Here is a 144,179-nt window from a genome sequence, read left to right as displayed (position 1 = left end):
TCCACTTACAATATAAATAAGGCCTGGAAATATAATGCACAGCATGGTGACTACAGTTAAAATAATATTATTGTATTGTATAATTGAAAGTTGCTAAAAGGTTAGATCTTAAAAGCTCTCAACACAAGAAAAACATGTAAGTATATGGTGATAGATGTTAACTAAACTTACTCAATTAACTTAGTTAAGTGTGGTAAGTTTATATTGCACGCCTAAAACTAATGCAATGTTATATGTAAATAATATCTTAATTTAGGGCAAAAAAGGGAAAAAAAACCATCAGACAAATCCTAATTGAGGGACATTCTATGGGTTACCTGAACCATACTCCTCAAAAAAGTTCAGCTCCTTAAAAATAAGGAAAGTCTGAGAAACCATCACAGTCCAGAGGAGCCCAGTGAGACCTGACAACTAAAAGTGGTGTCCTGAATGGGACTCTGAGATAGAAAAAGAACATTAGGTAAAAACTAAAGAAATCTGGATAATACATGGAGTTTAGTTAATAATAATGCCTCGATATTGGTTCATGACACTTTTGACAAATGTGCTATATTAGTATGAAATGTTAATAGGGGAACTTGGTGTGGGATATATAGGAACAGCCTGTATAACCTTTGCAATTTTCTTGTAAATCTAAAACTATTCTAAAACAAAAGTTTATTTTTAGAAATGCACATGCCTCTTAATTCTGTATTTAATTCATGCCTCTAAAGTCTGCCTCTAGAAATTTTATTCTAAGAAAAAATTGAAAATGAGCACAAAAATATTAAATACAGGTAAATCGATCTTTGCAGCATTGTGGGAAGAGGGGTAAAAAGACTCGGGGAAAAAAGCCATAAATCCTACAACAGAGGTTACTTATCTACACAATGGTATATCTATTGGTGGGACAGCTTACAGTGTTTGGAAATTCATGCGGAAGACAATTCAATGACATGAAAAGTCACCAATTTCTGACTGTGTACATTTCTGCATGACTGAATGAAAAGGTTACTCTAAAAAATAATAATGGGGCCACTATTACTTAGTGTGTACTTCCAGCTTGTCATGTGGTTCAATTCAGATTTTCAGCATACGGGATGCCAGTACTAACTGATAAAATATCAAAGGATAGCACATAGTTTACTTCCATTTTTCATTATTTGGCTCTTGGCTAGTTTCCCCTCAACTCCATCCACATTCACGGAGCATGGCTTGGGGAAGGGGAGCATTAATATAATTAATCAAAGAGGCCAAAATTCTGAGCATCATGGAGAAAATTTAGAAAAAAATAAAATTGATGATTTAATCATAAAATAGAAAGGTCCTAAACATCTACTCTTTCAAAAAGATTAATTTCTCAGTAAGTAAAATTACAATAAAGAATATTCTGTCCTTGACCTTGGTGAGGGTCCGTGAGTGCTTATTCTGAGATAATTGGCTGAACTACATGCACTCTTATTTATGTTAATTTCAATAAAAAAGAACACTTAAAATATAAATGCTGAGAAGGAAATAGAGTTACAACTTCTCGGCATGATGTGATCCCATTTGAAGACCAAAACTTTGGAAGCGTTCATATCTAACTAAGACAAGAAAAGCTCAACTTCAAAGAGAGCCTTAAAGTACAATTATAGAAAGAAGTGGTCTGAATGGGTATATGATAAATAACTGCTATTTAGATAACTTAATAGCTATGGCTTTAATGTAATTAATGTAACCATAGGTCCTTTGCAATAGAACACTCTGTCATGATGAAAATGTCCAATAGAGTAACCACTAGCCATATGTAGCTACTGAGTATTTGAAGTGTGTCGGTGTGATCAAGAAACTGAGCTTTCAATTTAATCTAATTTAAAGTCATATTGACAAGTGGCTACTGAATGGGACAGCACAGTTAGAGTAAGCAAACTGAAACCAAATGTTTAGCTTTAATTTGCAAGTTAATACATTTGTAACCTCCTAAACAAATAACTAAATAAAATTCTACCCTTTGGTCTCCAGGTCCCTGAGTCTGAAGTGCCTGGTTACTGCTAAGACCTGTAAGACTGACCATTTACTCCCTGACTGAAGAAAACTGACTTTACTTATAAATTCAAAATGACACTGCTAGTGAGCTTTACTTTCAAATGGAATAATCACTTTTTACTTAAAGGGGCTTTGCCAAACGTCTAAAGATTTGCTGTCATGAAAATATATGTCTCGCCTGTAAGTAGAACCTAATCAACAAAAAAAACAAGTGAGCAAAAATAGAACCAGAGACAAGGAAATAAAGAACAAACTGACAGTGACCAGAAGGGAGGAGGGTGGGATATAAGGGGGAAAGAAAAGGATGGGTCAGGTCAAGAAACACGTATAAAAGACCCAAGGATGGAGACCAAAACAATGGGCAGGGGGAGGATTGAAAGTGGAAGGTGGAGGGTGGATAGGGCAGGGGAGAGTAATGGTGGGGAAATGGGGTCAACTGTATTAAACAATAAAAAATTTAGAAAAGAAAATATATGCTGTACACTACCTTTCTCCTTCTCTCTCTTTTTAAAGCAATAGCAGGCTACAACTATTAGAAGATTATTTATTTTTTCTTAAAAATATTGGGGTAAAGATTACAGTGTCCCCCTTTAGGTGTCCATGAAGCTAGAAATTTGGGTACAACTGACCAGCTTTCTAATCAGTTACCATATTGTCTTTACTCTAGAATGGACCATTTCTCTACTCCCCTGTAGCTTTGCATAAGATGTTTCCCTCCCTGCATTTCTCCTGCAACTGGGCACTTTCATGTGGGCTTTCTGAATACAGAGCATAAGATGCCCAAATAGCTTGCATAACACTCACCATTTGATTTTATCTCCCTATCATGACCTAGTATATAATATGTAGTAGTTCCATATATATAATATAGAATAGTTATGAACCTTATTGTAATGTCTATTTAATTTCTGTCTTCTTTACAAACTGTAAGTGTATGAGGTCAGAGGCTGTATCTTACTATACACATAAGTAGTTCATTAGTATTTGCTGGCTAGAATGAATAAAATAAATTACAAAGATCACTGAGAGAGAAGTGTAAAACAAAGGGCAGATTCATTTACATTCATTGGATTACATACATAAGCAGCAAAATGCTCCTCTCCAGTGCCCATGGCATATGTCGTTTTAAAGCTCCTTCATTTACATTGTACAAGAATGTAATGATGCACCTGAACTTAAAAGAAAGAACTCAAAAACAAGAAAGGAGTAACAGATTGTAAACCTAAGGCAAAACTGTAGGAGCTGGAAATTAGAGACTTATAAAAGAATACTTTGTATGTTTGCATATATAAATACTTTCCGATAGAGATGGGGTCTGCCAAACTTTCTCTTAAATGGCCAGATAGTAAATATCTTAGGTGTTGAGGCCTTACCGTCCCTATCATGTATTTTTTTGTTTGTTTTCAGGTGTGTTTTTGTTTGTTTGTTTTGTAAAACATGTAAAAACCATTCATAGCTCATAGGCTATAGGAAAATAGTCTGAAGCCTTGATCGGCTCACAGATCATAATTTCTCTATTTCTGATGATCAGTATATTCACTCCAACACTTAAATGATTTGTTATTCACTTATAATTTGGCTCTAGACAAAAATTGGCGCATACAGAGAATATAGTTTTACATTGGAAATTCTACATTAAAAAGCAGTGACCAATTCTGTTGTAGTCAGTTTGGAAATGCTATTTTGGATAATGTTGATCTAAAATTCAAATACATAAACCTGAGTCGTCACCTTCCATGTTCAAAAAGAAAAATAGTCAGGATAATTTAATCAGAACGACATTGATCCAGTTACAGATGTGTTGTGTTTGCAAATGTCAATCTGTAAGAAATGATCTGATTAATAAGGCCTGACATTTGATTAAACCATGGAATGTTGGAAGTATCTAAAAATGAAAATTGCAGAAAAGGACACTTTAAAAAAAAAGAGTTTATTTATGCATTTTTAGGGAGAGAGAAAGGGGGAGAGAAACATTGATGTGTGATTGCCTCTCCCATGACCCCTGCTGGGGACCTGGCCTGCAACTCAGGCATGTGCCCTGACTGGGAATCGAACCAGCGACTCTTTGGTTTGCAGCCTGGCACTCAATCCACTGAGCCACAGAAACCAGGGCAGGACACTTTCTTATAGGTAGAAGCAGCCTAACTAAACTGAAAAAATCCTTCTTTGGAGAGTTTCATCCCTACTGCTGGCTGTGAAAAATATCATACCCCATGCCCAAATTTTGTTTTTCTTTTGATTTAGTTATTTTCCACATCAGAGAAATAAATACTTTAAAAGAAAGACATGTACCTTTTCTATGTTCTGCCTCTAGAATTAGAGTGCTATTCTCCAAATGCTGTAAATTAATAGATATTTAAAAAATTAACACAATGTTATACCTCATAAATGCCAAAAAAGATAATTCTCTTTTTGATGGCTTAAATTTACATATTTTACATATTCATTTATATATTCTTTGTAGGTGCATCTTACATGCTTAAAGATATCAACTCACTAAGAAGCACTTAAACAAAATGTACCTGTTATCTTAATACCTCTAGACACAGCCAGAATTTGTATATTTCAAGTACATAATAGGCAGTACAAAACTTTAGTAGTATAGAACTATAGTTTTTCAAAAAATATTGAAAAAATGGTTCTAAAATAACCCCATAATTTTGAGGGAGGAAAACATCTTTTAAAAAAAGAATAGTACTACCAAAAGAATAAAAAAAGAAAAAGACTAAACAGAAATCAATCTTGTTTTTTTCTTTTAGATTGCTGAAATTGCTAAGGTGGTCCAGGTAGGATATAATTTTTCTTTTTGAAGAATTTTGTCCAGTCTGACAAGTAAATAAATGTTTAACTCTCTTTCTATCCTTTTATTGCTGCAGAAACAAGAAGAAATGGAAAATAACTGCAGAACATTTAGGACATATTAGTTTCTTTCTCTACATGAAACACACAATGAGAACACTTCATAGATGAATTGTGCCTTCGATTGAATAGAGAACAGTGGGCTAGCTTTGGTTTTGTGTGAAACTGGATAATTTGTCACAGTTTCTGCCTCTGGAAAAATAACAGCTCAAAGGAAAACTGGTAGAAAGGCCTTTTTTTAAGACTAGTAATAAAATACAATGTTTTGGGTGTATATAAGTATTTTAAAATAATAATTTTTTAAAAATTACTAAATTATGCCCTGGATGGGTGGTTCAGGTGGCTGAAGCATAGTCCCATACACCAAAAGGTTGCAGATTTGATTCCGGTCAGGGCACGTGCCTAGGTTGTGGGTTCAGTGTCTGATTAAGGCACATATGGGAGGCAACTCACTGATGTGTCTCTCTCACATTGATGTTTCTCTTCTCTCTCTCTCCCTCTCTCCCCCCCTCTCTAAAATCAATAAACACATTCTTGAGTAAGGATTTAAAAAATTCTAAGTTACAAGAAAGACAGTCATCAATGAATGCCTACAGAATTTTATGTTCCAGTACACACCACTTCTTATACTTCAAGTATCATTTCTCATGTTTTTTATTTACAAAAAAAAATCATTTTGTGATTGCTTCACAATTATTGCATTCTCATCTGACCACCTATTCCTGATTATCACTATGTCATTAATTATCTTTAAATAAATATTACTTCTGAAAAACATACATATATTTGAACTTCGTTTTTGTCTCATACCTTGCAACCTGTAATGTATCAGTACAGTTAAAAAGGTATTTCAATATTAATTGCTCTTGTCACAGAAATGGAAAGTAGAACAGGTTAATTTTTCCAAACTTGAGTAGACAAACATCATCAACTAATGTCAATTTGTGAATTTTGAGCAACAAATTCCAGCCAAGAATTTTAGTTATTAAAAATATATATTTGAAGAGAATATAGAAGTTATTTCAGAATGTTACTAATCCGTTCTCTAAATTCAAATTTGAAAGTGATGCCAAAAATCATATTTATTTTTTCTTCTTCAGATATCTACACATTACTATTGACACTTTTTCAAAGATTAAAAAAATACTTTGAAAATGTGTGGCTTTTCTTTCAACATAAGTTCAGCTAGAGAGGAGATTATGGTAAATCTTAGTACAGGAGACTTTCTATTTCCTTTTATCCAAAAATTTAGGAAAATATTAGAATATAAGATCAAAAAAGCCTGCCCTGGCTGGTGTGTTTCAGTGGATTGAGTGCCAGCCTGCAAACCAAAGGGTCTCCAGTTCAATTGCCAGTCAGGGCACATGGCTGGGTTGCAGGCCAGATCCCCAATAGGAGATGCGTGAAAAGCAACCACACATTGATGTTTCTCTTCCTCCCCTTCTCCCACCCTTCCCCTCTCTCTAAAAGAAATAAATAAAATCTTTAAAAAATCAGAATAATCTGAGTTTGATAAGCAAAGATTTCAAGATTTAAAGATTTCTGAAAAATAATTGTGTTTATAATACACTGGATCAGTGATTTACAACACTGGTGTGCTGCAAGAATTTTTAAAACATGAAATATCTGAATATTTAGTAGTCAGGGGCCCTGACCTCTTTCCCTTAGATTGTCAAAAAAATGACAATGGCCAACACAACAGCCATCTGGTGTGAATGAATCAAAAGCATCTCTATTTTTTTGTCAGACCGCAGAATTTTAGTAATTAGTTTATATGTGCCATGAGATGAAAAAGGTTAAAAATCGCTGCACTGGATTATTCAGTATCTCCTAGGTTTGACATTTGAGAAATCATTAAGAGGAATACAGTTTTTATTAATTCAGTTAAAATTTAAAGATGAGGAATATACAATTCTGGCAATAATCTTTGATTTTCTTGGTCTCTGTCTCCTATGCTAATGCAAACTGATTAACTTACACTCATATAGAGGGCAAAAGTGATATTCAGTGATGCCTTTAGCACTCTTTTGATACAAATCATTATTTAATTTTCTCACTGCTAAAATTAACCCTGGGCCACTTCGTTGCCTTCTAGGATACAAACGTGATAAGAGAGTTGGGACTCTTCACCATCACGGGTTTTTGAGAACTATTAGGAATGGGCTCCTACCTCTTTCCTTCTCACCTTAGAAATGTACCTTGAAACTATAAGACATATAAAGACTCCTCTGTAAGGCAAAGCCCCCTCTACAGTATCTACCTGCAATCAGCAGAACACTGTAGTTTTGAAGCTAAAATGGACATTATAAGGGACCTCTCCTTCAAGCCAAAGAGCTTATAGAAGTAAGAAAATATTCATTTATTGCTTGGTGCTTTATTTGAAGTGAATAAAAAGTCAATGCAAAGAGCAATATAATTATAAGGGGGGCAGCTTCAGGTTTCCAGAAACTAAACTTTACAGTTTCACAAATGGGAGGCCTTATCGAGCTAGCCCCATATTCCCCCCAGTCTACTCTATCATCTCTCAATGACAATGAAATAACTTGCTTTAGAATTGCGTTAAAAATGCCAAAAATATCAGCCAATTCTGAAAAAATCAGGTTCAACTAAGATTTTAAAAGTAAGCACTTTGCAGATGGTAACCTAAGAAACATGCATAGTTTTCCATTGAATATAATTTTTTTCTACACGATTGCTAAATAACTAAAACATAAGACTGTTAATAATAGAAATAAATGTTCAAGTTCAAGAGAGACTCTACTTACCCTATACAAGTACAATTAAGTAAGAACACACCTAATTATCAAAAATAGAGTCACCCAGTCCCAAGACTTTCTCTTTTACTCCAAGTCTTTCCTATTTCAGGTAAAGACAACAGTATCTACCCAGCTATTCAAACCCTTAAACTAGGAAACATCTAAATTTTCTATTTTAATCACTATCTATCCCAATTCTAAGAATAAGTTTAGTGTAAGATTTGAGTTTGTATGATCATAATGCCAGAGTCAGTAATCGCTGATTGATCTCACAAGTCCATTTATGCAAGTGGTTCTCATAGATGTTGTAAGTAGATACAGTATATTGTTATCAAATCTCTAATCATAAAGATTTTTATTTTGTAATAAAAATTCTGTTTCATCTATAATTCCTATAAAATAGTCACATTTCATGTTAAAAAACTGACTTAAATATATTAAAACATCTATTAAAATATGCCAGGCTTGGCATAGTATTTTTTAAAGTTATTATACAATAAATGGTACATTAGCCTTTATAAATTAATTTTGCCTTCATGTTCATGATTTAATATTTTAAATGTTAATAACTTACACATTGAATGATATTCCAGAATCAATTAATGGTATATGATTAGGAAAACTATTTGCCCTCATACAGGCCTGGAAATATTATAAATTGCCTTTTTTATGAATCACAATTTTTAAAATATTTAAACTGAACTTTTGCCAAAGATCAAATGTCTGTGTTTCATTGTTGAAGAAATCTGTTTTCTTACTCTTTGACAAGACAAAGATGAACAACTCCAATTTATGAGTCAGAGCTAATTATTTTTAAAAGAGAGATGTAGAATATAGCTTTAAGTACATTTCCTCTAAAAAATAATGAGTTACAATCTCTCAGAGCCTAGTCACTAAAGTATATCCTTCAGAGAAGAGAGGCCACATGTAAATTTGCTTGGAAACACTCACTAGTATTTTTTTATTATTGACAAACTAGTTATGCTGTTCATCAGTACCTGAAATTTTACTAAAAGGTTTGTAGAAGCTCAAAGACTGATGATTAGAACAGCTAAGAAATGTTCCCTTCCACCTGGAAGATATAATGTTCTTGGTGCTGAGGTATAATATTAACCATTTGACTTCTGAATTCATAATTGTATTGGCAAAATTGAATCTAGCTGTTTCACATAAGCCAGAATTCTGCAGGAAAACTGGCATCATACAAAATGAAATGTGTTCAAATCCCATTATTAAATGCAGAATCTGGGAAGCCAACCCTGACTGTAGTTCCTGTAAAAAAGGCATGGGGTTCAGTAGGAGACACTGGCGAGAAGTGTGTTAAAAGATAATTTGCAAGACAAAAAAGATAAAACGACGACTGTCCTACAGATACACAAATATAAAAATGAACACTTGTTTAAGATTTTGTTTTACTCATATGATATAAGGGAACTAGACAGATGTTCCAACTGATTCAAAGAAAAAGTAGAAAGAGCAAAAAAATCACATGGCATAAAGGTTTTTGCAAAAGAGAGATAATTAAAGTCACTACTGGATAGAGAAGAATTTATAAATCAATCTGTTCCATACAACTTCCAAAGAGTTGCAGAGTAACTCAAAGACAATGGATGGAGCTAGAATCTAATAATTAGCAAGGATAGCCAAAAGAGCATACATAGTTTCTAATGGAATACAAATTTTTATACACATGACTGTTAAACAAACAACTATAACCTGAGGCTGATATAATATAAATAAAGGCTCAAGTTTAAGGGAGATTATAGTTGCACAGTTGCACAAATTATAGAGCAAAACACACCTAAAACAAAATGTAAATTCTAGAAGTAAATTGTTAAAAACAGAAATATCCATTCTTATGCCAGACTCTAAACCTTCTCTGTCAACCCAAATCTTTCCTATTTCAGGCAAGGGCAATGGTGTCCACTCAGCTACTCAAATTCCCAGATAGGACATATCCAATTCTTCTCTTTTAAACACTGTCCACCCAAACTCTAAGACAAGAAAATGAATCATCAAGTCTTTGGCAGTTGACTCACTTATGTATTGATCTAATTTCAACTTCCATTGTACCAATTCTAATTTGAAAAGTGTATTTTTTTTGTCTACTGAATAACCCTACACTAGTTTGCACTGTACCCTCTTTCTGTGGCTGTTTTTGTGTATTTCTTTCAAGATTTTATTTTACTTTATTTTAGAGAGAGAGGAAGGGAGGGAGAAAAAGGGAGAGAAACATCAATGTGTGAGAAATATTAATCAATTGCCTCTCGCATGCCCCCAACTGGGGACCTGGCCCACAACCCAGGCATATGCCTTGACCAGGAATGGAACTCCCAACCCTCTGAGCCACACCAGTCAGGGCACTGTCCCCTCTTGCTTCTCTAAAATCCATTGTCCAGAAAGCAAGCCAATTTAATCTTTTAAAAAACATATTATCAGATCAAATCTCTCCATATGTAGAAACAATAGCTATCATTAGGTTTTACAATTAAATTCAAATCCTGCACTGTAAGGACACATAAATTTGCCCCTGCCTATTGATGTCTCTAACTTTGTTCTTCCCCACTTGCCCTTTGTTAAACTTAGTCCATATTTACTGAAATTCCCTTTGTCCTTTGAACATACCACTTTGGTTTTTACCTTTGCACTAGCTTTTTCCTTTATTTGGCTCCCACTTGCCCCAGATTTTTTAATGTCTGGCTCCTTTATGTCACTGGAAGGCAACTTCCTCAGGGAGGAATTCTTGCCTCCTATTCACTATAATATAATGCTCCAGGGAATTCTTTTTTATTTTGTGTTTTAATATTTTCATAGAAAATTATTGCAAAAAGTGTGACAACTGTAATTAACCAATAATAAATAAACTTTAAAATTATTTAATTTCTTGTCTATCACCAATCTCACCTATCTTAAAATAAAAATTACCTAAGTAAGCTCAGGGACCTTACCTTTTTTTGTTCATAGATGCCCATAAACACACAGAAAATATTATAGCACTGTTAGCCATCAGGCAATATTAGTTGAATGAGTGACTTAACACTTTCTTACTTCAGGGAAGTAAATAAACTACCTTTATCTGGAGAATGATAAGTTGAAAGTTCTAGAATTCAAGATAGATAGAGTCAGACCCATTAAGGGAAAGTTTGATTTAAAGAAAAGTGTAACTCAGAAGGGCTGCAAGTACTGTTAGTTTTAGAGCTGATGAAAAACAATAATTAGAATTATTATCTTAGGTCTAACAGCACCTAATTTAAGAAAGACCAGCTGGAGTTAATTTTAAAGGGGTCAGATTAAAATCCATGCTTGGAAAGTACTCTAGGTTTAACACTGATAGTGAAAGAAGCTACTACATGTCGTGGTAAGAGCTGGATTCACTAATTACCGGTTAGACTGAGTGTACATTTGATAGAGAAATAACAACTTTCTAATATGTATTATAGAAATAATATATTTTATTCATTTGTGTAGATATAAGGAGATTATTTATGATGATACACTCTAAAAAATGAAACCCTGAGCCAGCATGTGACATAATTGTTATAAACTCACCACTTAACCTCTAGATATCCATTTCTTCATTTTAACGATGATACATTTATGCAATGGAATACTACACAACAGAAAGAAAGAAGGAGCTCCTACCCTTTGCAACAGCATGGATGGAACTGGAAAGCATTTTGCCAGGTGGTGAAAGACAAATACTATGTGATCTCACCTGTAAGTGGAACCTGATCAACGAAAAAAGAAGTAAGCAAAATATAACCAGAAACATTGAAATAAAGAACAAACTGATGGTATCCAGAGGGGTGAGGGGAGGGAGATAATGGGGGAAAGATGGGGAAGGGTCATCAAGGAACATGTATAAAGGATCCATGGCAAAGCCAAAGTGGGGTAGGATTGAGGGTGAGAGGTGGGTTAGGCAGGGGAAAGTGGTGGTGGGAAAATGGAGACAACTGGACTTAAACAATAAAAAATAAATGAAAATAAAATAAATACTAAAACACTTATTTCAAAGTACCTCTCTCCCTGCTTTGTGAGTAGCAGGTACATGAAAGAATTTATTCTCCCACTGTGGTGGCAGTACAGGTTGCATTATAACTGAATGGGATGGAAGGGTTCTGTTGATTTGCTTTAAACCGTGCAATAGGATTCACAAATGTGCAAAACTTCCAAGAGCGGGGATTTATGCTGCCAATTAACAGTAATAAGGTAGATTTACTTTACAAATGATATTTGGGGTGAGTTCAGCTATTGTCAAGATATATCTCCAGCCAAAATGTCATCAAATTCACTAGAAGCATTCACATATCTATTGAAAAATTTCCTTTGCTTCATTCATCCTGTTTGACTGATGGCTCCCCACCTACCCTCACTACTACCATAAACCATATGTTAGGTTAGGCAACAGTCAAACTTCATAGTTCATTTATTGGATTCTACCTTATTATAAATCTTATTGTTCTTTGTTTCCAGAAATATTATCCAACATTGTATAAAAATAGTTACCATAGATTGAATGATTGCCAGATGTCCAGAAATGCATTAGTGATGATAGCTAACGTTTGTGACAGGTGCTATTACAAGTGCTCTGCAGGCATTAGCTCATTTACTTCTCAAAAAACAAAAACAAGAAACAGTGAAGCAGATATAATGTTTCCCAATTTACAAATGAGAGAATTGAGCACCAATTCCAGAACATAACAGCATTTCCAGAACTGGTAAATAGTGAAAGTGGAATTGAAGCACTTAAAAGTGTGTCTGCAATGCTGAAAAGTAGGTATTGCCATTAATATAAAGATACGGAGTTTAGGGCTCAAAATGCTGAAGTGACTCACCCTATTGGTACAGTCAAAGACTACAAAATGCAGAGGTGGGCAAAAAGAAGCTTACAGTTGTAACACAAACAAATAATGTAATAATTAATAAATAATTAAAGTTAGTTAATAAATAATACATATGAAGAGTTCAATTAATAAATAAGTGAAAATATTTCTTGTAGCCACACTTGTAAACATACTTTAACCCACCCCTCTATGTAATTTTTTTCTTTTTCTCATGGATCATAAAATTTAAGAGTTCTTACAAAGAGATCAAAAGACTCTATTACAGTAACCAGATTAGGCCAAAGATGGAGTTGCTCATGCTAAGTGCCACATCAGCAAAACCATAACTTAGTTAAGTTTTTATGTTCAGCTCTCCCATAAATGAAAGACCTAGGTCAACCAATCAGTACTTGCCTGCTTAGTACAAGTTACCTACCCCTAATGTGTCTCCAAGACTTCTCTTTGCTCCATACAAGGGAAAGAATATTGCTCTAACTGATTAGCAAATGCCAGGTATAAATTCTTTGTTCTTGCTCACTTTTCTGTATTAAAATCTCTTGTTTTGTATAGCTCTCTAGATCTCCTTTCCATTTGCTAAATTATATATAGTTCCTGATTCCTGAATCACTGAATAAAAGCCTACTAGATCAGTAAATTGTTTGTGAAAAATTTTCCCTTTAACAACTCTGTGGCAAGCCTTTCCAAATTCATGATTTGGCTCTTCCATGTACCTCATGAACTTTTTCATGTGAGAGGCCATTCTTATATACCTGTCTTCTCAAAAAAGTGGCTCCTCTCTGCCTAATCATATTCCGAAGGAAAACAGGGCTAGAATGAGCAAGTATTTTCCAAAACATAGTATCAAATAGTAGAGTTTTTAAATTCCAGCTCATTGTTCATTTGAGACTATATGCCCAGGGGCAAATACTCAGTAACTTGTGTGGGAAAAACAGACATGAGTTCCATTAAAGATGTGGTAGGATCTGTGGAGGAAACTCCTTCTTACTCCCTGGAAAACTGTTCCATTGCTTCTCTCCTGGTGAATATCAACACTGAAGACGCCTGCTCTGCCCTGCTGCCACACTCCTGTTCTGCGACTTGTTTCTGGGGGAAAAAAGCCTACAACACTTTCCTGGAAATAAGGCTCATGGATCCCCAAGGTACCTAAGGACCAGGAAACACACAGCAATATAATGCAGAGGTGGGCAAAAGGAGGCTTATAGTTGTAATACAAACAAATAATACAATAGTTAGTAAATAATTGAAGAGTAAAATGTTTCTTGTACTCACAATTATAAACGTACTTTTGCCCACCCCTTTATGTCATTTTTCCTTTTTCTCATGGCTCATGAAATTTAACAGTTCTTGCAAATATGAGCACTGAATATCCAAAACAATATTCTTAAATCATATCACCTAGTAAAATATATATGATAGAAGATCTACTTGTGTTTTTATCATCAATAAAGTCATCAAATATTGAGGTGGCTATATTTTATTTGTACTCTAAAAATGTTTTATGATTTCTGCATAACCAGACTGCCTCTAAAAATGGCACTGACTTTTTTAGGCTCACCATCTGGGACCCTGACGGATGGCTGAAGAGGAAAAACACCCTGCAGGGGCGGGTCAGTTAACAGGAACCTCACAGGGCAGAAGGTGCAGCGAGGCAGGGACAGCGGGGCATAGAGTGATAGGAAATGGGTGGACTCCGCACTAAGTGACATCTTCCTTGTGTCTTCTCTCCGCCCTGTGCCACTTATTCCATGTCTCATAGGCTAAGTCCAAAGATGGCACGTAAAGAGCACAAGCCTGTCAGAATGCTGTGGACAGTCAGCACATGCCTCCTGGGGAGCATGGTCCTTCCCTGAGGTTCCTTGGAAAGCCCCACCTTGCTGTGTTCAAATCTCAGCTTTTTTTCTTTGAATTTTTTCAATGGTATATTTTTATTTTAATTAAAAAAAATTTAGGACTTCCAGGCAAGATAGAAGTATATGTAGACATACTTTGCCTCCTTGTGCAACCATAGAGAATTACAAAAAATGGAGAAGTCAAAAAATTTGCATGTGTGATGCATGGACCTTAACTAAGGTGTGGGGCAGTATTATTGGAGGGAAGGAAGGTACCAGGTGGAGGGGGGGGTGGGTACAGAATTGGGACAACTGTAATAGCATAATCAATATAACATATTAAAAATAAAAAATGAATAAAAATGGCTGAGTTTTTTAGAGATGAATGTTCATATGTCCATGTTTTATACATTACAGTGGATACCTTGATGGTTTAAACTCATTTGGAATGGACTAAGAAATATGAATCCTTAAGACTGGCAAAATGCCATGCTCTATGGAGGCTAGTTTGAAAACATGCTTCACCAATTATATCTTTTGCTGGGATTCTGGAAGGGTGTAATTGAGAGATTGGATTATTGGAAAAGGTAATAAAAGAGCAGTTGAATATGAAAACAATAAGTAACCTCAAACCTTTCATTCTCCCTATGGCAGGATTTTTCAACTTTGTTACTATTGACATTTGTCTCACAAAATTATTATTTTTTTAGTGTGAATTATTTTCCTGTGTATTGTGTGATGTTTAGCAACATCTCTGTAATCTACCAGTCAGAAGCCAGTAGAATTCCCTTCCCAGTCCTTACAATCAAAAATATTTTAAGATGTTGCCAAAGTGCCCTACCTATCAAAATCACTTCCTGTTAAGAATCACTGCCCTACTGATCGTGAACCAGTAGACCAATACACACAGAAATCAAAAGAAAAAGTTAGATAGTTGTGATTCCAGTAAAAATAGAATATAGTTTGGAGTTGAAAATCAAAATTTCATTTTTCTCAATGAATTTAAACTATTAAGAAACAGAGAACAACAGAATGAGAACATGAATGATCAAGAAGTGCTTGGCAGCTCCGGTCCCAGTTTTCTCAGTCACATTGGTCACATATCCACATATGAAGGAGCTGGTCTGAAAGAGAAGGGAAGAATGCTTTCCTTTTCCCCAACAGAGGCAAGGTTCCTATTTTATAGATGATGTTAAAATACAAGTTAGAGAAAATGTGTGTGTGGTAGAAAAGCAACAAAAATAATCTAAAGGAGATGAAATATGCAAATTGGCAAGTTGCACGACAATGTAGAAAACCAGGGTAAGAAGTCAAGTTCCATAGGCTGGAATAGGGAATAGAGTGGTTGGGCACAAAGAAACCAAGACTTAGAGAAGCTGACAACGATAATATTTGTCTCTATACCTAACCCTCCAGTTCCGAGCAAAGTTCTCATGTCTACTACAACAATAGCAAAACCATCTGTTCCCTGAAATAATTTGACTGAACTTTTCCTCTTTGCAACCAAATAAGCCAGATTCAAACACTGATACTGGTATTATATGAATTACAAAAATAACTAGTCTATATCAATCCAAATCTGAACCCATGTTATTTTTAAAAATTTAATTTCCCAGCTACAAGGGAGCCTTGATTCTCTTATTAACTTCTAAAGCATTTTTGAGAGACAAAGGAAGAATACAAAACGTTTTGCATCTTTCTAGACATCTACCGAGACTTTAATCAGCTATAAGACCAGGAGATAACTTCCTTCCCTCTGCTGATTTTCCTTTCTAGTTAGGTGCATTTATAAAAAGTTATCTTTTTCCATTATATTTTTGTGAAATGTTTTTCTCTGCCAGAGATTCTACCTATACTTAAAAAAATTCTATCATCTTCTATAATTTTCAGAGTACCTTTTCTAAATTGTAGCACTAAAATCAAGGCTTCTAACTTAAAAAACAAAAAACAACAAACAGGCCTCTAGCTTCATGTTTCTACAATAATAGCTAGCTGTCACCATGAAAAACACCACTGATATAACTAAACTAAGAGAATTTTTTTCTCAAAATTCACTCAAAGTACCATTCTTACTTAAAATTAATTATTTTTATTCAATTACAGTTGACATTCAATATTATATTAGTTTCAGGTACACAGCATAGTGGTTAGACATTTAATAACTTATATAGTGATTATCCCCCAAAAGTCTTGTACCCAACTGGTATCATAACTACTTATTACACCCTAAGTAAATATTACTGACTATATTCCCTAGGCTGTACTACACATCTCCTGACTATTCTATAACTGCCAATTTGTACTTTTTCATCCCTACCCTTTTTTCACCCAACTTTCTATACCCCCCTCATCTGATAAGCATCAGTTTGTTCTCTGTATCTATGAGTTTATTTCTGTTTTGTTTATTTATCTACTTTGCCTTTTAGATTCCACATATAAGTTTAGTTAAATCATATGATATTTGTTTTTCTCTGACTTATTTCACTTGGTACAATACCCAAGGAGATATCGCATCACATCTGTCAGAATGGCTATCATCAGTATATCAACAAACAAGTGTGGACAAGAATGTGCAGAAGAAGACACCCTCATGCACTGTTGGTGGGAATGCAGATTGGAGTGGCCACTATGGAAAACATTATGGAGGATCCATAAAAAATTAAAATCTGAACTACCTTATGACCCAGTAATCCCACTTTTGGCTATTTATTTCAAAAAATCTAAAACACATTTGAAATGCCAGAATAATCTTCTTTTTCAGTCCCCTAGGAGGAGTAACTACCCTCAAGAGAGCACATGATCTTTTAAAATTTTTTTATTTCTTTAATCATCCTGAAATACAGTTGTCTCCATTTTTACCCTACCATGGCCTCCGGCCCTACCCATCCCCACCTCCCACCCTTCAACCTACTCTCTTTGGCTTTGTCCCTGTGTCCTTTACATATGTTCCCTGAGGAATCTTCCCCTATTTTCCCTCTCCCCCCTCCCCTCTGGTTATTGTCAGTTTGTTCTTTATTTCAGTGTCTCTGGTTATATATTGCTTGCTTATTTGTTTTGTTGATTAGGTTTCCACTTATAGGTGAGATCACATGCTATTTGTTTTTCACCACCTGGCTTATTTCACTTAGCATAATGCTCTCCATTTCCATCCCTGTTGTCATGAAAGGTAGCAGCTTGTTTTTTCTTTCTTTGTGTAGCATTCTATTGTGTAAATGTACCATAGCTTTTTTATCCATTCATTTACTGGTGAGCACTTATTTACTGGTGAGCCAAGTTGCTTCCAGCACTCGGCTATTGTAAATTTTACTGTTACAAACCTTGGGGTGTATAGTTTCCTTTGAATTGGTGTCTCAGGATTGTTAGGGCATAATAAATGGTGTTGGCAGATCTAGACAGCTACATGAAATTCAATGGCAGATTCACACCATACACAAAACTAAATTCATGGTGGACAAAAGACTTAAGTAGTGATACCATATAAATCCTAGAAAAGAATATAGGCAGGAAAATCTCAGATTCCATGCAGCAATATTTTCATCAATATGCCCCCTAGAGCAAGGGACATAAGGGAAAGAATAAATAAATGAGACCTCATCAAATAAAAAGCTTCTGCACAGCTAAAGAAAACAGAAGTAAAATAAAAAGGTAACCAACAGTATGGGAAAATATATTTGCCAATGATACCTCAGACAAGGATTTGATCTCCAAAATATATACAGAACTCACATGACTCCACTCCAGGAAGACAAAAAAAAACTATTAAAAAATGGGCAAAAGACTTGAACAGACACTCTTCAATGAACACATACAGAGAGCCCAGAGACATATGAAAGGATGCTCAGCATCTCTAGCCATTAGGGAGATGCAGATTAAACCACAATGAGATACCACTTCACACCAGTGATAATGACCATCAAAAGCGAATCGACAAACAAGTGTTGGAGAGGTTGTGGAGAAAAGGGAATCATAGTACACTGTTGGGAATGCAGACTGGTGCAGCCACTGTGGAAAACAGTATGGAATTTCCTCAGAAAACTAAAAATGGAACTGCCTTTTGACCCAGCAATTACACTGCTAGGAGCACATGATATTGTTGCCTGTGTACCATCCCTATTCACTGTAAATGTTAAATGTAAAAGAAATAAATCTCTCCATTTTACTTTTTATTCAATCATAGGGATTTCCCTGCCATATTTTTTTTCAGACTTTTTAATCTACCCCCAATATATATTTCATGTAATCTTCCTTCTTCTTCCATTTTATTACAAATATATGAAAAGAACTGCAAAACTACAAATCTGGCATGTCCTCAATTTGGCTCAAATAAACTCTTATAATTTTTTTCTGTAAGTTTGGATGTTATTACATTGACAACACTTAACCTGGAGAATCTGACACTATATTCAGGTATATAGTGTCAGAGTTGAATTAAATTGTAGGACACCTAGCTGATGTCTGAGAACTGTTTGGTGGGGTGGGAAACACCAACTGCTCCACTAGCTGCCTACTGAGCAACGTGGCACCAAGGAATAGACAAGAGTCACACAAGGTAACTAGCTATTCACTCAGCTTTTACTGAACCCAGGTTGACTCAAAGTAGAACATCAATGTACATTAATATTCTATTCATACTCTAACAATCTAAGAAAAATATAACACACCCACAGCAATCAATGGGGAATAATGAACCAGAATCCTAGAGTCAAAGTCTGCAGGTCCACAAGATAGCACAGTGGGCAAGGGAGTCATCAGTGTCTTTCAGGGAAGAATCTCAGGAGCCAAATGATCAGCAGGGTAGATGAAGTCCTCAGTCCAGCAGAGCAGAGCCTCTGGCAGCTGATGCCAAGAGAGTTAAGTGTGGCAGAACACTGATGTATGGAGCTCAGCCATCTCAACAGTGGTCCAGAGCCTGCTTCAGATACCTTGAAAGTTGTGTACTCCACCTTTCTGGGTCTCTTAATAAATGTCTTGGCATCCCTGATGGAAATTAGGGAATTTCCCCAGGTGCCTATCTATGGGTGGTCCCGCTCTGCAGAGATGGCTGTTCTGATCACGTGTGCAGATATCTTAAGTGTATCTACTTGCCAGATGTGTCTAGTGTGACTTAGGTAGTTCCCTGTTTCACCAAAGTGTCATGGCTGACTGGCAGCCATCTTGGTTGACATGAGTGACTGCATTTTGTTTTATATACTTTTTACTATCTTGACCAGAACAATGTCATTTTATTGGTCCTACTCTCCACACCAACACACACTCACATGTTCAAATTTGGTCCATAATATTTCATTATAATTAAAACAAAACAATAAAAATTAATTCAAGGACAATATCGGTTTGAAAGTCAAGGTGCAAATAGAGAGGTTTCTGAAAAATAGTAATCAGAAAAAAGATGTTTGCTTTCTGAGTTAATGTTATAATATTAAGTCTGACTTCTGGAAGAAACTCATAATTATAATCATTATTTTATCATTTTCTACTTTTATTAAAATAAACTTAGTAAGAGATTAGGTTTTGGATAGCTTCCATTCACACCAAAATGAATAGTAATTAAATTTGTTATTAGTGTTTTTAAGAGCATGCTAATGTTACTTACTAAACATAGGATGAATTGTTTTTCAGCCCATGTTACATGGTGATTGCATTTTATTATGTGAGTGTTGGCTGGCATATTGGCAAATGACAGAGACTGTCCTCCCAGAATACTCATGGAAATAAAATGTGTACACCCTGAGGTGAGCCAAATGAGAAAATCTGGCATTTAATGACATAAAAAAGAGCTGGTTTGTCAAGGGTGGCTTTAAGCTTACATAAATAATCCTAACCTCCATAAGGATGATGAGGTGATTTTACCATCCGTGATTTTACTCTTCGAAGAGATGATTAAACACCTATTGGTCCGCTGCTCCCATTAAGGGAGAATAGTCTTACTTTCATCTTTGCAACAAAGCTAAGGTTTATGCTTCATTAGGAAGTCTATGGTGACTAAATGATGTTTAATTTGCTGTTCTACTGTCCATCACTCTGTTTAGAATTTTTAGTTCAAAATGAGCACATTCACTCTCAAATTACTTCTAGTTTACTATTTAGTGTTTGTTCTGCACTATTCCCAATGGAATTCATGCTGTTTGTTACCAGTCATTTTAAGACTCATCCTTGAATGAAGCCTAGTAAAAAGCCATTCACATTTCCTCCAAAATGACAAGTGATGGATCCTGCAGCTCAGATTATGAAATATTAAACTGTCCTTTTAAATCAATAGGAGATTCGTATTGCAGTTTGACATGAAGAAACTTAGCCTACAAAAGCACCCAGTTCCTCTGATGAAGGCCTATGAATCTAGTTTTACAGTGTATGTAAGAATTATCAATTTTCAATTAATATTTAATTCCATTTAATTAAATTATATTAAATCTGAGCCTCAAAAGCCTATTGGGCTGGTGGAAAATTCCCATCTTTGACATTATTGGGTATATCATTTTCCATGTTTCCACCATAATTTAGGACATTTACAGAGAAATGGCTTCATATTGCAGTCCGCTGTGGCTGTAACTGATATCCTTATCATACAAGCCCATGATTTAACAGCTATTTGATTTATGCCATGAATACACATGGGAATATATGCTGAGACTAAGAGCCTCTGAAAGGCCATCTCCAAACTGCTTCCTGATCCCTCCAAAATCCAGTCTCTTCTTAAATTGCACCCTCCAAAACTTCAATCCTCAACATAGACCCACCTGCTTTCCACCCCATCTCTGGAAAGAAATGAGGGGCTGGAAGTTTAATTAATAGTCAGCGGTCAATGATTTAATCAATCCTGCCTATGAAATAAAGCCTCCATAAAAAATCAAAGTATGAGGTTTGGAGAGCTTTCAGGTTAGTTAACACGTGGAGATTCAGAAAGAGTCATGAACCCAGAGAAAATAGAAGCTCTGTGCCCTTTCCCCAGTCCTCACTCTATTCATCTCTTCCATCTGGCTATTCCTTTTGTAATAAACCAGTGATCTATGAAGTCACTCTTTCTCTGAGTTCTGTAAGCCACTCAAGCAAATTAATCAGATCCAAGAAGGGTGTCATTGGAACTGCTGATACATAGCCTGTTAGTCAGAAGTACCGGTGACAACCTGAACTTCCATTTGGCACCTGAATTGGCATTGGGGGAAGTCTTGTAGGATTGAGCCTGTAACCTATGAGATATGACACCATCTATCTTCAGGTAGAAAGTATAAGAAATGAGTTGAATTATAGGTTACTCAGCTGGTGTCAGAGAATTTCTTGTTGTGGTGGAGGGGAACCACACATTGGAATTGGCATCAGAATCATTAATATGTTATCACAGATCAGAAAATAATCACCATTCTTAGTATGTGAGATTTTTAACTAATTTTTTCTAATAGCCATTAAATTCAAAACAGACTCATCATATCATTGGTTTCATTGCTCCTAATTGTGTGAACTTACCATTATATAAACACTAAAATTATATGGAGCAATCTAAGTAAATTACATGATATTACAGGTTACACCTGGATTTGGCAAAAAACTGTGACAGCAACACATAATCCCTGAAGTTCAACACTCTCTTCTCAGTATCGGTAGGCAGGAGTGCTAGATATGTGAAAACATGATGAAAGGCGGAGGGCACCTGCTGGTATTTAAAGAAGTCCAGGTTCACCCCTGTGAATGGAGGTGTTTAAAGAGATCACCATACATTCTCCGGAGGCACATTCAAGAAAGAGGAAGATCACTTTGGCCAAAACAGAATTAGTCAACCAAAGTTGCAAGTAACCTTGGGGGCCATCTTATCTCACCCTCACCATAACAAAGTAAGAAATCGGTAGAATTACCAGCAGGGGCCAAATTGTGAGGAGCCTTGAATATTAATTTCAGACTTACTTATACAGTTTACAAACTTACTATAGATGTCATTTTTTAAATTTCAGTTTTGGATATAAAAGTTAGGCTTTCTCTTAATGAAAACTTTACTTGGTAAGTAACTGTATTGTTTTTAATCTTTTAAATTTACTTCTATATGGTAACTACTTTAATAATTTGGGGTACAGCATTCCAGACTTATTTTTTATAAAAACACATGTCTATATTTATGCATCTACTTATTTTTTCAACAAAATTGTGTATCTACTCTGAACACTTTCTATACATTTATTTTTATTTGACAATTAATTTTGTACATTTTTCTATGCAAAGCCAGGAAGATTTATTTACTGTAATGGTTATATACTCTTTTACTTTCCAGGTGTAGCATTATTAATTCAACTAGTTCTCTGTTGATTGGAATTTGGGTTCACTAAAAATTTTGGATAAGCAAAATCAAAAATTGCAAAGAGAATAACTATTTAAATATAATTGTTAAAATATCTCACATACCAAGAGTGGTAATTGTTCTCTGCTCTAGGGTAAAATGTCCTTTTGCACAGATGCGCTGTCTCCTTGGGACATTTATACAGACTTGTGTATAATAACCTAAACATATTTAAAGTTTTATGCCAGAAGAGCATTTACAACAGGAATGCTCAATATATTTTTTAAATCACAGATTTCTTCTTACAATCAGGTAAAAATCTGTGCATTTTATTCCTAGAAAATTGTACCCATTTGAATAAAAGCAGTGACTACTGAAACTGAACTCTGTCCTTCATTTCATGCCTACACAAGTCCTAAGTAGTCTAAGTTTCTGAAACAGACTAAGCAGATCTGTAGCTTGAATATACCTTTCCACCTGTTCACAATTTCTCTTTTCTCCATGCCTGTTTATTCTGTTATTCCCTGTGGGTTTGCGAGTCCATTTTTAGCCTTTCTCTTGTTTCTTGATATCTTTTCTCCTCTTTTTGCCACTTTTAACTGCCTAGTATTCTCTGCTCTCCAATCAAGATCCCAGAAAGAACCAGTCTATTATTTGACCAAGCTGCCTACCATTGTTCTGATTACTAGAGAGAACTCTTCCTGACAGTCTGCCTCATGAGTCACCAACCAGTGTATGGATGGTAACGATCCTGTTGTAATCAGTGCTTTCTGCACAAAGTAGCCCAGTGTCTTTTGCCTCAGCAAACAAATCCTTTAGCTACAAGAGGACTTTAAACATAGCATGTAACTGGAAAGTTTAGGAAAACAAATACTTATCACATTAGAATTCTTTAACCCCACCATTCCATGTGCATAAAATTAAAACTGTCAGACTTTTTCTGTCCTTCCCTTTTCACCTTGATCACCTGTCTGTGACTAGTGATCACCTTGACCACCTGTCTGGGAAGTGACTAGAGAGCATCCAGAAGTCCAGAGACATAGATGGAAATGGCAGGTAAAATATAAATGACCAGATATGAAAACTGCTACAAAAATATCAAAGCTTGATAATTTTTACCAAATTTCCTCAGTTCTACAAACATTCCTGTTTATTGCCCCAGGTCTTCACAAAAATGGAGAAAATAAGATGATATACCAGGGTGGGCAAAGTAGGCTTACAGTTGTTTGTATGGGGAAAAGATAAGCAGGTTATGATTACTACAACAGTTTTATTAACTCAAAAGAATAACTGTTTCAAGTACTCACAACTGTAAACCTACTTTTGCCCACTCCTGTACATATATTATTTTGTGGTTATAGACAGAGGAAAAATAAATGTGTCCCTACCTGTCAAGTGGGAGAATTTTCCCTCACTTTATTTTGAACTGTGGAATTTTATGTTTATTTTTATTTATTTTTTGTTTTACTGCTTACACCCTGCTGCTTGGAGGGCTTTACATGAAATATCTGGGGCAAAACAGAATTTTGTCAATAATGGAAATAATTTTGTTACCCTGATTCTGCATGAATAGTGATCTAAAATAGTATCTTATACCTGGACAATCATGCTTATAAAGCCATTGCCTATCATTGTATGACTTTAGGATTTGGATGTAGGTTTTATGTGAGCGCTATTTTGTACGAAGTAATAGAAACACATTATTGCATTACTGGTAAGAGTTTGTGTTTCTTTTTTCAGAAAATAATTTTACTAGTTAGCACAGAACCAAGTCTTTAGCATTGCTGTCAGAAAATAACATGTTTTATAACAATTAATTTTTCTGAGCCCTGGCTGGTATAGCTCAGTGGATTGAGTGTCAGGCTGCAAAGGAAGGGGTCACTGGTTCGATTCCCAGTCAGGGCACATGCCTGGGTTGCAGGTTCGCCAGTAGAAGGCACATGAGAAGCAACCACATATATAAGACATTTTCTTTATTTTTTAACTGACAAGTGTTACATTAAGTTCAAAAATTGTTTTTTTTAAAAGTCAGTATATACTTTTGCAATATTGAAATATCATAGTCCCCTCAACAAAGAATATCATCTCCCTTGACAAATGCATCCTGTTTTTCTGGTAGCCTATGTATATTTATTCATAAATATTTGGTAGTTTCAGTGTATTTTGAATGCTTATTAAGTAGCCATATATTATGCATTCATTGTGTAATAAATGTAATACAGGTACATGTTGAAAATGATACATTAATTTTAAATAGAAATAAACTACCTGCAGATCTCACCCAGGAGCTTGGGTTGTATAGACTGCCAATTTAAGAGGGAAATTCTCAGACTGTGTATGTATTCATGAATGTCAAACATTTCACTAGGAAGAACCACCCAAGTGCCCCTGCCCGTGGAGTTCATGGTCAGCCTAGCCCTCAGATCCTGCAGTACAAACCCTGAGCCCCACAGCGACTGTGTTCACAGACTGGGTCTTTATGGAACAGGTAAGTAGACCTCGAGCTCTTGCTGTGTGCAGCCTTGCAACACGAAGGCCCTTCCTCAAACTGGATAGAAGACACTGCTGTGAGGAAAGTGTGACAGGGGCAGGGGACCTTGGAGTTTGATAGGGTGGTAAACCTCTTTGGATGATGCTCATGAGGTTTTCTTGTTTCTGTTGTTTGCCTATTTTAATTTAATAACAGAACACTTTATTTTCTTTTGGAAATCATTCTTCCTTTTACCTCTCAGTCATGTGGTTTATGTGTGATTGACAACCTACAGCCTGCCCCAACCATGGCTAACAGGTGGTCATGTGACTCAGGTTTGGCAGGTCAGCTCACAACACTCATGTGGTTAATCTTGGGTGCTCAATCTAAGCAAAACCATTACAAGCCTAGAGAATTGTTTTAATTTTTATCTTTTCTGGATTTATAGCATTGTGTCATTTAGCATTAACATCAGTGAAGTTTGTAGTGAAAAACTCTTGAATTACTGTGAGCCATGATTGATGACAGTGATTATTCCAAGTGCTTAATTATGTTAGCCACAGTTAGAATCAGTGCAAATGGATTGGCATGATATTATAGGAATACTATCAATACAATTTGATAATTGAATGTACATGAAAAGTAACAGAGAGGATATACTCAAAAGTGATTTCAAGTTTTTTATTTGGGTGAAATATGGGTGGTTTCAACTGGCACCCACTAACTTGGTCACATAAAAAGGGAAGAGAATAAAAGAAGATGCTGCTACCTGAATATCTCTAACATCAAAAGGTCAAAGAAAGTAGGAAAGGTAATTAAATAATTAAGGCTAATTCTCATTAAAAGAACCCAGATTCTATAAGAATCTGATACAAAGAGTTAACTCTTCTTCACTAAAGGGAAAGGCTATTTTGCCATGTAATTTTTTTTATTTTTCTAAAATATCAAAATAGAGTAGGATCCTCTTCTAAGATGGATCTTGAACTATTAGTTTTCAGGGAGTTCTTACCAAAAAATTCGCGTTCTTTGAAAACAGTGCAAATAGAGACAAGCTAAAAAGAAACAATTTGATTGATATAAGGGTATCAATAATTCACATGTAATTATAAAAAACAAGCCACCTAAGTTGGTCTGTAAATCAAAGCTGTACCACACAGCATTCCATAGTTCTTCATCAGCATTTTTATATATTACAAAGCAACTTGTATTCTGTGTTGTCAATAATCAAATCTACAGATATGGGATTTGGCTGCAGTTTCTAAGAACAGAAATCCATGTGTGGTTCTAAATTATTAAATGCAATTTACAAGTGCTAAATGTTCATTCTTTCTAAAAAAAACAAACCTTGTTGACAGCTAAGTGGATGGTATTAAGGTTACAAACTAATGTTTAAAAACAGAGAGCAGATAGAATGGATCTACCTTTCATCTGAGAGTTAAAAGGAAAGTGATGAGGGGAGAGGGCATGGAGTGCTTCAGAAGTTATGGCTCATCAACCATTCGTTGGAAACAAGGAATCAATAGGATATAGGACTCTGACAAAGATGGGAAACACTGGGGCCACTGTTTTCACCCTCTTTCACAGATGAATGGGATATGAGCAAAGAGGTGCAGGCTTGTATATTTTCCAATGACTTACAGATTTAATAAAGTAGAAAGAAAACCCATTTATCCTTTTTATGAGTCTCCATTTATGTATGTTCAGAGGTGGAATTGTAAGAAATAAAGCATCACATCTTTACTCACCACTTTATTTTAATCGCATCTTCTAATAGCACATTTGTTTGAAGCATTTTTGTCATTGCTGTTTCATTTAGTATCACTACCAAGATTCATATGGGAAAATATTAACTATTTCTCATGTACTTCCTACCTTATTTCATGAAAATATTCAAGGGTGATTTGGGGGTAGAAACTGGTTTAATCACAGAATGTCTTATTGCATCTAATTGCTTTTTCTTACCTTCATCTACTTCATAAAGTCAGGAAAGCACCAAGCATGAGGTAATAAGAGCTGTACCCCCCACAATTCTCCCTCAAAACTGTTGTTAAGTTACCTAGTACAGCAGATCATATGTGCATATCTCCATGTTTTTTGGAGACAACTATGAAAATATCCTCGGAACAAAAGAAATAATTTTGTGTTCTGAAAGCAATCTTTCATTTGAAATTAAAATAATTAATTTAATTATGGAACACACCCAATAAAGGTGACTTCAGTATAACAAATTCAACTTTATGGCCTTTCAAGGGTATTTGAGGTCCACAGACAAATACTGATTTTAAGTTGAAAGCCAGTTAGGAATTACATTTCTATGTCCTTATTATTTCCAGGAAAAACAATTTCTTCAAAAACATTTATTGAATTTCTTATACATTCTAGAAATCCCACTAGAAGCAGAAAATCCAGCAGAAACACAAGAGAAAAGTTTTTCCTGTCTTGAAACTTAACGGCAAACACAAAGTAGCCTGAACAAACCCTGCCCTGCTATCTACCCATTCCCTTTTTATCTGGAGGGGGGATATCTATAAGAAAGCCTGAAAGCCACTCAACAAATTCTCTACTGTATGGTCATAATTAGACCCAACAGAGAAGAAAGGTTTGGGAAGGAGTTAAAAAAATAATCCACTTGGGTACTTTCACTTATTGAAAAATTGAACAGACATTTTCTCTATTGATCCTGATAAACACAAATAAAATTCTGTACATATTTTTTTTTAATTCTGAAAAGTAGAGAAAAGAACACAGATTAACTGGGGGCCTAGGAACCTGACGAAAGCCATGGTGATAACTTTCTGGGTTTTCTCTTTTTGTGCTATCTATCCTTAACTTGGCACCAAAGAAGAGAGCAATTCAGAAATATTAACAGGCACAGACACAGAAGCCTATCAGAGCCTACCCATCTAGCCATAGGACCAAAACAATGAAAGCCTAGAAACACAGAAAACATTTAGACAAGAACTTCTTTTCTTCAAACAACACCATAAAATCTTTGGCCCCATCCACACCCACATGAGCAAAGAAAGAATGGAGAGTGTAGACTTCTGTATGAGGCTGTTAAGAGAAACCCAAATACTCCTTCAGGGGGAGAATCAGAAAAGGTAGGTCAGGTAGGATGGCTGGCTACTAAAGGTCACCCACTTGTAGTAGGAGTGAAGAATCTTTGGGAGTCTGGACTTCTGCAGTCTATCTCCCCATTTCAGTATTATCAGAGGAGGACTGCATTATTACCCAACAGTAGCAAACTAGCTGCCAGCACAATGTCAGCTGAAACCATAACAGGGGGCCTCTTCCAACCTCTACCCCAGCAATAATGAGGAGCACCCTTCTTGGGTATCAGGAGAGACTGAGTAGGAAACCTGGACTTCTACCTTGAGATAACACTGCTGAAATAGTGTCCTCTCTCCTTTCCCCCAATGGAACTATATCAAAAAATCCAATGGAAGCAGAGGGTGTAGATACGATCCAGAGACTCAATATAACACAAAAAGATCCAAGCATTTTTAAACTCACTTATCATGCCAGAAACAGAAAAATCTAAAATTGAATGAAAAAAAGACCATCAATAGATGCAAACACTAAGACGACAGAGATCTTAGAATTATTTGACAGAGATTGTAAAGCTACCACGACAAAACTGCTTTAATGAGCAAATAAGGCACACCTGAAGCAAATGAACAACGAGAAGGAAACAAAATCCACCATACAAAAAAGGCAGTACTAAGAAAAGACAAATAGAAATATTAGAATTGAGAAATGCAATGATTGAAATAAAAGGCTCAGAGTATGAGCTCAATATCAGAAGGGAAGTGATAGAGGAAAGAATCAGCAAACTGAAAGACACAACAAAACAACTTAATGTAAGCAACAGAGAAAGACTTGATTGAAAAAAATAATGAAGAGGTTATCAGGGAATTCTGAAAATACTACAAAAGATCGAATATTCATGCCATCAGTGTTCCAAGCTTTCTAAAAAAGAAAGCTTTCTAAATTTGGCAAGAGACATAAAACTATAGATTTGAAAAGCTGAGCAAATTCAAACAGGTTAAAACCAACAAGTAGATACACGACACTTTATATTTCAAATTCTAAAAACTAAATGCAAAAGAAAAAAACCTTAAAATCATCCAGAAAAAAAAACATATTTTAAGAGAAAAAATTTTAAATGACCTCAGCTTTCTCATCAGAAAACACAGAGGCCAGAAAAAAATGGCAGAACATTTTTCAAGTGCTGAAAGAAAATATCTTTCAACCCAGAATCTTGTACTCAGTGAAAACATCCAGAGGATAGAAGAAGTTAAGATATCCTCAGATGAAGGAAAATTAAAATAATTTGTTGCTAACAACCCTACCCTAATAAACCTGCAACAGAAAGTTCTCCAAACAGAAAAAAAAATAAAGTTTGGAAAATAAGGAAGGATGAAAGAACACTGTAAAAAATATGGGTAAACAAAACATGTTTTAATTTTCCTATTGAGTTTCTAAATTATGTTTTATGGCTGAAGCAAAGTTAAAACTGTCTAATGTAGCTCTGAGTGTATGCAGAGGAAATATTTATGATAATTATAAATAAAGAAGGGTACAGGGTCATAAAGGGAAGTAAGGTTTCTATACTTCACTCAGCTTGGTAATATGATATCCCCAGAAGCCTGTGATAATTTATGAATATAAAGTGTAATACTGTGAAGTTGTGGAACAACCCACAATGTGGACCTTTTTTATAATAGCATTTGGCAGAGTCCAAGAATCCTTCAAATCACTTTCATTTCTAACATCAGTTATAAGCACAGGGACCCCTAAGATTGCCCTCAAGTTTGATCATTTGCTAGAAAAAAAATGGAAATCACTGAAGGCTGTAGTTTACTACCATGAAAGGATGAAAATTAAAATCAGCCAAGAGGACTTCTGGCCAAGATGGAGGTGTAGGTAGATACACTGTGCCTCCTCACACAACCTAAACAAGGACAACAACAATTTCAAAACAAAACAGAGCTGACAGAACATTGAACTGTATGGAAGTACCAGAACCAAGGAGTTAAAGAAAGCACATTCATCCAGACCTGTAGGAGCGGTGGACCTGGGTGCACAGGCGGAGGCTGGAGGACCCAGTGAGGCAGCAGACTGTGAAATGGGGCTCAGCATGCAGGGCGGCTGGCAGACAGGCTGGCCCCAAAATTATGCAGAGATAAAACAGGTGAAACTGGGTAGCGGGACAGACTGCTCAACCCAGGGTCCCAGGTTGGGGAAATTAAGCCTGAAACCACTGATTGAAAATACCTGTTGGGGTTGAGCTGCCAGGAGAAACTGCCAGCCAAACAGGAGAGTTTGTTGGAGAGACCCACAGGGTCCTAGAACATGCACAAGCCAACCCACAAAAAACTCTACACACATAAACTTAGATGGAAAAATTCCTAAAATTAAACCACAAATTATTATAAATATTAAGGGAATTAACTTTGTAATATAAAAGTTATTTCCCAAAAGGTTTTATCAAACACTTAAAAAACATAACAAATACCAACTCTACATATTCTTTTCCAAGGAATGGAAGAAGAGGGACATTTCCCAATTCATTTTATGAAGATCAAACAACTTGCAAAGGAGACCCAGACAAAAATAGTACAAACAATGTCAATAACTTTTATGAAGTTCAATGTAAAACCTATAACACAGAACTAGGTCCATACAAATATATCCATCTAATATTTGATAGGATACAAAAACAATTAAATGCATAAAATACAGACATTTCAATAAATGGTACAGATTCAATTGAACATCCACAAGCAGAAAAAGTAAGAATGACTTTGATCTAAGCCTCACGTTTCATACAAAAACTTAACCCAAATGATATTATGGCAAATAAAATAAGGCAGTCTCAAAAACATAAATACCATATAAATTCATTTATATAAGATATAAAAAAACTAGTCCAATTCATGAAGACCAAAAGCAGAATGAGGATTACTATTGGCTGGGTAAAGGAAAATTAGAGGAATTGCTATTCAATGGGTACAGATTTTCAAAAGGGCAAGATAAAAATATTCTGGAAATCTGTTTGAAAACAATGTAAATATAGATAACACCATAAACTATACACTTAAAATGGGCAAAGTGGTAAATTTGGTGATATTTTTCACAAAAAAAGTTAAACAATGTAGATCAGAGACTTAAATGTAAAATGTAATACTATATTTAGTAAAAAATGGGAAGAATTTTTGATGATTTAGAGCTAATCAAAGAGTTCTTAGATTTGACATCAAAAGCATGACCCAGAAAAGGAAATATTGATATATTAGACTTCATCAATATTAAAATATTTTGCCCTATGAAAAGCTCTGTAGGAGAAGACAAGTTGCAGATGTGAACAATATTCACAAGCCATACAGCTAACAGAAACTAGCATTTAGGATATATAAAGAACACTTGAAACTCAGTAGGAAAAGACAAACAATTCAAATAGAAAAAAATGGCAAAAGAAAGGAAGGAGAATTTGTAACTGAAGAAAATATACAGGTAAGAAATAAGCACAAGATATTCAACATCACTAGCCATCAGGAAATGCAAATAAACGCTACAACAAGCTCGCATCACACACCTGTGGTTGCAGGGCAACTAGTGACCACGCCAGACTGGGTCACTCACACATTGCTGGTGGACATGTCAGATGGCAGAGCCAATTTTCAAACAATTTTGCAATTTATTAGAAAAGTAAGCATGCAACTACCACATGAACTAGCAACTGTACTACTAGCGTTTATCTCAAATAAGTAAATACTTGTTCGCACAAATACCTGAACATGGATGTTTATAATAGTTTTATTTTTGATAATACAAATACTGGCAAAACCCAAATGTCCTTCAGTGGGGGAATGGTGAAATAATCTGTTCTACACCCATGCCATAGAATACTACTTTCCACATAAACTATGATGTGAGAAAATGCCAGTCCCAAAAGGTTACATACTATAAGACTTCATTTGCAAAAAAATTGTGGAAATGACCATACTTTAGAAATGGAAAGCAGATGAGTGATTTCCAGAGTTAAGGAGAGTGTGGAGATGGGAGCAAAGTAGGTATGGTTATTAAAAAGCAACATTAGAGATTCTTATGGTGATGGAAATATTGTGTATCTTGACTGTATTAATGTCAACATCCTATTTGTTGTAACTATTATAATTTTGAAGATGTTACCATTGAGAAAAATAGATAAAGGCTACACAGGCTCTCCTTGTATCATTTCTCAAAACTGCAAGGTTAAGTAAAAAATAATCTTGAGTACTTGCAGAAGTCAAACTAGTAAACATGAAGATGGGTCTGAAGCTAGAAATTGTCAGTTTGCGACCACCATGATGCAGATTAGAACAGGCATGATGCTAAGTTTACTGGGAAATGTTCATGAGGATCAAGATCTTCATAATCTCAAACTGTGTCCTCATAGACTATTAATTGCAAGACAGAAAAAAAAGTACTTGTATAATGGAGAAAATAGGCAAGACCTTCATTGTGTGATCAAAATTATCGTCAACAATGAGTCTATGATTAACACTGTGTGCCTGAGAAGGACAGAGCATCTCCATGTGATGTTTTAGTGGAGAATGTGAAAACTCAATCTAGCCACAAACAAAAATGATAAATATACTATTTAAAAATAAAGGAAGGGAAACAGTATTGTTGAAAATGTCAATGTTTTTAAAAACAAAGGCTGTGAAAATAATTCAGGGCAAAGGAGGCTTAAGAGGCAGCAAAGAAATATAATCATTGATTACAGACTGGCTCCTGGAGGGGTGGGGTGGGAGGAGACTATAAAGGCATTATTGGGTAACTGAAAAAAATGAAAGATGCAAAGTAACTTAAAGAATTATACCCATGTAAATTTGAAAAGCTGGTAATTGTGCTATGATGTGATCATGTTAAGAATATGAGGAAGGACACAAAAGAAAGGAATTTATTGATGAAAAATTATATATTTATTTTTATATGTTTAAACTTCAGTCACTTTCAAAGTACTCTCCATTTGATGCAAAAACACCTATGAAGACTTTTTTTCCACTGCTCAAAACAGTTTTTGAACTCATCAGTTTTTGTGCTTCTTTTTGTGGTTCTGTTTTTTGTTTCACCTCTTCCATATCAGCAAATCACTTCTTTTTGAGGACTTTTCACCCATAGAAACAAAAAAAAAAGTCACTCAGGGCAAGATCAGGTGAATAGGTAGGGTGGGGCAATTGAGTTATACTGGTTTATAAAATTGTATTAATTTAAATGTGTACTTATATTCATTTACCAAAAGTGTGTATTATACACAGTATTATTACATGATGCATGTATAATATATAGTCATAACCATTCCAAATACAATGAAAGTATCAAATATTTATTAATAATTATTCATAGACTACCAGAAAAACAGAATGCATTTGTCCAGGAAGATGATTTTCTTAGTTGGCAAGACCACAATGTTCATCTCAACATTACAAGAATATAACGAATTTAAAATAACAATTTTTGAAGTTAATGTTAACATAATACTTTAGACAAATTTTTAAAATGATAAAAATTGAGAGTTGTAAAGAGTGTATTATTTGCTGATAGCAAGACCAAAGATTTGGTTCTGTGTTAACTAGTAACATAATTTTCTGCAGAATAAACTAGTAACATAGGTTCTTAAGGAAAGAAATTTGTGTGCCCATTATTTTCCTTTGATTTGGGAAATTTACCATTTTTATACTTCAGATAATTTCTCTGCTCCTTTTTGTCTTTTTCTTCTCAGACTCCCATAATGTATATATTAGTCTACTTGATGGTGTCCTGTAATTTCCTTAGGCTCTGTTCATTTTTCTTCTTTCTTTTTTCAATTTGCTCTTTAGACTCAATAATTTCATATGATCTGTCTTCTACTTGGTTGATTTCCTTTTTGCTTATTTCAGTCTTCAGTTGACTCTCTTTAATAAACATTTAAATCTTTTTTTTCAATTTTATAATCTCTGGATAGTCCTTTATAATAGTTTTTATCTATTTTTTGATATTCACATTTTGTTCATATGCTGCTCTCTGATATCTTTTAATTCTTTACTCATATTTTCCTTTTGTCCTTTAAGCATGTTGAAGACAGTTATTTTAATGGCTTTGTCTAGAAAGTTTGATGACTGGGTTTCTACAGAGATGGTTTCAGATGATATATTTTGTTCCTTTCTGTTTCTTTGTATGATCTTCTGGTGAAAGTTGAATATTTTAAAAGACCCAGCCATGGGGTGGGGAGAAAAGGAAAAAAACTATATTTGAACAACAATAAAAAAAATTAAAACCAGAAAAAGACCCAGCCATCTATCTCCCCCAGCTGTGTCTCTGTCAGGGAAGACCTCTAAGTAGCATGGCATGTGTTAAGCCTTGCCATTTCCCCAGCATGAAGGCTTAAGATCTCTGAAGGGTTTTTTTTTGTTTGTTTTTTTGTGGACATACATATTCCTGTCCCTAGTGTGCGCTTAAAAAATTATCTCTATATACGACTGCATTCGAATAGCTAAGTTACTCAAAACAGTATTATCTCTGCTCCTTTTTGCAGGTTTAGGTATTGTATTTTATTTTTCTACATGTAAATTCTTGCCCCAGATATCAGCAGGTCTGTATTCCCCCTGCAGCTTTCAAGACTTGGCGAAGGCAGTATGACCGAATGGGGCCTGCAGAGGCTGGGAGTGGCCTCTCTGAGGGGTCCTGTGCCTCAGGAACCCTTCCTGGCAAGGGCGATAGTTAGCCCCAGCTCAGGGGAGCCAAGCACTCCAGCACCCTTCTCCCCTCATCCCTCCTGCCCCCTTCCCCCGAAGATCCACACGCACACACTGGGAAGAGCCCCATAGACCTTCAAGCCATCCTTCACCAAGGTGGTGGCCCAGGCTTTCCCAGCTCGAGACCCCCTAGTTATGCAATTCTTTTCCTTCTAAGCATGAAGTTAAACAAAACAGATTAATCCCTCAGACAACTTCCAGACAGGTTGGAGTATTGCGAATACTCCAATAAGGTCCTTTTTGATCCCTCTACTCTGAGGCAGGTAACTATGAACCGGCTACTTCTTTCTCCAGACTGGGCCATGCTGCAGCAAGGAAGAAGAGACAGTGGCTAGTAAAAAAGTCCATGATATTTTCCATTTTTTTTCTTCCTGATTGGACCATTCACTTAGTTGCTGTAGACTTTTGACTGTTTTTTTAGTGTTCCTATAAAGTTAATTTAGCCTGTTCTAGGATTTTTTAATTTTGTTTTGCTCATTTTCATTTTTGTTTGTCCTTGGAGCAATAAGGCCCTGGAAGTTAGTATTCTACCATCTTCCTGACATCATTCCAAAAAAAAAAAATCTAGAAAAACTATGGCCTCTCTCCACTTCTTTTTTCATTTGAGATCACAGTGCTCTCCTCCTAAGTCAGATAGAGCTCTTGTAACTTAGTTTCCCCTTGGAGCACAGGCCTTTGTTAAGGAGAATGTTCTGTCAATATTTCAAAATGATACATTTTTTCCTAGAGATGTATCAGAATGGTTACATGCTTCCCCATGTACCTGAAATAGAAGGGTATTTTCCTCATTTCTTCACCATAAGAAGTGTGTTAGGTGACTGAAGGTAAAATCCAGGTAAGTGTGAGCCCTCCCATTTATTTCTGGATTGCCATATGTTTTTAATTCCAGTCTACATAGTCCACATTCAGCCTTAATCAATTTGTCAGTACTGTTTGAATGTTCAGTGACTCTGACTTCTGCTCTGTGTTAGCTAATATGGCACTGATAGTTGGTATTTGCCTGTATTTCCAGATTCGGGGATGACAGTTTTACCTGTGACATTAATCCTGTGATGAATCTAAGGAAAATCATTGATTTTCAGCTTGTTCAGCTTTCTTTCTTATTGTGAGTACGGTAATAAAAACTTCTAAGTTCTTTGCATGCCAGAGATGAACCCACAAATCAGAAATGCTTTTTTTAAATTCAATTTTATTTATTTTATATTTTATTTTATTTTAATTTTTCTTTCATCCAGAAATTTATTGTATTAGCAGTTTTTAAAAACATTTTACTGTTGCACTATTACAGTTGTCCCATTTTGCTCCCTCATTGCTCTCCTCTGCTCTGTCCACCCCCTGCTCCACCCTGTTGTCCATGTCCATGGGTTATCCATATATGTTCCTTGACTAGAGCTTCCCCTTTTTTCTCCTTTCTCTTCCTCCCCCCTCCCTTCTGGTCACTGTTAGTCTGTTCCTTGTTTCCATGCCTCTGGTTCTAATTTGCTCATTTGTTTTGTTCATTAGGTTCCTGTTATAGGTGAGATCATATGGTATTTGTCTTTCACAGCCTGGCTTATTTCATTTAGCATAACACTCTCCAGCCAAGAGTTGGAAGAAACCTAGGTGTCCATCAGTAAATGAATGGATCAAAAAACTGTGGTACATTCAGTGGAATACTATACCATAGAAAAAAAGAAGTAATGTCTACCTTTTGTAGCAGCATGGATGGAACTGGAGAGAAATGCTTTTTATTTTTAAATATAGGTAGTGAGTTTTTATATTTAGATAATACTGCTTTCTTTGTATTAATTTTGTAGAAATGCTTATTCAAATCATTAAGACAAATAAATGGTAAGCATTGTGATTAATATTACATTTAAAAATAGAAAGTATCTCAAATCATACTCTAAGGCTTAGAAAAATTCCATATCGCAATATGACAAAAATTAAACAAAAATGAAACAATATAAGAAAACAGTATGTTGATTTGACCTATAAGTATGGATGAAAATTATATATAAATATAGTAAATAAATTGAACACTAACCTTTAAATAATATGCCATGCAAAAGAAAGATTTGTTCTAAGAATGCAACAATTAGTTTATACTAGAAAGTCAATAATATAGTCAATTATGTTCATAAACAAAAGAAGGAAAACATCTATTTTAAATAGTAAAATAATTTCTAAAATTCAGCATTTATTACTGACTTGACTAAATATAGAATAAAATAAGACTGTGTATAAGTAAAAGTATTCATGGAAAACCAATAGAATATACCAATTTCAATTGAGAACTGAATTTAACTAAAAATGATGGAAAAGACAAAGAATGTTATTTTTTTATTCAACACTATTCTGACATGTCTAGCAAATGCAATATCCAACAGTAAGAAATAAGATAAAGAATATATGGACATATAAGTAATTTCAGATTAGAATAATGAGAATAATATTAAAATGCCTTAATTTTTATAAGAATATAGTAAACTAGCTGTTTCAAAAGCCATTGACAAAAGCAATAACTTTTCTATAGAGCAGCAAAAAAAGTACAAATTGATGTACTGGAAATATTATCATTCAAATAGCAAATAAAACCTCAAAACACAGATTTAAATTAACCACAAACAAAATATTAAAACCTATATAAAGCAAAAAAAAGTGATTTTTGATAGATATACCATAATTGTAACAGGAGTTTTAATATTGTAGAAATGTAATTTCTTCTCAAAATTATTTATGAATTTAATGATCTATTGGTCAAATGCTCAATTAGATTATATAGGGAAAATTTGGTATATCTAATTTAAAGTTGATATCTAAAAATGCATATGCAAGAATAGCAAAGACTCTTGAAGACAGTTATGCCCAATAAAGTAAAAAAGCCTCACAAAGTTATAATTAAGCATGACATTGTGCAGCTCCATGGATGTGAAGCTAGTAAAAATAGTTTAGTATTTCTACCATCAGAATAATTTAATCTAATAAAACATAACTTTTCATCCAATGAAGAAAGAATAACTATTCAATATATACTAAATGAACCATTAGTTATCCATTTTGAAGAAAAAGTTTCCACACATACAAATTCTTTCTTCATGCCATAAAGCTTATGAAATTCAGATAAAATAATGTTGAAAAGTTTAAAAAATTAAAGCCATAAGAACTGGAATTGAGCCCTGGCTGATGTGGCTTAGTGGATTGAGCACTAACCTGTGAACCAAGGGGTCGCTGGCCCAGTCAGGGCACATTCCTGGGTTGCCACCCAGGTCCCCAGTAGGGGGCACAGGAGAGGCAACCACACATTGATGTTTCTCTCCCCCTCTTTTTCCCTGCCTTCCCCTCTCTCTAAAAATAAATACATAAAATCTTTAAAAAAACTACAATGTTTCATTAAAATATTACATGATTACTGGGAATATTATTGTTTACCTTATAGGACCACTGTGAAAATTAGGTGAACTAATGCCAATTTTTAAGGAGATGAATACATAATCTACTAAATGGTAAAAAAAAAAAATACCTCTTATTTCTGCATTCTTATGCTATCCACAGGAGGTAATTTTCCCAAAGTAAGGTAACTTTTGCCACAGCGATCACAAAACAAACAAATAAAACAAAACCTATGTTGGCATACTGGCTTGGAGACCCCTGTGCCCCCCAAAACAACTACTTTTTCTCACATTGGCAATTCCCACTTCTTATTTTTCACATCCAAAGTTAATGCTTATTATGTTATTTTAACATACATATATGTTCTGAAATCATTACCACAGTTAAATTAGTTCACATACTTAATGATTTTTATTTCATATTCACAATCATTAATTTTTGTAAAAAGAATTATTCTATTATATTTCCACAGAGTGCATGTTCAGTCTTAGTATTTCATTTGAACACAAGAACTCCATATTCTTTATTCTCTGAGGTCTGTTTTAATTTTTTATCTTTATGCTGGTTTTCCTTACCAAGTATCTCTCTTATTTTTTCCTTAGGAGGGAATAAAAACCATGGGTGCAGCATTCTCAGTGTTCCCTGATATTCGGTAACTTCTGTTTATTGCCACATGTTACAAAACCCCTGGGTTGGCTATATTTTTTGTGTGCTTGGTAAAAAAAAATTATATCTATAACATTAAATTTACCATCTTAACTATTTTTAAGTTAGTACAGTCCAGTACTATTAAATATATTTATAAAGTTTTGCAACAGATGTCCAGAACTTTTTCATCTTGAACCCTGTAATTCTAGACCCACTGAACACTACTTCTCTCTAGGTCCTGCTCTCAGCCCTTGGCTATCACCTTTCTGCTTTTTGTTTCTATGAGTTTAACTAGTAACTTCACATTAGTGGAATCATATATCATACTATTCATTCTTTTGTGGTTGGATTAATTTGCTTAGAATAATGTCTTTGATGTTTACCCATGTTGTAGCATATAATAGAATTTCCTTCCTTTTTTAAGACTGCAGAATACTTATTTCCATGTAAACCACATTTTCTTTATTGATTCATCTGTCAATGGGAAAATTTGGGTTGCTTCTACAATTGGCTATTTTTTTTTTTCAGATACATCTAGTGATTCTTTTAATTTAGATTTTTTCAATTACAATTTACATTCAATATTATTTCATATCAGTTTCTTTTTTTTTTTTTTCTATTTCTTTTTACTACCCTTTGCAACAACATGGATGGAACTGGAAAGCATTATGCTGAGTGAAATAGGCCAGGTGCTGAAAGACAAATACCATATGATCTCACCTTTAACAGGAAGCTAAACAACAAAACAAACAAGTAAGCAGAAAAAAAAAACCCCAAAAAACAAAGACACTGAAATAGAGAACAAGGGGATAGTGACCAGAGGGGAGAAGGAAGGGAAGTTAAGGGGAAAAAGGGGGACGGATTTGGAGGAACAAATAGGAAGGACACAGGGACAAGAACTAAGGGGGGGGGGAGGAAATGGGAGGGAGGTGGGGAGCAAGGGGCAGGGGAGGCTGGGATGGGAAAAATAGACAAAAAACTGTACTTGAAAAATAACTAAATAAAATTAAAAAAAAAAAAAAGAAATACAATTGGCTATTTTTTAAAATGCTGCCATAAACATTGTGGCAAAATATCTTCAAAATCCTTCTTTAGATATTTTTGGATATTAATACACTTTATTGGCCATTTGTCTATCTCATTTTAACTGACTACAGTGTCTTTTTACACTGTATTTTCTATCACTTAGAATATTACTCCTTTGGCCTATGGCACTGAATATTGCTTTGAAGATTTCTTGGGCCAGCCTGGTGATTTCTTTTCTTGCCTAGACAGCTAAAGAACTCCCTCATCAATTTTTAAACCAAATCATTTCACTAAGCTATGTTTCACTAGCATTTGCATAACTATAATAAACCATTCCTGGAATTAGTGTGTGTTTCCAATACAGAGATTTGGTTCTTTCTTAATTCATGAAGAATGTCTTATGATAGCAGCAATGGGGCAGATTGTTAGTGTAGCCTCTGGAGTCAGATGGCTTTGGTTCGACATCTGGCACCACTGTCTACAAGTTCCATGTTGTCTGGGGATCAAAGAAAGTGCTATATTCCTCATTTTCTTAATGTGCAAAATGGAAATGAATATTACGTAGTATCAACCTGTTAGAGTCCCGTAGAGATCAAATGAATAAATGTGAAGTGTTTTTAACAGAGTCTGGAAAAAATGGCAAACATTTATTGAGTGCTGGCTATTAATTATTAGTTTGTTACAATACTCTTTATTGGTGGAGTTTTTTCAAAGGTTGTCACAACAATCCCTTTCATTCTGCATGATCATTTGCAGTGCAACTTTGTACTCTTTCAATAAAGAGGTGGAGTCTATTTCGTATGGCCTACTACCTGTCCCTACCCTTGAGCAATAGAATGTGGCAGGACTTAATTCTTGGCCTCAGCCTTAAGCTTTTGTTTTCACTGTTAAAATCTACTCAGTAATTATTGAATTATGGAAAACAATGTGAAGAGAGAGGCCATGAAGAAGCAGTCAAGGTCCGTCATGAGTGACTGAGGCCACCTCGCATCCCCCATCCCCAGGAGCCATAATTACTGAGTCATGCAATGAAGTGTTGCTTTCCATGGCTAAACTTTGGGGTTGTTTTGTTATTCAAGAAGATATAACTGAAACTATTCCAGTTTTTATTTGTCTTAATCTTTACCTTTTATTCCTCAGCTTCAAGATGATTAGCTCCCACTTACTGTTTCCAACTTTGGGAATTACTTCTTTTTACTCTTCACTTTTATTTCCTTTTATCTGAAAAATGCCTTTTTGTGTAATTTTATGTTAATTGACTCTATATTATAGCATTTTTAAAAGATGTATTTATTCTTAGAGAGAGGGCAAGGGAGGGAGAAATAGGGAGAGGAACATCAATTGTTTGCCTCTTGCATGTCCCCAAGTGGGGTCCTTGCCTACAACCCAGGCATGTGCCCTGACCAGGCATCAAACCAGTAACCTTTCTGTTCAAAGGCCAGTGCTCAACCCACTGAGCCACACCAGCCAGGGCTGTATTATAGCATTTAAAAGCAAAGACTCTAAGGTCAGACTACTTAAACTTAAATTCTAGCTCTACCACTTATTCACTGTAAGGCTTGGTACATTATGCTAAAACTCATTGTGACTCAGTCTCTACATCTACAAAATGGGGATAAAGCCTACACCTTTTAGGGCTGTCATGAGGAAAAAGTATGTTAGCATATGTAAACTGCTTAGAGGAGAAACAGAATCATTGTGTTAGCTATTATTATGTGCTCTCATCTTTGACTATTATTTTACTGAAAATATTTTCTATTTAAGTTCTATCCCAGTAAAAGTCACAGTTTTTGGCATATTATGTTCTTTTTTTATTCCCCCACCCCAATGAAATATCATATCTGCTTCTTTTTCGTGATATTCATTTCTTCTTGCCTAATGTCTATTCTTCATCCAGAATTTCTATATCTTCTGCGATTTGAGATGAACTTTGTTTACTGCATTTTAAATTCACCTGAAATTTAGTTGTCTTTTTTGAGTTACGATTTGATAGGTGGATATTGCAGACATTTCCCTCTTATAGGGGACAGAGGAGAGTTAAGAGCTCAGACGGCATCTCGGGTATTCTTTGTGAGGAGACTAGATATGTATTCTCTTTTCTGGTGACTTAGCTACACTCTGACAACAGCTGTTTCAAGTAAACGGAGCTCTGCGTTTGAGAAGAAAAACCCACTGCTTCCACCCCCAGTGACCATTATCATCACCAAAGCAGATTTACTTAAGAGCTTATGTCTTTACCAGGAACATTCAGATCCATTTATTAATACCTATTTTCACACTTCTCTTCCTGTCAGCAGTCTATACTAACCTCCTAATACTCTATATAGTAAAATGAAAGGAAATAATACCTCCTTCTCTTGAGATTTAGAGTTATTAGAATTTTCCAGGATTTTGTCAATTCATCAATGCAGATGCAAACATATGACATCATAACTAATTATAACACAATGCTGTCCTGTACTTTTCTTTACATCCTTAGTCACTGCTATGGTTTAAAATGTTTCTGGCTTCCCAACTCCCCCCATATTTCTTATGTTGAAATGCTAATGCCCAATGAGATGGTGTTAGGTGGTAGGACCTTTGGGAAGTGCTTAGGTCATGAGCATGGAGCTCTCATGAATGGAATTAGTATTCCTATAAAAGAGATTCCACAGAGCTCCCCCATCCCTCTGGTATATGAAGATATAATAAGAAGTGGGCAGCCAGAGGAGGGTCCTCACATGACCATGCTAGCATCTGACCTCTGACTTCCAGCCTCCAGGAATGTGAAAAATAAGTTTCTGTTGTATATAACCACCCAGTCTGTGGTATTATGTTATAGTACCCTAAACAAACTAAGATCTTCACCTTGTGAAAAAATGTGTGATATAAGGTGTCACAATCTACTTCTTGCTTGATTGTTATTCTTCGCATTTGTTTCTCTGTGTAGGTTTGTTTGTAACGGTAGGAGAGAATTACTGCATCCCTCCCATTTCATTACATATTATTGAGGAAAAACATATAGACCCAAATTTTGTATTTCATTTCTTCCTAGAAATTATGATTCCCTGATGAATATAACAATCTCAGACAAAATTCTGGAATGACCTCAAAAATGGGTTATTATTTTTTATAATTTTTTATAGTTGTTCAAGTACAGTTGTCTCCATTTTCACCCCATTATGCTCCCCCACCCCACCAATCCCCACTTCCCACCCTCAAGACTACCCTTTCTGGCTTTGTCCATGTGTCCTTTATACATGTTCCTTGCTGGACCTTCTCCTATTTTCCTCCATTACCCCCTCCCCTGTTCTCTGGTTACTTGTCAGCTTGTTCTTTATTTCAATGTCTCTGATTATATTTTGCTTCCTTGTTTGTTTTGTTGATTAGGTTTCCATTTATAGGTGAGATCATAGTATTTGTCTTTTACCACCTGCCTTATTTCATTTAGCATAATACTCTCCAGACCCATCCATGCTGTTGCAAAGGGTAGGAGCTCCTGCTTTCTTTCCAGGGTGTAGTATTTCATGGTGTAAATGTACCATAGTTTCCGATCCACTCACTTACTGATGTGCCCCTAGGTTGCTTCCAGCACTTGGCCATTGTAAATTGTGCTGCTGTGAACATTGGGGTGCATAGGTTCTTCTGCATTAGTGTTGAAATGGGTTCTTATTTACAAAAAAAATCTTGTATTTTCATATAGACAAGTTTTCACTTTTGTATTTGTTGTAGCCACTGTGGAAAACAGTATGGAATTTCCTCAGAAAACTAAAAATGGAACTGCCTTTTGATTCAGCAATCTCACTATTGGGAGTATACCCTAAGGAACCTGAAACACCAATTCAAAAAATCCTATGTGCCCCAATGTTCATAGCCACATAATTTACAATAGCCAAGTGCTAGAAACAGCCTAAGTGCCCATCAGTAAATGAGTGGATCAAAAAACTGTGGTACATTTATACCATGGAATATACACACACGAAAAGAAAGAAGGAGCTCCTACCATTAGCAAAAGCATGGATGAATCTGAAGAGCACTATACTAAGTGAAATAAGCCAGGTGGTGAAAGACAAATACTATATGATCTCACCTATAAGTGAAATCTAATCAACAAAATGAACAAGTGAGCAAAATATAATCAGAGACATGGAAATAAAGAACGAACTGACAGTAACCAGAGGGAAGGAGAGAAGGGGATAATGGAGGAGGGAAGAGGTAAGGCTCTTTAAGGAACAGGTATAAAGGACACATGGACAAAGCCAAAGGGGGGAAGATTAAATGTGATAGGTGGGGTAGGTAGGGCAGGGAGGGCAGGGGAAAGTAATTGGGAGAAAATGGGGACAACTGTACTTGAACAACAATAAAAAATAAAATAAAACAAAATAATTAGAAAAGAAATTATAGAAAAGTCAACAATACATGTCTGAGTAAATATATTACATTGATTATAAATTCATTCTTATATACACTTGACTTAAACCATCATTACTACCCTCTACTACATTTCCCCCCAAAATTTTCCTGGAACATTATAGTACAAATATGTACCTAAAGCCTACATCAGCTTTGAGAATATCATACTCATATCCCTTAGCATTGAGAGTGAAATATTTATTATCATCACATTCATTTTTTATCACTTTGGATTCAAACATTTCTATCTCAGAACATCCTTGGAGGTAAGTAAGTTCTCTACTAAATTTGAAACCTTCCTTTCATGATAGTTCAAAAACATAAACTTCATTAACTAAAAAGAGAAGAAAATGAGATAATTGCTGTACTTAATATCTGTATATGATTTATTTGTATATGTGTTTGTAATGTAACTTGTTTTAGATTTTAATTAATCCCACTTAGTGTTTAAGTATCCTATGTATCTGCCAACAAGAGTTCAATTTCTAGTTGCTGTTTATTAGCAAGATAATTGGGCTTATTACTTAAGCATGGTGCATCCTTGGCATTCAGCCCAGGTAGGATATTTTATATCTGGAAAAGGAAGGATACATTTCCTCAAAAGCAGGTGCTTAAACAATATTAAGAACTTTAAAACTTTCAAATTACCACAATGCACCAAGAGTTAAGGTCACACAGCAGAACCACATACACTAAACTCGTAAACTAGGACATTTTCTCTTAATCTGTTAAATTTTATAATCTTGAAAAATTTTAGTCTTATTTATATACACAGACATAAATATTTATAAAAATATTTTACCTATCAAGCTGAGATGGTTGAACTAGTGTTTTTTTTTTTGGCAGGGGGCTGCTCGTAATTTTTCCCCCCAAAATAATTTTCAAACGGTGTAAGAGCTTTCTTGATGAAGACTCACCAATTTTCCAATGTTTAATATAAATTTATTTGAGATATATGGAAGAACAGAGCACCAGAAAGGAAAAAAACTCAACTAAAATATTAAGAAAATTATGCCAAATTTAAACTATAGGAATTAAAAATGAAGGATTAAGAGATTAGCTGGGTCATTTCTTTGTCACTAAACTCATTTCAAAAAATTGATGACACATGGGGTTTTGAAATAAAACTTGAGATGAACTTACACTAAAAAATTTGAGGATACAAGAGTATGAGACTTGAATGTTCTTCATTGCAACCAGCAAAATCAGGGCAATCATATTAATTCCAAATAATCCAGAGAGAAAAGACTTTAGAAAGCCTGGGTTGGGTCTAGATTTAATTGTCAAAATCAGGGGTCATTCCTTATGGATGTATAATTGCTACAAGGCATAAGACAAATCCTTTACTTTCCTAACCATGACAAATATCTCTTATTAAGCGATAAATTTTCAAAGGCTGGGAAAATATTAATTCAGTGTTATATTCCCAGCATTGAGCAAAACATCATGTTTCTGACAGAGATTTACCAAAGGATTGCTGAATGGATAAAAAAACAATGGAGGGCTGATACATCTGGCAGTGATACATTAAATGGGCATTATTAAAATGTTAATTAAGTTGCAATAGAACTCAGACCACCAAAATGAATGCCATTTTTACATTAAAAAATAACAGCCTTTTAATTGTATAATACCATATAATTGTTGTAAGCTTTACTCCGAAAGTAGATAAATAATGAAAAAGGCACATTTTAAGTATTATGATGTCTCAAAACATAATAGTATTCATAAGTTTCCATTGCAATGTTTTGATAATTTTTACTTTTTAAATATCTCATTATAAAAAATCTGTGATATTTATGAACTGGAAACAGAGGTTGGAAAAGTAGCCATTTACCTTTTATTTTAAAATCTACTTGCCTTAAATTGTGATTTTTTTTTTGCCATTGTGCTGCGTTTATATGTATCTAAGAAACGGACTTCAAGGGGAAAAGAAAATGTATCTCTGTTCTCTCTTCCTTTTTGTCTTGCCTACCTCAGTAGCATAGGAGATAAATATAAGAGGCTGAAAAAAGTCTCCCTGCGACTTCGAAAACACTTCATAAAAAGGAAATAGAATTTTTCTTATCCAGTAACTGTTTCTTCTCTTCTTTGGGTTCAGTTTTATTTCCTTGAGTCCTCATTTCTGCATGCTTTCTCCAAAGTCCTAAAAATATCAGCAAGAATCTGCATGACACCTACAGTTTAAAAATACAAATGGTAATGATACATTTTCCTCAAAGTATTTTTGTGGACCTTAAGCTTTTACATTTCTGTCATGAGTGTACAGATTCCTACCACACACAATACTGTTTTACATCATCAGTAATCTTTGATGATATGTAACAATATGTTTTTGGAAATTGCATAGACTTCTTCAGAAAGTAAGTAGGTCGGATATGAAAAACAGGGATTGGGAGGTTCAAACTAGATTGTAAAATGTTAATAAATATCAACATTAAACTTTCCAATAAGATGAGGCCATTGTACATCAGAACTAAGTATAAAATTGGCGTGATCTATGACTGGCATAAAATGTCAGTGGGTACCTGCTCCTGTATGTCCCATAGGTTCAGTTAGTCCTTTACTGGCTTCCATAACCATGTTGGTCTATGAACGTGGATGGAAATGTCATTACTGGAAGAAATCTTGGTGGTTTACTCAGCACACCCAGATACACCACTAGATATTTATATTTCCTGATTAACAGTTCCCATGTCATGTCATCTGTTGCTATCTAACCTTTAAGTCCTCTCTTTCAAGAGGCAGGCAAAGTTCTCAGGATAAAAAGATGGCAGGTTAGCAACTTCTGATAGATAAACCTAGGCAGAGGGTAGTTCTAACCATTTGGACCAACCGATAAGGATGGAAGTGGTTCAATGGGGGATATTTGAATTTAGACATCACTCCATGGGACTGTGGGTAAATTTAAAAGCTTCTGTTTGCTTATCTGGTTCTTATTAAAAATAAATTAAAAAATACAAAAAGCTGGATGCATTGATAATAAGAATTCAAAAACTCAGTTTTCAGCATCATCAAGGCACAGTTATTTACATCATGAAGTTTAAAAATCTACTAAAAGTTTCCAATTTAGGAGAAACAAAGAAACAAATCAAGTTCAGAAAAACCTTTTTTTTTTTTACTGGAAGAGAACATTTCCCATGTGAAATGAAGAAGAGTAAATCTACACTACAACATTTATACATAGTATTTGGTATCTAGCTTTATTCCTCCAAACTGTAGTTCTGAAAAGAAGTTCTGTCAGCTGAGGAATAATCTAACAATGAAAAGTAACAGTCATTGCTTTGGCCAAGTAACTCAGTTGGTTAGAGCGTTGTCCTGATGCACCAGGGTTGTGGGTTTGATCCCCCTTCAGGGCACACAGAGGAAATCAACCAATAAATAAATAAATAGGTGGAACAACAATGGATCTCTCTCTCTGTCTCTCTCTCTCTTCCCTCTCATCAATAAATAATTTTTTTAAGTAATGGTCAAGGTAAGTATGGAACATATAGCTCTCTTAACACAGAAAGTTATTTTTTCCAGTTGTGTTTAGGTATTTCAATAAGTATCTGCAACATTAATGCTATTCTTATAACCGACAACATACAGTAACATAATCCACAAGTAGTATTGTGCTGCAGAATAACTTATGTGCACCATAAAACCAGCATGTAGTGAAAATAAAGTTGTCAAAACAGTATATGGAGAAAATTCTTTACATTACATTGTAACCATCTTACTTGCATTAAAACTGATATTTTCATAAATGTGATCAATTGCAAAAATAAACATGGGAGACAACTGCACTGTTTCCTGAAAAACTTTTTTTTAATTGCTGTGTTATATTCTTCTTTCATTATTTGGTGTTCGGCTTCTTCATATGTTATGCTATATTCTGTAACAAATAAGATACTTAACATTTTTGTTCTGTTTTTGTTTTTTGCTTTTGTTTTTGCTTTTTTTTTAGACAGAGAAAGGGGAAGGGAGGCAAAGAAGGGAGAAGAAAATCCATGTGTGAAAGAATCACTAATTCATTTCCTCTTGTGTGCGCCCCATCTGGGGACCAAACCCATAATCCAGGCATGTGTTCTGATCAGGAATCAAACTGGTGAACTTTCACTTTGCAGGACAAAGCCCAACCAACTGAGTCACACTGGTCAAGGCACTTAACTTTTTAAATGCTATAAAATGAAGCTAAGTCAGACTGCCTGTATTCTAAAGAGCTAGTTTTAATGTAAGAATGACTCCAGTGGAACTGAGCAGGTAATCTAAGCTCTTGTTTAAGCCACAGGGTTTCAGGGCCAGGCAATGTTGTTGTCCTTGACCTTGCATTTTCTCTACCTAGAAGCAAAGGCACGAAGTAATCACCTCTGGCTTTTTACTCAGTTGACATGAAGAATTTTTACTGAAGCTGAACATGGGTGGAGTAGGGAAGGAAGAGAGTTTCTTATGCTAAAATTACAGTTCCTTACTGAGCAAAGTAGTAGCTGATGTAACAACTGAAGTTATTATTTTATCATTTCAGTGATTAGGTGGGGATTGGAGAAAAATTACAAATTTGATTGAGAAGTAATAATGATTTTGGTGATTATAAATTTTTCATTGAATTAGACAGGCCTTGGATAATACCTGATAACAATGCCTGGGTTATAATAAAAATTTTAATTTAAATCATTTAAGATTTGTGTTATTTCAAGAAAGTATAGGAAGCATATAGCAACTGCATGATGATATATAAATATTTTCAAGTTTCAGTTTGTGTCCACAGCACACTTTATTATTTTTTGTGTGTATGTATATGTGTTTCTTGGATGGTAGTCTTAAAAGAGATATAAAACTCTCAAATGGGAATAGTCAATATTTCTACATAAATATGTAAAATTGATTTTTGATTAAAGTAATTAAGTGGAAAAAGATAATCTTTTCAATAAATGGGATTGGAACAATTGGATATCCATATGTAAAAATAAAATAAAATAAGCCTGGACTTACACTTCACATATTATACAAAATTTTTTTAATATATTCTAGATCTCTATGTAAACCAAAAACTATGAAACTAAAAAAAAACCATAAACTGCAGTTAGGCAACTGGGTTTTAGACGTGTTATAAAAAACAATCATTAGAGACAAAGTTGATAAATTGAATTTCATCATAATTGTTTTAAAAATTGTTTTTTAATTGTTCTTCAGTTACTCTTGTCCTGACTTTTCCCCCCATCGCTCACCCCAACCCTGTCCCTGCCCCAACTCCCACAGAAGATACCCACTATTGTTCCAGCCCATGAGTCCTCTATTCATGTTCTTTGTTGGCCCCTTCCAGTTCTTTCCCTACTTGTTTCCCTCTCTCCTCCCCTCTGGACATTGTCACTTTGTTCTTTATTTCCAAGTCTTTTTTGCTCATTTGTTTGTTTTGTTGATTAGGTTCCACTTACAGGTGAGATCATATGGTATTTGTCTTTTACCATCTGCCTTCTTTCACTTAGCATAATGCTCTCCAGTTCCATTGGTACTATTGTGAAGGGTAGGAGCTTTTGCTTTCTTCCTGTGCATAGTATTCCATTGTGTAAATGTACCATAGTTTTTTGACCCACTCATTTACTGATAAGCACTTAGGTTGCTTCTAGCAGTTGGCTATTGTAAATTTGCTGCTATGAACACTGGGGTGCATAGGTTCTTTTGAATTGGTGTTTCAGGACTCTTAGGGTATAATACCCTAAGAGTGGAATTACCAGGTCAAAAGGCAGTTCATTTTTAGTTTTCTGAGGAAATTCCATACTGTTTTCCACAGTGGCCACACCAGTCTGCATTCCCACCAACAGTGCACTAGGGTTCCCTTTTCTCTACAACCTCTCCAATACTTGTTGTTTGTTGATTTGCTTATTATGGCCATTCTCACTGGTGTGAAGTGGTATCTCACTGTGGTTTTAATTTGCATCTCTCTAATGGCTAGAGATGCTGAGCATCCTTTCATATGTCTCTGGGCCTTTGCCCATTTATAAATTGGATTGTTTGTCTTTCTGGAGTGGAGTCATGTGAATTCTTTATATATTTTAGAGATGAGACCCTTGTCCCAGATATCACTGGCAAATATATTTTCACATACAATGGGTTCCCTTTTCATTTTGCTGCTGTTTTCTTTAGCTGTGCAGAAGCTTTTTCATTTGATGAAGTCCCATTTGTTTATTCTTTCCTTTATGTCCCTTGCTCTAAGGAATATATTGGTAAAAATATTGCTATGTGGAATATCTAAGGTCTTCCTGCCTATGCTCTCCTCTAGTACTTTTAATTAAATAAATATAAAGTGATCTCTCCTACTTTGCTCTTCTTTCTTTAAACTACTACAGCTCTTCAGGGTTGTTTATGGGTCCATATAAATTTTCCACAGCATACTTCAATATGGCTGATCACCACTACCACAGACCATTAGCGTATCACTGCACACAACAAGCACATAACGCCATTCTTTACTTCTACCCCAAAATTATTATGCCCTTCACTTCAGGGGAGAGTTGATCATTTATCTCTAGACTAGACTTAACTTAGGTTGTGAAACTCATTCTGTCTTTGGCCAGATACAACTGAAGGATTCTGAGGTCAACAGTTTAGAGACTTATTTTCAAGTCAAATTTCTTCTAAACTTGTGCCAAGTACTGGTAACAGAATTATTTCCCCATTTCTGTACATTTGTCCCCACTTAGTCATGTGTTACTATTTTTTTTAATCTGTAAAATATTTTGAGTAGGAGGGTAATGATAATGTCCATGCTTTAGAAAGATACCAATGAAAGCAATGGGTAGAATGAATTAAAAATGGAAAGCTCAGGGGCAGAGAGACTATTGGGAAGGGCTTAGCACAAAAGCAGGATGTAGCAAGGTGGAAAGAGAGAGGGGAAGTGGGTTAGTCACAGAGACACTGAATAAGGATGAATAAAAAACAAAACTAATCGGTTAAACATTTAGAGATTATGGGACATTGTAAAAAAAAAAGCAGTTATTTCACACTCAAATTGGATAAGATTTCAAAAGTAATTAAATCAGAAACTGGAGAAGGAGCCACTACCTAGCAATTCAGTGACATATTAACAAGTTTTCACACACTATCACTAAAAATGTCTTTTTAACTACTATGTCCCAGTGATGCTTCTAAATTTTGGAAATCCAAAGGTGAATAAGAAGTTGTTCCAATGTGGGTATTATAATCTTCTGCAAATGGTATAGTTAGACTGAGGCATTTGTCTACATAATTCAAACCAAAGAAGTTTCAGTTAAGAACAAGATTGTGTTTGGCTGAATCGCACACACTGGCTTCCTCTGTGGATCAGGTTCACGGTATAATTATGTGACCCTTGGTTTCACTTTTGTTGTGTTAGACACAATAACATGGTGGCAGGACCTGCACCCAGTGCTTTGAAAAGAATGGTGCTGATTGGTCAAGAATGCTAATGTATGTGAAAGTGCTTTGCAAACCATAAAATACTATGTGGACAAAATTTCCATTACTTTCTCTTAAAAAATAATGTACTCTTCCAAACATCAGACTATCATTCATGATTCTGTATTGTTTGTAATTGGCTTTATGAGTTGTGGTGCTGGAAAATAAAATGTTTTATTATTTTCTGGAAGACAGGTAACACGTACTTGCAAAATCATAATCATAAAATTAACCATACTGTGATGGTTAAGTTTATGTGTCAAACTCAAGTAAGGTGTTCTTGTGAAGTGTTTTTAGGTGAGATTAACATTAAGTCAGTGGATTGAAAGTAGAGCAGATCGTCCTCCAAAATGAGAGCAGGCCTTATCTAATTATTTGAAGGCCTGAACAGAATAAAAGAACTAGCTGGCTTCAAAGTAAAGAACATTCTCCAGAAAACTGTCTGTGAACTTCATCTGCGAAATGGCCTTTTCTGGTTGTACAACAGACTATCTTCATATTCAAATAAGAACATTAGTCTTCCTGTGTCTCCAGCCTGAAACTAAAACATTAGTCTCCAGCTTATTGACCACCCTGCAGATCTGCAGATTTGGGGCTTGCCAGCCTTCACAACTACATGATCAAATTTGGTATTATAAATCCTTTACATATAGTATATTTAATGTGATATTGTGATTATAATAAAAAAGTTACAGTAAGCCCTCACTTATCTCATCAATAGGTTCTTGGAAACCAAGACTTTAAGCAAAACAACATATAACAAAAGCAACTGTACTTTAGGTTAATTGATATAAACAAGGCATACTTCTGGTCACAAAAACATCACTAAACTTTCAAATAAAAACCCAAAATGCTTCTAATGTTAAACATTGAAATAAATGTGAGTTACAATACATACATTTAAGAAACAAGTAAGATACATTTCCAATGCACTTATCCCAGTTCAGGATCACAGGTAGGCAGAGCCTATCCTAGAAGCTCCAGAAGCAAGTTGGGAACTACCCACCCACCCTGGACTGGACACCCCTCTGTCACATGGCACACATACACACACACACACGGGCATGATTTAGAAAGAGCAATTAACTTTACATGTACATCTTTGGGATGTGGGAGGAAACCAGAGGACACAGAGAAAAACCTCACAGACATGGAAAGAACATTCAAACTTCACACAGACAGTAGCCCTGGCTGGAATCAAATTGTATTTCTCATCAACTTATAACAGAGTGAAGGTGAACAAAATGACATTATACAAGGACCTGCTACATGTTTGGTCTTTGTCCTAGTTTTTGTTACAGAGCTCTTTAAATCCTTAGAATTTCCTAACTAAAAGAAGCAATAAAGTGTCTTGATTTCATGACAAACCTCTTTCCACCATACCTGAGTTTATATTAATGAGGTGACTTTTGGAGAGCACCCAAGGGTGAAGGCTGGTTGCCAAGGAAAACAATCATGTGATTAGAGGTTTGCAACTTTCAATCCCACCTGCTCTGACCTCTAGGGAGAGGAGAGGGACAGAAGGTTGAATCAATTGCCAATGGTCAATGACTTAATCAACTGTGCCTTTGTAATGAAGCCCCCCAAACCCTCAAAAGAACAGAGTTCAGAGAGCTTCTGGGTTGGTGAACTCATGGAATTTTGAGGAGAGTGCACACTCAGAGAGTGTGCAAGCTCTGAACCCCTATCCACAGCCTTTGCCTTATTCATCTCTTTCATTTTGGTGTTTCTGAGTTATATCATTTTATAATAAACCAGTGACCTAAGAAGTTAAATATTTCTCTGAGTCTGTGAGCGACTCTAACAAATGAATCAAACCCATGGAGAGGGTCATTGAAACCTCTGAACTATATAGCTGATCAATCAGAACATCGGATAACAAGCCAAACTTGCAATTCCTGTCTGAAGTGAGTACAGTGGGGAGCACATTCTCATGGGATGGGGCCCTTGATCTGACGGATCTGACACTCTGGTTAGGTAGTGTTAGAACTGGGTTAATTGCTTAATCAATGTGTGGTGTGAACACACATGTTCTGATTTTCAGGAGAACACTGATAACAAATATATCTACTCAACCCCAAAAATCTGGAATATAGAAGAATAACATTGTCAATGTGGAAGTTGAGTAAATAGTATTTCAGAGTAAATAAAAATAAGTTATTAAAACACATGCAAACACAGAACTGACACAAAAAGTCAATTATTCAACCAATGTTTTTCAAACCTATTTGGCCTCAACTAAGCCAGATCTGCACTATTTTGAGTTTTCTAAAGGCCATTTAAGTTGTATGCCCAGTAGCAGTATAATTTTTAGTGGAATTTGAAAAACAGCTTATGGAATTACAAAAATAAGCTTCAATGGACAAATATAGGAGGAATTACTGGTATTTTACTCTTATCTCAAAACCTATTTCCTCTTGGTCACTGGAATTAGGTTCGATTTCCTGGCTCTGGTAACCAAAAAATACCATTTTAGCTTCTTGAAAAATTTCCAAAAATGCCAAATGGAAGTTAAAACCACATCACGTAATGGATACAAAATTTAAAAATCACATTTTAAAAAAGATTGCTTTATAAACTGAAAAGCACTATAACTGTCAATCTACTAAAAATTATTAATGTAATTCATTAGTGTAGTTCTTTAATATTAGCTTTATTTTATTTTCTTTATTATAAATATAATACTTTGAGTGTCAAATTATAGCTTAGAAGGACTTCCGCATACTCCTTTCTCTGATTAAAAAAAACTTTTGAGCAGTTGTTATTCCCATTGTAAAAGTAAAGAAAATAGGAGTTTCTTTTCTCAGGCAGCACATAGTTCCGCTGATACTGTATTTTAGACTTTTAACCCAAAAAGTCAAATATCATCCCCGTATAGTCATTAAATTAGAATCTTAGCCTCAACCCATAATAACTGAGCACCTACTTCCTGCAGGCATGACCTACTTCCTACCATGATGACACTGAAGAATGTAAAGAAGGATAAGTCATTGTTCATGGCTTCCAGTAATGTACAATGAAGGTGAGGAAAGTAAAACTTTTTGGGAAAATAAAATCATTAGCACTACAAAACACTAAAACAAACTAATGGGGATAATATTTTAAAAATATCTCCCAATGTACTTTCCTTCTTCAGTAATATGATTTTGTTCCTTAATATTTTTATGTAATTTTTATCTAATGGGATGAGAAAGTGAGAGAAAGAGGAGAAAAGCAGAGACCATTAAAGAACAAGGATTCTAGCTTTGTCTTTCAGTTTCCAAAATTAGGAATGAGAACACTAAAATTCCTAGATGGAATTGAAAATAGGAGGTCCTAGGGAAGTAGCTTCAACTCAGTATGAGATCTAAAGCTATGACGGGGATGATGGGTTTCAGAAACAGGTGCCAACCTGAAGTTCTGATGAGACATAAGAAACAAAGAGATAGACAAATAGATAGATAGATGGATAGATAAATATCTATATCCATCTCTCTATATATATATTTCTATATCTATTTCTCTATATATACAAATACATATACCTATAGATATATATCAGTGCATATTATAAATCAGTGGCCCTCAGACCACCTAGGAGGGACAGAGCGATAGCCTTTCACTTTCATTTTCTCTTCCCTACCAACCTTTGAAGAAGGCTATCTAATGTTATTGTTCGGAGACACCAATTCCCTCCTCTAAATCAGGATAGGAAAGCACCAGTCAGCTCTTCCTGGTTATTTTTCTTTCCCATTCCACCTTCTTTTCTGTTTCCCCTCTACCCCTACCTCTAAAGCCATTTTATAAACTGTCATGTGCCACCTGAGCCTCTAGTAAAGACCAAAACAGCCTGTTCCTTAAAGAGAGCTAGAGAGAGACTACAGCTAGTCTATAATGTTCTCATTGATCTATAGCAGAATGATAAAAATAAGAACTATGCAGTAAAAGTTTTACAATGTTAATTTTATCTTATGTCTTCCATGATAATTTGGTGATAGAATACATTCCATAAAATCATGGAGATATTAGATAACTGTTTCATCAGACACAATCTTTAAAAAAATATTATCAATACTATTTGGTCCCTGTAGTTTTATGTATGTGTGAGAATGGTCTGTTTTTTAAAAAATAATATTAAATAACAAGCTCAGGGGACAAGTGGTTTAATACAATTGTTATACTTGTTAAGAAATAAGGCTCATTTAAGAAATTAGAGGTGGCCTCAAGGAAAAAAGTAGGAAGTAAGATAGACTAGATTTAACTATGTAAAAAGGAAAGAATGCTAGTAGAAAATAATAAGGTGCTAGTAGTCCATGTGGTATCAAAATAGAAAAGACCAGCTTAGGTTAGCTTGAGTAAAGGATACAGTAAAATTTTAAGTTGGTAAAAAGTAGGATCAAGTTGATTTAGAAGATTCTGGCTGTCAAACATCAAGAATTAAACTTTTAAGGCCCTGGCCAGATAAATGTTGGTTAGAGCATTGTGCCGATACACCAATAGGTTGCATCCCTATTCAGGGCACATACAAGAATCAACCAATGAATTCATAAAGTACTGGAACAATAAATTGATGTTTCTCTCCTCTCTCTCTCTCTCTACTTTCTCTAAAAAATAAATTAAAAAAGAATTAAATTTTAGATACAGTTTGGCAACTCCATTGCACACAATTGAGAATAAAATAGGAGAGTTCTAGTCAAGATAGAGGCATAAGTAGAAATTCCCCACTTCCTCATAGAACCAAAAGAAGGACAGCAACCAATTTAAAAATAAAGAACAACCAGAACTGCCAGAAAAATCAGACTGCGTGGAACTCCAACAACCAAGGAGATAAAGAAACATTCATCCAGACTGGTAGGATGTGCAGAGATGGGAAGCTGAGCAGAAGGGATGAAGGGCAAGGCAGCAAATCCCATGGGCAAGGCAGGGGCTGGCAGATGGGTGCTCCAAAATTTGTGGGTGGATAAGCCTGGAGGAACAAAGTGGGAGCAAGACAGACCATGAAACCCAGGGTTTCAGCATGAAAAACTAAAGACTCAAAACCTCTGACTGTAAAACCTGTGGGGGTTGTGAAGGAAGGAGAATCTCACAGCCTCACAGGAGAGTCTGTTAGGGGGACCCACAGGGCCCTAGAATCTAGAATGTACACAAACCCACCAACATAGGAATGAACACCTGAAAGTGCACAATTGGCTTGTGGGAAGCAGGGGAAGTGAGAGAAAGTGGCACAAGAGCCAAGGCAAGCTAGCAAGCAGCATTGTTCCATCTTTGATGCTTTCTCTACATACAGCACCACAACACAGCAAAGACAGTTGCTCAACCCAGCAAGCAGTTAAGGCTACACCTCTTATAATGTAGCAGGTATGTGGATACAAAGAAATATGGTCCAAATGAAACAAGATTAAAGCTACAGAAAACGAACTAAGTGATGAGGAAATAAACAACCTACAGATGCAAAGTTCAAAATACTGCTTATCAGAATGCTCACAGAAATGACTGAGTTCATTCACAAAGTGAAGAAAGAAACGAAGGCTATACAAAGTGAAATAAAGGAAAAGACACAGGGAACCAATAGTAAAGGGAAGGAAATCATGACTCAATAATTTGGAACAAAGGGCAGAAATAAACATCCAGGACAAAATGAAGAAACAAGATTCAAAAAAAATGAGGACAGGCTGAGATATTCCTGGGACAACTTTAAACATTCCAATATCTGATTCATAGTGGTTCCAGAAAAAAAGAAGAGGAAGAGCAAGAAAAGCAAGAAATTGAAAACTTACTGAAACAAATAATGAAGGAAAACTTACTCAATCTAGTGAAGGAAATAGACTTCCAGGAAGTCCAGGAAGCTCACATAGTCCCAAAGAAATTGGACCCAAGAAGAAACACACCAAGGTACATCATAATTAAGTTACCCAAAATCAAAGATAAGGAGAGAAACTTAAATACAGCAAGAAAAAAGGAGAGATTTACCTATAAAGGAGTACCCATTAGACGATCAGCTGATTTTTCAAAAGAAAACTTACAGGTAAAAAGGGACTGGAAAGAAGTATTTAAAGTCTTGAAAGGCAAGAACCTACATCCAAGATTATCCAGCAAAGCTATCATTTAGAATGGAAGTGTAGATAAAGTGCTTCCCAGATAAGGTCAAGGTAAAGGAGTTCATCATCGCTAACTCCTTATTATATGAAGTGTTAAAGGGACTTATTTAAGAAAAAGAAAATGATCAAAAACTATAAATGGTAACATGACAATAAACTCACAACTATCAACAACTGAACCTAAAAAGCAAAAAGAAAAACTAAGCAAACAACTAGAACAGGAACAGAATCACAGAAATAGATATCACATGAAAGGTTATCAGTGGGGTGGTGGGGGGAATGGGGGGAAAGGCACAGGAATAAGAAGCATAATTGGTAGGTACAAAATATACAGGGGGAGGTTAAGAATAGTATAGGAAATGGAGAAGCCAAAGAACTTATATGTATAACCCATGAACATAAACTAAGAGTGGGAAAATGCTCAAGGGTGGAGGAGGGTACAGAGCGAAGGGGGAATCAAGGGCTGAAAAAAATGGGGACAACTGTAATAGCATAATCAATAATAAATAATAAAATTATAGCCATCCTACTAGAGGTAAAGCTGTAAAAAAATTGACTCTAAGAAAAATAAAGGCATCAAATACACTCTTGAGAAATTTAGTAATTAAAAGGAAGGGGAAATCAGGAAATTAAAAGGATATATATATATGATGTATGTGTATATACATAAATTGGTATATATATATATGAAGATTGAGAGAAGGCACTGATAAAATGGGGAAACCATTGTCAAAAAATAGCACCACACAAAATCTGAAATGAAATTTATTTATCAATATATTTATTAAGTTCTTGCTTTATTTAAGTGAGGGTTAACTACAGTGGTAGGAATTGCCTCATTAGCATAGCAAACTGATGATCTTATGTGGTGTTTGGTGGAAGAGTGTTTTGAGTCAAGATGTTTACGGACATGGAAATGTGGCAGCAGAAGTGTGTTGACTGGTGTCAAATGGCCTTGACGGACTGAACCAGTTTCATTTGTTTGGTTGGCAGTTTACTTGTTACCATGGCTACAGAACAATCAGTCTTTCCCTAATTATTTATGGACTTTTTTATTCTCACCATTTAATAGACAAAACTTGCGAATGATGAATTGTTAGTTGAACCTTCTGTCTTCCTTATTATTGCTGTATCACACTAACAGCTGAGCTGCTATTATACTGGTCCCCAGTGCTTTAACAGCAGAATACATTCCCTGTGCCACCCTCAGACTTGTCCTGCTACAGGGAAAATTCCATGGTGTCACTGTTCTCTAATAATTCACACTTTTCTACACACTAATTTATTGATTTTTAAAATGTATTTAATTGTTGTTCAAGTAGTTTTCTGTCTTTAACTCCCATCCTAGCCCACCCCCCAGTGCTCCCCACCTCCCTCCCATATCCACCCCCCTTAGTTTTTCTCCATGTGTCTTTTATACTTGTTCCCATAAACCCTTCCCTTTTCCCCCTGAAATCCCCTCCCCTCTCTCCTCTGGTCACTGTCAGCCTATTCTCTATTTCAGTGTCTTTGATTATATTTTGCTTGCTTGTTTGTTTTGTTGTTTAGCTTCCTGTTAAAGGTGAGATCATATGGTATTTGGCTGTCACTGCCTGGCTTATTTCACTCAGCATAAGGCTTTTCCAGTTCATTCCATGCTATTGCGAAGGGTAGGAGCTCCTTCTTTCTTTCTGCTGCATAGAATTCCATTGTGTAAATGTACCATAGTTTTTGGATCCATTCATTTACTGATGGGCACCTAGGTTTTTTCCAACTCTTGGTTGTAAATTGTGCTGCTATGAACACTGGGGTGCATAGGTTCTTTTGGATTGGTGTTTCAGGGTTCTTAGGATATAATCCTAGAGGTGGAGTTTCTGGGTCAAAAGGCGGATTCATTTTTAGTTTTCTTAGAAAATTTCATACTGTTTTCCATAGTGGTTGTACCAGTCTGCAATCCCACCAACAGTGAACTAGGGTGCCCTTTTCTCCACAACGTCTCTAACACTGGTTTGTTGCTTTGTTTATGATGGCCACTCTGACCAGTGTAAAGTGGTATCTCATTGTGGTTTTAATTTGCATCTCTCTGATAGCTATCGATATTGAGAATCTCTTCATGTGTCTCTGGACTCTCTGTATGTCCTCCTTGGAGAAATGTATGTTCAAGTCCTTTGCCCACTTTTTAATTGGATTGCTTGTCTTCTTAGAGTGGAGTCATGTAAGTTCTTTGTATATTTTTGAGACTAAGCCCTCATCTGAGGTATCATTAGCAAATATGTTTTTCCATAAAGTTGGTTCTCTTTTTATTTTAATACTGTTTTGTTTAGCTATGCAGACACTTTTTTATTTTGATGAGATCCCATTTGTTTGTTTTTTTCTTTATGTCCCTTGCTGTAGAGAACATATCAGTAAAAATGCTGCTGCGTGAAATATCTGTGATTTTCCTGCTAATGTTCTCTTCTATGACTTTAATGTTGTCACAGCTTATATTTAAGTCTTTTACCTACCTTGAATTTATTTTGGTGTATGGTGTAAGTTGGTGCTTGAATTTCATTTTTTTTGCATGTAGCTGTCCAGTTCTCCCAACACCATTTCTTGAAGATGCTATTTTTACTTCATTTTATGTTGCTGCCCCCTTTGTCGAACATTAATTGACTGTGAAGATGTGGGGTTATTTATGGGCATTCTATTCTGTTCCATTGGTTTATGTGCCTGTTCTTATGCCACTACCAGTCTGTTTTGATTACAGTGGCTTTGTAATACAGTTTGGTATGATGTATTGTGATCCCTCCTACTTTGTTCTTCTTTCTCAAAATTGCAGCTGCTATTCAGGGTCATTTATGGTTCCATATAAATTTTTGAAGTGATTGTTCTATGTCTGTGAAATATGCCTTTGGTATTTCAATAGGTATTTCATTGAATCTGTGAATTGCTTTGGGTAGTATAGACATTTTGATGATGTTAATTCTTCCAATCCATGAACACGGTATATGTTTCAATTGTTTGTGTCTTTCTTAATTTTTTTCTTACAGTGTTGTGTAGTTTTCTGCATACAGGTCTTTTACCTCCTCGGTTAGGTTTATTCCTGTATTTCATTTTTCTTTTTGCTATATTGAATGGGATTTTTACTTGATTTCTGCTTCTGCTGTTTTATTGTTGGTATAAAAATGCCTTTGATTTCTGGATATTGACTTTGTAACCCACTGTTTTACCAAATTCATTTATTAGTTCAAGCAGTTTTTGAGTAGAGTCTATAGGATTTTCCATGTACACTCTCATGTCATCTGCAAACAGTGACACTTTTGTTTTCTCCTTTCCAATTTGGATGCCTTTTATTTCCTTTTCTTGTCTGATTGCTGTGGCTAAAACTTCCAATACTATATTAAATAGAAGTGGTGAAAGTGGACAATCATGTCTTCTTCCTGATCTTAGTGGAAAAGCTTTTAGTTTTGCCCATTGAGTATGATGTTGGCTGTAGGTCTCTCATATATGGCCTTTATTATGTTGAGGAATGCTCTCTCTATTCCCACTTTGCTGAGTGTTTTTATCATAAATGGATGCTGTGCCTTATCAGAAGCTTTTTCCACATCTATTGATATGATCATGTGATTTTTGTCTTTGCTTTTTTAAATGTGATGTATTACATTTACTAATTTGCACATATTGAACCATCCTTGCATCCCTGGGATGAATCCCACTTGGTCATGGTGTATGATCTTTTTAATGTATTGCTGGATGCGGTTTGCCAATATTTTGCTGAGGATTTTGGTGTCTGTGTCCACCAGTGATATTGGCCTGAAGTTTTTTTCTATCTGGTTTTGGGATTAGGAATGATGCTGGCTTCATAAAAAGACTTTGGGAGTCTTCCATCATTTTGGACTTTTGGGAATAGTCTGTGAAGAATAGCAGTTAGCTCTTCCTTAAATGCTTTGTAGAATTCTCCTGTGAAACTATCTGGTCCTGGGCTTTTGTGTGTTGGCAGTTTTCTGATTACTGCTTCAATTGGTCTGTTCAGGCTTTCTGATTCTTCTTCACTGAGTTTTGGAAGATTATATTTTTCTAGAAATGTACCCATTTCACCTAGGTTTTCAAATTTCTTGGCATATAGTTCTTCATAGTAATTTCTTACAATCCTTTGTATTTCTGTGGTGTCAGTTGTAATCTCTCCTCTCATTTCTTGTTGTATTTATTTGGATCCTCTTTCTTTTTTTCTTGATGAGCCTCCTTAAAGGCTTGTAGATTTTGTTTATCATTTCAAAAAAACAGGTCCTGGTTTCATTGATCCTTAGAATTGTGCTTTTAATTTCTATGTCATTTAATTCTTCTCTGATCTTGGTTATTTCCTTACTTCTACTTGCTCTGGGCTGTCTTTGTTGTTGTTCCTTGAGTTCTTGTAGGTGTAGGGTTAGGTTGTTTGTTTGAAATGTTTCTATCCTTTTTAGGTAGGCCTGTATCACTATGAACTTCCCCCTCAGGACTGCCTTTGCTGTGTCCCATAAGTTTTGGGTTGTCATGAGTTCATTTTCACTTGTTTCCAGAAACTTTTTGATTTCTTCTCTAATTTCATTCTTGACCCATTCATTGTTTAATAGCATGCTATTCAATGTCCATGATTTTGAGTGTTTTGGTTTTTTTCCTTTGGGGTTGGTTTCCAGTTTCAGCCCCTTGTGGTTAGAGAAAATGCTTGGTATTGTTGTAGACAATTCTGCCTGGTTCTAGAAATTGTAACTCTACCCCCTGTGGCAAAGGACAAGGAACAGGAAACAAAGTGATCCACAGGAGACAAAACAAAAGTTGTCTCCTGTAGCAAATGCTGCCTCAGTTTCCTCCCTGCCCCCAAAGCTTGGTCGGAAGTCAACGATGGGTAAGACGCCTCAGAACGGGGGGCAACCTAGGCCAGACTTGATCACTTGGGAGGCCTTCATGGAAGGACTCAGGGGGCCGCAACAAAGAGCAATGGACTCTCACCCCCCAGCTTTGAGATAGCCCAAGTCCCCATGTACTTGGGAGAAGCACTTCCTGGCTCTAATCCTCTTAAGCCTGAATACCTGATTGGGAGGGGTCCAGCTCCTTGCCTTGCTAGAGTGTGTCCCTGAGGAAAAATTTGGCACCACAAAGACTTCCTGATAAACCTGTGAAATCTGCTCTGCTAAGAGTCCCAATCAGGTATTCAGGTATATATATAATCAGTTAAGTCTATTTCATCTAGGGCTTCGTTCAATGCCACAATATCTTTGTTGATATTTTGTTTGGCAGATCTGTCCATTTTTGACAGTGGGGTGTTAAAATCCCCTACTATAATTGTGTTGCTGTCAATATCTTTCTTGAAGTCCTCTAAGATTTTCTTTACGTATTTGGGTGCTCTTACATTGGGTGCTCTTACATTGGGTGCATATATATTTACAATGTTCATGTCTTCTTGGCAGATTCTTCCCTTGAGTATTATAAAGTGACCTTCTGGGTCTCTCTTTATGACCCCTTTTTTGAAATCTATTTTGTCTGATGAGTATTGCTACCCTGGCTTTTTTTTTCTTGTCTGTTTGCTTGGAAAATTTGTTTCAAGCCCTTTACTTTCAATTCATGTAGGTCTTTTGTCCTGAGGTGGGTCTCTTATAGGCAGCATGTGTGTGGGTCATGCTTTCTTATCCATTCAGCTATTCTAAGTCTTTTGATTGGAGAATTTAATCTACTTATGTTTAAGGTTCTTATTGACAGGTACTTATTCATTGCCATTTTTATAGCTGTGTTCCTTTCTGTCTGTCTCTTTTCCTTCCTTTTCTTAGAGCAGTCCCTTCAACATCTCTTGCAGAGCTGGTTTGGTGGAGGTGTATCCTTTTAGACTTCTTTTCTCTTGGAAGCTCTTTATTTGGCCTTCTATCTTGACTGAGAGCCTTGCTGGGTAAAGTAGCCTTGGTTGCAGGCCTCTGGTTCTCATTACTTGGAATATTTCTTGGCATTCTCATCTCACTTGGAGCATTTCCATTGAGAAGTCAGCAGCTAACCTTATTGGGGCTCCCTTGTATGTTACTTCCTTTTTCTCCCTTGCTGCCTTTAAGATTCTCTATATGTCATGAAATTTTGCCATTTTAATTTTGATGTGTCTTGAAGTGGGCCTCTTTGGGTTCCTCTTGATTGGGGTTCTCTGTGTTTCCTGGATTTCTGTGACTTTTTCTCTCATCAAATTAGGGAAGTTTTCCATCATTACATTTTCAAATAGATTTTCTATCCTTTGCTCTTCTTCTTCTCCTTCTGGTGTCCCTATTATTCACATATTATTGTGTTTCATATTGTCTTGCATTTCTCTTAATTCCTCTTTATTCTTTTTGAGCTTCTTTTTTTTTCTTGCTCTTTCTGGAATTTTTTTCTACTTTGTCCTCCAACTTGCTGATGTGACCTCATGCTTCACTGATCCAGCTTTTGATTCCTTTCACTGTGTTCTGCAGTTCAGAAATTGTATTCTTCATTTCCTCTTGGCCCTTGCTGATAGTTTCTATTTTCTGTTTCATGCTGATATAGTTTGCAATGAATTCATTGTAGTTTCCCTGTAGTTTCTGGTAGTTCATTGCGAGTTCTTTGAACTTCCTGATAACCATTGCTTTGAATTCAGTATCTGATAGCTGACTTGCCTCTATTTCATCTAGCATTCTTTCTGAGGCTTCTTCCTTTCCTTTCATTTGGGGATTGTTTCTTTGTCTTCCCATTGTTTGTGAGACTCTTCTTGTTAACTTCAGCTTCTTAAATTGATTTGTTTTGGCTTCCTGGGCTTATGGTATGAACTTTTTTGGTAGAATACCTGTGAGATTCAGTGGTGTGGTCTCCTTGATCTCCCAAGCTCACTGGTCTTGGGCTGTTCTTTAAGTTGACTCTGTGTTTGTCTTTGGGTTTTTATTGTTTTGGAGTCTTTCTTTTGTGGGTCCTTCCCACCAGCTGGTTAATTGATGGTCCCTCTATCCAACACCTGCTGTAATTTGTTGTGCTGCTGAGGGAAGGTTGTGTTGAAGCTAGTTCTTCTATCTGTACAAGGTTTTGGGGATTCTCTCTTGCTCTTGTTCAATTGTTTGTACTGGGTAGTTTCTCCACTGTTTAGTTGTATTTCCAGATAGGTCCTGGATTGAGGTTTGTGTGGTTTCTACTCCCTCCATCACTTTCTTCTGTTGTTGTATGTTGGTGGTTCCTTTGTTGTTGAATTTCCTCTTCCAGTGGGTATCCTGGTGTTCACCACTTCCACCTACACTTTTTTTGTGATCAGTTGGAGGGGAATGCAAAATGGTTTAAGACAACAGGAGAGTATTCTATGATATTTACAGTAGCAGCCCGTAGAGAAGAGCTAGAAGATCCTTTGGCTATGTATAGTGTTAACCATGATCTTCAACCCAACTAGCCACTTTTTAGAAAGGATGGAAAGAAAATAAGACTCTTGTTGGGTGGGGAAGGATTGTGAGTTGGATCCAGAAAGCAGTGAGGTTGTGGGAGGTCAGGTTCTGAGGTAAGGTGAGAATAAAGGGTAGTAAATAGTTGTAGTGTGTGAGCAAATGAAGGTAACCACTACAGTAATAGAGTTCAGGAAATTGTGAAGTGGGCTAAGCTCTGGGAGGGGTGTTGTGAAGTATTTACAATTGTATAGAACAGCTATTATTTACAATAATATTAGAGCAACAATCATATGACAAAATCTATGTGATCTGGATAACAAGAATAGGGGGTATAGAACTTTGAGTAGTGTGCTAAAGGAACACAAATGATGTGAAGGACAGTAAATTAGCAATACACTGTGGAAGAGAGAACAGGGGAAACCTGTTAAATGATACAATATAACCAGCCAAGGCAAAAAAGACTATACAGAAAGAAGAGGAATACAAAGATACTATTAAAATAAAAGATGTAAGAATAATGAAAAAAGAATAATACAAATATGCAGTAACTTGTAGTTTCTCTGCTATAGCAAAGTGAAATTTGTCTCTACTGTTGGGATGTCCCCTCTTTGGGTCCAACTCTGGTCCTTTCACACTTCCAAGTTTTTTGTCTCACTTGTGGGGGAAAAAAGGGGGCAGGAGAAGGGAGGAAGAAGAGAGTTTAGAAAGAAAGGAAGAAGAAATAAAACAAGAAAAAAGGAAAGAGAGAAAAAGTATTGAAAAATAAAACAATAATAAAATTAAAAAAATAAAAGATTACTTAAAAAAAAAAAAAAAAAACACTGCCTGTTGGTTTCAAACTGGCCAAACCAGTTTTTCTCAATGGCTGCAGCAGGCTGGGGGGTGATTGATTGGCTTTTCTCCCTTCCCAATGTGTACTCAGCCAGTCTTGTGAGCACTCTCCCAAGAGCTAGTCTAGTGCTTCTCCCCGGTGCCCCATGCAGGGGATCCAGATCTTCTTCAGAGCACTTGTTCCCCAGAGGTCAATGCTGTGGGCTTGGGTGCAGGGACACGCACCTGGCCAGGCTGCCTCGTTTGTTCCCTTGGGTTTGGGTGCGAACCCTTCCCAGTGTTTTGGGGGAATGCAGGGCCTTTTGCCTGGCTGTGTGGGGAGTAGGTCAAGTGGCTTTCACAGGAGAATCCCCCAAACAGTTTTAATTTTTGAGAAATTTGTCCTACTCAAGCCTGCTGCTCAGTACAGCCCAATTCTCTAGCCAGAATGGTGACTATCGGGGTGAGAGCCCGACACTGCAACTCTCTACTCTCCCAAGCCAGTGACCACAGACTGCGGGTGATCATGGCCCTTGTGTGTTTGCTTGTTTGTCCTTATTCCCCTCTCTGCTACTTCAAGCAACCTTGTCTCTCCTGTTTCTGCTCAAACCCTGCTTGGCCAGGGAGGGAGAGAGCGGTTGACCTGGTTCTCTCCCAAGGACTCTGTGGTAGGCACAGCACTCCCAAGAAGTCTGTGATAGACCCAGCACCAGGTTCAGGCAATGCTGCCACTGCCCCTGTCTCTGTGGTGGTCCCTGGGATCTTATTGTCCTGTAGCCGTCTCCTTACCATCTGGTTTTTCAGTGTCTGCTACAATTGATGGTCTCCTATTTTCATATATGCTGGGTTACTGTTGGCTGTTTGCTCTGTTACTCTGTAGATCAGCCAGATTTTTCTCCCATGTGTAGGGGGAAGTGGAATCTGCTCCATCCTACTCTGTTACCATCTTCCCAATAAAATTATTAATTTTTGTATCTTATACTTTTCACAATGAAGGCCAAAGCAAGTTGTCTAAGGTTACCTCCCTTTACTGCCTACTTCACATACCAAGCCCTTACTGGGGGCTACATTTTTATTACTGTGCCCTGAAATCAGACATTCTAAATTCTAACTTCAAACCTTTGTTTATCATTTCCCAATGCAATGTAACAACATTCACTTTAAGAAATATACAACAATTAAAGCCATAGAATAGCAACACATTTATGGTAATGAACACACATACATACACACTTAAAGTTTCTTTTCAAAGAGTTATGAGTTACCTTAGAACAAAACTGTCACAGTAGCTAGTGCTTTGACTTGAGTTATTCAGGAAATCAGCTCAAGTCACTGCCCAATTTTTCCTTAGATATAGAATCCAACTCAACAAAACTAAAGTGTCCTTCTGAAAATTCAATAATGGTTAAATCATTTAAAAATAACTCAACAAAGACATCTACCTTCCCCTCACACCCCAATCACTAAAGCAGCTTTAGTTAGAGATAGATCATTTCATCTCAATGAATGGATATGAAAATACACTGCTCTGTGTCTTATCTGCCTTTCTCTCTTTATATTCCATTAGCATGCAACAAGAAATACAAGTTCACTTTTCTGATCATTAAAGGACAAATGTGTAGAAAGTTATATTTATCTCATTTAGATTGAGTTCATTTTAATGAGTCTGAGCTTTTTTTAATTTTGATATGTGTCTTGTTTCTAAACAAATACACATTTTATTTTGAGGAAGTATCTTAATTATCTTTAACCTAGTGAACACCAAATCTTACGCAGATGAACTATAGAAGTGCTACTTTCAGATATTATATGCCTTGCCAATGTACCAACATGAAATCTTAATTTTAATTAAAACTATAAAAATTGGTAGATACATATTTATACAAGTTAAACTAAGGGACAAAGAATCATTCTGGCTAAATTGTGGTTTAACTGTAGTATAGCTGAGGTTGTTAAGACATATTTATCACAAATATATAGATGGGAACTATTAAAAATCCTCTTTTTTATCTAGATATCCCTCCTAAAACATCTAAACATTTAAAGTATTTCATTAAGTGCCCACTATATTGTCTATATCACATAAGAGATTGTGTAAAAATAAAGTAATTGTGTGAAACTAATTTATGTTTTGGTTGGAAAATAATGGCATGAAAAGGAGCAGTTTTATTAACTTAGAAAATGCAAGGTAATTGAGATAAAAAGAAAACTCACTTAAAATTTCAGAATATAGAATGTCACAGAGTTGCCCTGGATGGTGTGGCTAATTTGGTTGAAGCATCATCTCATGCACTGGAAGGTCACCAATTCAGAATGATTCCTGGTCACGGCACATACCTAGGTTGCAGGTTCGATCCCCAGTCAGGCCATATATGGGAGGAAACCAATCAATGTTTCTCTCTCACTTGAATATCTACCTGTCTCTCTTCCTTCTTCTTTCTCCAAAAATCAAAGAATATGTTCCCATATAAAGATAAAATAAACTTTTTAAAAAAAATGTCGCAGTTACAGAAACCCAAAGATAAGATCCAAAAGCTAAATAAACCACTTTCAAAAAAAGCAGATATGTGCAAAATAACAAAATAAATGGTTAAGTAGAATCAGATATTGGGACTAGATATTAGGGGGGCATATAGAACATGAGAAATCAGCCAAAGTTCTCAGAAAAGGGACTCAAATGACTTTCATATGTCAGCTCTTAAGACTTATCTGGCTACTTCATTATTTAAGCTTTAAAATTATTTTCAAATATGGTGAGAAGTTACAAGATTCCCCAAAACATCAAGCTAATTCTTTAAGGTGCTAACCCATGTGCTTTATTCCTTACTTCTTATATATCGGTTTTACTGGCATTTAAAATACAATGGATTAGAAAAGAACAATAACTTCTCACAGATTATAAATTAATGCATTCATTAACCATATCTTTTGAGCATCCATTTTATTCTTTAGATGTACATTATAACAACAAAAAAGTTGAAAGGTAACTAGTTAATCCATTCAATAAATAATTCAGCAAATATTGAAGGGCCTACTAAGTGCCTGGTGGCTTGCCAGATTGGTGATAAAATATAAAGAAAAAAGCAAAAACAAAAGTAATTAACTAACAAACAACAGCACAGTAATAAAAACATATTGTTCCCTTCTTTAATGATTTACATCTTAGAAATGATCATTAATCAATAATCATAAGACTTAATCAACTAATCATATAAATACATGGTTAATGAATGCTGTGAATTAGAAATATATCATGCAGTTCAGGAACTGAATTAATCAAGAAATCTTTCCTGGGAATATGTTTAAGAGAAGAAATGTTAAAAAGAGAAAAAGAAATAATTAACTAAGTGAGAAAAGAGAAGAAATTTTCACAGCAATAAAGCAGTATGTTGGTAAAGACACTCTCCTAGACCAAACTCTAGATAGGTTCCTCTCAGCAGCTAGGACCCATCCTAGGTCAAGTCCCCAAGAGTCCATTTTCAACAAGAATCCTGCTAAGTCAGTTTAGTCAGAGTCCCCAATCCTGACACTTGATCAAACTCTTCATTCTCCACCATCCTCCAGGGTGATCGGGGATGTCTGATCACCCTAGTTAGCATTCATCAACAATCCTTCTAGGTCGGTTCAGCCAGAATCCTCCCTTATACCTCATATTTCTTCTTAGTAAACTTTCATCCACTGCTCCCACTCTGCTTCTTATTTATAGATCCTCACTGCCCAGGTTTTATAGTTCCTGATTAAAATCTGTTTTTACTTCTTTAACTATAGGCAGGCTCTGCTTTCTGTTTAACAATGTGCATAGGTTCTGAGAAGGCAGAGATCACTGTGGCACATAAAAAGGCTAAAACTGCCTGTATGTTTTGGTAATAGCACAAATATTCTGATGAGCTTGACAAGGGTTTGCACATTATTGCTTCAGGTTAAATTAAGCCCTCCAACTACTTTTGTAAGCAAAGTTTTATTGAAATTCAGCCACACCCATTCATTTACATATTAACATAACATAATAATCACCTACATATTCTATCACCCTGAGATAAATTCAACACTGCATTTTGCCATATTTGCTTTGCCTAAACAGTGTGACTATGTGTTTACAAATGTTTCTTTTACAGAATTAATTCTACATAAACTGAAGACATTGTGATCCTTCATCCCTGAATACTTTGATATGTTTCACTTAAATAAAGACATTCTCCTACGTGAGCAAAGTACCACTATCACATCACAAAAAAATAATTAGCAATATTTTTAATATGTAATATATAATTCACATTCAAATTTTACCCAATTCTCAAACTCCTGCTCTGAATTTCTTTATCATCTTTATTATTCTATGACAGGTATCTATTTCATTTTTCTATTATAGTGACTTTCTGGACAGATCAAGACAGTTATTTCAAAGAACATTCTGTAACTGGAATTGTTTCATTGTGTGCATTCCTTCTCATATTCCTCAAAGCTTAATTGATTGTAACACACTGAATAAATAAAATCTCATGAGTCAACAGTAATACTCTTAGGAAAAAAAAACAAAGAGGGAGACCGCAAAAGCAAAAAACAAACAATCACCAAAGTAAAAATTTATCTTTTACTTAAAAAATTTCTAGTCAAAGGGAAATAAGCATTCGATCCGTGTGTGTGTGTTTAGGAGAAATTGCATTTACTCCCAAATTATAAGTAAAAGTGCTTCTTTATAGGAAATTGCAGTCAGTAAATGTAGAACAAAATACAGAATTAGAAAATCACAATTCTATAATACCAAAGAAGTCATTGATTGAGGAAAGGACAACAAACAGATACTAAAAAAATTAGAAGAAAAATTACAGAACCAAATGTCAACCCAGTACCAGAGAAATCTCCCACCCATTTCCCTTGTACTTATTCATTACCAAGACAAAATAAATCTTTAGAATAGAAACCTTTGTTGGCACTGATGTAACTTACATGATCAAAGTTAGTACCACTAAGACTAAGGCAAACTGATTTTATATGCTTTTGATATGACGAAATGTTAATACATAATATTATCTCTGAAAGGTTCTTGCCTAACATTCTTACCTGAATCTATTTAAGTCTTAACACTTAACTACCAATTCTTCTAAGTAGTTGCTTATTGAAATAATCTCATAAAAACAACTTGATGAAAATAGTTTTTTAGGTATACACTAAATTATGATTAATCATTCTGATAATGGGTATTACTATTCTTTTCCCAGCTAAGTCAGAATTAACCTAGGATTTTTTGCATATTGTAGAAAAATTGACTGTGAATTATATGTGAAGAGCCTCGCTTCCAACTCAAACTATTTTTAACTAATAATTTTGGGTGACCTTGTTTACCATAGTTCCTTCTCAACACCTCAGTGCATCCATTAATAAAATAAAAATTTTTATTAAATTCATTGGGGTGACATTGGTTCACCAAATCATACAGGTTTCAAGTGTACAACTCAACAAAACATCACCTGCACACTGCATTGTGTTCCCATCACCTCAAGAAAAGTCTCTGTCCATCCTTATTCCCCTAGCCGGTGCCCACCTCCACCCACACTCACCTGCCTTTCCCTGTAGGTATCACCACACTCTGGTCTGTGTCTGTGTGTGTCTGTGTGTGTATTTTTCTTGCTTAATCCCTTCACCTTCTTTCATCCAGTCTCCTAATCCTCAATTCCCCTCCCTTCTGACAGCTGTCAGTCTGTTCCATGTATCCATTCCTCTGTTTCTATGTTGTTCTCAAGTTTATTTTGTTCATTAGATTCTATATATAAGCAGATCATATGGTATTTGTCTTTCTGTGACTAGCTTATTTCACATAGCATAATAATCCCCAGGTCCATCCATGCTGTCTCACCTTAGACCCAAAGTTCTATGAATTTTTAAGTCACAGGAAATTGTCTGGTACACTCAGGTTAGTGTAGTTGTTAACAGCAGAAATTCGGGGATCCAGACTGCCCTGATGCAAAACCCCAGTTATGCCACTGCCATAGCCTCTCTGAGCCTCAGTCCATTCATCCATAAAATGGAGATACTGCAAAAACATTATCCACCTCATTAGGTGGCTGTGAGGATTTATTTGGTTAAAGAAATAAAATGCTGGAAAAATAACTATTGCTAGTAAGTACTCAATATACACTATTATGTTATTATTGTTTATTCACTTTCTTATTTATAATAATCTTTACATTTTATTTGATATCAGATCCAAATCAGAATCATTCTGGCAACAATTACGCGGTTATAAACAGCGTTTTTGTCATTGTTGTCAAAATAGTCATCTGATGGCTTTGTGAAAACAGTGTGCAAAGCTTTAGGCTAATCTGATATCTGAAACCCATTTTTCCATTTCATTCCTCTGTTATAGAGACTGGAAAGCTAACCTGTAGCAAAAGATGGCTAAACGACATATTCTTTGCTGTAAGAAGTTAGTGAATCTAAACTGGAGAGCTTCTAGCAAAGCTGGCACCACTGCTTTCATCTTTAGTCATTTCAGTCTGACACACAGATGCAGTGTCAGGAGGTGAGGCACATTCTCCTTGAAAAGGTGAAGTCATATGCCACGGTGTTTTGGATGTCGAAGCAGATAGACACAAGAGCTGGGTCACTGGTGACACCACTGAAAACTTATAGCAGTCAGCCTGTGAAATCTCTTGTTATGTGAGAAAAGTGAATCCTTACGTGTTTAAACCACAGTTAATCCTGTTTTTTTCTTGCTTGCTACTGAAAACAATCCCAACTGATATACGTATTCTATTTCATTTAAAGTTGTAAAAACACTAAAAAGCAGGCAAGACTATTATCTCTGTTTGACATTTATAGTAAATATATTCTTTAAAGGCCTTGTTTTGAAAGGAGCTATAAAGATTGAGTCTATCTACAAGTTTCATTTAGGTTTAAAACTTTATTTTGCTGACTAGGTTAGAAGTTGATTATCTTGCATTTCAGTTTGTATACCATTTGACAGAAATTGTACCAGCAGCAAATTGAGGTGGGCTAATAGAAATGACTTATCTTCAAGGCTATTACAACAACCAATGTCTTATTAAATGTTTAAAGGACTATAAGAAAGGTCTTTAGATTAATGGAGGACTTCCCAAAGTATAAATAAGAGCTTTATTGTGGTTTATGGATTGTGGAGACTTTATGAAATGTCTACAAGATTCATCTCATCATGATAAAGGCAATCCATAATTGTTCAGGCAATTTAATAAATGAAATAGAACTTTGACAGTGTGAGAGATACTAAAAATATTTATTCTTTAGTCCTGGAATGTGGAGTTCATTATCTGGTATGCTTTGGATAGCTGGTCTATCTCCTCTTGTTAAATTAATATGTTAGCACTTTTCATATCCTTATGCTGCTAAGTAAATATAATAAAATATGCCAGTTGAAATTTATTCTTGAATAAAATTCTAAGTGATTCTCACTGCAGAAGATGCTAGAAGGAATGCAAAAGCATCTTCTATTGCTTATAGCATTTTTGTTGGAAGCTTACTGAGTTGCAGGATATAGCCCTATAGCAATATTGTTTTTCTCTAATTCTTCTTCTGAAAGCTCCCTTCCTCAATATGCTACTCCAAAGCATAGATTTAAACAGAAGTACAGAAATCCTTCCCTGGTCAACTCACTTCAAAAACCTATATATAATTGTTACAGTAGGTAGTTAGATATTCACCAAAAGGGAGGGAGTGAATCAATCAGAAGTAGTTATCTGATTAATCCTGATTAAGCTTCACAGTCACCCTCAGAGTCTGCCCAACTAAAAGGGGAAGAGAGAAGATGGTGTAGGGGAAAGTCCATTCACTGGGTGCATGTGCAGTAGAAGCCAAAATGTCAACCATGAAGGGGAGGAGAAAAACCTATGAAAATCTGAGAAAAATATCAGACAGAATAAGGAAACAAGTCTGGAAAAAGCCAGGAAAGAGACGAGAGTTTGAAAGAACACCTGCTCTCTCCCAAGCCCAGGGAAACAAAAGGAAGCTTAATAAAAGTCACAGTTTCTTTTTGGCAACAGCACCTGGGCCAGAGTGCAGCCTGAAGCAAGGGCTGAGATAGACTAACTGGAGCCTTGGATGCCAGTGTAATGGCACAGCAGCTCTGTGCCCTGGCCCTCCGCCTGGGGTTGGTGGGGACAAGTACAGGTTTGAGGCTTTGGAAACTGGACTTCTGCTACCTGGTTGTGGATGAGGCATCAGGCATGGCGCATCTGGGGGCAGACTGAGAATTGCGAGGAGCTTCTGCTGCTGCCCCTGCCAGAGAAGCACCTCCTCCAGTGCAGCAGCATTTCCAAAGGAATCTGTATGCTGCAGACCCTTCTAGTGTTTCTTTTTTTATTTAAAAAAAATTATTGTTTTTGTACAGTTGTCTCCATTTTTCCCCACCATCACTTTTCCCCACTCCACCCACTCCCACCTCCCACCCTCAATCCTACCCCCCTTTGGCTTTGTCCATGAATCCTTTATACATGTTCCTTGACAATGCTTCCCTTTTATTCCCCTGTTATCCCCCTCCCTCTTTCCTCTGGTTACCGTTAGTTTGTTCTTCATTTCAATGTCTCTGAACATATTTTGCTTGCTTGTTTGTTGTGTTGATTAGGTTCCATTTACAGGTGAGATCATATGGTATTTGTCTTTCACCACCTGCCTTATTTCACTCAGCATAATGCTCTCCAGGCCCATCCCTGCTGTCATGAAGGGCAGGAGCTCCTTCTTTCTTTCTGCTGTGTAGTATTCCACTGTGTAAATGTACCACAGTTTTTGGATCCACTCATTTACTGATGGGCATTTAGGTTGCTCCTAGTACTTGGCTACTGTAACTTGTGCTGCTATGAACATTGGGATCTTTTGAAACTGTGTTTCAGAATTCTTAGGTGATAATCTCAGCAGTGGAATTGGTGGATCAAGAGGCAGTCCAATTTTTACTGTTTTTTAGGAAATTCCATACTGTTTTCCACAGTGGCCACACCAGTCTGCATTCCCACGAACAGTGCACTAGGGTTTCCTCTTCTCCACAACCTGGCCAGCACTTGTTATTTGTTGATTTGTTTATGACGGCCATTTTGACAAGTGTGAAATGGTATTTCATTGTAATTTTAATGTGCATCTCTCTGATGGCTAGTGATGCTGAGCATCCTTTCAGAGATCTGGGCCCTCTGTATACCCTCCTCAGAGAAGTGTCTGTTCAAGTCATTAGCAAATTTGTTAATTGGATTATTTGTCTTCCTGGAGTGGAGTCATGTGCATTCTTTATATATTTTGGAGATCAAAACATTGTCCAAGGTATCATTGGCAAGTATATATTTCCCATACAATTGGTTCCCTTCTCATTTTGCTAATGTTTTCTTTCTATTGCTCAAATTCTCCTTCAGGAGTGTCCCTGAAATGCTTTGCCCGTGTTTCTGCAAGAACCTATTTCCAGACTGGTCCTCCTCCAGTAACAGAATCACCATCTAAATACATCTGATAATCTTTTTCAACATTAAAATTTTAGCAATAATGAGTATATATACCAGAAGACTTAGAATGAATTATTTCCATTGTAGAGTATCCCAGGAGCCCCAGAAATGCCAATAAGCAATATGTTTCCTTGAACACAAGAATCACAGTATTTATAGCTCTTCCATAAGTAAGTGTTTTGTCAAGTCTTTCCAAAAACAACCAAAGTAGAATTTTTTATATTGAGCTATATACACTTTTATGTTTCAAGTTATTCAGGACACATAAAAGGGTTAGAGGAGAGCATTCCAAAGTATAGGCAACTGGATTTACTAATTCTACCTGAAAGCACTTAAAAAGTTAAGAGTAAACTATTTAAAACATTTTTTATCCATGGAAGTATGCCAAACACATATATTCCTGACACCAGCATGGCAAGGTGAATGCGAAGGGGTCTTACGGCATTGACTCTTTTTCCCACCATTTTTCTTTCTCTACACCCTGGTGATATCATGATACAACACTTGGGATGAACAAATAAATGCCCCTTCTCTCTCATCTACCCTTTTCATCACACTGTAAGCCTGGCACATTCGGGATCTCCCAAACACGGTTTGAAATGCACACCCATACATACATGTAAGTCTGGATCCTGAATTGATTGGAATCCATGAAAAGCAAGGACCCACATGGGCTCTGAGTCCAGAAAGTGTACGAGGTCCTCTATATCAAGTCATCAGCTAAGCAGATGAAGTCCTTGCCTTCCAGAGATGCTCACAATCTAGTGGAGGATAAAGATGTCAGATAAGTAAAGAAATATATGATTTAATTTTTAAAAGTCCTGATTCCCATAAAAAATTAAGAAAACTAAGAAGGGTAGGATGTTATCTTAAAAATGAGGCCTTGAAAGAGAAAAAGATGATTTTTCCTAGTATCCTTTTGGGCAATCTGGCCCCAGTAAAAGACAGATTAACAAGAAGAAAGTATACAAATGTATTTAGCATAAGTTTCGTGTGACATTGGAGCCTTCAAAAGGAAATAAGGACCTGAAAAAATGGTTGAACCTGAACACTTGTGTACTAGGTTTGCTGAAGAGTGGAAAGCCATGAAAAAGTGGGATAGGACAAAGGGTATAAACCAAGGGGAGTGAACTGGGGAAATGTAGCAAAGCCTGTTTGCTCAGATTCCTCTTGGCATTGAGGGGAGGCAGAGCTTGCCACCCCAAAATATACTTCTTTGAGATATTTTTTTATTTTAAGCTGGTTATTTTAAAGCTAAAAAAAAGACTCATGAAAAACCTTTGATCTTCCCCTTAACTGCCTAAAAGAATTTAGGATAGAGGACCTGCTCCAGGAAGGAAGATATCATCATAGATAACTATAGTTTAATATGAAATTGTGTATGATAGTCAGGGAAGAACCTAGAAAGGCCCATTTGATCAAAGTACTCTCTGTGTCCCATTGTTTCAAGGTGGCCCAATAAACATGTATCAAACATTAACTCTTTTCATTTCCTTATAAATTGCCTTACTTTTCTTTGAAGTCCTAGACCCTTCCTTCCCCTCCTTAGTCCAAAATGACATATTTGCCTCACTTTGCCTGTCTTTGGAATTTTCATGCTTATATGAATTCCCTGTGTATATGTAAAAACTTGATTCTTTTTCTGTCAATCTGTCTTATGTCATTTTGATCATTAGTCCAGCCAGGAGAATTTAGAAGTTATTTTCTTCCCCCACAGCATCACTCCGTCTTTGGCAATAAGGATGTCCCTTTCTTCCAGGTATAGGGATGGGTACCTCTCACACAAGGTTCTATTAACCTACTACAGGTGTGAAGGGGGAGGTCAGAGAGTCCTTATACAACTACTGTTTCTCAAATTTCTTCAGTTTCAAATATTAAATATACCAAAGTACTATATTTTGAGGTAGTGTGTTCTGAATCCCACCAAAGTCTATTTTTAAGAGAATTACAGTGAAACAGGGATCTAAATTGTGCATGAATATGCCAGAATATCCTGGCAAATTTAGTAACTGGTACAAAGGTTCCAAGGTGAGAAGAAAGCTGATGGGATTTTAGGAACAGAACAAGGATATTGAAGCTGGACCAGAGCTAGTGGGAAAGGATATGGCAGGAGGCAGGCAGGGGCTGGCTTCCTGCAGACCTTGTAGTCTATGAATATGTGGGAGGTTATTGGTGCATCCCACAAGAGAGAAATGATAATTTATTTGTGTATTAAAAAGACTTCTCCCTGCTACAGAGTCACGCTATTATGGCAGGGGAGTCAAACTCATTTTCACTGGGAGCCACACCAGCCTTAGGGTTGCCTTGAAAGGGCTGAATGTAATTTCAACTCTTTAACAGTTAAGGAGTAATTACATTTATACAGCCCTAAAATTATTTCGGCCCTTTGAACGCAACCGTGAGGCTGATGTGGCCCTTGGCGAAAACGAGCGTGACATCCCTGTATTATGGGGCTAAATCACAGGGCCATGCTGAAGAGCTCACATTTGTAAAGGCCTGGATCCAATGTTTGGCATATAGTAGAAATTTAATAAACACTAGCTTATGATTCTCTCTTTCTGTTATAATGACACAAGACCACAACGTATCCCAAATTTATACAGAGGGGCTGACACATTTTAGAGTCTATTTAACTTTTAATTATTTTCCTTATCATAAAAGTGATACACACATAAAGTTCATAAAACGATGAGGAAGTATCATAAAAATAAAAGAAAAACCTGCAACCATAATTCTTTCTTCCAGAGAGAACTTGAATAAAAATTACTTCCAGTTTTTTCTATGTAATCATATCTGAATAGCTGAGTTCTCATGTGCACACCTTTGTATGCTGTTACATTTTTCATATTAATTAAAGCAGGTTAAGATTTAAAAGTTTATACTGCTCACATCATTTTTTACAGAAGCAAAGTTCTGTACAAAATCAATATTATTGCCTCACTTGTTTAACCCTCCAACATGTTACAAATTGAATGCATGCATTTTCCACTGTCTCCATTCAACTCTTTGATGTATGTTTATTAAACTGGAGTTTTTATACCAATTGCACAGATGGGTAAATTGAGACTTCAGTGGTTAATTGGAGAAACTATAGTTCAAATGAGTGGAAAAGTTAAGTCTAAAACTCTTTTTTGCTTCTGGCCCATTGATGATCTCACTATACTCTCATATTATTCCCTTTCCACAGTTATCCTTAGATCCTTTCTTCTCAATGCATGGAAAGCCAGCAGTGTTGGCCACACTCACAGCTTATTAGAAACATGGACTCTCATGCCCCATGCTGGATCTACAGTTGCAGAACCTGCATTTTAACCATATAGCTACACAATTCCTTTATACCTTAAAGTTTGAGAAGTGTGAAGTAATACACTTTCTATACCTTCTAAAAAGAAACCAAGATAACCAAGATAATTATGTGATAACCACTGCAATCTTACCCTTCAAACTGAACACAGGACTTACTGATTGCATACAGAAGATAAGAAAAATTGTAATTCTAAGCTAAAAATATTTTGCTGGCCATATATTTATTGTTTATGCACACACAGGATAAAAATGAGCTACTTATTCACTTCCCTGAAAATGATTAACTAAAAGGGTCTTTATAACTTGCATTTTACAAATAATTTTCACTTGCACATAAATTAGTTCAAGTTCAAAAATGAAATTGTGAATAAATATTCATTTCCTTATGAATTATATTAGCAAAAGGCCAGAAATATCCTAAAGGTTGTCAGAAGGAATTGGTTACATGAAGCTTCTATACAACAAAAGAAACCACCAATAAAACAAAAAGGCAACCAATCAAATGGGAGATGACATTCACAAAAACCAGCTCTGACAAAGGGTTAATATCCAGAATATATAAAGAACTTCTACAACCAACACCAAACAAACAAACAAACAATCCAATTAAAAAATGGGCAGAGGACCTGAACACACACCTCTTCCAAGAAAATATACAATATGTATCATCTTCATCCAATCCTCTGTTAAAGGATAGCAGTACTTTGGTTAGTTCCATGTCTTAGCTACTGGCAGTAATGCTGCAATGAACATAGGGGTGCATAGAGCTTTGTGAATAAATGTTTTTGAGTTTTTTGGTAGATACCAAGAAGAGGGATTTCTGGTTCATATGGTAACTCTATTCTTAATTTTTTGAGGAACTACCATACTGTTTTTCATAGTGGCTACACCAGTTTACTTCCCACCAGTAGTGAGTGAGAGCTGCATGTTGTCCACAACCTAATACTTGTTATCATCTGTCTTGTTTGTAATAGCCATTTTAATAGGCATGAGGTGGTATCTCACTGTAGCTTTAATTTGCATTTTCCTAATAGCTAATGAAGTAGAACATCTGTTCATATACCTGTTGGCCATTTGCACTCGTACATATGCTAAGAAACACTACTCAGTCATAGAAAAGATGAAATACTGCCATTGTGACAACACACATTGAACTTGACAATATTATGCTAAGTGAAATACATCAGTCAGAAAAATCTGAGATCACTATGGTTTTCTTCATATGTGGGATATAAAACTGAAATTCACAGACATAAACAACAGTATGGTGTTTACCAGAGGGAAGATGGGTAGTAAAGGGAAAAGTGCACCAAATATATAGTGACAGAAGATAATCTGACTTTGGGTTGTGGGTAAAAAATGCAATATACAGATCATGTATCATAGAAATGTATGCTCGAAACTTATGTGATCTTATTAATCAATATCACCAAAATAAATTTAATAAAAATAAATAAATAAATGGATGTATATTATGGAATGCCCTCTCAAATGTTAAGTGAAAATGAGCAAAATGCTTTGCATATGCAGAAAAACAGATTAAAAAACATGTAAATATTATTTAAGCATTTAGAATATGGAACCTCCAATCAAGATGGAGGCATAGGTAAGATGCCTCACCTCTGCACACAACAATAGCAAAAAATACAGCTATGCTACAAAACAAATATCACCCAGAATTATCAGGAAATCAACCTGTGTTGAATTCCAACAACCAAGAATTTGAAGAAGCCACATTCAGCCAGATGGGTAGGAGGGATAGAACTGTGGAGAGAGGCAGAGAGGCATGAAGCAGTGGAGTGGTGCATAGAGGCATGGGGATGGGAACAAGTGGTCCCACATCAACAAGTGGTAGATAAAAAATGGGAGGGATACCTTGGGAATGACAGATCCCAGCCCCAGTCTGGACCACCCAGCTTAGAGTCCCAGGACTAGGAAGATAAGTCCCCATAATTTCTGGCTGTAAGTGGGGGTTGGGGTAGCAGAAGAAGCTGCATCCTCTTAGGGGGCCCTCAATGAATTTAGGACTCACATAGACCTACCCTCTCTGGAATTCAGCACCAGGGCAACAGCCAGAAGGCCACTAGTGGCATATGGAGAGAAAGTGAAATACAAGTGGGGAGACAGCTTCCTCCCAGCCAAAACTCCAGAGGCCAGGCAGTGGCATTGTCCCCTCTGTGAGCCCTTCCCCATAGAGAGCAAGAGAGTGGTGACACAGGTTGCCCTACCCTGGCAATTACCTAGGGCTCTGACACATACAACTTAACTAGTACACTGAGACAGGAAGTCCAAACAAGTGTAGCTAATACACAGAAGAAGAAAAAAAACACAGGGAAACAAAGAAATATGGTCCAAGTGAAAAAAATAGAACAAAACTCCAGAAAAAGCACTAAATGAAATGGAGATAAGAAATCTTTAAGATGCATAGTTCGACAAACTGGTTATCAGGATGCTCCAGGAACACATTGGGTACTTAAATGTCATAAAAACAACCCAGGCAGAAATGAAAGTTGCACTAAGTGAAATAAAGAAAAATCTATAGGGAACCTACAGTGGAGAGGATGACATAGCTGAGAATCAAATAAATAATTTGGAATACAAGGAAGGAAAAAGCATACAATCAGAAGAGCAGGAAGAAAAAACTAATTCCAAAAAATGAGTAGAGGCTTAGGAACCTCTGGGACATTATTAAATATATCAACATCTAAATCATAGGAATGCCAGAAGGAGAAGAGAAAGAACTAGAAATTGAAAACTTATTTGAAAAAATTATGAAAGAAAACTCCCCTAATTAGGTGAATGAAATAGATATATAAGTTCAGGAAGCACAGAGAATTCCAAACAAGATCATACCAAGACACATCATAATCAAAATGCCAAAGGTTAAAGATAAAGAGTGAATCTTAAAAGCAGCCAAGAGAAAAGCAGACAATTACCTACAAAGGAGTTCCCATAATACTGTCAGCCGATTCAAAAGAAACTTTGCAGGCTAGAAAGGACTGCAAAGAAGTATTCAAAGTGATGAAAAGCTAGAACCTCCAACCTAGATTACTTCATCCAGTAAAGCTATCAGTTAAAACTGAAGGACAAAGAGCTTGCCAGAAAAGGTAAAACTAAAAGAGTTCATCATTACCAAGCCATTATATGAAATGCTAAATGGAATTATATAAGAAAAAGAAGATCAAAATAATGGATATAACAAACTAAGCAAACAAGCAGAACAGGAACAGAATCATAAACATGGAGGTCATTTGGAGGGTTATCAGTGGGGAGAAGGAAGGAGGAAAATGAGGGGAAAGGTGCAGGGATTAAGAAGTACAAGTTGCTAGTACAAAATAGATAGGGGAATGTTAAGAAGAACATAGATAATGGAGTAGCCAAAGAACTTTTATACATGACCCATGGACATGAACTAAGGGGGAGGAATGAAGGGACAGAGTGAATGGGGGCAATGGGGAAAAACTGAGACAAATGTAATAGCATAATCAATACAATATATTTTTAAAATAAATTAATATATAGAATATTTCTGGAGAAGTAGATAAGATGCTACCAACTTATTTTGTAAGAAGAGAACTGAGTGACATGGGACAGAAGGGAGACTTACATTTCAGTGTGCATGTTTTTATATATTTTGAAAGTGTACAATGTGCATATTTTAACAATTCCTTAATTTTAAATAAACACCAATAGAAATCACTTTTATTCAGAGCAAGGGAAGTGGAAGGAGACAGTAATTATCATGAATATAATGACAATCTTTGTGTTAAATCAAAGCAGAGAATAGTAAAATGGAGCTAGGTTTGCAATTAACAACCTGTCTTAACCATCAACTAGCTGAGTGACTAGTTCGATACTTTTATGTTAAAGTATCAGTATTACTTTTATTTTGGAGAAAAATAAGCTATCTCTCTCATATACCAACCTATGATATTGTGAGGATGAAAATGCGTAGGAAAATCCATTATGAATGGTGATGCTATACAAAATTAAGTCTGCATTATTGAGCCTGGATGCTTAAACTTTTGATATTTTCTAAATGTAAGCACATCAAATATGAACCAGCTCCCTTACTGTTCCTTCTAATACAACCTACATTTTGGTAATGTGAGTCTTCCTGAATTCCAAATACTAATATAAATCTGCCCCCAAAATTCCAGGGACGTGTCAAATTTGTTGACATTCCAGGCTCATAGTGACATTGTATAATAGAAAAAGAATTCCAGCTTTCCTCTAATTATTTTCAAATACTCTGTATGTTCTAATGAAAGAGGTTTATTTTCTTTTTTCCTGAACCATATCCTCTGAATTTAAGTTGTTTGTGGCTCCCATTCTTATGTGCCAAATCCAATGTGTGTGAACTTTGGGGAAAAGAGTACAATTGGAAGAGAAGATGGGAGGTGATTACAGTGATGTTGGGCCACAGCAGCCTATTCCTTATAGATGCTATGGCAAATGGCATGTGAGGCTGACCTGAAGTACCCTTTAAATGCCTCAATTTCTGCCTTACCCTAGTGACACCTGGGAGACTATAGCTATGAAGGCTGGAGTGTTTTGCGTGCTCCTTCTAGATTGCCTGTTCTCTTTTCTCTGGTGGTAGGAAACTATATAAGTCTAAATTTGACTTTCATTTTTGTTAATTTGTCTTAAACCAGTTTTGAATGCAAAATTCCCATCCTTTAAGAGCCATTTCAAATGCAATTCCTTTCAAGAATCCATTTCTGATTACCTCAGTCCAAAACTATGAAAGTATTTAGCCTTCTCTAACTCACTGATACATAATCCTTTTACCAGTGTTATGAGCTGTCAGACATTTATGTGTTATAAATAACTGAGTTACATTTTCTTACCCACTGTAGTGTATGCTGTCAGAAGACAATATTGTGTCTCGTTCATTTCTATACCTGCAAAAGCACTTCATACCAAGTAAGCATTCAACAGAATATTAATTTATCACATGATACAATAAATAAAGTTTCCCCCCCAAATCTATGTCAATCTATGATGTAAAATAGTACACTCCCTTTAAGAGAAAACAAGTAACTATAGAAGTAGCACACTGCCTCAACAAAAAAGTACTGGTCTAGTTAACTTTTGTTCATAAAGAAAAAACACTACTAGTTTAAACTAATGTAAATTATTCCCTAACCTTGTAATATATACAGATTAGCAGGTTATTTTCAAATAGCTAGCTTTTCTTGGATACTTATTTGTATTTGTTTAAAAGTTCATTCTCCTTGCATGCATGCATTTATTCAACAATTAAACACTCAAACACTTAAGGAAACAGAACGGAGACTTGTGTACCAAACTGGAATCTCAAAAGAAAGGGGAAATTTCCATGACATTGATAACTAATGACTCCATCAGAAATGGCTTAAGACAAATTAACAAAAATAAAAGTCAAATTTAGACTTATTTACTCTGTCTAGAAGAATCAAAAGAGAATGAAAGCAAGTAAGTAGCGAATTTTTTAGAGAAATTGCATATTGAATTCACAGTTTCCAGTTTTATTTTGAAGCCATTTCAGTGAGATATGTTCAAATGTACAAAAGTTTACAGACTTTTTTAAAATATAAAGATGGAGTCAATATTTATTAAGTCTCCATATTGAGCCATTTGATAGAGAAATATCTGATGCCCACCTGAACCTCACCTGTTCGGTTTCATGGCTCTGATTCCAGCTACTTTATAATAGACAAGTGAAGAATTAGATAAAAGTCCAGCAAGCAGCCTCTACCAGCCTGGTTGGCTGCGATTTTACTTCAAGCCTTCACATTAAACTTGACCTGGCTGTAACTTGGACTTGGCTGTAACCTCATTCCCTTTAAGCTTCTAAGGTACTTAACCATAATCTCATTCCTCAACCTCCCTTATAACTTGTGTGAAGGGAATCTCGTTCTTACTATTACCAGAGTTGCAAACAATAAAAATCAATTCTAGCTAGTGCCAGCAAACAAATAATTTATTGTTAGGAAAAGGTGGAACTAGTTTCCAAAAGAGTAGAGACCTGAGGGCTCTGGCCTTCTAAGGGGGAGAACCAAATAGATGGTCTTTCTGAGGCTACCTCAGCTTGATGAAAGATTTCGTCCCTGATTCTTTTTTGTGTCACTCATGCTGTAGAGCTGGATTTCTGGGAGAGACTACCTGGTTAGCCTAGCTCATTGTCACATGTCCCAGTCCCTCAGAGAGGTCAGCCAGCTGGACTGACAGTTTAAAATGTATCCCCCCAGTAACCAGGATGGAAGCTTCCAGCTAGACATGGGAGGGAGAAGACCAACCTCTGACCCAAGCCCCTCACCATTTTGTTAAAAATCTTTTCTCACAGGCACAAAAAGCTCAGATTACTGATAAAAGAAACTTCCGGACTTAAAGTCAAGAAAAATAACCACATAGTTCCAGTCTCTTCGCCTTTGTTCACACTACTCACTCTGACTGGAATGCCATTAATCTTTGCAGGTGAAACTCCACTCCTTCCAACCTTATTTCAAATATTACCTCCTCCGTAATGATTGTCCTGACCTTTCCATGAAGAATTAATCAGCCATGCTCCTGAGCTTCCAGAGTGCATGCTTTGTCACCTGTGGACTTACCTGAGTGTCCCAATTAATTGGTTAAGTGCCGGTCTCTTAGAAGAAAGCAATTGTGAGCACCACGACGTGACAGGCTTGGCTTCTTGCGCTTGTACTGACGCAGGTAATCTACTCTGACCCAGTCTGTGCACGCCCCACGATGTGTTTGGAAGTCATTAATACCAACCCGGGAGGGGGGCTGTTGAAATAAATCTCTAGGCCTGGTCGGAGCCGCTCGCGCCACGTCAGCAAGTCAAACTTCCATCTTGCTTTAAGTGCTCCGCACCTGCACTGTATCCTGTAAACCCACCCCCAAATGCGAGGCCAGCTCTGGGCTCAATTGTTCGTTCCCCGCCCCTCACGTTTTCTAAATAAGGCCCAAAAGACAAGCCCAGACCGCCATACCCTGTTTTACAATTGCTGCTTCTAAAGCTCCTGCTCACACCCCCAGTCCCACAAGAGTGCGGCGCTGCTGGTGAGGCGCTGTGGCCCGCGCCATGGGGGAAGGACCTCAGACATATTCCTGAGTCAGATGAAAAGCTCCAGCTATTCTGTTTTTATTCTGTGTATATGTAATTTGTAGTTATATAATACAAAATAAGCACAGTTTTAAAAGCTGAGTTATGAACCAGAGGACATTTTGAGTGTTAGGTTGAATTACTTGAAGAGTTCTATATGGTTAAAACCATAAATATATGAATGTCTAAAAATGGACTATAAAAATCTTATTGAAAAGAAATGAAGTCGTTTCCAATATTGTAATGCAAATAGCCACCTTTCCATTTGCTTGAGGTAAATTAGGAAGTGTCTACTTCAGAAGTCTTACAATATGGCTGCCCACTTATTTGCCATTTAAATTTCTCTGCTCCTTGAAAAGACTACTTAACTTTTATTTGACCTGTTTTGTCTCCCCAATGAGGTATTGAACTGAAAACTGGCACCATCCCTAGCACCTCCGTGCTACCCCGGAAAGGCACCATGAAGTCCCGCAAACTGAAAATGCTCGGTGGATGGAACCTTTATATCCCTTGAATTCTAGAGAGCAAGATGATACAAATGTTGAGTGAAGTCTGGTTTTGTATTTATTTTTCAATTAAGGAAGTAAAGAACTTTCCACACTCTGAGGCAGAAAAAAATTTTAACTATGAAAACCATACACATAAAAAAATCAGAGTCACAAAGGAATTTTATTAATTTAACAATCTGAATATTCTAAGTGGATATAAATTCAGAGGTTCACTGAAGCACATGGGGTTACTGCTGACATATTTCCTCAAAGCATTGATTAACAGTATGAATATTATTAGCAATACTCGGTTGTAACATTACCTGCAAGTGTTCTGCACTATACTAAAAATATTGTATCTGTAGACAAATCATCCTACAGGCCACAATTATAATAATAATACAGTAACAGAATCAGGAGAGCATAGGATTATTGAAAAGGAACTCCAGCTCCATGTTTATAGGTCATTTTCATTTAATAGCACATTAGACTTAGAGTGGTTATTGTATATGTCAGCAGTTCTGCCTATAACCATAAAAGAGAAAAGGCAGTTTTCTCCTGACAAACGTAGCCCTTTGACATGAACTACATTCTTACTTGCACACACACATAGTTTAAATTAACTGAAATCCCTCATGATCTATTTAGACCCTTAACTTCTCAAACAGACCTGTGGTATTTGGGTACAAATAACTTTAACATGAACTCACGCAATTATCTGCTTTGAGGTAGCCAGTAGTTCAATTAATTGTTGAGTTTTATTTTATTTCAATAACACAGTAGTTCAGCTACAAGAATTCCTTCCAACTGCAAAAAAGAACTTTCTGTTTAGTATTAGCACAAGCTATAAAAATTCAAATAATCAACTATGAATAGAAATGTGCAAATTAATATAATTCAGAGAAGCTTATAAAATTTTTATAATCAAAGCAAACATGAAAAGTTGAGTGCATTTCCACGTTGCCTGAATCTATAGACATCATGGCAGAAGAATTTTTTCTCTGACCATTTATATATTGGCTAGCCCATTTATTGGGTCCTGTGGATTACCAACACCATACTAGACATCAGCTCTGAGCAAGGAGGAGTATAGAATAAATGAAAGGCCAATTTATTTATAAAACAGAGAGATGGAAAATAGTAAAAACAATTAAAATCAACAAGAAAACATTCAGAGCTTATAATAACAAATTATTTATTGAGATTTAACAAATCCTGGTAACTTAGTTTTTCACACTGTGCTTTACTAAGTTTTCACATATATCTCCCATGTGAATCTCATGAAAGCATGGAGGTAATCTCCTGATTACCTCCATTCAGGACTGGCTGTGTGGACATGGTACCTGTGAAGTGGCACTGGACCCAGGGCTCAGAATGGCTCCAGGCATGGTTTAATGCTCTAATGATGCCATCTTGAAGTTCTTAACAATGAATAAAGGGCCCCACAGTTATGTAACTTGCATTTGACAGGCAAAACAGCATGAGGAGAGGAGTCATCTTCAAACTCATGTAAACAATTGACTTGTCTAGAGAAGAAAAAGTAACATGATATTTCATTGGGTCTTTAACAGGAGAGTGGAAATAGGTGTTGTTTAGATAACGGTGGGAGGAGACGGTAGAATGGACTAATTCCAGATAAATAAGCCTATGCATTGCCTCTGTCATTCATTATGCTCATTTTATAGGAGAAAACTAGGCTCTACCCAGAGTCAGGTATATCTGTGCCTGATAGGAACTGACAAAAACCTCTTACGAAAATTTTAAAAGGCACAAATTGGAATGACTAGATTATACCATGAATAAGGGATCAGTAGCCAATCTGAAGTCATATACCCATTGCAAAATCCAAACTTCCTTTGAGCATTGGGCCTGGTGCTATCTCCTCAGTTTGAGGCAATTATCCCTGTGCTGCTTCTGACACTGAAAACCAAGACACTCAGTGCATTTAAAAGAAATTTTCACTCAGTTGGTTATGCTCCCCAGGCCCCCAAAGTGTGACCTTCCAGAGTATTTCAGGATCTCCTTCCACCCTCACTCATCATTGCACCCTACTAGCCGTGTGTTTCTAGGCTACATGCAGTTTGGGTTTGAAATGCTCTAGATTGGGGGCTGGCAAATTAGGGCCAATGGCTCACATCTGGTCTAGGGACTGCTTTTAATAAAACTCTCAAAGTAAGCATGGTTTTCACATTTTTCGAGTGTTGTAACTAAAACAAAACAAAGTAAACAACAGAGAATATGCAACAGAGAGAGAGAGAGAACTGCTTAATATATGTGGCCTGCAAATCCTAAAATATTTACTATCTACACCTTTACAGAAAAGTGTGCCAATCCCTGGTCCAGATAGGTGTAGTTGTTTTTAAAGAAACATGTTATACTTTTCAGAGTCTTTTTCTGACCAAAACCAAGTATTAGGGTGTCTTCAGGCTAGCACCCTCGTATCTTTTACAGTTTGACTCACTCATCAGGAGGCTTGAACAACCCAGTCACATTGATTGCCTTGATCTTGGAGAGTCTGGGCTACATTAACCTCATCTCAGAGCAAGATATTATTATTTAGACACCTTTTTGACCTTGGTTCAATCTTGGCTATCTCTGGTTGGACTTCAGACTCAGAATAAAGGGTAAGCAGTAGGCTGCTTGTAATTTTTTCTTCTCATCCATCTGAGAAATGCCATTAGTAAAACTCTATGGCCCACACCTTAGATTCTGAGTCAGCCCAGGAGATTACAGTGCAGACCTCAGAGTGGAGAGCTGCACTTCTTTTTTGCACTTACCTATTTAGTGGCAGGTTCTTTTTCCAGGTATGAACAGACCTCCTCAAGTTCAGAATTCTGGTCACTATCAAACTTTCCTGGGATGCTTTTGTCACTAACAGATGGGAATCCAGCCATGGGTTATTCTGTTTCAGCAGCCAAACCATCTTGGACTGCTGCAACATTTTTGGTACAGAATGTTGGAGAGAGGGCCCAGTGCATTGCAGCTGAAGACGGCTGGCTGGAAACATTCTTCTTTTCATCGTAGAATAGATTTTCACTCCACTGCAAATAGATATTTTTGGATGATTTACTTCAATACAAACCTACATTAGGTTTTTCCTGTTCTAGTATATTTGAAGGCAAGAATGGATAGGAAAAAGGGAGATGTGTGCATTTCAGATATGGATAGATAATAGAGTTGAAAAAAGTCAAGAAGGGAAATATGAACTATTAAGTAAGATGCTCATATATTACATTTTCCTAGTCCTTTTGAATTTGATTAAATTGTATGTTCTTTCTCTTTCTTCTCCTCTCCTTGAACTTATGATATTTTTGTGAGTTAGTAAATTACTGAGATATTCTTCCCCTCTTTCTCTCCCTTACTGCAAGCTAGAATGCAGGTGTTTAGTCACAGACATTTAAGAGTGCACAACAGAAACTACTTAAAGTTAAAATTTATTTTCCTATCTTTTCTAAGAATTGTAAAATAATTATGCTAGTGAGTCCCTTTAATGGTAGGAAAAGGAAAGATAAAAAGATTTTTCTTAAGGCTAAAAAGACATCGGAGACAGGGAAATAAGAAAATAAGCCCAAAAAATGGGTCCCTCTAGGCTTTGGCAGTAACCAAAAAGAGATGGTTCTGTGGTTCTTATAAGAAGGTTGCAGACCAGGCACAGGGACTTTCTGTTTTCCCTTAATTGCCTTTTTCCCAAGTAGAGCAACAAAGCAGCAAAGTTATGTCCCAGGATACAATGGAGATAGGTACCATGGGCATCTCATTGGTACTATAAACGGATAACCGATATCAGTGGTCTGTAGATGTGCCCAATGACATGACACTCAAGAGTTTTTAGGACCGATGCACAACTCTGGGTAAGCCAACCTCAATAATACTTAATACTACTTTTCCTACCACCTTAGAGTCAGAATGACTTTCATCTAGAAAATAAATGAATGAAATTTCTTGAACATCTGAGTTTATAGACTAGAATTTCATTAGCCACTTCTTTCTGCTTATAGATAATCATGATGATTGTGATAGGTCTTGAAAGAATGAGGAGCCCTTTGGCCTTTGTTGTAGACAAGCTCAGTGGTCCTGGACTACAGAACATCCCTTCACATTCCCATGGTCTTCTGGACTTTATTTGATGGTTTATCAAGAAAGCTGCAGTTGCAGAGCGTGGCAATTTGACAGCCCTCTCCTACTAATTCACAGGATTTTTGCTCTAGGCTGCAGAATCCACTTCCAAATGGCATGTATATTAGGGAGAAGAGGGAATTGGTCTCCACATGAATTAATGTTGCAGGATGCATAGAGAGAAAGGGTGCTTTTTTTTACACACACACCAATGTCAGATCATTTCACTCCTTCTATCCTGTTATGTGCCCTTTACCTCCTTTGCTACCTAGTGTTTCTAGCTCATCTAAGTTTGCGGTTGGTCCAAATGCTGAAGCCTCTGTTGGAGGAGGCTTTCTGAGGTCATTCTGTCTGTCTCCCAGCCTGTAGGCAGATTAGCATCTAACCCAAGCAATTCACAAAAGTGCTGTCTATTTTTAAACAGCTCAAGAATCAGCATTATGTAACTTCACTTTGATAACCCAGTTTGGTGTTTAGCAAGCTGTTCCTATATCTAGCCCTAACATAATTCAAAATAATAATAAAAATAAGAAGAGGAATGAGTATAAAATAATTTAAAAATGTGTTTTAACTTAAGCTCAATATTTTTATTTGTTTATTATCATACTGTCGCTCAAGAAGACAGTATATATTAAAGGTACCTATCAGGTTATTTCAGCCTACTCATTCTTGCATATATTAATTTATTTATTCATATTTACCATATTTCCTTTTTTATTTTTACTGCTGCCTGCAATTTTGTTATTTATTTTGCTCATCACTATCTTCTTCTCCTACCTTTACAGAATGGAAGTTTCCAGAAGACATGGATATAGTCACATTAGATCACGGCTATATATTCTGGTGCTAGATTATCAATAGGAATATAGAAAGGATGCACCAAATCTTTTTAAATGACAGAAGAAGTTGAATAACAAGTTGATGAATTTATCAAACAATATTATTAAGCCCCTACTTCATACGAAGCACTTTTGGACTATACAGTAGTGCTTATGCCAGTGCTTGTGGCAACAGAGAAAAGTTAAAACATGATTTGGCATGTTCTAGTGGAAAGATACATGAGTTCACAGAACACATAATCATAATGAATCTATAGTATTTAGTTATTTAATACAGCTTTTTCCTCATAGAAGCTGCTTTGACATTACCTCCCAACTTTTGTGAGCAAATATCGCAACAGAAGCCTCCGATCTCTTCAAGGGTTAGTTATATCTAAAAATATACAGGTAGGTTGAGTACTTACAGCTTTGAAGTCTCTTGGTCTGTACTAACTAAATTAGTGGGTATTTTGAATTAGAGGCTCCACCAGAATATACAGCATGGTAAACATGAGGGCTGTCCAGAAAGAAGAGGTTTCATGTAAAGCAGACTATAGTGTGTCATCTTCTCCTTGAAAAGAGGGAAAAGTATAGCTGGTTAGTCAAATCTCCAAAAAATCAGAATGCCCCATGATGATACTTACGTCAGGATGATTCATATATAACACCTGAAGTAAATTCATGAATCAGATAATCTACAACGTGATCAATCCAAAATGGTTATGCTCTCCATACAGACCAAGTTTAACTTTAAAAAACTATACTTTAGAGATATTTTAGAACTCAAATTCTAGAAAGCATTGTCAATTGATACTCAATTACCTTTCAGTGTCTACATTGATAAGCATATCAGAACAAGGACAGGTTAAAAGGGGGTTATTTTTAATGGAAACTTGTACTCCATGATATCTGTCTCTTGGCTGTCTCAGCAGCCCTAGTGAAAACTCATGCCAATTTTAAGGAAATCTTCAATGTTATCCCTAAGGGTCTATGAATGATACATCCTTAAACATGTACTGTCAATTGCTTGTTGAACATTGTGGTCAAAGAGAGGCCTTTACTAAGTCAGCATCGTGTTTCCTCCAGAAGGATAAATCAGTGATAGATTGTGAGTTCACATGCATGCACCTAGACAGCCAAGCAACAGTGAAGGGAGCTGATTACTTTTAATCTCCCTTTACAGGTTTTGCATTTAACACCTTGTCCTTTAAACTATTTTCCTAAAGTGAGACTGCAGAGTACACTTCTGATTCTTGCATTTTGAGTGGGCCATTTTATTCAATACACTTTCAACATGCAAATAACAAAATAAGGAATTACTGAAATTCTAACTCTGTCTCAAGCGGCCAGGAAAATAAATACCCTGCATGGCACTACAAAAAAGGAAACTTCTGGTATTTTTCATACTTTATGAACAGCCACTGCTTAGCCATGATGTGATACAGTTATATGGACTTCCTAATAGTTTCTCCTTTTTGATATATGAATTCATGATTCAGGTGCATTTAAGGGTTACTGTATATCCCATCTTTTTTATCAAATTGTTTTCATGGCCCAAAGCTAAAAAGGATAGATTTTTAAGAAGCATATTTTTGGCAAATACATTTTCTTCTATTAAATTTTTTCACTTGTGACAGCAAGGGAGACTCATGCATAGATTTGATTTATTTACATTAAGTTCATTAAAATGGCATGCCATGTAAAATCAGTTAAGGCTTGTGCTTCATTTTAATCATCTTTAACCCCCCATTTTTTAGTAAAATATGATTTGTTGTCCATCTCTTTACTGAAATTTTCTTCTCATTTACTCTGCCTCACAAACATCTGAACTAGTCAGTCATCTTGGGCATTCTTCTTAGGAATCCTTCTGAATTTAAAGATCATTCCCTAAATTCTACCTTAGTGCCCAAATGTGAAAATGTCTATGTAAGCATCATCTGTGACCTTCACTCTGAGGACTCTAAATTTGAATGAATAAGGTTTAAGTAAGATTTGAGTAAGAATATAGGAATCTTAATTTATAAAGTTTGGGGACAACTTTTATTTCCCTGCAATATTAGAGGTTATTACAAAAATAAATGTTTTCTATATTTTAGATTCCCAGATTTATGTCTTCAAAGTATGGTCTCTTCATCTTAGTTCCAGTCTTCATTTTCTAAGGTATACTGCACCCATTCATATGACTATGCTACAGCCCTTCAAGAGACAGTATTTTGTGCACATATACACAGATACCATGATACCCACTTTATACACATCACCTCATTTAATCATCATAACAACCCTGTGAGGTAGAGGTTTTTAGTTGCACTTTCCTATTCAGGAAACTCTATAAGTTAAAGAGGTCATCTTACCTTATACAATATTGAAGGAACCAGTTAGACTTTTCTTTTTTCCATCAAAAAAATTCTCAGGTACAGGCCCTGGCTGGTGTAGCTCAGTGGATTAAGCACGGGCCTGGGAACCAGAGGATCGTGGTTCCATTCCCAGTCAGAGCACATGCCTGGGTTGCAGGCCAGTTCCCAGGAGGGGACACATGAGAGGCAACCATACATTGATATTTTTCTCCCTCTCTCCTCCCCTTCCCCTCTAAAGATAAATAAATAAAATATTAAAAAAATTTTTTCAGGTACAAATATAAATTTAATTCCGTATTTTTCTTTATAAAATTGATTTCTTTCTCTGAATTCCATTTTTTCTGTTCATATTTCTACAACCTCTATAAGGATATGCCAGAAACATTATTATGAGCTAAGAATTATGTTAAGTGTTATCTCATCCAGTCCTTCGAACAATATCACGCACTAAATACTATTATTACATAAAAGAAAATTAGACTCTGAGAGGTTGAGTGTAATGTCCAATGCAACAAAATAGGTAATGGCTAAGCAGGCATTTGCCTGAACTCTCTGCTAGCTTTCTCACCCATAATGCTACACTCAGTAGAAAATAAGGACCCTCCCAGCCATCAGGCCCAGTGATTAACAGAAGTCAAGAGTGCCTTACTTAACTCTGAAGGCAGAATGTGAAGAATATCCCACTGTTTTCTTAAAAATCAGTCAGTCCACATTTGGGGGCAAAACTGCCACATCGTGGAATTAGAACCAGCATTAAGCTCACACAGTTTTTTAGAGCCCCTGGGTGGTGCTCTAATTTGTGGTGGGTGGGGACAGAAAATGAGCACTGTAAAGTGTTTCACATGAATATTTCTTATTGTAATTATAAGAAGTGATGTAATCATTGCGATATTTCCTAAATAGAATCAGCAGGAATGACACAAAATAAATATTACTATTATAGCAGAACCAAAGATGATGATTAGACTATTTTGACAAAATACCCAATTCTGTCCGTTTGACTCTTGAAGAAAAAATCTAGTTGGGATTAGGATGTGATCATATGTTAATTAGCAGGGCAATTGAGTTTTAATGAAAATTAACAATAGAAATTATTTATTCATAATGATAGATTAAGACTCATCTACAAGTTTACCATGTAACTATATCAGGCAATTTCAGGAAGTTTATTATATGTTACTTTGTAAAATAACTACAGGTTTTAAACCATTTATTAAATTACTCAACCCTTGGAATCTGGCATGCCAAAACAATCATTTACTTATTTTTTTACTTCAAAAATCCCCGTGTATATTTTCTTGTAAATATGGAACTATTCTAAATTTTTTTTAATTAATTTTTATGTTTGGGTCCATTAGAGCTAACTTGGCATGTAAGAGGACAAACAAGGTAAAAAACAAAATCATTGTCTATCATTCTTATTGTTTTGCAACTAATCTTGAACTAATTTATTCCTAAAGAAATGGAATTCTTTTATCTCCCAGAATATTCATTTAATTTAATCCTTATTAATATTTTGACATCTGCTGATATTTTAAATTGATGGAAAATTCTGTTGTTATTGTTAACACCTAGAATACTTGAAATCTGAATACACAATCAAATGGTTAACAGGGAGGGAGTAGCTGCCTTTGTTCCAAGAAAAATAGGTATGAATAAAAAAGAAACGAGATGCTAAAAAGGCAAAGAAAAAAGTACACGTACAGAATATGTACTACCATATTAAAACATCTGTGAGAAAGGGGAGAGAGAAGGAAATAATAAGTTAGCAGTATATTTCACTAAATTGTTCCTTTTTTCAGGACATGGGCCATTATTTTTCTTTGCTTCTCCAGCAGACAGTTGTGCTTAGTAAATATTAAATGCCCAATAACTAGCAGGTGAGATATTTTTAAAATGTAATGCATTTCATGTATTTTTCTCAAAAATTATTTATAACATTTTAATATCAGATAAAATTTAAAAACTAAATATAATAACAAATATTTTAAATGTATGTATACTATATGGATTCAGTCTTAAGTGGATAACCCCATGAGGGTCCTATTATTAACCCAATTATTAGATGAAGAAACTGAGTAACAGGGAGAGTTGGTAAGTCCCGCGTCTGGTAGCTGGAAAAATAAGGGTTACTTACCTCTTTTCAAAACCATGCTCTTAGTTTACAAATTTGATTTCCAAATGTATAGAGTTTTCTAAAGGGTTATTTTTCCCTTATCCCTAGCATCCTGGGGACATATTTCTCAATCTGAATACTTCTCCAGTGATGTATAAAAGAAAGGGGATCCAAGAACACTGTCATATCTGGTGCCTTATTATTGAAATTGCCAACTGCAAACTTCTTGCTTGTGTCTCAGCAGATCCTTCATCCCCCAGCATTACTCTTCCTGACCTCCCTCTTCATTTCAAATACCCCTGTCAATCCCCCTATCCTTACCATCATAAAACTCTTGAGATCATTATCTACATTCACTTAGTACATAAATACCAAAATGTTTCTGAGCTTCCCAAATTGTTATTTTTTAGATAGGATAGAGACAGAAGAGAACATTGTACTTCTCTATAGCCAAGAAAGATTTACTGCATGTTCTCAGGCCTGAGGGAAGAATGAAGCCTTCTCTCTGACAGCACCACAATGACTTGAGTCATTTTGCCTGCTTCAAGATTAGACACAAAGGATTATGTGACTACAGTTTCTTGTCAGTGGGATTCAGTTCCCCACATTCTGAAATCAAGTGGCATGCAGGTTCTTAATGTTCAAGAATCAACCCTGCTGAGGTGTGTAACGTAAATTCAATAGCTCCTAAAGGAAACATCTATCATCTTTCTTTTACAAATGGAAGAATTTGGCTGTGTGGCCTCAGTTCAGAAGGATGTGTACTTTGACCCTCAGAAATATTCCAAAACAGAAGCCACCATGCTTCTCTTTGAAATAAATGAATGGGAATCATAGATACTCACCTAACTTTTATTATAAAGGATCTACCAGAAAATTAGAAATATGAACTTCAATCCTACAATCTATATAATATGCCTTGTATGTCATTATTTTTTGTAAAAATTACCTCCCACTCAGAGGATAACAGAGACCTATTCAAAAATGATATAACTTGAGTTTTTCAAGGCAAAATATACCTCTCTTTACATCTGTATTGTTACTTTCTTTTTAGCTGATCCAAAGTTTCTTAAGATACAATTATCTACTTTAATTAACTTGAATATAACAGGAGAAAGGACAACTAGTACTCTATGTACAAGATAGACAAGTGTTTGGTTTGTGTTCTCTGTATCCTAGTTTGATTTTCCAATGTGTTTTGAGAATTAACTAGTCAATTAAGTATAATTAGAACAATCTAATCAAATAATGAGGTGATCAGCTTTGCCCCATTTCAAAAAATGGCCACATATTGCCTGTACAAAATATAACTGAGCCTATAGCTAAATTTATCTATTCCTTACTTTCTAAGTGTTTTCTTTATGGTTATGGCTTAATTATATCAGTCCAGACAATAAAATATTATTTTCCAGTTGAAAATGGGTTCAGTAAGTTTACAAAGCAGAAATTTATAGATAGCCCACCTACCCACTACTTAACACTGATCAAGGAACTTAGTGAGGACCTCAACAGCATAAAAAATATCTAGTCAGAAATGAAGGTTGCACTAGTTGAAATAAAGAAAAATTTATAAGGAAACAACGGTAGAGTGAATGAAACCAAGAATCAAAGCAATGATTGGGAACATAAGAAAACAAAAAACAACCAATCAGAACAACAACAAAAAAAGAATCCATAAAAATGAGGATAGTGTAAGCAACCTCTGGGACAACTTCAAGCAATCCATCACTCACATCATAAGGGTGTTAGAAGGAGAGAGAAAGAGTAAGAAATTGAAAATATATTTGAAAAAATAATGAAAGAAAACTTTCCTAATTTGGTGAAGGAAATAGACATACAAGTCCAGGAAGCACAGAAGGTCTGAAAAAAGATGGCTTCGAAGAGGCCCACTCCAAGACACATTATAATTAAAATGTCATAGGTTAAAGATAAAGAAAGAATCTTAAAAGCAGCAAGAGAAAAGAAGTTAGTTACTTACAGGGGAGTTACCCTAAGACTGTCAGCTGATTTCTCAAAAGAAACTTTGTTGGCTAGAAGGGACTAAGAAATATTTAATGTCATAAGAAGCAGGGACTTACAGCCAAGATTGCTCTATTCAGCAAAGATATCATTTAGAATCGAAGGGCAGATAAAGAACTTCCCAGATGAGGAAAAAAACTAAAGGAATTCATCATCACCAAACCATTATTATATGACATGTTAAAGAGACTTATTTAAGAAAAAGAAGATCAAAACTGAATGATAAAATGGTAATAAATACATGTCTATCAACAATTGAATTTTAAAAAATCTTAAGCAAACAAGAACAGAGACAGAATCATGGATAAGGAGAGCATTTTGATTGTTGCCAGATTGGAGAGGGGTTTGGGGGACTAGGTGAGGAGATGAGGGAATTAAGAATTGCAAATAGGTAGTTACAGAATAGCCATGGGGGATATAAAAAACAGAATAGGAAATGGAGTAGCCAAAGAACTTATATTCATGACCCATGGACATGAACAATGGTGTGGGAATTGCCTGAGGGAGAGGAAGGTGCTGAGTGGAGGGAGTTAAAGGGAGAAATTGGGACAACTGTAAAAGCATAATCAATAAAATATCATCATAATAAAAAAGGTAGTTCCTTCTGAAATGGGGTATTTCCAATGTCTGTTAACTAAGGCCATGTGTATAGAGGACAGGGGAGGGGATGCTGACAAAAAATCATGGCACTTCCAAGACTTTTGCCATCAAGTGCTACTGAATAACACAAGGAATTGCCACAGACAGAAACCAAACAGAAAGCAACATGGCCAAAGTCAAAGTTTTGTCAGGTACTGTATTGAAAATGTGACAGATAGAGCTGGCCCACAGAGTTTAAGAAGAATTAAGACACTGTGGTGTATTCCCCTTCTTTTTCTGAGGCTCACCACCTTCCAGAATGGAATAAATATTTTTTGAACTGAATTAAAATCCCTGCAATAGATTATGTTTAACTGGTTTTTGTACATCTTGCTTCAAGTAAATTCTTCCCTACCTTTTGTTTTCTTGTTTTTAGTTTAGTCTCTTTTTCTTTTGTGTAAAATTTTTAAAGTGGTAGTTTAGAAGGATGGCATGGCCCCAGCATATATAAATTTAATGGCATTTTCATGGTTTTCTTATTGATATGGTGGGTAATATGGCCAGGAAAAGAATGCAGATAGGTAGGTAGATAAATGACATGTTGCATGAATATATTAATATATCAAAGTAATGTTGATTACTCAGGTAAAGATAATGGTAGTTTCTATTTTAATATAGATTTTATTTATTCATTTTTGGAGAGAGGGAAAGGAGGGAGAAAGAGAGGGAGAGAAACACTGATGTGCAAGAGAAATATTGACCAGTTGTTTTTTGCACATCCCCACATGGGAACCTGGCTCACAACACAGGCATGTAGCCTGGCTGGGAATTGAACCTGTGACCTTTTGGTTTACAGGCCTAGGCTCAACCCAATAAGCCACTCTCACCAGGGCTTTTTTTTTGGTAGATTTTATTTTAAAGATGGTTTCTGACTATAACTTAACATAGGACTGTCATCGAGCATGTTTTTGTCTAAGGTGACCTTTTGCAGTGCTCATCAAATAGGGAAATAGTAAAAATCTGGAAGAGATAGAAACAAGTGAGATGGAAGGTTTAAAAACAGATTGGGCAAACTGGGTTGAATGAGACAAATCCATAGAATGATATTTAATTGAGGGAAAATAAAAGGCACAACAGTTTACATTTTTGTGAAAGAATAGTAGTAATACCAGCAACTGAATCAACTAAGTAAATACAAATATATTGATTCTTACAACAACAGAGTGAGGTCGCTGTAGAGCTTACATTTCCATATTTTGTGCATGTGTACTGTCTGCATCCTGGACCCAACATGAAGAAAATATTTTCTTGATCAAAGAAAACTTACATGATGGTCTATCAAATTAAGGACATACTTGATCAAAGCACTGCAACTGCCTAATCAAATCATTAGTAAAAAAATAAACCAGACATTCTTACTTATTTTCTGTTTTCTTTATTGAACTTTTTGGTTCTAAAGCATCTGGTATAATAAACCATACCCTTAAAAAATAACCAATTTTTGATGTTTCTAAAAATTTTTTAAAGGAGAACTCATTGATCTAAGGCCATTTAGTAATTCTAATGTTTTTGAAATTCACGTGTGTGTGTGTGTGTGCACATTGATCTGAAGCTCAGCATTCATTAAATGTGAAATAAAATCTGGTATCTAGAAAGCAAGTACTGTCCCCTTGATTGGGGATGAAGGCATTATTAGTGGATCTTGTTTGGGGACCTAATAATCACTTGCCTCTCAGTGACTGGCATAAAAATCTTGCTGTTTTTTTTAATTCAGCTTACTTACTTTTATTACAGCCAAAATAGCAGGGGAGTTATTCTGATCATCAACAAAACTAGCAATTTTTTGTTCAAATATCTTTCCTTTTTACTTCATAAACAAAATAAACCCTCTGCAGGGAAATGTTGGCTCTTTGGTCATAAATCATGTCTTTCTCTTTCAGAAGCAAACTTCACTCTAAAGCCTTCACATATACCAGTGGTGTGGTAACATATTATCCTGGAGGAAATAAAATTTGCTTTAATCTACTTCTTCAAATGATGAGCTTTGCCTCTCAGCAACTGGTTGTCCTGGCAGAGTTGCATCCTTGAGATACGGTGATGTATCATGGTGACATGCAGAATGGGTTTTCAACAGCTGTCTTCCAACTTCTGTAGGATACCTTTCTGTTGTTGGTTGGGGCTGTTGATTGCTTTATGGATAGAAGGTGGACAGCATCTTTTTCACAGAGGGAGCTGTTTTCACAGCTGCCTTGTTGATGGAGATGTGCTCTATATTAATTTTTTTCATTGCATTACAATGTACCAAGGAGTTGGGCCAGTGAGGAGAGTCAAATCCAGATGGTATAAGAAACTCATTTCCCCCCCATTTTGGTGGGCAAGCAGAATGGGCTCAGCTTGGCTGGGCTAGATCAACAGAAGATCTGACTGATACCAGCCAGAATTTCCAGAGATTTCTCCTTATTAATGAGGACACTCCTTAGCCAGGAAATCTCTGCTGTTTCAGAGTTGAATAGATGTGGCCTACTGCCCTATTTTCCTGTCAATATGAGGAGCATGATGTGGTAAAATTGGCCTGTCGAAGCCCTTTCTATGTTGCATGCAGCTCAACCACACCTGGTCTATGCACATCTTGGTGGGAAATAACGAGACCCCAGAGGAACTTGTGTAGTTTTTTCTGCTTCTAAGTTTTTCCAAAAAATAAATTATGTTTTATACTTTTACTCCATGGCACTATGCTGTGTATATCTATACCACATTGCACAGCAACTTGACTTCCAGGCTTGTGAGAATTTTCAAGTCATTCCACCAGTTGACTTTGCCAGACACTTGAAAGTAATTGAGAAACACAAAAATCTCTCAAAGTCTCTTGGGATGCTGACCAAGGGAAAACTCTGCATATCCTTCAACTTGACATTCTTCCCTTCTTTTTCCCTATGACATACTTTGAGTCTTCCTTTTCCTAAGTGGAGGAATGGCAAAAAAAAACCCAAAAAAACAAAAACAAAAAAAAACCAGTCAAACTGGATTAAGGATTAGGCTGGAATAAAAAATGGAAATTAACCCAGTTTCTTTTCTTTCCTTACCAGCCCTGAAAAGAAATACAACATACACCCAGAAATCTGGTAATATACTAACTAATGCTAATTGGTTAATGCTAATATACTAGCATTGCTAACTGGGCACTAGCCGCTTGATCTATGACAATAAGAACATGCTTGTTTGTTTCTGCCCCTGGTGCTAGGAGATGTATCCTTCCAGGATTCAGAATCCTGCATGTGCTGTCGTCTTTCCTCCACTGGCATCCGTCTGTATCTGAGGCAGATTTCAAACTAGTGAAGAAAACTGATGACCTGCTGGGCAATCATGGAAAGACTCCAGGTAGAATCAACAGTGGGAATGTTGGCCAAAAATACGGATATTGTGGCTGGAAATTTAGGCCCTCTCTGCAGATATTTTGTTGTGATTTATTCTGCAAATATGCAGAAATTTTTATTATTTGAGATAACATAAAGTTTTTACTTCTGGCTCTCTGGTTACAAAGATAGCTGTTGCTCTGTAAATTAACACAGGATTATCTGCTTTCTTCATCAGTCTGCAAGTCTGAGACAAAATATCATAGTGTTCATGGAGGACAGACAGTACCAACAATTCATCTTAATTTTGAGCACTCTAAGTCAGTTTTCCAAGGGAAATACACTAAAAAGATATGCTATGTAGAGGAATCATTACACAGTCAAATACATGAAAATCAATTTTATATATTTATCTGATTTGGTTTTTTAACCATTTACTATCTTTTATAAGTAGGTTTCATTTTGAGAAGTTTGCTGTTCACACAAATAGTTATTTGTTTCTAAATGGTTCTTCATATTTTACCAAACTGAAAAAAAGCTCTATGTTTACAAAAATGTAAATGTAGGATGCTATATTCTTGTCCTTCACATCAAGTTTAGATCTTAGAATATAGTACATGTTAAAAATTGTGGCTGACAGCTACAAGTTAGTCAGTAAGTGTTGAAGACTGATATAACTTAATGCCAAGAAACGTAAAGGGAGACAATGAGAGAGCCGAAACTAAGGTAAGCTTGTCAGCTGAATCTGAATGAGGCTAATGCATAGGGATCAAGAAAGACAATTGGTAGGAACAAAATAGGTAGAGGGAGGTTAAGAATAGTATAGCCAAGGGAGAAGCCAAAGAACTTACCCACACAACCCATGGACATGAAAAAAGGGGACGTATTGCTGGAGGGAAGGGGGTACAGGCGGGATGGGGCAAAGGGATAATAATCGGGACAGCTGTATCAGCAGAATCAATAAAATATATTATAAAAATATATTTGGCTAATGTTCACAGAAATGAAAATAACTTCTTGAATAATTGTTCCGCTTATCCATGTTTTCTGAGTCAATTACAATTTACATAGTTTCATATTAAAATATGTAATGCTTAAACATATATGTTGGGTTGATTTATAGTGTCAAAACAACGTGTTAGAATGCAAGATTGCGCATTGGAAGATCTTTCTATTAACCTTAGAAATGGAAAAATAAACAGATGCCCAGGAGATAAACTTTTTCATTGTCTTTCTTGCCATGGACCTTAACTAGCCACTGTTTTGTTTTCCTATGGACCTGCACCTCTTAGGCAGGATATTATATTTGGGAGCACCAATCACTTCCATACATTTAAAATGAGTACAGATATTGGCTAGGGAGTCTATAATATCTGAATTATATAATTGCTTATAATATACACACAATGATAAGAAGTTAACAATACCTAAATATTTATAACACTTTACATTTCAGTACAGATATATGTATTATTCCATCAGACCAGTCTTGCAAATGTATTATCATACTTACATTTAATCTACAGAAAAATAAAAAAATAAATAGAAATGAAAATATACTTCTAAAGTTCTGAGAAATTGAGAAACTTGAATAACTCATTAACTCATTTCACTAGCAACTTTAACTAAAATAGGCAATATAAGTTTTTAAAATATTTGTCCATGTGAAGCTAAATATCACACAGCTAGGTACATGTTTACCATTCCATTGCCCTGAGGATCTATAACCAGTTCTCATTTCCTTAGGGATAGGGATATAAAATTCTTATTTAATAATGTTTATATATTCTCTGGTATGGACCTGTTACCTATTTGAATATGTTTTCCATTATTTCATTCTCTTTCAGCAGAAATAGAGAATTAACAACCTTTTGAATGCTGGATACGCAGTCCAAAGTAGTCAGGCTGATGATGAAGTCTTTATCAGTCAAAGTAGTGTTAGGCAAATACCCAGAGAATAAGCACTGTATAGATAAATACTCTGAATAATTTAGGCCTCAACACTGACTATATGTATAAATATTTATTCTTCTTAAAAGTTTATAAATAATTATTGTAACTCCTCACTTTACTACTAAAAAGTAAGGCTCAAGTAATACACTTATTGTAACATATCTCTATCCTCATTTAGTGATTTTCTGTCAGTGTAAGTGCTCCCCAGTGATATTTTGACATACAATATTTGGTTTTCATCTGCAATTCCTGATTCACAGAACCCAAAACCCTCATAATTTCCTCAGTGTTAAGGGAGATAAATGTGTCGTTTTTTAGATGAATGAATGAAGTACATTTTTGCACGCCACCCAAAGATGGGTGCTAGTTGCCAGGAGAACCAACCAAGTGATTAGACAGCTGGTTGGAACTTTCAGTCCCAACCCTCAGACCTCCAGGGAGGGCAGAGGACTGAGGACTGAGTTTGATGGTCAGTGGCCAATGACTTAGTTAGTCATAGCTATGTAACGAAGCTCTGTAAACACCCTGGAGGACAGCTCCTCAGTCCTTTTCTTCAGGGAACTTCCACATTAGTGAACTGGAACACTTCCACATGCTATCGTCCTGAGCCCCAAGTTCTACAGGCTTTACGACAGAGGTGACTAACACAAGGACTGCAGGCTGAATTCGGCCCTCCACCTTGTTCTATCTGGCTCATCACCTTGTTTCTACCGGGTGGCACAGCCGAGCTCTTGCTTATCAAGAGCTCTTGCTCTTGATAGGGAGTAGTTATATTTATACAGTCCCAAAATTACATTTGGCCCTTTGAAGGCAACAAGGCTGATGTGGCCCCCGGTGAAAATGAGTTTGACACCCCTGTTCTACGAGGACAGATGCTCACCCTATGTTATCTTTTCATTTGCCTGATGATTTATATCCTTTACTATCATACGTAATAAATTGGTTATCTAGTGACTAAATGTTTTTTCTTGAGTTATGTGAGCCATTCTAGCAAATTAATCTAAGCTAGAAGGGGAGTGTAGAAATCTCTGATTTGTTCTGGGTAGGTTAAAAGCACCTGGGCTGTGACTAGTGTCTGAAATGGAAGGTGGTCCTATGAGACTGAACCCTTTCCCTATGGAATCTGATTCTGTCTCCAGCTGTGTAGAGCCGAATTGAGCTGACACATACACCCAGCTGGCATCCAAGAATTGTCTGTTGGTGAGGGAAAACCTCCTCACCCCCTGACATTGGAACTGGATCCATGGAACACTTTTTATATCCTTAGTTACAATGCAAAAACTTTTCTTTAGGCAAATAGCTGCTACTTGCCTGCCACTCAGTAAAAATGGTGAAACTAATATTATACTTGTACTCATATACACAGATAAAATACAAGATACGAGTTCATGTTGAAAGCATAAACATGCAGATTCAAAAATCAGAAACTTATTTATCTGTAGAGAAGGAAATGATATTTTGCTGTTTTGACTGGGTATATTGCTTGTAGATGACAGAACGTTCAATTGTTGCTCTAAACCAGGGCTTCCTGGTGAAATATGGGGACATGTAACATTAAATCATAAATAAAGAAATGGAAAAAGTATTTTATTACTAAGAACATGCAGAGCTTTAATCAAAGCAAATGACTATTACTTTCTTCCAAAGAAGCACTGCTGTTTGATAGACATGTAAACACAATCCTAATTTGATCCAAATTCCATAATTGATGTCTGATTTGATATAGTCAATGTTCAGGAGAGAAAAACATGCCAACTTACTTCTGTGTTCAGAAAAACAAATGCTGAGCACTAGCTGTGTACAGTTACTATTCTGGAAGCATGAAACACAAAGATAAATCAGACACATACCCTGTTGGAACAGGACCATGGTCACACGCAAAACAGTAGAAACTGAACATAATGCAGTAGAAGCCAAATGCCCAAATCTTAGAAGATAGGAACTTACGATACAGCCAGATGACAGACGGCAAAGCAGCCAATGCCAGATCATGCTTTAAAGGATATTAAAAGTTACATTAAATATTTTTATTATAATATCAATATAGTAATATAAAACTATACACTCCAGTGTGATGCTGGTTGTATTACATTGGTAAATAATTAGATGGAGAAAAAAGAAAGGAAAAGAGAAAAAACAAGCACCTGGAAGGAAATAAGCAATGTTAGCCATGTTAATTACTGAATGGAGAGGTTACATGTATTTTAGTATATTCTCTATACTTTAACATCTTTACGAATAATGCACATTATTACAAATTAAATAATAAATTCTAGACAAAGGTTACTTGTAATGCCTTTACCAAATAAAATAAAATAAAATCATTAGTTTGTTTTTAATTTTTTATTCTTCTTCATATGAACATTTAATGTATAAATATATAAAAATTTAAGAAGAGATTTACATTTTTCACTTTTACTTAACATGAAACCTGAGTTTTGTTTTTCTTTTTTTCTTTTCTTTTCTCCCATTTCTCCCATTTCCACCCTACCCCCACCCAACCAATTTAACATTCTGTTATGCACCTTTCCACATCTTTCACTCTCTAACACAAGTACATACAAACATTTATTCTTGCTTTGTTTTTATGCAGCTCACAGTTCTCACTTTTTGTGGACATTATTCAAAGTCAAAAGATATAGATTTAACTCATTAAAATTAGAAACACCAAAAAATGTTTATTGAGTGCCTCTTGTAGGCTGAGAACTGTATAGCCTTGGGGATACAGCATGAATAAAAGAGGTCCCAGCTCTGATGATGCTGTGTTCCCCTGCATGAATGAAACACAGGTTATTCAATCTTTTTTTATTCTTCTATATTTCCTTTTGTTTTGTTTTGCTCCTACATGTACCACTTCAATCAACATCTTTTTACATACATATTTATGTTTTTGTATATTCCACATCTTATTTTATACTGGCTTTATGTTATTTCCTTATGCGGAAATACCAATTATCAATTGGCAATGCCAAAAGAAATGCCAATTTTAAGAAATACAAGATACAGAATGCATTACAGCTATGAGAATGTGCTATGGAAGCTCACAGGGAGTAGCTAAAATAAATATACAGTTTTTGAGGTAATTAGGTTCCCATCTACAAATGGTACCATGAATGGCAATTTTTTGTCAGTCAAAATAGAGAAAGTATTGAACCAAAGCAGACAGCATACACCCGGGTAAAACTAAAGCTCAAGGAACTCCCCTGAGCAAAACAGTAAAGCATAGCAGGTACAAAGCTCCAATCGTGAATTATAGTAATAATTTAAATATATATGATATTTGAAGTTAAAATGGTCTTTATGTTGGATAATAGTGAAACATATTATACTCTATTAAGTAAGTATCTTTTTTCAAATTTTTATTTATTGCTTTTTTTAGAGAGAAAGGAGAAGGAAGAGAAAGAGACAGGGAGAAACATCAATTTGTTGTTCGACTTACTTATGCATTCACTGGTAGATTCTCGTAGGTGCCCTGACCAGAAATCAAACCCCAAACTGTGGTGTGTCAGGATCACACTCTAACTGAGCTACTCGGCCAGGGCCTGGAATAAGTATCTTTGATATACTGCATCATTATGACTCATTTAGTGTTTTTGACTATGACAATCAAAGAGAGAGAAAGGGTGAGATTGATGCATTTCTTCTACTAAGTGCCAGGAACTCTATTTGTCCTTTTCTCTTTTTTTAACATTTTTTATTAATTATGCCATTACATTTGTTCTATCCCCCGCTCCATTCCCCTCCACTCTGCACACCCCTCCCCTACCATTTCCCCCCTTTAGTTCATGAACATGTGTCTCAAGTTCTTTAGATTCTGTATTTCCCCTACTATTCTTACCCTCCCCCCTATCTATTTTCTATCTACTGTCTATGCTACTTATTTTCTGTACCTTCTCCCCCCTTCTCCTTCTACTCCCCTATTGCTAATCCTCCACGTGATCTTCATTTCTATGGTTCTGCTCCTGATCTAGCTGTCCTCTTAATTTGCTTTTGTTTTAGGTGTGGTTGTTGATAACTGTGAGTTTGCTGTCTTTTCACTGTTCGACTTTTTTATCTTCTTTTTCTTAGGTAAGTCCCTGTAACATTTCATATAATAAGGGCTTGGTGATGATGAACTCCTTGAATTTGGTCTTATCTGAGAAGCACTTTACCTGTCTTTCCATTCTAAATGAAAACTTCGCTCAGTCCTCAGCCCTCTGTCATCCCTGGAGGTCTGAGGGTTGGGACTGAAAGTTCTAACCAGCTGTCTAATCACTTGGTTGGTTCTCCTGGCAACTAGCACCCATCTTTGGGTGGCATGCAAAAATGTACTTCATTCATTCATCTAAAAAATGACACATTTATCTCCCTTAACACTGAGGAAATTATGAGGGTTTTAGGTTCTGTGAATCAGAAATTGCAGATGAAAACCAAATATTGGCAATCTTGGTTGTAGGCCTTTGGTTTTCATGACTTGGAATACCTCTTTCCAGCCCCTTCTTGCCTGTAAGGTCTCTTTTGAGAAATCTGCTGACAGTCTGATGGGAACTCCTTTGTAGGTGACTGTCCCCTTATCTCTTGCTGCTTCTAGGATTATCTCCTTCATTTTAATCTTGGCTAATATAATGATGATGTGCCTTGGTGTGTTCCTTCTTGGGTCCAACTTCTTTGGGACTCTCTGAGCTTCCTGGATTTCCTGGAAGTCTATTTCCTCTGCCAGAATGGGAAAGTTCTCTTTTATTATTTGTTCAAATAAGGTTTCCACTCATGACTGTTCCTCTTCCCCTTCTGGTACCCCTATAATTCAAATGTTGGAACATTTAAAGATGTCTTGGAGGTTCCTAAGCCTCTCCTCATTTTTTTTGAATTCTTGTTTCTTCATTCTTTTCTGTTTGGTAATTTTTTTCTTCCTTCTGGTCTACTCCCTTGATTTGAGTCCCAGTCTCCTTTCCATTGGTTTCCTGTGCATTACCATTCATTTCAATTAGTTTTGCTTTCATATGTTTCTCTAATTTGTGACTAAAATCAACCAGTTCTGTGAGGATCCTGATAACCAGTGTTTTGAACTGTGCATTGGAAAGTTTGGCTATTTCTTCATTGCTTAGATTTATTGGCTCTGGGGCTCTGAGTTGTTCTTGAGCCATTTTTGGTCTGTTCACTCCGTTAATAAGAGGAGCAGAGCCTTAGTTGTTTACCAGGGCTAGCCCACCCAGGTCACTGGTTTGTGAAGCTGTTTGTGGGGGCGGGGTCAGAGAGGGAGCAACAGCAGTCCTCTCTGCTAGCCCAGTCCATCCCACCACTCGCCCCGGCCTGTTTATCCGAGCAGAATTGTGTGAGCCTGCTGCCCTGTGCCATGTGGTCTCAATGCTTGTCTCTTCACTGGTTTGTCTGCACGCAAATTCGTGACCTACCGCAGACAGCCAGCCACGCCTCTTCCCTGTGTCCTCCTGTAGCTAGCCCGCACCTGTGATCTGTGCCTTCAGCTGCTTGTGCACCACCCAGTTGGGGATCTTTTTGGTCAACACGCTCCGCTGCTGGCTTTGCCCCTCTTACCAGTTTAGCTGAGCATTTCGTTGTTTTCGGACTCCGTATTGTCAATTTTCTGTGTAGTTTGGTTGTGTTTATTATTGCTAAAAATTTGTTGTTCTTAGATTTGGTTGTGCACTGACACAAGGTATTTCCACCTACGCCTCCATCTTGGCGGAAGTCCTCTATTTTCTAATTATTATAACTTTACTCTTTTGGTGGTGTTGTAATAACTACCACCACTTTAAAGACAAAAGATAGAATTAACAAAGGTTAAGTCATGGCTAAAAAGCAACAGAGATGAGATTTAAAACTGTTCTAATTCCACACCCCTGTCACTCAAAAAACATGTACTGAGAAATTTGTTGCCCTGGCTGGTGTGGCTCAGTGGATCAAGTGCCAGCCTGTGAACCAAAGGGTGGCCAAATCAATGCCCAGGCAGGCACACGTCTGGGTGGTGAGCCAGGCCTCCAGGTGGGGGCTCAGAGGCACATGAGAGGCAACCGGACATTGATGTTTCTCTCCCTCTTTTTCTCCCTTCCCCTCTCTCTAAAACTAAATAAATAAAATCTTTAAGAAAAAAGAAATTTGTCAAACCTTGGAGATAGCCATGCTTTCAGAATGTGATGGTGTCTTATGTATAAATCACACTATCTCTTTCAGTGCTCATGACACATGCTAAGAAGTCAGTTAATACACATGGAGCTTGACAAACTTGAACTTCTCAGTGAAGCTTTATAATTCTTGGGAATCTGTCCCCACCCCCCACCACTGAAATGGTAACAGTGAAGATTTTCCCCTACACAAAGATTTATTTTATTTGTTCATTTGTGCATTAAACAATCACACAAATATGAACATATGTGAACACAAGCCTAGACTAGACCTGGTGTCTTCTTCAAATATAGAGAGAGGACCAAGCTAAGAAGCTTCTCAAGACACAGTCAAACTATTCCTCAAATTATTCAACCCATCCTCAAAACTATTAATAACGAACAAACAAAAACAAAAAAACAAGAACATTGGGAAAAACTTCTTGGTATTTAGATGAAAACAAGTAGAATACAGGAAATGGATAGATAGATGAAACTTGGATGGAAGAAAAGCACTAACACTTTATAACACTATATAAACCTTAAAGTACTCATACTCATTAAACCTCTGTGGAGAAAACTCCTGACATGTGTCATAGGTATATCCTGAAATCTTCACACACTCAATAATGCCCCAAAGCACCTCATTTACTAATGAAATACAATAAATTATGGCAGGAGGAAGCTATAAATTGTGAGAGGTCTGCTGGGCTCAATGACTAGCCATGTCTAAAATCCAAATGTCAACCTCAAGAAGACTGTGAAGGCCTTCCATGACGTGGGCCTTCCAGGATGCCACATATGTGTGAATGCATGAATCCTAAATGCAGGACTGCCGTGGGTCTATGGAAGTTCCCTTTTTCCCTCCCCAAAAGTAGCTGATAGTTTGTTGGAGCCTGGGCTGTTTTAATTTTATTGTAATCCCTTCAGCATTTAATACAAATCTAGGTTCAGGGGAGAAAACACTCAGTTGAACTGACTGAAGGTAGCACATAAATCTGAGCTTATAATTGAGTAAATGTATGGATCCACTTGAAGTGTCCCATGAAAATATGAAATGTGTAATTCTAAGGCAATATCTTAATATTTTCACCAAAATAAGCCTAGTAGCTACAGACAGTAGAATATGAGTGGCTGTTAAATATATTTTTGGTTTAATGTTTTCTTTTATTGAGACAGAGGAGGTGCAGCATTTTTAAAAATGTGAAACTAGTTGGAAAAATCTGCTTAAACCTATTAATGTAAATTAATGCAAAATTTGTAATCTACTTAATAATATGCTTGCTTTAATATGACAATTCCATTTTGAATTACACACGTTATGCGATTCAGAACCCCATTATATACACAGTTTTTTTCATGAAACCCTTCAAGTCTTCTAAATGATGTAATGTTATTTCTACATGGCACAAATACTCATGCTCTAATATCAGTGAGCACCTGGGGGTGGAAGTTGGGGTCTAAAAAATTAACATCAGAAGTATGGCATTAGCATTTGAAATCTAGAGAAGTGAGGGGAACCTTCTCTAAGGATGGTGGCCATCAACACAGGGCTAGAGCAGGCAGGCCCTGTCTTGCTATGGCCATTATAGTTGGCTGGCACATAGTTTTAGTATTTTAAAGAGCAATGAATTTGAAAGGGCAATGTGCCTAAGCCACTGTTAAAGTCAGACATATAATAGCTTAGCACCTAAGGTCTTACATTAACTTTACTCTTTTTCTGTTATCTACCACTGTGCTTATTTAGGTCAAGAAATTCTGATGTATAATGTCCCACATATGAACTTATTTTATGCTTGGCTTTTAATAAGCTAAGGAATGTTCACTGAATTCTGCTAGGCAGGGAAAACAGGTGCAATGGGGGATAGAACAAAATACAAGATACAGTCATTAAGCAGCATCTGTCATACTGTTGTAACAATACAAATTAGAAATGCTGGCCAATAGTACACTATATAAATGAGAGTTAAAAACAACATTAGATTTATTTCACAAGACTATATTCTACATGTAACCCTTAGTATCCAAATCTATTTGGACATAAATTCAGGTAGCCAAAGTTCAGAAAGCAAAATAAATAATCCAAAGTGAAAGAAAAAGTCTATAGTGGTGAAATGTCAGAGTTGGGAAAGTCAACATGTTTAAAGAATGTTAAAAACTATTTCAAAAAACAGGCATTTTATAAAGTAGGATATTCAATTATGAATGTTGCACATGTGATATTTAAATACTTTTAGTAGTAAGTGGTAGAAACTTCAGTACAAACTGGCATCATAAAATGAGAGCATGAAATAGAAAAAAAAGTTATATATTATACACACGCATATTATGTATATTATATTGGGCTGGTCAAAAAGTCAGTTTAGTTCTTTCTGTAAAATAAATAACATATTTTTTATTTTCACCAATAAGTTTATTGATTTGGATATCTTGAGTATGTTGGCTATCTTCCACATGGTATAACATTGATTATTCTCAATTAATGTCTCAGTTTAATCACTATCAACTTCAATTAGTGTATCCAACCATGGAGATTTTTCTGTGAGAAATCTCCAGCATGAAATTTTGCAAACCTTTGAAATGTTCAGTCATAGCACCTTCTCCATACAGTGCACAAATCTTTTTTCACATTTCGGCTGTTTTTACCTTTCTTGAAATAATAAAGCACAATATTCCAAAAATGTTGTTTATTTCCTTCCATTTCAATATTAAAATGGTTACACAAAAATTCACCAATTTTGATATTTTTTTAAAAAGTGCACACTGATATGACAGCTGTCACAACACAGTCTAACAAATTATTTTGAAAGAAGTTAAAGACAACGTAGGGCTAGCACAGCCATAGTCTGAAAAAAAATGAACTTTTTGGCCATTAGAGCAAGAAAAAAGCCCATAGTGGTGAAATGTCGGAATTAGGAGGATCAAAACATGTTTGAAGAGGGAGAAACAAAGAATTTATTACCTTATATAAATTTTATATTATATATTTTTAATTTTATATTTATATTCCACTTTCAGGCATGGTTTCATCAAGAAACTAAATCAATGTTATTGAAACCAAACTTTATTTCTATCTATCTCTGTGATCTGTTTTTTTTTTTTCCTCTGGTGGTTTCATTCTCAGGTATATTTTTTCTTTTGTGAAGGGAAGAGGACAAGGTGAATTAAAGAGCTCTGGGCTGACATTTTCACAAATCCAAGTTCAAGGGTAAAGTAATCTTTCTTTTTAAAGGCTGTAAATGGCTTTGTTAGGCTCTGACTGGGTCCTTTACTCATCTCTGAAAAAAAAAACACGGAGACCTAGGGATGTGATGCTCTCTCATGGGCCAGGTCTGAATCACATACCCATCCAGAAACGAGGCAGAGTCAACCGTGAGAATAAGAGCTACCTCAGCTGGAAGTTGAAGAAAATTATTTCTCCAAAATTTTGTGTAGAAAGGCAAATAAAAATTCACTATTGGTGTTAAATTTTAGAAGGCCCTGAATGTCAAATAAAAAAGAAGAGATTTTTGTTCCATGCTTACAAGTAGTCAGGGAGAAGATAGGTACTATAATAAAAGGTAAACTAAAGAGCATGAATCAAATAGCAATTGGAAGATTGAATCACAGTCTAATTCATTGGGTGTTCTCTGCAAGCATTTTCTGTCACTCTCCACGAACTAAAAAAGATGGGTTTTATGGGGAATAAATACTGTACAAAAGAATATCATTGACATATTACTCCTGACAGGGCTAAGCCAAAGGTTATAAAGATAAGTAAGCCTAGAATAAAATATTAAATCAGTTTTTCTTATTTGACTTTGATTTAAAGGTACACAAGCAAAATAATTTATCTTATGTCCAGAAGTAATAAATCAAATAATTTTAATGGGATAAAAGAAGGAAAAACAGGAGATTCAGAAGCATCAAACAGTTATTTGTCAAAATGGGACCTTAAAAAACAGTTCTGCAAATTCTATCCCCAATGGCTGCTTCCATTATCTACTGTCGAGCTGAAAATAAATCAACAGAACAGAGCAAATTTATGTCATTAAAATCGGGCATTATGTTTAGTAGATCATTATTATGCTCAATATAGACTATGTTCCAACCAATGTATAATCAAGATCTATTCTCCCCTCTCTATTATGAGGTCAAGATATAAAAAGTTACTGGTTTTATTTCTGAATAAATAATTATATTAAAAAATAAAATAAGGGATTATGCACCAGACACTAATGGGGAGATAGGGTAATTATAGCAAGTCTAAAAGAACATAGTCCTTTACTCATGAAACTCCCAAACTGGAAAGCTTTAAAGGGCAATTAAAAATGAACTGCAGCGAAATGAATGTTTCACAGAGTTTGAGGCTGTTGCTATACAAGGAGCTCAGAAACATTTTCAATGCGGGAGTTAATGAAAGAGGATGAGAACCATAAAAAAGGACCCATCAAAAATAAAGAGAGCAATATCTGAAATAAATAATACACTGGAAGGAATAGACAGTAGATTAGATAAAGCAGAGGACTGAATCAGTGCTTTGGAAGACAAGGTAGAAAAAACCACCCAAGCAGAAGAGCAAAAAGAAAATAATAATTTTTAAAAATGAGGAGAGATTAAGAAGCATTTTGGATAAAATAAAGATGCTTGGATAACAATATCCATATCATGAGAATATCAGCAGGAGAAGAGAGTGAGCAAGGGATTGAGAACCTATTTGAAGAAATAACAACTGAAAATTTCCCTAATCTGTTGAAGGAAAGAGACACACAAGTCCAGGAAGCTCAGAGTCCCAAAAAGTTGGACCCAGAGAGGCATATACTGAGACACATCATACTTAAAATGATAAGTCTGAAAGACAAGGAGAGAATCTGAAAACCCACAAGGAAAAACCAAGTAGTTACATATAAGGGAATACCAATTAGACTGTCATCAGATTTCTCAACAGAAAAACTTCAGACAAGAAGCAAGTGGCATGAAATATTCAGGGTAATGAAAAGCAAGGACCTATAACCAAGGCTACTTTACCCAGCAGGCTATTATTTAAAATCAAGAGAGAAAAAACTTCCAAGAGAAGAAAAAGCTAAAGGAATTTGTTAATACCAAACCAGTACTGCAACAAATATTAAAGGGCTTGCTTTAAAAAGAAGAAGAAAAATAAAAAGAGAAAGAAAAAATATAGGGACAAAAGTTGAAGAATAAAATGGCACTACCTACGTATCTCTCAATTATCACCTTAAATAAATGGCTTAAAATGCTCCAACCACGTGACAGAGGGTAGTAGAATGGATAAGAAAACAAGACCCATATATATATATTTACTCCAAGAGACCAATCTCAGATTGTAAGATACACACAGACTAAAAGTAAAGGGATGGAAAAAGATATCTCATGCAAATGAAAAAGAAGTAAAAGTTGGTGAGCAGTACTTAATATTGGACAAAATAGACTTTAAAACCAATACTATATAGTAAGAGACAAAGAACAACACTACATAATAATAAAGGGAAAAATGAACAAGAGGATATAACCATAATAAACATTTATGCAGCCAACATCAGAGCACCTAAATATGTGAAGCAAATCTTGATGGACATAAAGGGAGAGACCGACAGAAATGCAGTCATAGTAGAGGATTTGAAAAACCCATTGACTTCAATGGTTAGATCTTCTGAACAGAAAATCAACAAGAAAACAGCAGCCTTAAATGACACACTAGATCAAATGGATTTGATATCTTCAGAGCACTTCTTCCCAAAGTAGCAGACTATACATACTTTTCAAGTACACTAGGAATGTTTTCTACATAAAATAGATTTCAATAAATTTAAGAAGATTGAAATCATATCAAGCATCTTCTCTAACCACAATGCTATGGAACTAGAAATCAACTACAAGAACACTGAAATACACACATTATTTAATAGCATGTTATTGAAAAGTGAATGAGTCAATAATGAGATTAAGGAAGAAATCAGAAGATACCTTGAAACAAATGAAAATGAGGACACAAAATTCTAAAATCTGTGGGACACTGGGAAGTAATATTAAGAGGGAAATCATAGCACTATAAGTTTATCTCAGAGAACACAAAAAAAACTCAAGTAAAATAATCTAACTTTACATTTAAGACAAACATGGCCCACAATGAGTAGAAGGCAAGAAATAATAAATATCAGAGCAGAAATAAACAAAATCACGTCTAAAAAATGATACAAAAGAGCAATGAACACAAGAGCTGGTTCTTTGAAATGATAAAGAAGATTGACAAACCTTTAATCAGATTCATCAAGAAAAAAAGAATAATGACCCAAATAAATAAAAGAGGAAAAATAACAACTGACACCAAAGAAATACCAAGAATTGTAAGAAAATATTATGAACAACTATATGCCAACTAACTGGACAAACTGGATAAAATAGATCTATTCCTAGAAGCATACAATCTTCCAAAACTCAGGAAGAATCAAAGAATCTGAATACACAGATTACACCTAGAGAAATGGAAGAAGTAATAAAAAATCCCCCAAAACAAAAACCCTGGACCACATGGCTGCACAGGTGAATTTTATCAAACATTCCAAGAAGACCTCTCCTTCTCAAATTACTTCATAAAATTTAAGAGGAGGGAAGGCTCCCATGCTCCTTTTACAAGGCCACCATTATTCTAATTCCAAAACTAGATAAAGACACTACAAAGAAAGAAAGTTATAGGCCAATATCCCTGATAAACATAGTGGCTAAAATCCTCAACAAAATATTAACAACTGAATACAGCATCCAGTGGGATTTGTTCCAGGAACAAAAGGTTGGTACAACATTTGCAAATCAATAAGTGTGATTCACCACATAAACGGAATGAAGGATAAAAACCACATGATCATATCAATAGATGCAGAAAAAACATTTCATAAAATCCCGCACCAATTTATGATTTAAAAAAACCTCTCAGCAAAGTGGTAGCTTGAAGGAGTCAACATACCTCAGCATAATAAAGGCCATATCTGACAAACCCACTGCCAGCATCAAAATCTACAGGCAAAAACTACAAGTGTTTTCCTTAAGATGGGGAACAAGACAGGGATGTCTGCTTTTACCTCTTATTCAACATAGTACTGGAATCCTAGCCATAGCAATCAGACGAAAAGAAGAAATGTGAAGCATTCAAATTGGAAATGAAGAAGTAAAACTGTCATTATTTGCAGATGACATGAAACTGTACATCAAGAACCCCAAAAGTTTCCATCAAGAAAATATTAGAACTGATAAATGAATTCAGCAAGATAGCATGATGCAAAATTAATATCCAGAATTCAGTTGCATTTTATATGCCAATAACAAACTAACAGAAAGGGAAATTAACAAAATAATTCCACTCATGATCACTTCAAATAGAATAAAATAGCTAAGAAAAAACCAGTGAAAGGACAGCAAACTCACAGGTATTAACAACTACACCTAAAACAAAAGCAAATTAAGAGGACAGCTAGATCAGGAGTGAACCATAGAAATGAAGATCACGTGAAGGGTTAGCAACAGGGGAATGGGAGAAGAAGAAGGGGGGAGAAGGTACAGAAAATAAGTAGCATAAATGGTAGGTAGAAAATAGATAGGGGGGAGGGCAAGAATAGTATGGGAAATATAGAATCTAAAGAACTTGAGACACATGTTCATGAACTAAAGGGGGGGGAATGGTAGGGGAGGGGTGTGCAGGGTGGAGGGGAATGGAGGGGGGGATAGAACTGTAATGGCATAATCAATAAAATATATTTTAAAAATCCCTAACCAATGATGTAAAACACTTATAATCCAGAATTTATAAGACATTGAAGAAAGAAACTGAAGAAGATACAGTAAGTAGAAGCATATATCATGTTCATGAACAGGAAGAATTAAAATTGTTATAATGTCTATTCTATCCAAAGTAATGTATATATTCAATGCAATTATTGTCAAGATTCCAATGATGTAGTTAAAAATATTTCAAAATAGAAATATTTTGAACTACATCATTGGAATAGAAATATTGCTAGAATGAATATTTCAAAAATTTATGTAAAATTGCAAATGGCTCCACAAAGCAACAGTGATCCTGAGAAAGAACAACAAAATTGCAGGTATGACAGTATCTAATATCAAAGTATATTGAAGGCCACAGTACTCAAAACAGCATGATACTTATATACAAACAGACACATAGATCAATGGAACAGAATAAAGATCCCAAAAATAAACCTACAAAAGTATGGTCAATTAATATTTGACAGGGGAAGAAGCACATACAATGGATTAGAGATAGTTTATTTAATAAACGGTGTTGGGAAAATTGGACAGATATACACAAAAAAAAGATACGAGAGCACCTTCTTACACAACACACAAGAGTAAATTCAAAATGGATCAAAGATTTAACTGTTAGACACAAAATCATAAAAATTGTAGAAGAAAACACAGGCTGTAGAATCTTGGACATTGCTGGTAGCAATATTTTATCAGTTATATCTCCCCAGGCAAAGTATACAAAGAAAAAGTAATGGGACTACATGAAAGTAAAAAGTTTTTGCACAGCAAAGGGAATTATCAACAAAATAAAAAGACAACACACAGAATGAGAGAACATATTCATCAATACTTTTGTTAGGGTGTAAATATTCAAAATTTATAAAGAACATAGAAAATTTAGCACCAAAAGAACAAACAACCCAATTAAAAAATGGGCAAATGGCCTGAATGGACACTTCTCCAAAGAGGACATACAGATAGGCAATAGACATGTGAATAAATGCTCATTGTCACTAATTATCAGAATAATGCAAATTAAAACCATAATGAAATACCATTTCACACCTGTCAGAATGGCCATCATCAATAAATCAATAAATAACAAGTGCTGGCAAGGATGTAGAGAAAGGGGAACCCCTTTGCACTGTTGGTGGGAATGCTGGTGCAGCCATGGTGGAAAATAGTATGGAGATACCTCAAAAAATTAAAAATGGATCTGCCTTTTGACTCAGCCATCCCACTTCTGGGAATATATCCAAAGGAACTCAAAACTCTAATCCAAGAACATAAGCACCCCTATATGCATTGCAGCATTATATACAATCACCAGGATATGGAAGCAGTCCAAGTGTACAACACTAGATGAGTGGATAAAACAACTATGGAACATTTACACAATGGAATACTCAGTTGTACAAAAGAGGAAAATTTTAACATTGGTGACAGTATTGGATGGACCTGGAGAACTTTATGCTAAGTAAAATAAGCCAGTCAGAGAAAAACAAATACCATATGATTTCACTTATATGTGGAATCTAATGAACACACTGAATTAACAGGGAAAATGGGGACAGACTCAGATGGAGAGCAGGATGACAGCTTGGGGCAGAGGTGAGAGGATGGAGGGACTGGGCAAAAAGGAAAAAAGACTCATGGACATGGACAAGAGGGTGGTGATTGTTGGGGGGAGGTTAATAAGGGGAGTAAATGGTAATTAATAAAAAATACCATAAATGTTAAATTATAAAATAAAAAGCAATGTGTGACCATCACAGAAACAGCAACAGAATGATTAATGGCATTGTCTTGGAAATGAACTCTAATTTAATTAAATTATAATTTTTCAAAGATGAATGTTTTAATATCAGAGGTAAAATTATAAATAACAAGAGTACAGAGGAAAAGTGAAAAAAATAGTTTTAAGCATATAAAAGGCCAAGAAAGAAAAAATGAATATAATGAACTTTAGGAATATTTAAATAGACTAAATACTCTAAATAAAAGATGGGGGAGGTGCAAGCTGGTGGAGCAGCGAACGGAAGCCGCACTAACCTCCTCCCAGGACCAATCTAGAATTACAACTAAATTGTGGAGAAATCACCTGGAACAAATGACCGAACAACAGCAAAAAAAGAAGACTTATAACCTTGGACAAACAGAAAAATCAGCTTCGGCACAACCTGACTGGTAAGGAGTTCAAGATTGTTCAAAAAGGCTGACTGGGTTCCCACAGGTGGCAGTGCCAGAGGGATAATTAAGCAACTGGTTGGATCCCCCTGAAAAGTATTGGGTATAAACCCTAAGCTGGCATCCCCAGTCTAGAGCACCAGAGCCCAAAAAGTACACAAGTAACCAGCAACAAAAAGCAGAAGTGTTGCTCTCTGCCAGAGACAGATGGCTGGAGACAAAAAGAGCCCTTTAAAGGGTCAATACATAAATTTTTATTTGCAGCCACTTACCCTGGGCTCCAGCAGAGGTGGGGGCAGAATGGGCTAGAGACACCTGAGGACAGAGTGGGGATAGAAGCTTTGGGGAGAAAACAGAGAGAGTATACACCAGTGTCCTGGTGCTGAGTTATCCTTGCTAAGGCACCAGCTTTCCTGCTCAGGCAGATGACTCCCCTACCAGCACAAGCAGCCTGAGGGGGAACAATAGCCCCAAACCCAGGAGGGACTCTGCTTTGGCTGCGTGGTACTTAAGTCTGAGTGCTGAGTGCAGAGTGACTAAATTAACAACAGACAGAGACAGCCACAGAGAGTAGATCCCAGGCAGTCTAGGTGCAGCCTGTCTAAGGTCACATGGGGTCAACATCTGACATCACCAGAGGTGGGTCCAGAAAGAAAAAACAGTGGTAAATACTAGAGGCTACCGAGATGAAAATCCACTGTTGTCAGCTCCGTGAAATGCAATATTCTCTTTCCTGCATAGCTTTTTAACTTTCATTTCTTGTTCATCAAGTTTGTACATATTAAGTCATTGAATTTTATACTATAGTTTATTTCTTTCCTTTCTTATAATAGTCTTAATCTCCTTACACCCTTATTAATACTGGTTCCTTTGCTGTTGATAGTAGAATTGCATAGGTGGGGGAATAATTTTTGCAGATGTAGTTTTATTCCCTGGGCTTTGTGGTTTTGTTCTGGCAGCACCTGCACAACTGCATACAAGATGTGGTGGGAAGATTGACCCTCAGTCAACCAGCTGGAGGGAAGGATCCAGCAAAGAACAACACAATAACAATCAAAGCCCAATTATATCCACAGAGCCAACATCAATGTTATAAAGGGCATCCTGAAAGCATCAAGTGCAGGAGATCCAGGAGACTGCACCACTGAATCTCATAGGCCTCTTATGATAGATGTTCACACCACAAACATAGGGAGTCGAAACAGATTAATTTGAGAAGCAGAAGCAAACAACTAGGTGCTCACAAATAATAAGAAGACAATGAAAGAACCCCTAATTGAAACAAAAGGAGAAATCCTCAGAAAGAGTGCTAAATAAAATAAAGGCATGTCAACAATCAGATATAGAGTTCAAAACAATGGTTATAAGGAAGCTCAATGAGCTCACTGAGAATTACCAAAAACTACAGGGAAACTATGAGGAACTTATTGCAAACTATATCAGTATGAAAAAATGACATAGAAACCATCAACTAGAGCAAAGAGGAAATGAAGAATACAATTTCTGAATTGAAGAACACGGTAGAAGCAATAAAAGCAAACTAGATGAGCAGAAGATTCAATCAGCAAGCTGGAGGACAAGGAAGAAAACAACTCCCAGAAAGAGCAAGAAAAGGAAAAAAGATTCAGAAAGAATGAACAGGTGTTAAGGGAACTGCAGAACAACATGAAACAGAATAATATCCACATAATAGAAATACTAGAAGGAGAAGAAGAGCAAGGGATAGAAAATCTGCTTGAAAAAGTAATGATGGAAAACTTCCCTAATTTGATGAGAGACGAAGTCACACAAATCCAAGAAACACAGAAGATCCCAATCAGAGGAAACCAAAGAGGCCCACTTCAAGACACATCATAATGAAAATGAAAAATTCAAAGACAAAGAGAGAACCTTAAGGGCAGCAAGAGAGAAATAGGTGGCAACATACAAGGGAGGCTAGCAGCTGACTTCTCAATGGAAACACAGCAAGCCACAAGGGAATGGCAAGAAATATTTCAAGCAATGAAAAGCACAGGCCTGCAACCAGGACTTCTTTACCCAGCAAGCCTCTCAATTAAACTGGAAGGTGAAATAAGGAGCTTCCCAGACAAAAGAAGGCCAAAAGAATATGCCTCCACCAAACTAGCACTGCAAGATATGCTAAAGGGACTGCTTTAAGAAAAGGAAGAAAAAGACTGACAAAGGTACAAAGGAAGTAAAACACAAATGAGTAAGTACCTATCAATAATAACCTTACAAATTGCCAGTGAAATTGTAGCAGTTATAACAAAAATAAATAAATAAATAAATAAATAAATAAATAAATAAATAAATAAATAAATAAATAAATAAATAAATAAATAATATTACAGCCCCCCCAAAAATAATAATAATAATAACCTTACATGTAAATGGATTAAATGTTCTAGTCAAAAGACAGGGGATATCATTGGATGAGAAAACATTACCCACTCATATCCTACACACAAGAGACCCACCTCAGAACAGAAGAGCTACACAGACTGAAAGTGAAAAGTTGAAAAAAATTATCCAAGCAGATGGATAGAAAAAAAAAAGCCTGGGAAGCAATACTTATATCAGGCAAAATAGACTTCAAACCAAAAGGCCATGAAAGAGACATAGAAGGACACTTCATATACTCAAGGGAAGAATTTATCAAGAAGACATAAACATTATAAACATATATGCACCCAATGCAGGAGCAAACAAATATATAAGAAAAATCTTGGAGGACTTCAAGAAAAGTATAGACAGCAACATACTTATACTAGGACACTTTAACACTCCACTGTCAAAATAGATAGATCTTCCAAACAAAATATCAACAAGAATATTGAAGAACTAAACAACATGTTAGATCAAATGGACTTCACTGATATATATAGCACCTTTTATCCCAAGGAAACAAAATACACATTTATTTCAAATGCGCATGCAACATTTCAAAGATAGACCACATGATAGGACAGAAAACAACCCTCAACAAATTCAAGAAAATTGAAATTATATCAAGCATTTTCTCAGACCACATGGACCTGAAAATAGAAACAAACCTTAAGGAAAAAAATTGAAAAACACTCAAATTCATGGAGATTGAATAGCATGCTATTAAATAATGAATAGGTTAATAATGAGATCAAGGAAGAAATAAAAAAAATTCTGGAAACAAATAAAAATGAACTCACGACAACCTAAAACTTATGGGACTCACTGAAGGCAGTCCTGACAGGGAAGTTCATAGCAATACAGGTCTACTTAAAAAAGATAGAAACATTTCAAATCAACAACCTAACCATATATCTACAAGAACTGGAGGAACAACAACAAAGACAACCCAGAGCAAGTACAAGAAAGGAAATAACCAAGATCAGAGCAGAATTAAATGACATAGAGACTAAAAGCACAATTCCAAGGATCAATAATTCCAGGAGCTGGTTCTCTGAAAAGATATACAAAATCACAAGTCTTTAAGCAGACTCAACAAGAAAAAACCAGAAAGGACCCAAATAAACAAAATCAGAAATGAAAGAGTGGAGATTACAACTGATACCACAGAAATACAAAGAACTGTAACAAATTACTATGAACAACTAAATGCCAAGGAACTTGAAAACCTGGGTAAAATTGACAAATTTCTAGAAAAATATGATCTTCCAAAATGGAATGAAGAAAAAGCAAAAAGCCTGAGCAGACCAATAACTGCTGGTGAAATTAGAGCAGTGATCAAAAACCTCCCCACGCACAAAAGCCCTGGACCAGACATTTTCACAGGAGAATTTTATAAAACATTTAAGGAAGAGTTCACCCATATCCTTCACAGACTCTTCCAAAAAATTCAAGAAGAGGGAAGACTCCCAAACTCTTTTTATGAAGCCAGCATCATCTTAATACCAAAACCAGATAAAGACACAAAAAAGAAAGAAAACTACAGGCCAGTATTGCTGATGAATATAGACACTAAAATCCTCAACAAAATATTGGCAAACTGCATCCAGCAATATGTTAAAAAGATCATATACCATAATCAAGTAAGATTCATCCCAGGGATGCAAGTATGATACAATATTTTCAAATCAACAAACAATACATCGCATAAACAAAATGAAAGAGAAAAACCACATTTTCATATCAATAGAGGCAGAAAAGCATTTGATAAGGTACAGTACCCATTTATGACAGAAACACTCAGCAAAGTGGGAATAGAGGGAGCATATCTCAACATAATAAAGGCCACATATAAGAAACCAACAGCCAACATCATATTCAACAGGAAAAACTAATAGCTTTCCTACTATGATCAGGAATAAGACAAGGATGTTTGCTTTCACCACTTGTACTCAACATATTATTGGAAGTCCTAGCCATGGCAATCAGACAAGAGGAGGAAATAAAAGGCATCTAAATTGGAAAGGAGGAAGCAAAACTGTCATGCGCAGACGACATGATAGTGTACATAGAAAATCCTATAGACTCCAACAAAAAACTAGCTGACCTTTAGTGAACTTGACAAAACAATGGGATACAAAGTCAATATTCAGAAATTCAAGGCATTTTTGTATACCAACAATGAAATATCAGAAACAGAAATCAAGAAAAAAGCCCATTTGATATAGCAACAAGAAAAATAAACTACCTAGGAATAAACTCAACCTAGGAAGTAAAAGACCTGTACTCAGAAAACTATACAACATTGAAGAATGTAATTAAGTGGCATGTTTACCTTATTCATGGATTAGAAAAATTAACACCATCAAAATGTCTACACTACCCAAAGCAATTTATAGATTCAATGAAATTCCTATTAAAATACCTAGGACATATTTCACAGCTATTGAACAAACATTTCAAAAATTTATATGGAGTCAGAAATGACCCCAAATAGCCACAGCAACTTTGAAACAGAAGAACAAAGCAGGACGGATCACAATATCTGAAAACAAACTATATTACAAGTCCACAGTAGTCAAAAAAGTCTGGTACTGGCATAAGAACAGACACATAGATCAATGGAACAGAATAGATAGCCAGAAATAAACTCAAATATCTATGGTCAATTAATATTTGACAAAGGGAGTAGAAGCATAAAATGGAGCAAAAATAGCCTCTTCAACAAATGGTGTTGGGAGATCTGGACAACTACATGCAAAAGAAATGAAACTCGACCACCAACTTACGCCATATATGAAAATAAACTTAAGGTGGAGAAAAGACTTATACATAAGTCATGACACCATAAAAGTCCTAGAAGAGAACATAGGCAGGAAAATCTCAGCTATTCCATTCAGCAATATTTTCAATGATAAGTCCCCTAGAGCAAGGAATAAAAAGGAAAGAATAAACAAATGGGACTTCATCAAATTAAAAAGCTTCTGCACAGCTAAAGACACCATCAAGATGAAAAGGGAACAAAACAGTATGAGAAGATATATTTGCAAATGATACCTTGGACAAGGGTCTGATTTCCAAAATATATAAGAACTCATATGACTCCAGGCCAGCAAGACAAACAATCTGATTAAAAAATAGGCAAAGGACCTGAACGGACACTTCTCCAAAGAGGATATACAGAGGACCCAGAGATATACGAAAGAATGCTCAGCATCACTAGCCATCAGAGAGACACAAATTAAAACCACAATGAGATACCACTTCATACTGGTCAGAATGGTAATCATAAATCAACAAACAACAATGGCTGGTGAGGTCATCAAGTAAAGAGAACACTAGTGCACTGTTGGTGAGAGTGCAGACTTATGCAGCCAGTGTGGAAAACACTATGAAATATCCTCAGAAAACTAAAACTGGAGCTGCCTTTTGATGTGGTTATTCCAATTTTGGGATTATATCCTAAGAATCCTGAAAAACTTACTCAAAATAACCTATGCACCCCAGTGTTTACAGCAGCAGAATTTACAGTAGCCAAGTGCTAGAAGCAACCTAAGTGCCTATCAGTAAATGAATGGATCTGGGAACTATGGTATGTTTACACAATGGAATACTATACAGCAGAAAAAGAAGGAGATCCTACCCTTTCTGACAGCATGGATAGACCTGGAGAGCATTATGCTGAGTGAAATAATCTAGGTGGTGAAAGACAAATACCATATAATCTCACCTTTAAATAGAACCTAATCCACATAACAATCAATCAAGCAAAATATAACAATCAATTGAAATAAAGAACAAACTGAAAGTATCCAGAGGGGAGGATAGTAAGGAGAAAAGGGGGAGATGTCATCAAGAAACATGTATAAAGGATACATGGACAAACTCAAAGGGGGAAAGGATTGAGTTTTTGAGGTGAGGATTGGTGGGGTGAGGATAGTGGTGGGTGTTAAATGAAGACAAGTGTGATTGTACAACAATTTTTAAAAAGGGTAGAATTGTCTTAACCATATAAAGCAGTAACTATAAAATCATCACAAAAGTAAATTACATGTTTCTTAGAAAATATATGTTTAATATATGAGGTACAGATATTGAAAATAAGAGTATAAAATGATATATCATGCAAACAAGCACTATAAACAACAATAAGATGATTTATCTATATTAACATAAATCCTACTGATATTAAAGTAAAAACCATTAGTAGTGATAAAGAAGCACATTTCATGTAATGGAGTGTGTTTTGCTTTTCTGTTATTGTGTGACCAATTTGTGCAAATGCAGCAACTTGAAACAACACAAATTTAGAAATGGCTCAAGAATTTAGGAATGGTTTTGCTGGGTTTTCTGCTTTAGGGTCCTACCAGGCTACTATCAAGATGTTAGCTGGCCATCATTCTTACCTCATTGAGATTGATGAGAAAAAAATGCCTTAGTTTTTGTGTCTGGAATGTTATTTCGTTGAATATGGGCTTCCTGGTTGATAGGCATTTTCTTTCAAATAAAAGTGCCTGTGTTCTCATTCTCCAGAGAAACAGAATCAATTAGCTAGGGATAGATTGATGATGATGATGATAGATAGATGATAGATAGATAGATAGATAGATAGATAGATAGATAGATAGATGATAGATAGATAGAAAGACAGATAGATAGATAGATGATAAATAGATGACTGACATACAGAAAGAGACTTATTATGAGAGTTGGCTCACATGGTTATAGAGGGTGACAAGTCCCTCGAATGCCATCTGCAAGGTAGAGAATGAGGAAAGCCAGTGCTGTACTTCAGTCCGAGTATGAAAGCCTGAGAAATGGAGGATGTTTGTTTTAATTCCCCATCTGGATCTCAACTGCCAAGAACCAGGAGAGCTGCAGTCCAAGGGCAAGAGAAAAGGATGACACTCCAGCTCAAGGAGAAAGGGAGTATATTCACTCTTCTTCCACCTTTTTGTTCTCTTAGAGCCTTCAACAGATTGGGATGCTCACCTTCCAGTGGGTGAAGGCAACCTCCTTTACTGGGTCTCCTGTTTCCCATGCTAATCTCTTCCCTTATAGACACCTAGAAATAACAATTTACTGGCTGTTTGGCATCCCTTAGCTCAGTTAAGTTGACACATAAAATTAACCATCACAGTGTCATTTATCTTTTGGCTAGAGAAGAATATGCTCAGTTGGGTGGTTGGCAGAATTCCTTTCATTATGGCCATATGACTAAGGGCTCCAGTTTCTGACTGGCTATTGGCAAGAGGCTGCTGGGTATTCCCTTCCTTGAGGCATTATCTATAAATAGTTCAAAATATGGTTATTGCTGCTTCTAGGAGAAGAAAGAACCCCTCTCCTGCTGGGAGAGACAAAACAAAAAGTACAGCATAAGAGAATGTAGTCAATGATATTATAATAATCATGTATGGTGTCAGGTGGGTACTAAATTTATCAGGGGGATCACTTTGTAAATTACATGTCTAATGTCTAATCACTATGCTGTACACCTGAAACTAATGTAAAATAATACTGAATGTAAGCTGTAATTGAAAAATTAAAGATTTAATATGAAATGCTTATATGAATAACAAAATTCATAAACATTCTCAGAGATGATGTAATACTAAATAACAAAAGATGTATTTTTAAAAATAGACATGAATTTTAAAAATCAGACTTATTCTGGATTGTAAAATAATTCTCAACAAGTATAAAAACATTGAAAATATTTACAGTACTGTCCCTGTGTACAATGAATTAAGTTATAAGTCAATAACATAGAAGAAGGAGAAGGACAAGAGGAGGAAGGAAATTTGACAAGGAGACAGGAGAGAAAAGCAGTAGAAAAACATCTCCAAATACTTAGGAATAACACATTGCTACATAACAAATGGATCGCAGAAGAAATAAAAAATGGGAATGAGAAAATATTTTGGACTTGAATTATATTGAAAATACACTATATCAAAGCTTGTGAGATAGAGACAATCTTCCTTAGAGGAATATTTATCACCTTAAATGCATGCATTATAAGAAGAGATTAAAAATCAGTGATAATTTTCATTTCAAGAAATTATCAAAATAACTGCAAATCAATCCATATTTAGTATAAGAAATATAATAATGACAAAAATTCAAAGTCATAAAATAGGAACAACCATGCTATAAAGAATATTAATACACACAAAAGCTTTTTCATGGAAGTTAACAACAATGCCCATAAATTGTTAAAAAAAACTACAAAGAAAAATATTAAAAATATGTACCTGCAAAAGATAATAATTTTGTTATAAATTAAGAGTGTGTGTAGCACCTGAGAGAGGTGCCTCATTATATGCTAATGAGGTGCTAATTATATGTCTAATAATATTCTCTTTCCTGATCTCAGTGGTAGTTTCACAGGTGTGTTGACTTGTTAAAAATTCATTGGACTAGATAATATCACTTTATAGTTTTCTGTATGTATTCTATGCTTTAATAAAATTATTATGTAAAGCAATATAATAAAATAATGAATTAATTTTTAAATAATAACAATTGAAAAAGTAACAGATATTTAATTAGTTTTAAATGTCTTGATTGACTCTGTAAACTTAGATTTACTTTAAAACTTGAACAATTAAATGAAAAGCAAATCCCTACAAAAATACCAAATTACCTATGATAAAGAAAACATTTTACAAAATTGAATTGGTATCAAAATTTATTTCCTGTATGTTCCGCTCAGTCATACAAAAACAGAAAAGTCACTGGGCTATTTTACAGCTAAATTTTACCAAATCCCCAAAATTTGGTAACTGTCTCAAAGAATAGGAAAACAGAGAAAAGCAACTTTTTCCACATTTATTTTGTAAGTCTAGAAAGACCTTGAAAGCAAAATTGGACAAAGAAAGTCAAGAAGAAAAAATATATAGACAAATCACTTGAGAAGTTTCATGTAAATTTTTAAAATTTATCTGTACTAAAGAAAGTACAAAATCTTCACAAAGGAAACAGGCCAACTGAATATAAAGACAGATGAATGAATAAAAGTGCCCATATTAGAAAACTGGAATACTAGGAAGAATAAAATCTAATTTTTTACAAAGGAAAAGATATAGCTTCAGGATTAAATGCCTATAAGCATATTAAGAAATATCATTATTAACCTAGAATTCAGTTCTCAGGAACATTGGCCATCAAATAAAGACAAGATAAATATATTTTCAGGAATTGAATGATTCAGATAATTTAACTTTTTAAAAATAATAGTTGAGCCTCTAGTGGGAGGAACCCTAAAAGAGTGAAGAAATAAAAAGACATGTATCATGAGTATTTATTTATATTCCCTGGGGTCTGCTTTGTAGCAAACCTGGGAACCAGCAGGTCAAATTAAGAGGAAAGCAGGAAGGAAGATTCACCATGTCATAAAAAGACAAATGTGCCCTGGCTGGTATGGCTCAGTGGATAGAGTGCCAATCTGTGAACCACAGAGTTACTGGTTTAATTCCCAGTCAGGACACATGCCTGGTTTTCAGGCCAGGTCCTCAGTGGGAGGCATGAAAGATGCAACCACGCACTGATGTTTCTCTCCTTCTCTTTCTCCCTCCTTTCCTCTCTCTCTCTAAAAATAAATAAATAAAATATTTTTTTAAAAGAGAAGAAAAGACAAATGTCCTGGCAAATCATAGATATAATTAGGTAGTTATTTCTTCAACAACAGAGTTAACTAGAAATAATCACTGTTTAAAACAAAACACAACAACAAGCAAAAAGGCAAAACAAAACAGAAAACTCCAGTAAATTCATGATGCCAAGAAGAAACAAACTTTTGCATGAGAAAGAATGATGAAACAAACATTTCATACAGGTTTTGTGATTTAGGAGTGTTTTTCAAATTTTGCAAGTACTATTTAATTTCCTATTTTGAATAATAGTCATAAAATAACAATACAATACTGTTAATTTATTAGAATCAATCACTTCAATTTTTAGAATCGGCTTAGAAAAAGCATCAGACAATTACAATTTCTGTTATAATTGAACTGAGCCATTCCTCAGCATGTGTCAATTCCATGACATCACCTGTACGTGGCCTCCTTATATCCCGTTTTCCATACCACATTTCAGTCCATGGCCTGAAAGATTAAATGAGATCTTCAAAATAAAATGAAATGGGCAGTTTTATTTGTTTTGCAGCATCAAGGATGGAAGAAATGCAATTTTACAATTTGAATATAAATTCATGGTTCTGATTTTTTTATTCACTACTTTGAGAAATTGATGGATGCTCTAGACACTTCCCACAGAGAAAACTCAAACACATTTACATATAATTCTGCTTAGAATTTCAGGGTGTTTATGAAATCTCTTAGCTCACCTATGGACTTCAGATTAAAAACACATGATCGGCAACTATTCTGCGAGCAAATGATTGTTTTATCTCCTTTAGCATCTTTTAACATCTTTTAGATACAAACATCTAGTTCAGGTTATTACCTTATATTAAAATACTCCACTTCTCTTGGATTGCACATTTACTTTATAATACCTGGTTAATGGACAGAAACCTCAGTCTGGCTTGATTCAAGGAAAAAGCACATTAAAAATACATTGATGAATACAAATGACCTTGGGAAGCTCAATACAAAAAAGGAGAGAATGGTGCATTCCCAGTATTTTGGTGGTAATACCTTCATGCCCTCCCAATGCTCTACTGCATTTTGGGCCACTTGCCTCATTTTTCTCAGTAAGTTTAAAAGATCCTTATGCCCCCATATGGTGGCCTGTTAAGGGCTATTAAATAATTTACATAAAATTTTAGAGAAATGCCAATGAGATTCAGAAGTAATCCTGACCTTTTTTTCTAACTCAGAAATTTTGGGCAATTAAAGTAAAGCTGCCTTGCAAATCTTTTCTTTTGCTATTTTTATTGTTTTTGTTTGGTTGGTTTTAGAAGAGTCAAGGAAAACATACTTGTATTCACAACATTTGGAAAAAGTATAATTTGTAGGCAGATTGCTATACTTTTTAGTCTGGGATGCTGTGTGCTTGACTGATAGGAAGATGAGAAGGGCTAAATCTTCCTTGATGGGTGGTAGCTGGGACACGACTTTCCTCTTTCTGTTGAGCATGTCAAGATGTCCTCTGGACCTTGCCAAACCTTTCCTTCCATTTATAATAGACATAGGTCAAGACTATATTTTCAGGGATCATTTCTATAGTTATAATAGACATGGGTCATAAGAAAACCATATGTATTATAATCATATATCATGGCACTATGTAAATGCACATGAAAATCAGAGTATGTGTCCCATTTAAAGTCTGGCAAGGTCTGGCAAGGTGAGCCTCATACTGGCTGCTCTCCCATCAAACTTACAATATCTTGCCCTGGCTGGTGTGGCTCAGTGGATTGAACGCCAGCCTATGAGCCAAAGGGTGGCTAGTTCGATTCCCAGTCAAGGGCTCATGCTTGGGTGCAGGCCAGGTCTGCAGTTGGGGATGTGCGAGAGGCAACCACACAGTAATGTTTCTCCCCTTGTCTTTCTACCTCCCTTCCTCTCTGTCTAAAAATAAGTAAATAAAATCTTTAAAATATATATATATGGTGTCTTCAGAAACAGTTGAGAAATTCTTCATCTCACCTCAGTCAATTATGGTCGGATACATAATAAAAGATCTTACATATTTACATTTTCCTAAGTGCCTTTATTTCCATGGTCCCATTGGCCTTCACTCCAGTCCTCAGCAGTATAGGAGATAATGCTGTACCTTGTGCTAAAAGGTTCTTTTTGACTCTGTCATAAAATAAAATCATTATAAAATTATTTTATAACCCTGTTGTTCTTTTTCCTAAAACTATTAGCAGAAAGAAAAATTTAAAGGATCACATGGATTTGGGAGAATTTATTTTTAGGAACAACAGATTTTTTTAGAAAATTAAAAATGGGACTAAAATAGACATAGCAAAAATCTCTGTCTTGAGAATGGAGAACAATTTCTGTTAGTCCAAAGAAATGAAAACTTAAACCCTACTTCTTAGTAATGAAATAATCCTGAAAAAATTAGAGCAGGCATGTCAAATATTTGGCATGCACGCTGATACTGTCTTCTTTGTTCATGTCACCCATTCCTAATCAGTTCAGGCACCTATTTAACAAAGCTCAGATTTAGCTTTATAGTTCTTTGCAACATAGATAACCACCATTCATGGGCAAGAGTTTTATAGTGAGATAAAGCCACATGGTTATTCCTTAACTAAATGCTAGTTTACAAGTTTACATAGTGTGATTAATTGCCCCTATTTTGTATAAGCCACCTCCACCCTAGAGAGAAGAAAAATTTGTTGTACAGAAGTTCATATAAATACTGGCATTATAATGGAGAATAAGTTGACCAATGACTAAAACAAGAGAAATAGGAAAAACATTTTTGAAGTATGTTTTATATTTTGAATCCAGGTAAACAATGGAACATGAACATGAATAAGGTACGCTCACATGTCTATCTGCACATCTTGCCCCCCTATTTGTATGTAGCATTTGTACTATACTTACTATGCAATTCCATAACACACTAAGTAACTAAACTTAGGTCAATAAGATAAAGCTTTTTCTTTGTTAGACAAAATTGGAGGGCTGTCACAAACACATTTTATAAAGTTGTTCAATTTGTGCCATAACAGAAAAAAATATAAAAGCTGAAGGTGGACAGATGAAGTTAGTCACTGTATAACATCATCTCAGAGACTGAGGCTTTCACTGCAAGTTTAATGCTGATACCTATTTTCACAAAACAAACAAAAGATAAAGCAAAATAATAAGAGATACTACCATGTAAAGCAGACAATACATTTTTTTCTCCAATAGAATAAGTGATAGTGTTAGAAATGATCTAGCAAAAAGGCTGTATTTTTATTGTACCCTTGAGAAAAAGTCAAAGAAAAAGTTAATTTTTTAAAATTAATATTTTATTTATTTATTTATCTTTAGAGGGGAAGGAGAGAGGGAGAGAAACATCAATGTATGGAAAGGCAATGGAAAGGCAATGGAAAGGCAATCCAGGGTTGCCTTTCGTGTGTCCCCTGCTGGGAACTGGCCTGAAGGGAACCAGTCTGCAACCCAGGAATATGCCCTGACTGAGAATCGAACCGCAATCCTCTGGTTCGCAGGCCTGTGCTTAATCCACTGAGCTACACCAGCCAGGGAAGAAAAAGTTAATTTTTATAGGTGCTTTAAGAACATCTGAGGACCTTCCATAAAGATAAATAATATGGTACACTAATTTGTGTTCTTGAATGAAGTGTATTTATAAGTTTAATTTCCTTAGATTATTTCTTCTGCAGTCTGTTCTCACAACACCCTAGCCACATTCTGGAAAACGTCCTTAATTTATGACTTAACCTGTCTTCCGTATAAAATAGTAAGCACAATAAAGGAAAAAGTAACATAATGTTCCTTTTCTAAGTTCCAACACTTTGAGCAGTTCTGTCATATAGTTAAATATTTAAATATATATATTGGTTACATGAAAGATTAAAAAACAGATTTAATGACAAGCATCACATAGGCAGATACTTCTGTTGTATGTGTTTTCTCCTCTATCAGTGAAAGCAGAGCTTTTACACCAGAGAAAAAACCTCATATATTCATGTATATATTAATGTTTTGTTTATTTTTAGAGAGGGTAAGGGAAGGAAAAAGGGAGAGAAACATCAATATGTGGTTGCTTCTCCAGTGCTCCCTACTAAGGACCTGGCCTGCAACCCAGGCATGAGCCCTGACCAGGAGTCAGACCAGTGACCCTCTGGTTCACAGGCTGCCACTCGATCAACTGAGCATTACCAACCAGGGCAATATATGTATTTTTAATAGTGATTAAAGTCATGCTAAAAATAAATATGAAAGAATCTGTTATTCTTTGGGAGCTACAACATGCCATGCAAATGAATGCTCTGGGTTAATTAAAAGTGATTTTGTACTTTCTCTTTCACTGAGTTGTAGGGTTCTCTTTTCTTGGAACATTATTAAAATATAAGATGCTGCATCTCCCTGTCATAGCAAGATGGATTATTGTAGGATTTACTTGTCGGGTTGTGAAATGACCCACAGCATTAAACAGCCCAAGCGCTGATTTTTGTAGCGGCCTCATTGCCTTCAGTGTGGGATGTGATGAATCTCTGCTTGATATGTCAGTGTTTTTCCCTAAAATGCTAATCTATAATGCAAAATGCATACATATATATGCATACCCAGAGTGGGACGATATGAGCAAAAAAGGGGGTGATAAAGAGAGAAGAAGACCAAATACAGAAAAGGGGCCCAAGTAGATAACTACAGAAAAACTGCAAGTGATTTGGAAGATTAGTCAAAGAAAATAAAACAAACAAAATAATCTGACGATTCATATTAAAAATCCAGTCACTCTTTCTAAGTGTCTCAATTTAATCTTAGCTAAATTATCAGGTTGGCTCTTCTATGGAGCACCCATTTTAAAGTTCATTGTCAAACTTCTTCATTGTTTTTCCAAGATGATTGGATCTGTGCGTGTATATAGGAAATGTAATCACCTTCATTTTTGTCATTTGCAGCCTAAAAAAAATGAGCAAAGACATGTTAGCTAATTTTGTTTTTCATTTTAAATTGTTATGTTGACATCAAATTTAAAAGTAGCGATCAGGAAACTTACATGAGTATGTAACGAAGTGATATTTTCATTTACTGTGGATAAATATTAGTGTATGAATGCCACATATAAATGTACATCAGTAGAACAAAGCATGCATTGCATCAGAATATTTTTCATAATAGTTGCAAATGATAGTTTGGGACAGAGTAGGAACTGTGAACAAAGACGTAAGGAAATAAGTAGAAGGAGAAGTGATAAAAATGATATCCTGCAGGAAATGCAAAAAAAAAAACTTTTAAAAAGGAACTCCTAAGGCTCTCTTAATTGGGGCCTGACGAGGAAGCTTAAAGGGAGGATAGTGTAATAGAAAAGTCCTGTCCTGGCTGGTGTGGTTCAGTGGATTGAGCTGCAGCCTGTGAACGGAAAGGTCGCTGGTTCCATTCTGTCAGCGCACATGCCTGGGTTGCAGGCCAAGTCCCCAGTAGGGGGCACATGAGAGGTAACCATACATTGATATTTCCCTCTCTTTCTCTCTCCCTTTCCCTCTGTCTAAAAATAAATAAATAAAATCTTTTTAAAAAATTCCTGAACTTTTGGCAAGTAAACCTGAGTTTTGATGCTAAATCCAGCACCTACAAATTGTGAGGCCATTCACAACTGCTTCTATTGTCCATCTCAAGGAAGATAGCTTGGGTGCAAGTTAAATAATATAAATTTAAGATTATTATAAATTGCAGGGCATATGACAAATGTGAAGGGTGGGAATATGGTGTCGCAGTCAAGAATTCTAGAGCCGTTCTGTCTCATTCATCCTCTGCTTTCACCATATAAAAGTGATGAAACCAGTTGTTTAATCTCTCACGGCCTTAACTTTTATACCTGTAATTTTTACATGGATTGTAATCAGAGAAATCATAATTAAATGAAATATGATATAAAACACATAGATTAATATTAGTATAAGTATTCAATAAATGTTAGTTACTATTACTCATTTTGCTATAGCCTGCCAGTAACAAAAATGAAAGTGATTATACTGTTCACCTGTCTGCACAAATCCAGTTATCTCTTTGATAACAATAAGGAAGTTTGACAATCGATTTTCAAATGGGTTCTCTGTAGAAAAGCCAACCTGATAATTTAGCTAAAATTAGAATTGAGGGCACTTAGGAAGACTGGCCCTGGAGTTTCAACGTGGATGGCCTGATTCATTATTTCTTTTGTTTTGTGAGATACTTGTTTGGTTGGGTTCTAATTTAACTAACCTTTCTATTCACTTATTTTTCTTTTATGGTTGAAAGGATATCTAATTGGAAAACATTATGATTAAGCAGCAATTAGCTCAGGCATCAGATATTGCAGATAATCTTTAGTAACACAGATATGCAAAGAAAATTATGGTTGGCTCTTGATCATATGTCTGGCCTCAGGAGAAAGCCAAAGAAAGAACAGGAGGGAAGAGACATGCATATGACAGAGCTTCAGGGGACAGCTTGCAATGGTGCCGTTTAATCCCTACATCCCCTACTTGGGTACATGTTTGTTTTCTCAGATCTCCCTTTATGTCCCAAGTGTTTGGAAAAGGGTTTGTTGCTATCGATGCTTTAGGGAAGAGTAGTGAGAAAAGGTAGAGGGAGATACTGCTGTTGTGAGAGGCACATGCTGGCTAAGGATCTGACTTTAGGCTTTCACTCTGTGATCCTTTGACCTGGCAGTGCAGTAAGTCAGGGTGATTACTGCGCTCTATGGTGATAGGAACACACACGTGAATACACACTCATGTGCACCCGTGCACAGGTATATGCACTCATATACTCACACATGTAAACACATATAATCACATGTGCCTAGGGCTGCTTTAGCAATACACTTTTCCATTCTAAAAGACTTGTTTCAATAATATAAGACAAATAAAATCAGTTTTTTCATGTTCTAGTCTGACACCTTGACGCTTACTGAGCTGCAAACCAGATGACTTCTGAATTCCAAGAAACCAGCATTATATTGGCAATTTCTTATAAATTATCATTTAAGGTTGAAACACCTTGACTTCCATTTTTTCACAACCAGTCTGCTATTCACCAGTGCTAAACACTAGAGTCACAGAATACTTAGGGGAAGAAAAAGAAAACAGCTTCTCCAGTGAATGGTTTCTAATAATGAAGAGTCAGTGGGAATATCAGTCAAGCCACCATGGTTTAGAGAATAGTAAAGGAATTCAATGAATTTTTAAAAACTCAAAGAGGCAAATAGTATTTTTAAGTTTCTCTTTCTCATGCAGCACAATCAGTGAGCTGGGAATAACATGTATCAGTCCATTAGCAAGCTTCCTTGTTTCACAAACGGGGCAAACCAAGTAGGAATATAGCTTTCTTACGATATTGTACATATCCTTTTATTGAAAAAACAAGTATTTTTATATTTCATGGGTATTTTAAAAGAAGAATTAAAATTAAAAATCTTAAAATACAAGACCTATGAGACCTTGAGCTAATCTAGACTGGCTGTCCCTTCCTTTCTGTTCCTTATCTTCCTTCCCTCCTCTTTGTCTTCTTCTCTTTTCTCCTTTCCCCATTTCCTCTCTTCTTTTCCTCCCTACCTCTGTTCCTTTATTATTTCCCCTTCCTCTGTCCCCTACTCCCTTTCACCTTCCATTCTTCCTCCCTCCTTTTTTTCCTTCCTCCTTCCCTGTCTTCTGTGTTCCTCTCTTCCTCCATCACTCTTTACTGCTAGCAAATGTGAGACAGTAGCAAAAGAGAATATAATAAAAGTATAATGCCTCAAGTCAGATGGTCTTATTTTAAAATCAGCTCTAAAACTAACAGGCTATGTGAACTTGGGCAAGCTCCTTAAATTATGTAAGCCTTGCTTTTAGTAATAAGCCTTGCTATTATTTTTCAATACTATAAGCCTTGCTTATAGTATTGAAACAAGTCTTTTTACTAAATGGACTATTCTATTGGGTTGTTGTAAAAATTGTATGAAACCATATATATTACCTATTTGGCACACTGCCTGGCACACGTAAAGCCCTCAGAACATTTCAGTTCATATTACTTTCTTTAACAAACTTACTCAAAGATACCATAGGATAATACAGGGTCCTGAACAAATAACACCCCCTTTTATTACATAAAAATATTTTACTACAAAATCATAGGCATGTAAACAATATCACACTCAAGCACACTATATAACATTTTAGGTAAAATGTTCAAATTGCTGTCCATCTCATCTGAGACATTCACGTACCCCACCAACCACACTTAATGGTGCTACTTCTGCGGGACCTTGTATTGTGTTAACTGTTGGTAACTTTGTGATGAGAATGGACATGACAAGAATGGCTCAGACAACACATTTTTTATTTGAAAAGACACATATGAAAGGAGAAGAACATTTTTTAAATAGTCCACACCTGAAGTTTTGTTTAAATAAAATTTGACAAGAACAAAGAATAAAATGCAACTTTACAAGTTACAGAGAAAAATGAGTCAAAATTTGGATGACATTCAGGAAATTTCTAGTACCCAAGGTAAAAATCTCTCCTCATGAAGTCTTTGATTTCATCACCCAAGCTCAGATACTCTATATTGGAAAAGTTGTAAGGACGATATTACAAAGGTGCAAGATTCAAGAGAGCTCAAGGGACAGATTTGAAGGTAATGAGGACAGACGCAGCTTGAGTGGCGTGCGATTTAGCTGAAATGTTGAAATAGAAAATGGAAGCTCCCAGAGAGCTGGATAGGGCTTTGAATGCTGATTGATTAATGTCTACAACTGTATGCATTACATCAAGGGAATCTATATCCAAGTTTGCATTCCCTGAGGAAGGCAAGTGAGTTTATCTTAATATTCTTTTGCTCTTTGCTTTAAGGGATATTCTCCTTCTACAACATGTAAATTCTTCCTCATCTCACAAATGATACTGAAGATGTTCTTTTTTCTATACTACACTGTAAGATCATACATTCCCACTGAAAGAAATTAGTCATTTTTTTATCTGTGTCCCAGAGAATCCTACAATTCTCGTAGATCATCTCCATGAGTGAAAAAAAGGATAGGAATTATTGTTCCCCCATTTCTTTATTCTCTAGAATTGGAGTGATAAACAAAGGAATCATAGAAGGAATGAATGGAGAAATAAATGAGAAGTCAGACGACATGGAATACCAACTGTGTTCACAATCAAGTCCTAGATTCTGTCATCTACTGCGGATCCCAGAATACCTATTGCTTTAGTTTCATTTCCTGTACAGGGGCTGTTACAAAATTACAAGAATCCTAATATATTTCAGTAATATTTTCCTTATATTGTTCTTAAAAGAAGCTACTGCATTAGACACTTAATGTCACCTACAAATGGGACAGCAGCCCATAAGATGAAACTTCCTTCTTACTACAGACCTGATTCTGTAAATATTCATGAGTATTTTTTTATGAAAGAGCAAGAATATAGTACTTGAAATATTCACTTTGGGCCTTTATGAAAAACTACAATAACTTAAATTGTACAAATTCTTCTGTCATATTTTCATAATATGTACTGTAACACTGCTTTGTTAATAAGCATAAAGAATTTATCAGCTCAAGTAAGTGTTTTACCCAGCCATCATGTTCTGCAAGAAATTCATATGTAGAAAAGTAAATAAATCAAAACATTATACTCACACCTAATATCAAAGTAATAAACAAAATTACTGGATATTGAGTGATAATAAGAATTAGATTCTTTCACTTTTCAGTTGTTTTTTCTAGATAACTAAATTCTGGAGGACCTACTTAAAGTTTCTTTGTTTTATTACTACCAACTACAAAAAGTTTAATGATACCGAAGAAATGATTTTCTAGTGTTTCTTAAACCTTACAGTTCTCTAATATTTATTTATATTTACAGAATTTTATGTGTGAACTTTCTCATGTACTCAAAATGTATTATTCTAGTTTTGCTTTTAGAGGAACACTGGATTCTGTGTCTGACTAAGTAGTTATTTGTATTTCAGTTAACAATTTGGCTATCTGTCTTCTCTTCAGCAGGAATTACCATTTTTCAGCCTATTAACTGTGGTCTAATGCTTCCTAACTTAGTAATAAAATTCATTCTGTCTGCATTTCTAGGATGTAAAGAGAGTAATTGGCAACTCTTCTTTCTGCCAGTTTTCCGATGAGTTGGAATCTAAGCTAATTGTGTCATTTCATGCTTTCTTCTCCTGGCTGTTTCTTTTTTCAGAGCCATGAATTAGCATTCTCTTAGCCGCATGGTCCCCTGAGTTGCTAATTCTTATCTCTAAAGTTTTTGTAGATCCAAAGTGTTTGGCCATTAAGTAATATATGCTGGCTTCAAGAGCTTTTCTCCTTGGTTAAACTCATGTTCTGCATACAAATTGATGTTAAGGGCAGCTGCTTGCTTCATCTCGTCAAATATAAATTCAGTATCCAAATGTCCTTTTGCCCTAGTTTTTCTACATAAATAATTCTCCATATGTCTTCATTGAAAATTAAAGTAGCTTTTCATGATTGGATCTCATTTTTTAATGTCAAGGTTATTAAATATGCTATTACATTAAATATCCATTTTTCCTCATTAATGTGCCAATAAAAGACTGATCTATTGATTCACTTAACACTCTACTGTTAATATTTAAATAACATGTGATGGATATTAATCCATATTTTAAAACATATATATATAAATCATCTTGCTGAGAATTTTATTTTCTTATTCTTATGTGCTTTTCACATATAAATTGATTTCAGTGCACTCTTGTAAAAAAAATGGCATCTTGATTTTCTGTGCTCAGCTCAAAAATGTACTAATGAAGTAAATCAATGTCCAAAGTATGCTACATAATATATTGGTCAAATGGTTACAGAAATAGTACCAGAAAACCTGGATATCAGCCTTAATCAATAATATCCTACATTTATTTCTCATTAAAAGTTATGCATTTCAAAGAAGAAAAATCTAGACCAGTTTTGCTTCAGCTGTGATTCAGCTTCTGGTAGGACCCCAAAGACACATGCAGCAGGATGTTGGGAGGTCAAGGTTATTTTTATAATGGTATTAAGATGTTATTTACTTTCTTCACTTTCATTTATGATTATACAGTGGAGGTTGTGAATACAGGAAGAGAACATGCACAAGAATCATAACATATAATAATATTACCACTCTGACAGTTCAAGAAATGTGCATTTAAGTTTTTTAAAAATCCATTTTAATTTCTAATGCAGATGGAAGTGATCCACTATAGGCATAGCACTGTGAGGAGCTCCTCTTATCTGCTCCCCGGTAAAATGGTGAAAATTACAAAAATAACAATGACAAAAGTAGCAAACAGCAAATGAAAAAATATCTATACAAGAAAATCTATGAAAATTTGTAAGAAATGTTCAAGTCTGTGGACTTGAACCAGGTCTGCCTGTAGGAGACCAGTTTGTTTTGGCCTGGTAAATGTGATTAGCTGTGTAAGGAAAAACTACAGAAGTGAAGTGGTAGGCAGAAGCCAGACCTTCAAACCAAATTTTTCCATAAGAATCAGGCCTAAAAAATGCATACAGATTGTTATATCTTGCTCTTACTAAAACTCCATCACCCTGGTTTAAAACAACAAATATGTATTGTCTATCTTCAAGATAATTTCCAAAGCCTGTATTAGTTCTCCCAAGGACAGAGCTAATCAGCTCATCGCCATTCCCCTCTGCATGTTATTTTCATTTTCTTGATTGTACCTAAAATATAGACAATAATATTCTATGTAATAGATAATAAATCTTTCTCTGATATAAGACCCCAGGAAAACAATAAAAGCCTGTCTAGGCAAGGGTCAAGGTGCTCCCCTCTTGAGGGAGTGGCCGAGGCACCCATAGGCACTCTCCTCTTGAGAGCGTAGTTGTGCTTGTTCCCTTTTTCTCCACAAGATTGTTGTCGTCTGTGCATTCATTCTCGCTGTAAGCCACAATAGGCAGACTCTACTGGCCAGATTCCGCCACATCTGGTGCCCAAGCAGGGATGCAAAGGCTATCAGCCAAGGCTATCAGCCAGTTGTGGTCAACACACCAACGTGGGTGGAACACGCACAACAGCCCAGGTAAGAGCCCACGACCCCAAGTGCTTTTCAGAGGGCATAGGGTATGTTGTATTTTAGAAAAAAAGGGTATCTTTCCAAAGTCACCCTCTCTTGTGACCACACTCTCTTTAGTAAGCAGAAGCCTTGCTCTCTCTCTCTGGCAATTGCAGCACCCTGTGGGCACAGGGCGAACATTTAAGAGCCACAACAGGCAGACTCTACTCACCAGGATCCGCCACATCTGCCCCTTCCCTTTACTTCACTGCTTCTCCAACTGTACTCCAGACAGGTGTAATTCAAAGCACAGGACCCCTGACACCCAAGACACCAGTCAGAAGACTTCCTTCCTGAAGGAAGCAGAACTTTAGTATTTCTCATCCCATTCCCATGTGCCTGATGCTGAGGCTAAGTCCCAAGTGATTCCAAACAGGACGTGAGGACTCCCTTCTTCTACCTAACTGCCACAAGTAAATAGAGATTTTACCTGAAAACAGTACCACTGGGGATAATGGGGTCATCATATCTTTTCCTCTAGCTCTGGAGGAAGTGATTCAATACCAGAAGAAGCAAATTGAGAGAGCCTTGGGTTTTTACCTAACATTCCTTCCACCATCACTCAGTTCTTGAATGGGAGTTTTACTTAGAGTTTGATGTTGTCCCCACATACAGGTTCAGAGCTCTGGCTCAGATATTTTGCATGGGGGAAAAAGTGAACATCAAAATAAATAGCCCCCAATCTCTTCCCAAAGGAACCGACTTTATTTTTTTTTTAATGTGGAGAATTTTAAACTACACTAAGGAACAATGAAGGTTGTGATAAAAGGCAAATGGAAAGACATATTTGGATCTAATAAAATTACAGCCTAGACTGTAGACTGGCTAGTTTATAAGAAAACCAAAGACAGAGACAGCTTGGAGGACTTTTCCTAACATCAGAACAAATAACAGTAAATCCTAAAACTATCCCTTTGAAGAAGTCACATTTGACTAAACTCAGAGAGAATGTATGCTCTAACAATTTATTCTTGTTGAAAATAATAGCAATCTCAGGCAACTGGAAGAGTTTAACAATGACTGTGTTCAGAGAATCTAGGAAGAGAGATCTGTCAGTACCACTGTTGGTGCCTACAGGCATATCATAAGCTGAACCTCCCTGAGAAGCAACATAAAGACTGAATTAATGATACGAGGATGAGTTGGGGAATCAACTTTACTAAAATAATTCAGCCAGTCACTAAAATAAAATAAAATAAAATAAAATAAAATAATAATAACAAACCTAGGGGTTGGGGAAGACAAGTACCCAGAGTTGCTACCATATCTTATTGAAAATGTATAATTTATATTAAAAAACTTTAGGTATATGAAGAAACAGGAAAATATGACCTATACACTGGCAAAGAAGCAGATAACAGGAACTTCCTGTAATTGTGACCAAAGGAAGGATTTAACAGGAATGATCGCAAAGTAGCCATTATAAACAGGTTCACAGAGCTAAAGAAAAACACAATTAACAAAAGAAAGGAAGGTGTGATAACAATGTTGCAACAAGTAGATACTATCAATTATATATTTAAAATATAATGAGCAAATTATTAAAGAAATGAAAATAATATAATAGAATATATTTAATAAAAATGAAAGCAGTAAATATGAAATAGAGAAGTAAAAATAGACATTCAGAACAACTAAAGGATTAAAATATAAAACAATTAAAATATAAAACAATACATTAATATCAATAAATGTGAAAAGATTAAACAACATATTTAAAAGGAGAGGTTGTCAGATTGGATAAAAGACATTCAGTTATATGTTGTCTATAAAAATGTTTAGATTAAAGATACAACTATGTTGAAAGTTAAACAATGAAAAATATATATCATGTATTTTTTCAGCAATCATTGGAAATCTGAAGTAGCTATACTGGCACCAGTTAAAATAGGCTTCAAGATAAAAACATGTCACTAGAGGAATAGAGGTATGTTGATAACAATGAAAGGGTCAATCAATCAGTATGTTATAACCATTATAAACTTATATGTACTCACAACAACATACCAAAATACATGAAGCAAAATTGACAGAAATAAAAGGAGAAATGGACATTTAACAATAAGAGTTGGAGACTGTGATGCCTCATTGTCAATAAAGTATAGGACAAATAGAAGATCAACACGGATACAGAATAAATAGCACCATATTATAAACTAATTAGACATAACAGACATTGGTACAATACTCCAAATTAAAAGAACAAAATAGAATTGCTTTTGAATGCACACAATACATCAAAGATAAATCTTATGCTAGACCATATAACTTCAATGAATTTTAAAAAATAGTAATAATACAAAGTATGTTTTCCAGCAATAATAAGATTAATTTAGAAATTACAAACAGGGAAATTGGCCCTGGCTCATGTGGCTCAGTGTAGATTGAGTGCTGGGGATTGAGCATTGGCCTGCGATCCAAAAGGTCACCAGTTTGATTCCCAGTCAAGGAACATACCTGGGTTGTGAGCCAGGTCT

This window comes from Artibeus jamaicensis, unplaced genomic scaffold, assembly GCF_021234435.1.
Source record: "Artibeus jamaicensis isolate MK-2021 breed Jamaican fruit bat unplaced genomic scaffold, CSHL_Jam_final contig_519, whole genome shotgun sequence".
Classification (NCBI taxonomy): domain Eukaryota; kingdom Metazoa; phylum Chordata; class Mammalia; order Chiroptera; family Phyllostomidae; genus Artibeus; species Artibeus jamaicensis.
Note: the sequence above shows the minus strand (reverse complement) of the source record.